At 39.8% G+C, this 142,264-nt stretch overlaps 22 protein-coding genes and 1 pseudogene across 23 annotated transcripts in view; 8 read left to right on the plus strand and 15 right to left on the minus strand.

Moving 5' to 3' along the window:
* Positions 1-12,002: 12,002 nt before the first annotated feature.
* On the minus strand, positions 12,003-13,227 carry LOC125278774 (annotated as a pseudogene).
* Positions 13,228-21,864: 8,637 nt separating this feature from the next.
* Positions 21,865-23,027, minus strand: LOC125278775 (trace amine-associated receptor 4-like). The gene has a single exon (XM_048208110.1). The coding sequence runs from the start codon at positions 23,020-23,022 to the stop codon at positions 21,865-21,867; it is 1,158 nt and encodes a 385-aa protein (XP_048064067.1). The 5' UTR covers positions 23,023-23,027.
* Positions 23,028-24,968: 1,941 nt separating this feature from the next.
* Positions 24,969-26,137, minus strand: LOC125278825 (trace amine-associated receptor 4-like). The gene is given in 2 exon segments (XM_048208156.1): positions 24,969-25,142; positions 25,144-26,137. Coding segments are annotated over 2 exon segments (1,029 nt in total). The 5' UTR covers positions 25,999-26,137.
* Positions 26,138-26,962: 825 nt separating this feature from the next.
* LOC125278776 (trace amine-associated receptor 4-like) lies at positions 26,963-29,315 on the minus strand. The gene has a single exon (XM_048208111.1). It carries the CDS (start codon positions 29,128-29,130, stop codon positions 28,111-28,113), a length of 1,020 nt encoding a protein of 339 aa, XP_048064068.1. The 5' UTR covers positions 29,131-29,315; the 3' UTR covers positions 26,963-28,110.
* Positions 29,316-37,326: 8,011 nt separating this feature from the next.
* LOC125278777 (trace amine-associated receptor 4-like) lies at positions 37,327-39,206 on the minus strand. The gene has a single exon (XM_048208113.1). The coding sequence runs from the start codon at positions 39,114-39,116 to the stop codon at positions 38,052-38,054; it is 1,065 nt and encodes a 354-aa protein (XP_048064070.1). The 5' UTR covers positions 39,117-39,206; the 3' UTR covers positions 37,327-38,051.
* Positions 39,207-42,854: 3,648 nt separating this feature from the next.
* On the minus strand, positions 42,855-44,666 carry LOC125278778 (trace amine-associated receptor 4-like). Its single transcript, XM_048208114.1, has one exon. The coding sequence runs from the start codon at positions 44,587-44,589 to the stop codon at positions 43,441-43,443; it is 1,149 nt and encodes a 382-aa protein (XP_048064071.1). The 5' UTR covers positions 44,590-44,666; the 3' UTR covers positions 42,855-43,440.
* A 2,114-nt stretch (positions 44,667-46,780) lies between these two features.
* On the minus strand, positions 46,781-49,790 carry LOC125278779 (trace amine-associated receptor 4-like). Its single transcript, XM_048208115.1, has one exon. It carries the CDS (start codon positions 48,349-48,351, stop codon positions 47,335-47,337), a length of 1,017 nt encoding a protein of 338 aa, XP_048064072.1. The 5' UTR covers positions 48,352-49,790; the 3' UTR covers positions 46,781-47,334.
* Positions 49,791-52,462: 2,672 nt separating this feature from the next.
* taar1b (trace amine associated receptor 1b) lies at positions 52,463-81,019 on the minus strand. Its single transcript, XM_048207671.1, has 2 exons — positions 80,838-81,019; positions 52,463-55,553 (listed from the first exon to the last, which is right to left on the minus strand). The coding sequence occupies exon 2, from the start codon at positions 55,510-55,512 to the stop codon at positions 54,514-54,516; it is 999 nt and encodes a 332-aa protein (XP_048063628.1). The 5' UTR covers positions 55,513-55,553; positions 80,838-81,019; the 3' UTR covers positions 52,463-54,513.
* taar11 (trace amine-associated receptor 11) lies at positions 62,852-65,178 on the plus strand. The gene is made up of 2 exons (XM_048207672.1): positions 62,852-63,321; positions 63,587-65,178. Exon 2 carries the CDS (start codon positions 63,606-63,608, stop codon positions 64,578-64,580), a length of 975 nt encoding a protein of 324 aa, XP_048063629.1. The 5' UTR covers positions 62,852-63,321; positions 63,587-63,605; the 3' UTR covers positions 64,581-65,178.
* Positions 66,135-68,308, minus strand: taar10b (trace amine-associated receptor 10b). The gene has a single exon (XM_048207667.1). It carries the CDS (start codon positions 68,010-68,012, stop codon positions 67,002-67,004), a length of 1,011 nt encoding a protein of 336 aa, XP_048063624.1. The 5' UTR covers positions 68,013-68,308; the 3' UTR covers positions 66,135-67,001.
* Positions 72,943-74,795, minus strand: LOC125278466 (trace amine-associated receptor 1-like). The gene has a single exon (XM_048207666.1). The coding sequence runs from the start codon at positions 74,395-74,397 to the stop codon at positions 73,387-73,389; it is 1,011 nt and encodes a 336-aa protein (XP_048063623.1). The 5' UTR covers positions 74,398-74,795; the 3' UTR covers positions 72,943-73,386.
* On the minus strand, positions 76,969-79,178 carry LOC125278469 (trace amine-associated receptor 1-like). The gene has a single exon (XM_048207669.1). It carries the CDS (start codon positions 78,920-78,922, stop codon positions 77,915-77,917), a length of 1,008 nt encoding a protein of 335 aa, XP_048063626.1. The 5' UTR covers positions 78,923-79,178; the 3' UTR covers positions 76,969-77,914.
* A 1,593-nt stretch (positions 81,020-82,612) lies between the features above and the next one.
* taar10a (trace amine-associated receptor 10a) lies at positions 82,613-84,963 on the minus strand. The gene has a single exon (XM_048207668.1). The coding sequence runs from the start codon at positions 84,615-84,617 to the stop codon at positions 83,610-83,612; it is 1,008 nt and encodes a 335-aa protein (XP_048063625.1). The 5' UTR covers positions 84,618-84,963; the 3' UTR covers positions 82,613-83,609.
* Positions 84,964-90,931: 5,968 nt separating this feature from the next.
* On the minus strand, positions 90,932-93,585 carry LOC125278465 (trace amine-associated receptor 1-like). The gene is made up of 2 exons (XM_048207665.1): positions 92,910-93,585; positions 90,932-92,734 (listed from the first exon to the last, which is right to left on the minus strand). Exon 2 carries the CDS (start codon positions 92,729-92,731, stop codon positions 91,691-91,693), a length of 1,041 nt encoding a protein of 346 aa, XP_048063622.1. The 5' UTR covers positions 92,732-92,734; positions 92,910-93,585; the 3' UTR covers positions 90,932-91,690.
* A 2,766-nt stretch (positions 93,586-96,351) lies between these two features.
* LOC125278806 (trace amine-associated receptor 1-like) lies at positions 96,352-99,018 on the minus strand. Its single transcript, XM_048208141.1, has 2 exons — positions 98,743-99,018; positions 96,352-97,680 (listed from the first exon to the last, which is right to left on the minus strand). Exons 1-2 carry the CDS (start codon positions 99,016-99,018, stop codon positions 96,625-96,627), a joined length of 1,332 nt encoding a protein of 443 aa, XP_048064098.1. The 3' UTR covers positions 96,352-96,624.
* A 2,164-nt stretch (positions 99,019-101,182) lies between these two features.
* Positions 101,183-105,619, minus strand: LOC125278472 (trace amine-associated receptor 1-like). 2 transcript variants are annotated; one of them, XM_048207674.1, is made up of 2 exons: positions 105,023-105,619; positions 101,183-102,980 (listed from the first exon to the last, which is right to left on the minus strand). In XM_048207674.1, exon 2 carries the CDS (start codon positions 102,975-102,977, stop codon positions 101,937-101,939), a length of 1,041 nt encoding a protein of 346 aa, XP_048063631.1. In that variant the 5' UTR covers positions 102,978-102,980; positions 105,023-105,619; the 3' UTR covers positions 101,183-101,936. The 2 variants fall into 2 exon arrangements, with proteins under 2 accessions (XP_048063631.1, XP_048063630.1); XM_048207673.1 differs by lacking the exon at positions 105,023-105,619 and adding an exon at positions 103,155-104,841.
* Positions 105,620-107,494: 1,875 nt separating this feature from the next.
* LOC125278473 (trace amine-associated receptor 13c) lies at positions 107,495-110,103 on the plus strand. The gene has a single exon (XM_048207675.1). It carries the CDS (start codon positions 107,742-107,744, stop codon positions 108,765-108,767), a length of 1,026 nt encoding a protein of 341 aa, XP_048063632.1. The 5' UTR covers positions 107,495-107,741; the 3' UTR covers positions 108,768-110,103.
* Positions 110,104-110,148: 45 nt separating this feature from the next.
* On the plus strand, positions 110,149-113,532 carry LOC125278474 (trace amine-associated receptor 13c-like). Its single transcript, XM_048207676.1, has 2 exons — positions 110,149-111,252; positions 112,971-113,532. Exons 1-2 carry the CDS (start codon positions 110,413-110,415, stop codon positions 113,175-113,177), a joined length of 1,047 nt encoding a protein of 348 aa, XP_048063633.1. The 5' UTR covers positions 110,149-110,412; the 3' UTR covers positions 113,178-113,532.
* Positions 113,533-121,939: 8,407 nt separating this feature from the next.
* Positions 121,940-125,023, plus strand: LOC125278780 (trace amine-associated receptor 13c-like). The gene has a single exon (XM_048208116.1). The coding sequence runs from the start codon at positions 121,962-121,964 to the stop codon at positions 122,985-122,987; it is 1,026 nt and encodes a 341-aa protein (XP_048064073.1). The 5' UTR covers positions 121,940-121,961; the 3' UTR covers positions 122,988-125,023.
* A 2,557-nt stretch (positions 125,024-127,580) lies between these two features.
* Positions 127,581-129,178, plus strand: LOC125278781 (trace amine-associated receptor 13c-like). The gene has a single exon (XM_048208117.1). The coding sequence runs from the start codon at positions 127,716-127,718 to the stop codon at positions 128,739-128,741; it is 1,026 nt and encodes a 341-aa protein (XP_048064074.1). The 5' UTR covers positions 127,581-127,715; the 3' UTR covers positions 128,742-129,178.
* An 878-nt stretch (positions 129,179-130,056) lies between these two features.
* On the plus strand, positions 130,057-131,634 carry LOC125278475 (trace amine-associated receptor 13c-like). Its single transcript, XM_048207677.1, has one exon. The coding sequence runs from the start codon at positions 130,399-130,401 to the stop codon at positions 131,395-131,397; it is 999 nt and encodes a 332-aa protein (XP_048063634.1). The 5' UTR covers positions 130,057-130,398; the 3' UTR covers positions 131,398-131,634.
* Positions 131,635-131,771: 137 nt separating this feature from the next.
* Positions 131,772-139,623, plus strand: stx7l (syntaxin 7-like). The gene is made up of 10 exons (XM_048207678.1): positions 131,772-132,342; positions 133,331-133,438; positions 133,882-133,951; positions 134,071-134,161; positions 134,588-134,725; positions 134,878-134,927; positions 135,683-135,779; positions 135,912-135,984; positions 138,157-138,239; positions 138,678-139,623. Exons 2-10 carry the CDS (start codon positions 133,360-133,362, stop codon positions 138,771-138,773), a joined length of 777 nt encoding a protein of 258 aa, XP_048063635.1. The 5' UTR covers positions 131,772-132,342; positions 133,331-133,359; the 3' UTR covers positions 138,774-139,623.
* Positions 139,624-139,818: 195 nt separating this feature from the next.
* taar14a (trace amine associated receptor 14a) overlaps positions 139,819-142,264 on the plus strand; it is a 3,442-nt gene continuing 996 nt past the window's right edge. The window contains exon 1 of the mRNA XM_048207679.1: positions 139,819-142,264. This exon is cut by the window's right edge and continues 996 nt beyond it. Within this exon, the coding sequence (XP_048063636.1) occupies positions 142,126-142,264 (139 nt within the window). The 5' untranslated portion in view covers positions 139,819-142,125.

A 142,264-nucleotide genomic window follows, 5' to 3' on the forward strand; every position in this document is an offset into this window, starting at 1 on the left:
ACGTCGGACAGACCGACGAATAGGAATCCCTACCAAAGCGCCACAGGAGCTGCCCTCTTCCAGCGCTCTGTTCTAAGCCACCTGAACCCCCTTGCCTGAGGACGGTGGGACAGGGCTAACACACAGAGAGGGTCGATCACTGCTGTTCCCAAACCCATTCAGTGAGACTATTGGATAACGCTGGGAAAGCGTAACCTTTCGTTAGGAAAGGAACGCTGCGGAAGCCACATCCTTCCCCGAAGGAGTTATGTGGAGGAGTACAAATGGACTAACCTTGTAGGTTGTACAACATATGGAAGAACTGGGGTGACTCCAACTCAATGAGAGATGGGTTCTCCCAGAGGGAAAGACACGGGCTTCGTTTAGGAGCAACCGTGGAAAAACCATATGGGATCCCCGTAGGGTCACACATATGGAACCCAGCCTAAATCCGGTTCTCAAGGATGCAACGGAGTATAGGCCTGGCGCCAGACGCTCCGCCACGTCGGCTGCCGAAGGGTAACCGGAGGACTCAACAGGGTCTGCCCGTAGGGACTCTCTGGAGAAAAAGAGCGCATGTAGCGCAGCAAGCCGACACTAAGCCGGGGCCTCTCCGTGCCTCTGACCTGAGGCGAGAACATGGGAGGAGACCGGCTCAACACGAAGGCTATAGTATCTAGCGAACGTTTTAGGTGTCGCCCAGCCCGCAGCTCTACAAATGTCTGTTAGCGAGGCGTCACGAGCCAGCGCCCAGGAGGATGCTACACCTCTCGTGGAGTGAGCATGCAACCTCAGTGGGCAGGGCACGCCCTGAGCTTGGTAAGCCAGGGCGATGGCATCCACTATCCAGTGGGCCATCCTCTGCTTGGAGACAGCCTTTCCCTTCTGCTGGCCTCCGTAACAGACAAAGAGCTGGTCTGAGGTCCTGAAGCTTTGAGTTCTGTCTATGTACAGTCGCAAGGCGCGAACTGGACAGAGCAAAGCCAAGGCTGGGTCTGCCTCCTCCGAGGGCAGCGCTTGCAGGCTCACTACCTGGTCCCTGAAGGGAGTGGTAGGAACCTTGGGCACATAGCCAGGCCAGGGTCTCAGTACACCTGGCCCGAACTCCAGGCACGATTCATCGACCGAAAATGACTGCAGGTCCCCTACCCTCTTGATGGAGGCCAATGCAACCAGCAGCAAAGTCTTCAGAGACAGAATCTTTAAGTCTGCTGATTGCAAGGGCTCAAAGGGAGCGATCTGAAGTGCTCGAAGCACCAGAGCAAGGTCCAAGAGGGTATGGAGGGAGGTCGAGGAGGATTTAACCGTCTCGCCCCCCTAAGGAACCTGACGACCAGGTCGTGCTGACCAAGAGTTTTGCCATCTATGTGGTCATGGTAAGTGGAGATAGCAGCAGTATGACTTTGAGGGTGGAGGGGGACAGCCTACGCTCCAACCCTTGCTGCAAGAAGGACAGCACGACTCTGATCGAGCATCTTCAGGGGTCTTCTCGGCGAGAAGAACACCACTCGATGAACAGGTTCCACTTCGAAGCGTAAGCACGTCTTGTAGACTGTGCACGTGCCAAAGTGATGGTGTTAAGTACCTCGGGGGGTAAGTCACCTAGAACCTCCGTGTCCTGTCCAGGGACCAGACATGGAGTTTCCAGAGGTCTGGACACGGGTGCCAAAGAGTGCCCCGTCTCTGAGAAAGAAGGTCCTTCCTCAGAGGAAAGGGCCAGGGAGGGGCTGTCGCGAGGAGTGAGAGTTCCGGGAACCAGGTCCGGTTGGGCCAATAGGGCGCAACTAGCAGGACCTGCTCCTCATCCTCCCTGACTTTGCACAGTGTTCGTGCAAGTAGGCTCACTGGGGGAAACGCATGATTGCGCAGGCCCCGGGGCCAGCTGTGTGCCAGTGCGTCTGTCCCGAGTGTTCCCTTGGTCAGAGAGTAAAACAACTGGCAGTGAGAGGTTTCTGGTGAGGCAAACAGGTCTACCTGAGCCTCTCCAAACTCTCTCCAAATCAGCCGGACCACCTGGGGGTGGAGTCGCCACTCTCCCGGCAGCGCAGCTCGTGAGAGCTCGGCCGCACGGTTGAGCACACCAGGAACATGAATGCTTCCGACTCCACAGGAGGAGATGGCGGGCGAGTTGCGACATGCGACGGGAGCGTAGACCACCTTGACGGTTGATGTACGCAACGGTCGCAGCGTTGTCCGTACGGACCAGTACATGCTTGCCCCGTAGCAGTCCTTTGTGGCGGCTCAGAGCAAGACGTACTGCAAGCAACTCGAGGCAGTTGATGTGCCACTGCAGATGGGGTCCCGTCAAACCCCTGAAACTGCAAGCCCATTGTACGTGGCACCCCAGCCAGTGGCCGAGGCATCTGTGAATACCACAGCATGCCGGGACACCTGTTCTAGGGGCACTCCTGCCCGAAGAAACAAGGGGTCCAAACACGGGCTGAAGGCTTGGCGACACTACTGAGTGATTGCCACTCGGAACATGCCGCGTTGCCACGCCCATCTCGGGACTCGGCCATGAAGCCAGTGCTGAAGCGGTCTCATATGAAGCAGATCAAGTGGTATTACAGCCGCTGCAGCCGCCATATGCCCCAGGAGCCTCTGAAAATATTTCAGTGGGACCGCTGTCCTGCCATTGAATGTATTCAGGCAGTTCAACACCGACTGAGCACGTTCCTCTGTGAGGCGTGCGATCTGTTCGACCGAATCCAACTCCATACCGAGAAAAGAGATCCTCTACACCGGGGCGAGTTTGCTCTTTTCCCAGTTGACCTGAAGCCCCAACTGACTGAGGTGTCTGAGCACCAAATCCCTGTGTTCGCACAACTGATCCCGAGACTGTGCTAGAATGAGCCAGTCGTCGAGATAGTTGAGAATGCGAACATCCTGTTCTCTCATGGGAACAAGGGCTCCCTCCACGACTTTCGTGAAGACGTGGGGAGACAGGGCCAGCCCGAAGGGTAGGACTCTGTACTGATATGCTCGTCCTTCGAATGCGAACCGCAGGAATGGCCTGTGTCGCGGAAGAATCGAGACATGAAAGTACGCATCCTTCAGGTCGATCGCTGCAAACCAATCCTGGGGACGGATGCATTCGAAAATGCGTCTCTGCGTGAGCATCTTGAACGGTAGCTTGTGAAGGCTCTGATTCAAGACTCGCAGATCCAGGATAGGTCGTAACCCACCGCTCCTCTTGGGTACAATGAAGTAGGGACTGTAGAACCCTGACTCATATCGGCTGGAGGGACCGGATCTATCGTGTCCTTCGCCAGTAGGACTGCGATCTCCGCACGCAAGACAGGGGTATCGATATCTTTCACTGTAGTGAAGAGGACGCCCCTGAACTTGGGACGCCGGGCGAACTGAATCGCATAGCCGAGTCTGATGGTCCGAATGAGCCAGCGAGACGGACTGGGGAGCGCTAACCAGGCTCGCAGAGACCGTACGAGTGGGACCAAAGGGACCACTGGCGTACCCGCAGTGGGGCAGCGAGGTGGAACACATGGACGCGGCTCGAGGGGCTCTCTTTGCGAGGCGGCCCGAAGCGGTGTCATAGTGTGCTGGGCAACACTTACCTGGTTCCACGGCTGGACAGAGGGAGCAGTCAAGGCTTTGGCTACCCGCTGCTCGCTGCTGTCCGCTGGCGAAAGAAGAGGGGGATGAGAGTGGTGAGGTTTTTCTCCTCCCACTGCTCTCCAAGCCCTCTTCAGACCTGGAGATGGAGGAACTTTTTTTTTTTTTGGGTAAGTTCGGAACAGAAACAAACCCAATAAAAGGATTTACCACCCGGCCCTCCTCCGGGAGGTGGAAAGAGCAGCCCCACCCATCTCTGGGTCGCCCGTCTCAGGGGTGATTTTCTCACCAACCACTTAAACAGCAGCAGAGACGGGAGGTGTAATCTCCCCACAACGGACACAGTAGAGCAGGCTGGGCCGGAGTTTTTTTGCAGGGGATGACACCCTTGGCGACGAGCAGACTGAGGGGTGGCCCAAGAGGAACTCAATGGTTTGTCATGGGAAGCTCCCCGGTCTGCTACTAACTGAGGAGAACTGCTGGGCTCAGTCCTCGACAGTGTCACTGAAAAGGCCACATCGTGAGATGGGAGCGTTGAGAAAGCATAGCTTGACAACCTCTCACACCTCACAAGGTAAGCCAGGGGGCGCTTCTGGACCACTGAGGTGGACATCGTCTGGCCGAGGGCCTGCGCCGTGACTTCATCACGGTTAGTCAACAAGCGCAGCTCAACCCCGTGCATTAGAGTGCCTTGGCCTCACATGCAGGGTGGGTGTGGTCTGGTGGTGTGGTCTGGCGTTCCATATTTATGGCTCCAATATACCTCCATACTGCCAAGTTTTCCATGCACATCCGGAATACCCAGGAAAGCATGGGTGTAAACTCTGAATCTGAGTCAGCATAAGAAAACACCATTACAGTGGGCAGCATCACCCTCATTTCCAGAGCATAACAGCACTCTCTCCGATGCTGCAATCGACGTCTGACCCTCAGCTGGAGCTCTGAATGAAATGCTAGGTTCCCCTGTGAGAAGGACCAGCAATCCAATCCAGAAACTGCACAGCTTGCAATGTGCTAGAGAGGGAGGGGCCCTAGGGGGTTGGTTCCCCGAAGGAACCCCTCAACCTCATGTCACCCAAGCCATATCAGCAAAGTAGACCTCTTCTGGTGCACTAGAGAGGGCACTACAATGGAGATTAGGCAAGGGAACCGCGCATCTAGAGCGCAGAGCGAGCGCTGGGTTGTCGTGACAACCCACGCTGCAGCCTGACAGCTCGACGGCACACGACACACAGAGGAGCGAGAGTTTTGCTCTCGCTGATCTCCACGGTCTCCCAGAGTGTCGGGCAGACCTGCGGCTGTGCTTTTACACACAAGCGGCAGCTGGCCAACAACAGAGGGGACTCAAGCTTCCCGGAGAAAGAAGAGTCACAACCGGCGTGTTGACGTGATCATGTTCTCATACGAAAACATGAAACACCCACGAGCATCGCTTCAGCACGCGCCCAGACATGTGAAACAGTGATCGTGGCTGTCAGTGAGGACAGGAAACGACCGCATCCAGAAGCACACAAGTAGAATGTCATCTTTAAAAAGACGCAAGCTCTACTTGTGTAAGCTCTTTTAGGGACTTTACTCTTTTAAAGTGCTGAAGCACGCAGGGGAACGGCCGTCGCAACACAGACAGGGATTGTGTGCAGCCTGTCGTGTGCTCTCTCTCTTTGAAGGCGCTCACTCTTACCAGCCGTAAAAATGGCTTTTCAGCGCTCAAAAGCGCACCGTACCGGCCATGAGAACAGCCTTTTGACTCTGTCAAAACAGCCATTTGCTCAATAATGGCAAACGAAACAAAAAACAGAAAATAAAGAGAGGACTTCGACCCCGCTGCTGTGCTGTTCGCCCGCACTCTGAAAAAAGAGAAGTTCAACCAAAAAGCTTGACTCGTCTTTTAGCAGACACTTGCTTGCAGAGAACAGGAACAAACACCGTTCAGCTCCGAAGCGAAAAGCTGAAGATGCAACGCACCTGCTGCTCATTATATACCCACGCTGCGAGGAGAGCAGCTGATGCATATGATTGCATGCCAATGTGCATTGGCTCATTTTAGTTACACTCGAAGTAGATTGGCCTCTCTAGCGAGATTCCTATTCGTCGGTCTGTCCGACGTACGTCGAACGTGACCAACTGAATGGGAATTAGTGTTACAAAACTGTACATGAAATTTATATTTAATAATCCCCAACAAATTGGCTTCATCAATCTTTTTATAAATATTCGGGTTGTTGTTGTTGTTGTTGTTTTTACATCAATTTTATAGCTGAAAGGAAACCACAAATAATTTGTGGTTTAGCACATAATACTGTCTCACACAATTTTTTTTTTTTTTTTTTTGTCTTAGAAAATCATCTCATGAAAGCACTGTTAGAATTGCTATGAAGTGGACTGTGCATATGCTCAAAACACATAAAAGCTGTTGGTTCAAAGGGACTCCAGTCTGGTCTCATTCATGCCATTAGCCATAAGATCAGCCTACTTGTCACTTCTAGGGAATGGCCTATGGAATGTTGTTTTAGTTTCAGGCTAACAAGAGAACTTGTTTTCAAGTAATGTGGTTTCAGACATTTCAGGTAAACACACTAATTATAGAAACTGCTGAAGGCATAGTTTCCTCTGAACAGCAAGGTGAGTGATTGATTGATTGAAAAAGTTTTAATGCATGAATACTTTCACTTTCTTGAAACAAAAGACGTTTGTTCATTAAAGTGATGAATGTTGACAGCCATTAAGATGAATTTTAAACCCACATTTTTAAACATCTATTTAGGGTACATTTGTGTAAGGGACATCCTCTAGTTACAATAAAATGTTTTGTCTGGTAAACCTTGCTTCTTGTGATAACACCTAAATCAACCTAGTCAATTCAAAAATAATATTTAATTAAAGCTGCAAGCTGTGATGAAAGGGCTCTAGCACCCGGGGCCACCGCCACCAGGTGGCCTTGGGAAAACGGTGAACAGTAGGTGTTTCCTGTTGCCAGCAGGTGGCACTATGACTAACTGAATATTGTCATATAGATGTCTTCAGGCCAGGACTCTTATCACACATGTGAAGTTTGGGGCAGATCGGACACTGTATGCCTGAGTTACAACAGATTCCTCTTTCATGGCGAAACATCGAGATTTGTCAGGCCGCCACAGACAACCCCTCCAACGAAAACTCAAGATCTTCACAATTTAACATTGCAAAGGCCTTTACATTAGACTGACCAAATATGATGATGATCTGATTAAAGCTCTAGGAGGAATTTGTTAATATACAACGTATGGAAATGGTAAAAACAGCAAAAATTGTGCAGAGAAAATTCTAAATATCTCACTACCTGTTGGGTTTTCAGATTTTGCACCCAGGGACTTTTTTTTGCAAGTATTGGGCAGTTACATGCGTGTACTGAATTTCATATTTGTCCATGAAATGTAGCGCGAAGGACTCTTAATTGAAATCTTGTAGGTGGCGCTATCGAGCCATTTTGCCACACCTAATTCTGAAACCCACATCATACATACATTTTCACCACTTCTGATGCGTGTGCAAAGTTTCATGAGTCTTCAAGCATGTTTAGGCCTTCAAAAATGCAATTCATTTTGGAGAATAATAATAATTTACTGAACAATTACAATAGGGTCCTTACAACATCGGTGCTCTGGCCCTAATAAGACTAAAAAAAATTGATTACGCAAGGTTATACCAAGGTCATGTCTTCACTTTTTTTCTATAACACATTTCCTCATGTTCTTATCTTATCAAAAGCAAGTCTAATTTTACTCCCCCCCTCCCCCCCCTCCCATGTACAACCCACGAAAAATGACTGGTTCACATCCTCTATAAATCACCAAGACATCCAGCACAAGTTGCTGCAGAACCCAAAAAAGGTATGATTTTAGTACACATACAATTTTACATAAATAAATTACATTGTTACATTTCCTAAGATAGAACTAAAGTGATATTTAACATCTTTTGTTTTTTGTTTTTCAGATGGGTACTGCAGACTTCCCTCAAATATTAACATTATTTATCATAAATGAAAATTTTAAAATGCAGGAATATATTGATTATCTAGAAGAAAATTATTATCTTAAACAAATGGTCAAAATTATAATTTATATAATGTTACATTTTCTTACTAATTATCTGGTAAATTTTTACCAAAAAAATACTAATAAGAAGTTAAACACAAATTATGTTCATGAGGATGCCAACATTACTAGAGTAATTCCAATTATTAATTCTCAATTATTGAAGAAGTTATTTCACAGATATAAGCATTTATTACTGGAAATATTATTATTATTATTATTGGAAACTACTATTGATGAGCTAAAAGTATCAGAAAACAAAATAATTATGCAAATTCTAATTATAATATCAGAACTTATTATTAATTATTTGGTCAATAAGTTTTACCAAAATAATTATAGTGATGATGTTGATGATAATGTCAATATACCAAGAGACATTCCTCAAAAATGGAAATTAAATCTTTTTGTTTTAAAAAAAATTTTGAGTTCATTTTTTACAATTATTGTTTCTTTAATACTGAATTTTACTATTGAGCAGGATTTATCACAAAAATTTTATTTTGCAATTGTCAAAATAATAATTTATGGAATATTAGGATTAGTAATCAATACTTATTCTTTGGCAAATTATTATTACCAAAAAAGTGATGATGATGAATCAAAATTAGTTTCAATTAAAATTGAAATGTAATAAAATAAAATATTCTAGATGTAGAAAATATTCTATATAAAAGTAATAATTCTAAATTCTATGTAAAAGTAATAATATAATAAAATATATTTATTTTTAAAATTATGGATTTATTGACTGTTTGTTTGGATTCTTGCTTACACAAAATGAAGAACAGTTACGGTAAAATAAATCTATGACTATGTGAGCATATTAACATCTGCATGAACATTGCAGTGATGTGCACATCCATTAACAAGCAGTAATTGACTTTGCTGCTTACAGTTACATTCTATAATAAAATTAATTTAATTTTATCAATTGTTATTTATTATTGACCCACTGTGCTGCAGAGTTAAGCTTCAACCATCTGAAAGCACCTGAAATTTAAAACCCTGGAGCACCTGAAATTTAAAAGCTGAAGCAGGTTGGATTTAAACTTTGCAGTGCTCCAGGAGCAGGGATTTAAAAACTATTAAAATATTGAGAAAAACTTGAGAACTTTCTATCTACAAATAATTGAGGGACAGCTGTAACACAATTGGCATGGTTACAGTTCTCTATAATGCCCATCGATCTGCAGCTACTGGAAGAGAGATCTTGTCTTGCCCACAACAACACCTTGTAAGTTGTTTAATATTATATAATAATAATTATAATAAAACATTGCAGGTGTTTTGTAGAATAACTCACAGCTAAATTGTATTAACTTTTTACCACATAAAATGATATTAAATAATTGTCACGTTCCACATGTAATTTTCAGGTGTTATAATTGTTGGTCTGGATCACGTGAAGGGGTGCAGAAATGGTTTTTAAAGCTTTGGTAAGAACTTTCAACACTTACTTAAATTATTAGTTAGTGTTTTAGACAGAAATGTTTTTAAAATGCCACTTTAACTATTATTGTTCAGTAGGGTGTTCATTATTATTGTTCATTATAGGGACTCTTTTCACATTTAGAGGTTCTCAGAATCAGTATGGAGATAAAGGTTAGGACCATGATGTTTTAGTAGTATATAGCACACCATGAGTGTATATTAGCACTGCTTGTTTGTTTGCTTTTGGAATGAATATAGGCCTATTTGATTAAGACAACGTAGTTGATTAAGACTAACATAGTAGGCTACTACAGTGATTGAACACATCCATAAAATTGCTGAGGAAATAATCAAGCTTTTAGGGTTATTCATTTTTAAACTTTTAAATTTACTTTTCATGGTTGAAGGGTCATCTCATTGAACCGAGTTTCTGAAAATGCTTATTATTGCATTTATAGACCGAACCTTTTCAAATTGTTTAGTTTAATCAAAGTTATTCCCATAATTTATGCAAAGCATAGGAAAAAGATGGAGAGAACCCCACCCTCCACTGAGACCCACAAGGCCAGGGTAATAGACAACGTGTATAGTGTATAAATGTACATTAAATGTTTTTTTTTTTTAAAGAATATATATATATCTATATATATATCTATATATATATATATATATATATAGATAGATATAGATATATATATATTCCCTCCACTAATATTGGCACCCTTGGTGAATATGAGCAAAGGTGGCTGTGAAAATAAATCTGCATTGTTTATCCATTTGATCTTTCTCATCAGAACTATATTCTTTGGTTTTTCTTATTGTGATGAATGATTAAGGGAATTTGGCCTTTGTGTTTCCTCATGTTTATACTCCTGTGGAACAGGAAGTCATGGCTGGACAATTTCATGTTCATGATCACCATGGTGTGCTAAAAAATGTAAATATGAATGGGAATATACTTCAGAGATATTTTACTCAGAAGAATTTCCAGGGGTGCCAATAATTATGGCAAACATGTATCAGAGAAAAACATTTATTTCATAATGTGAGTTTCCCCCACTTTCAATTGTTTTACTTCGATGACAGGTTAGAATTGTGTTAATTATTTTAATGAAAGATCAAAAGGATAAACAATGTAGATTTATTTTCACAGCCACCTTTGCTCATATTTACTAAGGGTGCCAATATTTGTGGAGGGCACTGTATATAAAATTGATATATTAAAATGTTAATATTTGAAAAATAAGTGTACAAATCTTTATGTCTCTCTCTCATGCAGAAAACTAGAAATGCCTCCAGACTGCATACTTTTGGGTCAAGACACAAAGAGGATCTCTCATCGAAAAATCTCTTCATTTTGCATACGCAAGCAATGCAAAGTAAAATTAATCATTGCAACTGGCCACACAGAGATTGGCAACTGTCGTTGGTACAATTGGGCGGCCCTTACACAATCAAATATAACGGGTATGAATATTATTTGAAGTGAAAGCATTTTCAATCAAATTATTTAAATTGTGTAGTAATTAAATGATTTTTGTTGAGTCTGTACATATGTAAATTTAAATGTGTCTAGTTACCATATAAATAGTGCTGTTTAAATAATATTTAAAAAAATATTTATTGCTGGCAGCCTATTGCAATCTTGTCAAAATGGGCTGTTCTTGAGATGAGTGTTTTGAAACACAGAAACATCAGAAACTTTGCAAAGATCAAATATCTTCAGTAAATTTTGATTTATATTCACAGAAACAAAATGGAAAAAATAGATTTATACTCTCTTTCTCTCCAGGAACATAAAACCCATTGTCGCTGCTATTTCAAACCCCCCATCCGAAGACTTTGCTGTCCTCCCTGTCAGTCGAGACGCTGTGTGAGGGTGGTGGATATAAAAATGTTCATTCACAAGAGAAAAAAATACTCTAAATATAACACTCAACACACACAAAAAAAAAAAAACACTAAATGCCTATGCCTAAAATAGTCCTTTTGGCTATTTTATGAATAAATGATGAATAAATCAACATGGCAATGTGTCTGTGGCTATTTTTTCACTACTAGGCTTCTAAAAGAGAAGGTTTTTTAAATTGCATTTGTACATTTATACAGCTTAGGGATAAGTTGTATATATAGCCTATTCAAAACTAATTTTATTAGCAGCAGATAAATATAGCAAAAAAACAAAACAAAAAAACAAACAAAAAAATAACATAAAACTGAAATACAGAGATAAAGGAAGTGAAACCATAGTTATCCATGTTACCCATTACCCTTAACCATAGGTTTTTCTTTGTCACTTTCTTACCCTTTTTGGTCCAGGAGATGATCCAAATCATATTGTTTTAATCAGTGGACAGAGAAAGATATTGATAGCATTCTGTTGTTTTAACAGATACATTCAAAGTATCATATATTTTCCAATCCACCAGATGGAAAAAAAGACTTTTACATTCATAATTTTGTCAAACATTACTCTAAATAGCCACAACATTAAAATCACTGACAGGTAAAGTGAATAACTTTGATTATAGGCTTATCATTACAATGGCACCTGTCGAGGGGTAAGACATATTAGGAAGCAAGGTGGTTAGTAACTATCAAGATTGGTGCAAGGAAGGACAACCAGTGAGTCAGTGTCACTGATGCACATGAGTAATGAAGACTAGCCTGTCCAGTCATACTTTAGTTTTAGTATCTGAATCAAAATAACACACTTCCCTTTGTTTTTCTCACCCAAAGTTGATATTTCAGTCTTGTCCTGATTCAATTTTAAAACAATATTGTCTAGCATTTGGGATGGTTAGACTGGAGAGGAAAATGCATGCCATATCAAATAATTTCTTACAATAGCATTAACATGTTTACATTTAATAAACTAAATTATAATTATTTATTAATAGACTAGCATTAAAAGATGCATAAAAGTTAATATGACAATATTCATTCAAGTATCAAGGTGTTTGAGTCATTGAAGCCACAGAGATAAGTGGATATGAGAATCTTAAAAGCCTTCTGAAAGCGAGGGTAGAAAAAACCATAGATCAGTGAATTACAGGTGGAGTTAAAGTATCCAAACCAAACCAAACCAAAGCATCAAAAACATCACCAGGAGTCATAAAATTGAGGAAAGGATCAACAGCAGTGGCGGTAAAAAAAGGCAGCCAGCAGAGATAAAAAACACCCATGACAATGGCCAGAGTTTTAGCTGCTTTTCCTTCTCTTTGAGCAGAGCTTTGGCTCTTCAACCCTCCTGCTGCTGGCACAGTCACTCTTTCTGACATAACCTTTGCATGTTTTCTTGCAACACAGAAAATTTTCATATACAGAGAGCTCATGATTGTTCCGGGAAGGAAGAATGTGAGAAGTGAGCAAATAAGACCCCACTGTTTGTTAAATAACAGAACACAACTTCCCACACAGTAAACCTGCATGATAAATGACTCCGAGCCAAGTGTGTTCACCCCTGAAAACACAATAGAAAAACTGTAGAGAAATGCAAACATCCATGCGAAAGTACTAAATACAGCCACAGTGTTGTTTGTGACCCTCATTTTGTACCTTAAAGGATCACAAATGGCCCAGTACCTGTCCACAGATATTAACCCGAGATGCATTTTAGAAGAAATGCTGAAGGTCATGTCCAAACTAGAATGCACTTTACACACAAAATCTCCCAGATACCAGCAGCCTTCAACAGATCGCACCATGCTGTACGGCATGACAAAAGAGCCCAGCAGACGATCACAAGCTGCCAGAGATTGAACAATCATGTGAGTTGGAGACTGCAGCTGTTTGAAGTGAGAGATGGAGATGATGATCAGCAGATTCCCAAAAACTGTTGTGAGGATCATCAGCACCATGAAAGCATACATTGCCACTTTAAGGACAGCAAGACGATGAGCTCTTGGACAGGAGTCTGGCAGGAGTGGATAGCAGAGAAACACATTCTCAGAGTAAACGTCTGTTTCATTTGAAATCATCACGTCTGCCCCAGATAATGACTTATATGCAGGAATAAAATACAGTATTAATTTGGTAAATGTAAAAAGACACACAAAAATTGACCAAATTGAGCTCAGAATTATTTCATAAATAATGATACGGTAAAGACAAATATCCAAAGAAAGATGAATATAAATACAGTACATGCCCACACAATATAGACTAATTTGTTAACTGGACTCAGAGCAGTTCAGTCTTGTTCATATATACTCTCAGATTTGAGGTAACCCCCTACAACTGTCCATGTAACCCATAGTTACAAAAACAACATGAACTCAAGAGATTAAAATGAAAATAAAAAACTTTCTGTCCTGTAATGGAGGTTAAGGTTGCCCCCTAGCTCCTGAAAGATATTACTAAACGGGGTTGGGGACATTTTTATTTATTGGTTTAAAAAGTAGTAAAATAGGACTTATTCATTAAATTGTTTATATCATTGTAGTATTGGAGTGACCACTAGACTCTCTCTCTCTCTCTCTCTCTCTCTCTCACACACACACATACAATCCATCCCTTTATATAGGCTACCTAAAATAGTGTCTTTGGAGGGCACTGAAGTGTTTAATCATTTTCAACATATATTTTTAATAAAAATAACTCTATAAATGTGTTCCAAATGACACTTCCCAGATAGCAACTTTGTGCCGGCCCAAATCCAGCCCACATCTGCCATGCGTGGTATGATGATCTGGGCCACATATGGTGAGCCACAAGCAGGCCATAACAATGCCACATGTCAGCCAAGATCAAAGAAATAAACCAAAACTGGACCTTATCTGAGCCACAACTTTGTATATATTTGTGACGAGCAGGGCGGGTGAGAGCCGTGAGGGAACGGCCTTGAATCTCTCACAGAGGAGCTCCGGAAGCATAAAAGGAGGAACAACGACAGTGAAGGACGAGAGAGGACCAGGCCTGGACTTTATTTGATGTTTTATTATGTTTGTGTGACCGACAGACGTCCGTGAGGGTCTGCCGGCATTACTGTAGTTTTGTTCTTTGTTTATTTTATATTAAAGTTATGTTGAATGTTTGCCGGTTCCCGCCTCCTTCTTCCCATACATAAAAACTATGTTACAATATTATTTATAGAATCATCTTAGCATTAACAAGCCTGTTAACAAGCAGAATCACTGAAGGAAAAAAGAGAACAGAAATAAACAAAATTAACCATCATTGAAAACTTACAGTGAAACAAAGCTAGTCATCATTAAAATCTTGTAATGGAAACAAACCGTCTTTGAAATCTCATAAAAGAACAAAACCCACCATCATTAAAATCTCGGAATAGAAAAAAACGGAATAGTCCATCTTTGAAATCTTGTAAAGCCGGGAACACATTTAATGACTTGCTAAAACATTCTAAGACTGTGCTCAACAGACAGCGATTGTTTCCTGCGACTGAAGCAGATTTAAATACTTACACATGGAATTTGAACACCAACTGAACGCAACTGGCTCTAACTGGACGCATTTGAGCGAGATCAGTCATAAGTATCAATTTACATTCATAATCGGCCTTACAATCGTTAAGTTTGTGCACGGCTTTAAGGAACAAAACAGACTGTCATTGAAATCTCGCAACAAAACAAAAATGGACGTTATTAAAATCTTATAACCCAGCAAAACCGACTGTTATTGAAATCTCAAAAAGGAATATAACCAACTGTCATTAAAATCTTGTAAAAGAACAAAACATACCTTATTGAGATCTCGTAACTGAACAAAACTGACTGTCATTGAGATCTTGTAACCGAACAAAATCAGCCATCACTGAAATCTCATAATCGAATAAAACAGACGTCACTGAAATCTTGTAAAACCGATTGACACTGAAAACCAACCGTCACTGAGATCTCATAACCCAGCAAAATAGGCCTTCATTGAAATCTCATAAAAGAACAAAACATACCGTATTGAGTTCTCGTAACTGAACAAATGAAAATTTGACTGAATGACAATGAAAACTGAACGCCATTTAAATCTTGTAATGAAACAAAACTGATCATCATTTAAATATCCTAACAAAACAAAACCAAATGTCTTTGAAATCTTGTAAAATAAAAAACAAATCCCAACCGTCATTGAAATCTCATAACAAAACAAAACCGTCAACCACTGAGATCTCGTAAAGGAACAAAAATGAAAGCTCTAGAGTAAGTTCTGCCAGGAAGACTCAATGTTACGCCACCTATTAGTTTAGATCTACCCAATCATTATCTTACACTTGGAGTTTAAAAGATTGCTGACACATGTTTGAGTCCACAGATGCTGACGCCAGCCTTCACCTCCATCCTCCCCACCACCACCAAGATGGTCCCTGTCCATACCTCCCAGGGGGCCGGCTATGCCCCTGCCTTCATCTTCAGGCAGGAAATGCAGAGTCCACAACCTTTTAGGATATGAGCTATGGACGGGGCCTATGCCAAAGAACTTTCTTACAATATTTTGCTTGCTGATTGTTAATAAATATTGTTACGTTATCTTGCCTCTTGAGTCTTTCTGGTAGAACTGACAGTCATTGAAATCTCATAACCAAACAAATCCGACCATAACTAAAATCTTATAAAGGAACAAAACTGACCATCATTGAAATCTCATAACCAAAACAAAATGGCATAATGGAACAAAACTGAACAGAAGATTAAAAAAAAAAAAAAATTCTAAGATGACACACAAAGACATCAAGAATTATCACATGAATCTCAACAAAGGTGACGATCAAAAGTGTCATACCGCAGTGCATGCCGGGAACAATATTACAAAACTATTTTCAAAATTATTAGTACAAAATTATTTTCTTTAATTCTAACTATTTGCTTTTATTTTTTGCTGTGGTTTTTGTTCTGTCTTTTTGTGATGTCCAGAGTTGATCTGCCTGAATATTTTGTTGTCACCATTGTTGAGATTCATATGCTGATTGCCCATATCTGTGTTTATTCGTTCTAATGTGTCAGGGGAGTGTTCTTAAAACACTAATCAAAGTAATATCACACCTTCTGTTCTCTTCTTTTTAAACAATGTCAAAAGATGGATTAAAGGTGCTAAAGAGGATCTTTTCGTCAACTGAGAAACCAAAGACTGTTAGTGAGTTTTTTAAATGAGCGCATGCGTAAGAACAACCCCCCTCCTTCACAGCTCATTTCGAGGGAAAGCCTCCCAAAACTCGTGCACGAGTATTGGAACACGAGTGTTTACCACCAGCATTCGCTGTGTCGTGTTAGTGGATTCATTATGTCGGACTCACCGCAGGTAACTCATAATCTGCAGTTGTTACTCCTGTCTCCTGACAAAAACATTGCATGTGGCGCCTGTAGAGTGTGTAAAGTTACTGGAGAGCGCAGCCGCGCATGTCTCGCACAAGGAACGTAATGGCAGTGATTGACAAGCCAGAGGGCTAATCATTTACGCAATGATTTTTAAGGCCCTACCTTAAAAATTCCACCGTCAATTCCACCTGTTCCTCAAAGCAGAAAAGTGCTCCTTCCATCAGTCTACAGTATCATTCCTGGGATACATCATTGACCACAGTGGCATCCGGATGGACGAGAGGAAGGTGGAATCCATCACCACCTGGCCAGAACCCACAACCATCAAAGAACTACAATGCTTCCTTGGATTCGCTAACGTCTACCGCCGGTTTATCAAGAACTACAGCTCCATCACTCATCCTCTCACCAGTCTACTCAGAAATAAGCCCAAGTCTCTGTCCTGGACACCAGCTGCCACCAACGCCTTCAACTGCCTCAAGGAAGCCTTCACTACCGCTCCCTTACTCGTCCACCCCGATCCAGAGCTGCCCTTCATTGTGGAGGTGGACGCCTCTACCACCGGAGTGGGAGCGGTGTTGTCACAGCAGCAGGGGACTCCAAGTAGACTCCATCCATGCACCTTCTTCTCCCGCAAGCTCAGCCTGGCGGAAGTCAACTACGACATCGGTGACAGGGAACTCCTCGCTGTGAAGCTTGCTCTGGAAGAGTGGAGGCATTGGCTGGAGGGAGCCAAGCATGCGTTCCTGGTCCTTACAGATCATAAAAACCTTGAATATCTCCGTGCCGCCAAAAGGTTGAAACCAAGACAAGCTCGTTGGGCCATGTTCTTCTCTCGGTTCAACTACACCATTTCCTATCGACCCGGCTCAAAGAATGTAAAAGGGGATGCTCTCTCCCGTCTTCATGCTCCTGAAGAGAAGTCGGAAGAACCTGGGCCTATCATCCCGAGCTCTCTCATTGTAAGCCCTATCACATGGTCAGAAAAGACCATTCCCTCCTCCAATGCCTCCACGAACCCTCCGCTGGGCTGTCCACCTGGCTTGCTTTACATCACCCGGACACGACGAACTCCAACTTTCCACTCAGCTCACACGTCACTAGGCACTGGTCACCCGGGGGTCAATGAAACCCTCTCATTGCTAAAAGAACGCTTCTGATGGCCAGGGATGGCAGCCGATGTCAGAAGGTACGTGCAGGGCTGCAGGGAGTGCGCCATCTCCAAAAGTCCACTTAATCTGCCAGCCAGGAAACTCCTTCCTCTGCCCGTTCCCAACCGACCTTGGTCACACCTAGGAGTGGATTTCATAACGGACCTTCCTGCTTCCGACGGAAATACCTGCATCCTAGTCATCATAGATCGTTTCTCCAAATCCTGTTGTCTCATTCCACTGAGAGGGTTACCTACAGCCATGGAAACTGCAGAACTGCTATTCAATCACGTGTTCAGGTATTTCGGAATCCCAGAGGACATTGTATCCGACAGAGGACCCCAGTTCATCTCTCGAGTATGGAAGGCTTTCCACTCGCTCCTAGGTGTGGCCGTCAGTCTAACATCGGGGTACCATCCGCAGTCGAACGGGCAGACAGAGAGGAAGGTCCAGGAGATCGGCCGCTTCCTCCGTACCTTCTGTCATGACCACCAGGACTCTTGGAACCAGTATTTGGGTTGGGCTGAGTATGCCCAGAACTCTCTCCGGCAGTCGACTACAGGACTCACTCCATTCCAGTGCATACTCGGCTACCAACCGCCACTGTTCCCCTGGACCGGGGAACCATCTAACGTTCCGGTGGTGGATTACTGGTTCCGAGAGAGCGAGCGGGTCTGGGACTCAGCCCACCACCAGTTGCAACGAGCATGGCAGCGGACCTGCGGCGCTCCAACACCCCTGTCTTCCAGCCCGGACAGAAGGTATGGCTGTCGACACGGGACATCAGACTGCGTCTGCCCTGCAAGAAGCTGAGTCTCAGGTTCATTGGCCCATTTCCCATCATCAAGCAGATCAACCCGGTCACATACCAACTTCAACTTCCACAAGGGTATCGTATTCACCCAACTTTCCACGTCTCACTCCTCAAGCCTTATCACCCTTCTGTTCTCTCCACAGGGAGGAGAGAACAGACGTGACTCCCGCCGAACCCCCCCTTTTACTCATCCTGGAAGACGGTGCAGCATACAAGGTCCACGAGATCTTGGACTCCTGGCGCCGTGGTGGTCAGCTGGAGTACCTGGTCGATTGGGAAGGCTATAGCCCTGAGGAACGTTCCTGGGTTCCAAGAAACGACATCCTTGATCCCAACCTACTTCAAACTTTCCACGACAGTCACCCTGATAGACCGGCACCGCGAGGAAGAGGACGACCACCACGACGTCGGGGTCCTCGGCCCTCAGGAGCGGGCCGTGGGGGGGGGAGAGAACAGAAGGTGGATGCGCTTCGGCGTACACCCCCCACCAATCCACCGTCACCATCTCCAGCCACTTCTCCCTCACCTGCACCAGCGAGAACCACAGTCAGCGTCAGCTCTCCTTCACCTCCGTTGTATGCCAGTCCCATGGCCAAACCAGCGCCCTACTCAGGATCGGCGGAGGACTGCAGCGGATTCCTGCTGCAGTGTGAACTGGTCCTGGAGATGCAGCCGCACCTGTACCCGAGTGATACATCCAAGATAGCGTTCCTCATCTCCCAGTTAAGCGGCAAAGCATTAAAATGGGCAGACTCCATCTGGTCGCAACAGGGTGCTGTCACTCAATCATATCCTGCCTTTATTTCCCATTTCCGGGAAGTTTTCGGGAAACCGATTACAGATTCATCTGCTGGTGAGAAACTTTACAATCTTAAACAAGGATCTATGTCTATTTATGATTATGCTTTGCACTTCAGAACGCTTGCTGCTGTTAGCGGATGGAACGAACAGGCTTTGATAACCACATACCATCAAGGACTGGAACCTCGGGTACGGCTGCATCTCGCTGCATATGAGGATTCCATCGGCCTCGAGAAGTTCATTCAGCTTTCCATCCGCTGCGCCACTCGTATGCAGGCGTGCCTCCAAGAGCACCAGGACCAGTCTCTTCCCAACATGCTCCTCTGCCGATCCGAACCCGTCAGCTCCCCAGAACCAGCCAACGAACCTATGGATGTAGAGAATTCTCGTTTAACTCCCTCTGAGCGCCATCGTCGGCTGACCCTGAACCTGTGCTTGTATTGTGGCGCTCCCGGGCATGCTATTGCGGCGTGCCCCACACGACCTCCTCGTCCCATGGTGAGTGCCATAATCCCTTCTATTCAGAAAATGAAACCACTCACCACTGTCGTCAATCTTACTGCCACTGATATCTCCCTTACAGTGGTCGCGCTCCTCGACTCAAGGTCAGCTGGCAATTTCGTCTCCGGCACCCTCTGCCGGCAACTTCGTCTTAAGACCTCTCCGTCTCCGACGATCTACCAGATCAACTCCATAACTGGCAAGCCTCTCAGCCGTAAGCACGTCCGAACTGTGGCAGGACCACTCAAGCTTCAAGTAGGACTTCTACATCAAGAGGAATTACATCTGCTGGTTCTGGAGGATTCCACCGCTGACGTGGTTCTAGGGTGCCCCTGGTTGGAGCAGCACAATCCCACCATCTCCTGGAAAACGGGCGAAATCCTGAAGTGGGGTGAAACCTGTTTCTCTCGATGCCTCGCTGAACTTCCTGTACCACGAACTCCTCCTTCAGATCTTCCCATCTGTGCAACATCCATTGAGAGTCCAGTAGAGAGACGTTCCATCGACATTCCCAAGTGTTACGCCCCCTTCAGCGATGTCTTCTGCCCTTAAAGGGCTTCCAAGCTGCCTCCACACCGGCCATGGGACTGTGCCATTGATCTGCTTCTGGGTGAACAAGTGCCAAGGGGTAAGATCTACCCCTTATCCATCCCGGAGGAGAAGGCCATGGAGGAATACATCAAGGAGGCCCTCGCTCAAGGATACATCCGGCCGTCTACTTCCCCTGCTGCTTCCAGCTTCTTCTTTGTGGCTAAAAAGGACGGAGGCTTGTGGCCCTGTATCGACTACCGCTCACTCAACAAGATTACCGTAAAGTTCAGATATCCCCTTCCTCTCGTCCCAGCGGCCCTGGAACATCTCCGTGGTGCCACTGTGATTCACGAAGTTGGACCTCCGCAGCGCGTACAACCTCATCCGGATACGTGAGGGGGACGAGTGGAAGACCGCCTTCATTACACCTACTGGCCACTATGAGTACCTCGTGATGCCGTATGGCCTGGTCAATGCCCCCTCCGCATTCCAGGACTTCATCCATGAGGTGCTCCGGGAGTTTCTCCATCGGTTCGTCCAAGTATACATCGACGATATACTCATCTACTCCCGGAGCCAGGCCGAACATCGCCAACACGTTGCGGAGGTCCTCACCCGCCTTAATGTTTTTAAGGCCCTACCTCGTGCACAGATGATGTATGTTAATATTATTCCTTTCAGTGCACCTAATAAATAGTCTTTTATCAGTTAGTAAAGACAGTTTCAAATAATATTGCAAAAATGTATAAAACAAAACATCCTCTTTAGCACCTTTAATTTTAACAATTCTCTTGATTCCTGTTGAACAAACATTAAAAAGGACAAAAGCTTGCTTGAATCAGAGCTCTGCCGTGACTGTGTGCAGCGCGTTACAATACTGAGTTCTGATTGGTCAATCACTGTTATTTATAGTTTGTTAATTATCATACAGAGAATTTTAAAATTTTGTTTACATGATAAGATTGACAAAATATACATAACACTATTAATATAAAGGTAAAGGTGGCTTTACAGAGGGGATGCTTTTTGTAATTTTTTTTTTCAACAAGGCGGATGCCATCCCCCCCCATCCCCCCTAAAATTGCGCCCTGGGTTGTTCTGTGTGTTTTTGACCCATTAAAAAGAACTGGTTCATTATAGTGATAGGTGACTACACAGCGAGCAGCTGTGCAGCAGATATGTTTTGTTGTTGTTGTTGTTTTTGCCATTTTTTTTACCGTGTTGTCATATAAGTGAAGCAGGTAAAATGGTAGTCTACAAAAAAATATTGCTTACATTTATATTTAATACTGGGATAAGTTTGGGGTAGCAATTCTTTTTGTTAGGTTTGGTTTTATTTTGTGCCCTGAGGCCACCTCTGATTATAGGTGCTGTAAGCCATTTTGCTTTGCATTTTGGCATGCTTTTTCTGGTGTTTAGTATTTGTAAACTAATGTGTCTAGCCATTCCCTTTTTCTATTATAGAAAATACTTTAAAATGGATAAGACATGAAGGTCTCATTTTGCATAGACTTGTTGTACATTTTGAGCATTGTTCATCCATATGGGTACTTACTTCAGGTACATGTTCATAAGCTTTTATGATCTCATAGTGCTTCACATGCAACAGATTTTAGTATCACGATGACAACCAGAAGTTTACTGACAAATTTAAAAAAATGAACTACAGGATATAAAGGAATTACAGGAAAAAAAAACTTTATTGTGATGTCTGAAATAAGTGTGAACAGCGTTCATTCAAAAGTCAATGTGTCTGAATCCTTGATGCCACAGATATAGATGGATATAAGAATCTTAAATGCATTCTGAAAACAAGGGTAGAAAAATCCATAAATCAAAGGATTACAAGTAGAGTTCAAATATGCAAACCAAACCAAAGCATCAAAAACATCAGTGGGGGTTAAAAATTTGAAAAAAGGATTGAGAGCAGCAGCAGTAAAAATAGGCAGCCAGCAGAGCAAAAAAACACCCATGACAATGGACAGAGTTTTTGCTGCTTTTCTCTCTCTGTGTGCAGAACTTTGGCTTTTTAACACTCCTGTTGCTGCCACAGTCACTCTTTCTGACATAACCTTTGCATGTTTTCTTGCAACATGGAAGATTTTCATATACAGAGAGGTCATGATTGACCCAGGAAGAAAGAATGTGAGAATTGGACATATAATACCCCACTCTTTGTTAAAAAACAGAACACAACTTCCCACACAGTAAACCTGTAATATAAGCATCTCTAGTCCAACTGCATTTACTCCTGAGAACACAATAGAAAAACTGTACACAAATGAAAACAGCCATGTGAAGGTAGTAAATACAGTCACAGTGTTGTTTGTGACCCTCATTTTGTACCTTAAAGGATCACAAATGGCCCAGTACCTGTCAACAGATATTAAACTGAGATGCAGTATGGAAGAGATACAGAAAGTCATGTCTAAACTAGAATGTACTTTACACACAACATCTCCCAGATACCAGCAGCCTTCAACAGATCGCACCATGCTGTACGGCATGACAAAAGAGCCCAGCAGACAATCACTGGCAGCCAGAGAGCGAACGATCAGATGAGTTGGAGACTGTAGATGTTTGAAGTGAGAGATGGAGATGATGATTAGCAGATTCCCAAAAACTGTTGTGAGGATCATCAGCACCATGAAAACATACATCGCCACTTTAACTACAGCAAGACGTTGTACTTTAGGACAGGAATCCAGTAGGAGTGGATAACAGAGAAGCACATTCTCAGTGCCAGTTTCATTTGAAGTCATCACGTCTGCTTCAGATGCAGAGATAAATTCCTCAGTTGTAGAAAGGCAAAGTATAAGCAAAATAATTTTGTAAATGATAGGTTTGTAAAGGGCAACATCCAAAAAAAGGTGAATGTATATATAGTACATGCCCATATAGCTTAACTCTCTGAATGGAGCAGTTCAGTCTTGTTCATATATACTCTCAGAAGTTTGAGTTAACCCCCCTACATCTGTCAATGTAACCCATAGTAACATAAACAGCATGAAGTACTGCATCATTCAGAAACACACAGACATCAAGAATCAGCATATGAATCTCAACAATGGTGTCTATCAACAAGATATATACAGATCACAAAATAAGTAACTAAGTCACAACAAAACAGCAAAAATAAAAGCATAGAGTAAAAGACTTCTTGAGAGATCTAATGTGTTATTTTATTTGCAATTGATTTCATGTAAAGCAGAAAGGATACTTGGCTGTCAGCTGTAGTTGTGTTTCTGCTCATCATCTCTTTTTTCTGTATTTGTTTTTCCACTTTTCTTCTCTGATTCTGCTTGTTAACAGCAGGTGTTCATCACTAACATTCAATCATCACTCGATTAATTGCTTAATTATCTCATAACTCCAGCATTGATTCACCCTGCATTCCAATTTGCATACTATCCACCCTAAATAGTATAGAATATTACTAATGTCACATACTATTTAGGATGGATAGTATGCACATTGAGACGCAGGTTAAGTGTTACTTTAGCACTCTGAGCACATATCTGAGCAGTAGGCTACTTTTAACACTGAAGATTTTACTATGTGGCCCTTGAATGGTCTTGGTTTGGGTCTGGGCCTTGGGCTGCATCTGAAATCGCATACCTCCCTACAATACAGTAGGCAAAAAACAGTATGTGACAAAATAAGTATGACTGAATTCACAGTACTCATAAAAGAGTATTCAAAAAGTACCTGGATGACCTATTATTTTCAGTGATTCTGAAATGTGCACATGATGTACATTTTACTATCCCATGAGGCCACTGGAAAGGATTTGTGAATGGCAGTGAAGAGACACAACTGACGCTAGTAGGTCCAGATTATATTCATACTACACACATTCATATGAAATAAGTACTTTTCTAGTGGCTGCAAAGTAATAACTTATTCATAATAATTACTCAAGAGAGTATGCGATTTTGAATGCAGCCATGATCTTGGAGGACTGGTCTTGACTGCACCCACAGCCGGCGATTCATGTTTCTGCTGGTGGGTGCCCACATTTGCCAACCAAACAAAACCACATATTCTTTCAATGAGTGTTATCGCGAGTCACATTCTCACTGATATACCTGATGACACAGAATTCTTTATCAGTAGTCAATAAAAGATATAGGCTAGCCTATTCTCATACATTATGCACTCTAAAATGGTTAATTAAAGCTTCTTTACAAATGATTTAGAATAGTATATTTAGAATAGTATAGTTCTAAAAATATTTGTAACTGTCAAAAACTCTATTCAAAGCCACTTTGTAACTACACAGACTATGAACTTTCAAATTGTAAGTGATTTCCCACCAATCATGTCTTTTTTCTCTTTTAAATTTTTGAACAGATCGTGTAAGTGTGGCCAGCTTCCCTTGTTCAGTTGAGGATACAAATCAGGAAATTTAAATCAAACAAATTGCCAAAATGTGAATGTTTTTTTAAATGGAGGCCATTTTAATGTAAATCCATTAAAATGTCAGTTTAATATATTAAGATCAATTTAAAATGTTAATTTCACAAAAATGCAGGCTATTTAGGTTGATCTATTCTGAAATATATATATACATCTGAACATTGTAGGCCTGCAAACAAATTTCTGCAATTTATTTGAAAATGTCTATTTTAATCATTTTTTGAGCATTGATTTTAACCCTGCATGTGTCATGTCCCAGCCCATTTTTTCCCACCTGATTACTTAAAATATTAAAATCACTGCTTCCAAAAGCAGAAAGTACATAAGAAACATAAGAGTAAATTTACAAAATGGCTTCAGCATAACATAACTAAAAATAATTACACAATGTATTGCCTGTAATGAATGTGCTGTATATTCATTCATAAATCAAGGTGTTTGAATCTTTGATGCCACAGATATAAGTGGATATAAGAATCTTAAATGCATTCTGAAAACAAGGGTAGAAAAATCCATAGATTAAGGGGTTACAAGTGGAGTTAAAATATGCAAACCAAAATACAGCATCAAAAATATCAGCTGGAGTAAAAAAAATTGAAAAAAGGGTCAAGAGCATTAACAATGAAATAAGGCAGCCAGCAAAACAGAAAAACACCAATAACAATGGCCAGAGTTTTCGCTGCTTTTCTCTCTCTGTGTGCAGAGCGTTGGCTCTTTAACCCTCCTGCTGTAGCCACAGTCACTCTTTCTGACATAACCTTTGCATGTTTTCGTGCAACATGGAAGATTTTTATATACAGAGAGGCCATGATTGAGCCAGGAAGGAAAAATATAAGAACTGGACATATAAGACCCCACTGTTTGTTAAAAAACAGAACACAACTTCCCACACAGTAAACCTGCATGATAAATGACTCCAGGCCAATTGTGTTCACCCCTGAAAACACAACATAAAAACTGTACATAAATGAAAACAGCCATGTGAAGGTAGTAAATACAGTCACAGTGTTGTTTGTGACCCGCATTTTGTACCTTAAAGGATCACAAATGGCCCAGTACCTGTCAACAGATATTAAACTGAGATGCAGTATGGAAGCGATACAGAAGGTCATGTCTAAACTAGAATGCACTTTACACACAAAATCTCCCAGATACCAGCAGCCTTCAACAGATCGCACCATGCTGTACGGCATGACCAAAGAGCCCAGCAGACAATCACAAGCTGCCAGAGACTGAACGATCATGTGAGTTGGAGACTGTAGATGTTTGAAGTGAGAGATGGAGATGATGATCAGCAGATTCCCAAAAACTGTTGTGAGGATCATCAGCATCAAGAAAGCATACATTGCTACTTTAATTACAGCAAGACGTTGTACTTTAGGACAGGAATCCAGCAGGAGTGGATAGCAGAGAAACACATCCTCAGTGTCAGTTTCATTTGAAGTCATCACGTCTGCCCAAGATGCTGAGATAAATTTGTTTGTAATTGTAAAAAAGCAAGCAATTATAAGTATATATTATATATAGGTAAATTATGGCTTGGTGGAGACCAATATCGAAAGAAAGGTGTATATATAGTACATGCCCATCTAGTTTAACTCCCTAAACTCAGAGCAGCTCAGTTGTGTCCATATATACTCTTAGATTCGAGGTAACCTCCCTACATCTTTCACTGTAACCCATAGTTACAAAAACAACATGAACTCAGGAGATTAAAAAGAAAAAAATCAAACTGTGTCTTGAAATTGAGATTGACTAAAAACAGAATGTGTTACTTATTGAAATGTGTTTCTTTGACCTTACTGACCTTAAAATCATTGGTCTTAAAAAAAATGTAATAAAAGAGTGACATACTTCATATACAAGAGTGTGATGTGATATAATATGCAAGGCTCTCAGGAGAATGTAAACATTTTGCGAGCAAAGGCAAAGTTTCTCGGGGGAATGCAAAACATTTGCGAAAGAACGCAAAAGCATTAACTTATTTTTCCTCCCATCTCATATTTTTTTTCAACCACCATGTGCCCTTAGGGGCTCCTTAATTTTGTAAATACAGTCGTGGGAAAAATGATAGAGCATAAGTTGTGTGTTTTTGCTCTTGTGGTTTTTACTTATATGATGTACCATGGCTGCCAAAAACATTTCTGTAGACAAAGGAAAATGAAAATAGATATTTTTGCTGACGTTGCACTTTTGATGTCACTTCACGAACTAGAGGTTATATTGTGAGTTTTACCCACATCAGGAATTTTAATTGGGTTTGCTATTTATATACCTATTAATTGCACTTTGATGCTTGTGTATAGACAATACACGAGTAAATGCGAAGAGAAGAGTGAATGAAGAGAAAAGAGCTGTCTTTGTAGGCTATTAATAATGGTCTTGACTGAGATCAGAAAATATCAGTTCATTTATTATTTTGATGATGTGTACAGACTACAGTGAGTTAAAAAGTAAGCAAGTTTTCATTCCTTTTTTGTATGGAGTTTCAGTCAGCTTCGGGCTGAAACTTTTCCTGGGACCTGGCAATCCTCATTGCTTGGCGTGAGCCCAGTTTGCAATGCCAGAGACACAGCAACATGATATATATTTCAAGGGAGGACCTGATTTGTTACCACACAGGTCCGCTGTCGATCTCATAATTCACAGTGAAGTTCAACTTCAAAAGGAATTATTTGAAAACACTCGCTCTGTTCCGCTCGCTCCGCACCAGTGAACACGCTCTGTTATTAGTCAGTGGTGGGCGTTCCTGTTATTGGTTGGCTAGTAACATTTATTAATGACATTTATAGATGTCATTCCATGTTATTCACATTCTGATAAAAATAAACATTGAGGGAGAAAATATTATACTGTATATAAAGTGACCTGTAGGCAATAACAGACTTCAGAATGGACTAACATAATAATGTAAGAAATTTAATAATAAAACAGACTTGAAATTTGACTTGTGTCTAAACAACAGTTAAATACGAATAAATCATAAAACTGGGATTTTTTTTACATTTAGCTAAACTGGGGCCCTATATGAGCCTATAGGGCCTGTATGAGTCTATTTACACTGAGTGTGCTCCTCACCACCTCATACATTTATATGATTTTTAAACAACTTTATGATTTCCTTTCCCACACAATGCTCCATTAATGTTCAATAATATATTGAATCCAAATCCTGGATGCAAATCAGGAAATTTAAATCAAATAAACTGCCAAAATATGAATAAATCTATTAAAATGTGAGTTTAATGTATTAAACATATTTAACATATTAATGTCACAAAAATGGAGGCTATTTAGATTTTAATTCTATTGAAATATATTTTTCTAAACACAGTACAAGCAAATTTCTCCGAAAATGTCTATTTTTAAAAAAGGGTTTTTTGAACATTAATTTTAGACCTGCATGCCATGTTTGAGCCCCTCTTTTCCACCAGATTACAAAATGTAAAGATCGCTTTTCATAAGAAAGTATATTTGCAAAATGGCTTCAGCATATATGAACTAAAAAGAATTACAAAAAAAAATCATTGTGATGCTCAAAATAAGCGTGCTTGTTGTATTCATTCAAAATTCAAGGTGTTTGAATCCTTGATGCCACAGATATAAGTGGATATAAGAATCTTAAATGCATTCTGAAAACAAGGGTAGAAAAATCCATAAATCAAGGGGTTACAGGTGGAGTTAAAATATGCAAACCAAATTACAGCATCAAAAATATCAGCTGGTGTAAAAAAATTGAAAAAGGGGTTGAGAGCATTAACAATGAAAAAAGGCAGCCAGCAAAACAGAAAAACACCAATAACAATGGCCAAAATTTTTGCTGCTTTTCCTTCTCTGTGTGCAGAGCGTTGGCTCTTCAACCCTCCTGCTGTCACTCTTTCTGACATAACCTTTGCATGTTTTCTTGCAACATGGAAGATTTTCATATACAGAGAGGTCATGATTGTTCCGGGAAGGAAGAATGTGACAATTGGACATATAAGACCCCACTGTTTGTTAAAAAACAGAACACAACTTCCCACACAGTAAACCTGCATGATAAACGACTCCAGGCCAATAGTGTTCACCCCTGAAAACACAACATAAAAGCTGTACACAAATGCAAACAGCCATGTGAAGGTTGTAAATACAGTCACAGTGTTGTTTGTGACCCTCATTTTGTACCTTAAAGGATCACAAATGGCCCAGTACCTGTCAACAGATATTAAACTGAGATGCAGCATGGAAGAGATACAGAAGGTCGTGTCTAAACTAGAATGCACTTTACACACAAAATCTCCCAGATACCAGCAGCCTTCAACAGATCGCACCATGCTGTGCGGCATGACAAAAGAGCCCAGCAGACAATCACTGGCAGCCAGAGAGCGAACGATCAGATGAGTTGGAGACTGCAGATGTTTGAAGTGAGAGATGGAGATGATGATCAGCAGATTCCCAAAAACTGTTGTGAGGATAATCAGCATCAAGAAAGCATACATTGCCACTTTAACTACAGTAAAACGTTGTACTTTTGGACAGGAGTCCGACCGGAGTGGATAGCAGAGAAACACATTCTCATTGTCAGTTTCATTTGAAGTCATCACGTCTGCTCCGGAGATGCTGAGATGATTTTCCCTGTAACTGTAAAAAGGCAAGCAATCATAAACATAAGTATAATCAAAATAATTTTGTAAATGATAGTTTTTGCAAAAGACCAATATCCAAAGAAAGGTTTAGATATATATATATACTACATGGCCATTTAGTTTAACTCTCTAAACTCAGAGTAGCTCAGCTGATTCCATATATACTCTAAGATTCGAGGTAACCCCCACTACCACCACGTCTGTCAGTGTAACCCATAGTTACAATAACAACATCAGGGGATTAAAAATAATCAACCTACTCAACTGTGTTCTAAAATGGAGACTGATTAAAAACAAAATGTTATCTATTGAAACATGTGTCCTCTGACCTTAAAGGCGTTGATTGTATAAATAAAGAAATAAAAGAGTGTGATATAATATACATATTCTAACTTCCAGAACTAGAATATCCTTCTCACTCCAAAATGACCATGGAAAGAATGACTTCATTATTTTATGCTGTATTTTGCATGCTTTTTTCTGGTATTTAGGAGCTGTCAACTAGTGTAAACAGTATGTTGGCCCTATTTTAAAACCTCTTCAACTCCACCAACCCGTATACGGGTTTGAAAACCACATTATAATGTTTACACATAAATTTTAAAGGCTTCTGTCACGTTCCGAGTCATTCCCGGACTACAATCCTCCCTGGTAATCACCTGCACTCACTCCACCAATCACCAATTGCCACATACTGCTGCAGCACATTATCTGGACTATTTAAGCCACACACACCCTCACACACTTTGTGAGGACTTCTTTCACCCTGTGTACAATTCTGAGTGTTATTTACACTGTCGGTCTGCCTGTTTCTGATCCTCTCTGTTCCCTGTGTACGAATCTCTGCCGCCTGCCCTTTGGACCTTTTGGACTGTTTATTGTTTCCCGATTTTGTGAATGATATCTGCCTGCCCTGATTCATTGCCTGTTCCTCGACCATGATTCTGCCTGCTCTCTGCCATACCTATTTGCCACTGTTTGACCATTGCCTGTCTTACTACGAACTCTGTTTAATAAAAGCCTGCAGATGGATCTTACCTTGAGTCCCACCTCGTTACAGAAGACCTCGCCAACACAAGGATCCAGCGGCTTTTCAGGAGAACCAGGTATGGACATTGCACATTTACTATTATGTCTCAAGCAGGGCACACGATCGATTGAGGATTATATCACTGAATATTTGGACATTGCCTATTGGTCAGATCTGCCAGACTGTGTGCACATAGACTTTTTCTGTGAAGGCATTAACCAACCACTCAAAGAACAATTAGTTCGTAATGGACCCCGTTTCTCCCTCAGTCACTTCCTGGATTATGCTTTATTGTCTGTTGGCTCTGCATTTACTGTGGGTGTCGCGGAGAAATGCGACACCTCGCCTAATCCTGTAATGGCCGCCGCACCAAAGGACACTCACAAAATGGCGGCCACCATCACAACAACACCAGTCCATGAGTTGATCTTCATGAGCAAAGTCAAGCCACTGTTGATCTTCGTGAGCCAAGTCAAGCCACAGTTGATCTTCCCGAGCCACGTCAAGTCCAAGTTAAACTTCCTGTTCTAAGTCAAGTCACAGTTGATTTCCCAGATCCACGTCACGTCTCCGCTGATCGCCCAGAGTCACGTCACATCTTCGCTGATCGCCCAGAGCCATGTCACGTCTCCGTTGATCACCCAGAGCCATGTCACGTCTCCGCTGATCGCCCAGAGTCACGTCACGTCTCGAGACCCATCCGAGAGCAGAGATGATTGTCGCCGGCTTCGCACTCAAGCCCGCCGGTTGCTACGCACTCAGGCCTGCCGGTTGATGCACACTCAAGTCCGCCGGTTGCTACGCACTCAAGTCCAAGTCCGCCGGTTGCTGCACACACAAATCCAAGTTCGCCGGTTGCTACGCACTCAAGTCCAAGTCCGCCGGTTGCTACACACTCAATTTTAAGTCCGCCGGTTGCTACACACTCAAGTTCAAGTCCGCCAGTGTCCACGGACAAGATGCCCGCTCCGCCAGTGTCCATGGACAAAATGGCTGCTCCGGCAGTGTCTACGGACAAGATGGCCGCTCCGCCAGTGTCTACGGACAAGATGGCAGCTCCAGTCTTCGCCGAGGCCGCTCCTGCCTCCGGCGAGCACGCTCCAGACTCCGAGCCCAAGTCAGCTCCAGACTCCGCACCAGAGCCCGAGTCAGCTCCAGACTCCACACCAGAGCCCAAGTCAGCTCCAGACTCCGCACCAGAGCCCGAGTCAGCTCCAGACTCCACACCAGAGCCCGAGTCAGCTCCAGACTCCACACCAGAGCCCGAGTCAGCTCCAGACTCCGCACCCAAGCTTCTTGCCCTGCCGGCAACCCGAGCTCCCTGCCTTGCCATCACCACCTAAGCTCCTTGCCCACGAGCCCGCTACAGATCCCACTGCAACCCACGAGCTCGCTTCTGCCACCATCAAATGTGGCATTGGGGGAAACTTGTGGGTGGGGCTTCCGAACTGCAATGGTTGCCTGATGCTCTTGATCCGCCTTGGCATCCCAAGGGTTCCGAACTGCCATGGCTGCCCAAGGCTCCTGACCCGCCGTGGCTGCCCGAGGCTCCTGACCCGCCGTGGCTGCCCGAGGCTCCTGACCCGCCGTGGCTGCCCGAGACTCCTGACCCGCCATGGCTGCCCGAGGCTTCCGACACGCCTTGGCACCTAGAGTCCCTGGACCTGCCCTGGAGACCTCCTTACCTGTCTGTACATACACCCTCACCTGCCAGTAGGTCTTCAGGGCACCCACCCGGGAGGGGGACATTCTGTCACGTTCCCAGTCATTCCCGGACTACATTTCCCACAATCCTCCCTGGCAATCACCTGCACTCACTCCACCAATCACAAATTGTCACATATTGCTGCAGCACATTATCTGGACTATTTAAGCCACACACCCTCACATACTTCGCGAGGTCTTGTTTCACCCTATGTACAATTCTGAGCGTTATTTACCCTGTCTGTCTGCCTGTTTCTGATCCTGTCTGTTAAAATGACACTGGGATATTGCATTTATACCACTGTATTACATTTGTGCAGGCGGAAATTACATAAAGCGGAAATTACATAAAAAAGTAATATTCTTCCCTTCAGGTGCATCTGAATAATTCTTGCATGATAGAGACAAAATTCTTTTTTTCCAGTGTTTGCTGACATCCAGAGGAAACAACCAGAACTGTCTGTAGGGACTGATTTATAAACTTTCAAAAAAGATTTTATAACAAAAAAAAAAGAAAAAAGAAAAAATCAAAATCACCTCTTTTTTAAGGGCTTTATTACAGCACAGACAACATATACTCATATATAATAATTTTTATCACTTTCAGCAGTGTTTTATGTAACTTCAAAGGGTTTCCTGTAAAAGGACACCAAAATTTTGTATTTAGAGCACTATATGTGGGTATGGGAAGCTTTTCAATTTGGGTATGTCAAACCCAGGTGGAAATCCCTAAAATGGTCCCAAAGCATAAGAGGTTAACGATCTAAGCGCATGGTCTAAAGCGCTCAGCGCAAGTACACTTAGGGCATGTCTGAATTCACTTTTGCTAGTTTAATGAGGGGAAAATGGTCGGTGCGCCCAGAGCGAGGACTAAAAGGGTTGTCCCTATTCTCTTAATTAGTAATAGCTGTGTTTTGGGTGTAATGTGCAATTAACCAATCAGAGTCTCATCTCCCATTCCCTTTAAAAGCCAGTGGCACTCACGCCATGGCAGATTCACTATTTACATGGCGGAATTTACAGGCGGAAAAACTGAAGGGTTAAAACTCGCGAGCAGACCATCTACGAAAAAAGAGATTTCACCAAAGCATTTTTATCTTTATGCACACAATAATAACCTTTTAAATTGTAATCCTTTTATTTGTAATATTTGGCATATTTGTATGCTGCTGCATGTTCCTGTGTGTGTAATAAGCAGAGTGTATGCGCGTTGTGCACCCGCATATTACTAACGCACTTTTTAAATGATTTTTATTAACAAAATTCGGGAGGAGCAACGTTCAAATAATCTGTCTAATCATCACGTCATTTCAGCCAGCTGTTAGCAATCAGTAATCAACATATCTACCCAATCAGCATGAGCGAAAGCATATATATAGACACAGTTGACTCACCCATATTCCTCGACAGTTTTACAGCATCCCTCCACCACCCCGTCTCCTCACACTGGCCTGGTTACTTTCCTAACTAGAATACGGAGGGAGTACTCTGGGTTCAGGCCAAAATACCAAGCAGGCAAGGAATTCCAAAGTGTTGGAGCGACTGAAGAAAACGCCCTATCACCCATAGATTTTAAACGGGTATGTGGAACGATTAAAAGGCCAGCTTCCGAAGAGCGGAGATCATGCACAGGTGTGTAGGGGGCTAAAAGCTCAGAGAGATAGTGAGGAGCCAAACCATTCAAAGCTTTATAAGTAAGCATGAGAAGCAAAAAACACTTGCGTCGCGCCTCATGCCACATTGCGCCGGTATATGATAGGGCCCTAAGAGTGCAAGGGGCTAAAGGTGCACCAGGCTAAAAGGTACATTTCATTAGATTTTTATCGGAACCACGAGATGGCACAAAAAATCTCTTCTGAGCACTTCAAAATATTCATGTTTTACTATGCATGTGAACAATTGGCTTATTCTTTATGTCAGGGGTGTCCAGACTCGGTCCTGGAGGGCTTAGTTTAGCTCCAACCAGCTCCAAAACACCTGCCTGTTATGCTGGGTACACACCACAATATAATCAGGCTGATTTTGTGCCGATTTCTCCCCTTCCAACAATCCTAGGTAATGTCCCGATTATCTTGATGGTTCAACAGATTATCTTATCAGATTTTCCTGTGGTGTAAGGTGTGTTAAGAGTGACTGAATCTACTCAGAAGAACGTTGAAGGCGCCCCGATCGCGAATCGTAAATATTCAACATGTTGAATATTTACGATCAGAAATCCTGATGTGGGGGGGGAACCCCGAGGACAAACGCACTCACGCTCTGCGATTATGACGTGAAACAAAACAATATCCAATCAGAAAGCAAGCTGACAGAAGACAGAAGCATAACAAAACGCAGTCATGGCGCAGCACAAAGTTAAATAGATTTGGACAGCAGAGATGGAGCGGAGGATCAGCTTGTCGATTTGTGGCAACAGCCAGAGTGTTTATACAATGTGTCCTGTAAAACATACCAAAATCAATCCAAACACTAACAAAGCAATTTCTTCCTGCCTATCGTCCGTCATGTTTACTCTGAAGTCTCAAGAGATTTCCCATGTTAACAGTCAGGACTCTAGTTGAAAATCTGTTTGTGTGTGGTGTGCTGTCTTTGTCACATCATAGCACCACACAGTATAGGAGCAAAACGGGTAAATCTAAGATTTTTTTTGTCGTCATGTTTGTGGTCTCTCACAATTTGACAATCGTATGAGTTTTCAAAAATCTTTTAGTGTGTACCCAGCATAAAGGCTGGTTCACACTGTGCAATTTTGGCCACGATTTGGTCGTCTGAGACAAATTTTGAGAATCCTAAAAGATTCCTATAATCCTAGGCTAAAATCTGTAGTCTTTGATCGCTAGTTTGGCATGTTCACAGACAGCAGGTTAATGACCTCTGCGATCAAATTTGACCTCAGACGAAATTCTGGCAGTGTCAGAAGATTTGGCGCACAGTCCTCCAGTGTGACTTCTTCTACGAGGAATGTCAAATTGTCTTCGTTTTTCAAGACAAGCCATGATCAAAATTAACACTAGAGATGTCTTTGTTAGCCACCATTTCAGTCCTGTGTGTAATGCAGCTCACTGTCACTGAACGTGTGTGAGTTGATGAAGTAAATCTTCGGACAAGTTTTCATGTGCGCGTCCATTTTTAATGCGTCTTGACTGTCGTGCAGTCTGACATAAATGACAGCTGAGATCCCACAGTGTGACATGAGGATCATGTTCGTACAGTCTGACAAGTAACCATCATAAAGGACAATTATAAATCGCACAGTGTGCACCCGGTTTAAGTTTCTAGTATGCCTAGTTAGTCCTTGATTAGCTGGTTCAGGTGTGTTTAATTAGGGTTGGAGCTAAACTCTGCAGGACAATGGCCCTCCAGGACCGAGTTTGGACACCCCGGCTTTATGTGGTCGCAGACTGAAATGCAAAGCCCAGTTCGTAGTGCCAGAGAAACAGCAACATGATCCCATTCATTTTTAATAGAGAGCTGGCAACATTCAATGACAAGATCGTCAGCAATCGTTTGCGACAGGATGTAGGCCTGTTCAGCAGCAACAGGACAAAGTTAAGTGTTGTTTAAATTGACGCAAATGAGCAGCGATTTTCGGAAGTGGCTACCAATTACGGTGTGATACCAATGTCTGGTACCAATGTTTTTGAGCATCGGTCGGCTTAGTTTTTTTGGTGTGTTCCGCACTGTTGGCTGTAGTCGAATGTTGTCTAAGTGTTCTGGGCCAATTCAGCATGTTTAATCAACATCAGGCCGTCGGTGAGAGAGAGAATTCAATTTAGTGAATGAGTGCATGCATGAGAATAAAATTGAAAGTGCTGAAAGTGAGCAAAGTCAAGACAGTACAGACAGAAGGCTGGTATAATTTCATGTCATCTTACCAGAGCATTGCGTGAATATGTTTATAATAACATGAGCCGACTGGAATAAAGAAATTGATTGAGCGTGACTGGTATTCAAAATTCTAAGCAAGTTCTACTTTGTTTTACGGTTTGTATATCTATAGTCCTAGTTTTGGTTTCCCTTTTTGGATGATGAAAATAGACTATAGATACCTGCTGATATAGACAGATATTTCCATACACACAGGTGCAGAATGCATATGCTAGTTTACAGTCGCCTTTAGTCTTTCTGTTGTGTTCAAGCGCAGCTTTTTGGCCGAGACGCAACTGACAAGAGGCGACAACACAGCCAGCTTTCACGTCTCTAGTTCTTTGACGTCAGCTTGGTATGTCCAGGGCTTTAGGTTATTAGTGGGCGCTGCTGCTATTGGTTGGTGAGATGAGGAGGGCGGGGCTGAGAGCTGTGGGAGCGGAGCGATGCAGGTGGAATGAGTGTTAATGAGCGACACCTGCAAGTCACATGGGGGAGTTCCGGAAGGATGAAAGAAGGAGTGATGACAGTAAAGGACGAGAGGGTATTTCAGAAAGCAGGTTATGTGACATACCTGGGTAAGTTTACGGATAAGTAAATAGATATCCAACTTACTCTCTGAACATAACCTGCTCCGTCAGTGGCTATATATATATATATATATTTTGTGGCGACAAGGGCGGGCGAGAGCCGTGAGGGAACGGCGCGAGGCCGGTGGCGCGAGTGTTAATGAGCTTCACCTGGGAGGCGCACCGGCCTTGAGTCTCTCACGGAGGAGCTCCGGGAGCATAAGCGGAGGAGCGACGACAGTGAAGGCGGAGAGAGGATCAGGCCTGGATATTATCTTATGTTTTATTAAGTTTGTGTGGTCGGCAGACGTCCGCGAGGGTCTGCCGGCATTACTTTCGTTTTGTTCTTTGTTTATTTTGGTTTTAAAGTTTGTTAAATGTTCGCCGGTTCCCGCCTCCTTCTTCCCGTATATACGAACTGTGTTACATATATATATATATTATATATATATATATATATATATATATATATAAAGCACTATTTTATTTTATTTATTTATTTTATTCTTATCTCACACATTGAAGATGTGCTTTTAAAAGGTTTTTGAATGAAAACGGGACATTTTATATTAAGGGTGTGAATATTTATATGAATTATTTATAAATAATTATGATCTGTAATAATTAATCGAAAAATTAAATTACTGTTTGAATTTTGCTACATGTTTCTTTGCTGGCCATAAAGACAATTATTCCATGATAAATCCTAAGAATGCAAACTGAAACTTTTAACTAAATGCATTGGGTGGCACTGTAGAGTGTGTAAACAAGTTGATTGAGGATGGTCTTCAAAATTCTTTAAAATTAAAAAAAAAAAAAAATCTTTAAAATTCAAACGTGTCATGCAAGCCCCTCTTTTCCACCAGATTAATGAAAATGTTCAGATCACTCCTTCCAGTAAATGCAGAAAGTTTGGAAAACATTTGGAAAATGTTTTAAACATTTACATAAAAATAAAATTTTATTGTGATGCTTAAAATAAGCGTAAGTGTCACATTCATTCAAAAGTCAAGGTGTTTGAAAATTTGATGTCAGATATAAGTGGATATAAGAATCTTAAATGCATCCTGAAAACAAGGGTAGAAAAATCCATAAATCAAAGGGTTACATGTGGAGTTAATATATGCAAACCAAACCAAAGCATCAAAAACATCAGCTGGGGTTAAATAATTGAAAAATGGTCGAGAGCAGTAACAGTAAAAAAAGGCAGCCTGCAGAAATAAAAAACACCCATGACAATGGCCAGAAATCAAAGCAAAAATGTGAATGCTTATTTATAGAGAGAGTTTTTTTTAATGTAAACCGATTAAAATGTTAAGTCAAAAGAGGTTGATGTATTAAAATTTTAAATTAATGAAAAATGTTAATTTCACAATAAAGCAGGCTACATAGGATGTTTTATTTAAACTCAACATATTTTTCATATAGTACAAACAGATTTCTGCAATTTCTCTAAAAATGTATGTTTTAAGTGTTTTAATGTAAGTTTTTTGAACATTGACTTTAGCCCTGCATGTGTCATGTTCATGCCCCTCTTTTCCACCAGATTCATGAAAATGTTCAGATCACTCCTTCCAGTAAATGCAGAAAGTTCTTAAGAAACAGAAACATTTGCAAAATGATTTAAACATATATAAACTAAAAAGAATTACATAAAAATACAATTTTATCGTGATGCTTGAAATAAGCATGCTTGCTGTATTCATTCAAAAGGCAAAGTTTGAATCCTTGATGCCACAGATAAAAGTGGATATAAGAATCTTAAATGCATTCTGAAAACAAGGGTAGAAAAATCCATAAATCAAGGGGTTACAGGTGGAGTTAAAATATGCAAACCAAATTACAACCTCAAAAACATCAGCTGGGGTAAAATAATTGAAAAAAGGGTCGAGAGCAGTAATAGTAAAAAAAGGCAGCCAGCAGAGATAAAAAACACCCATAACAATGGCCAGAGTTTTTGCTGCTTTTCCTTCTCTTTGAGCAGAGCTTTGGCTCTTCAACCCCCTTGTTGCCACCACAGTCACTCTTTCTGACATAACCTTTGCATGTTTTTGTGCAACATGGAAGATTTTCATATAAAGAGAGCTTATGATCATTCCGGGAAGGAAAAATGTAAGAATTGGGCATATAAGGCCCCACTCTTTGTTAAAAAACAGAACACAACTTCCCACACAGGAAATCTGCAATATAAGCATCTCTAGTCCAACCGCATTTATCCCTGAAAACACTACATAAAAGCTGTACACAAATGAAAACAGCCATGTGAAGGTAGTAAATACAGTCACAGTGTTGTTTGTGACCCTCATTTTGTACCTTAAAGGATCACAAATGGCAAAGTACCTGTCAACAGATATTAAACTGAGATGCAGTATGGAAGAGATACAGAAGGTCATGTCCAAACTAAAATGCACTTTACACACAAAATCTCCCAGATACCAGCAGCCTTCAACAGATCGCACCATGCTGTACGGCATGATCAAAGAGCCCAGCAGACAATCACATGCTGCCAGAGAGCGAACGATCAGATGGGTTGGAGACTGTAGATGTTTGAAGTGAGAGATGGAGATGATGATCAGCAGATTCCCAAAAACTGTTGTGAGGATCATCAGCACCATGAAAACATACATTGTCACTTTAACTACAGTACGACGTTGCAATTTCGGACAGGAATCCAGCAGGAGTGGATAGCAGAGAAACGCATTCTCAGTGCCAGTTTCATTTGAAGTCATCACGTCTGCTTCAGATCCAGAGATGATTTTCTTTGTAACCATAAAAAGTCAGACATTTATAAATCAAAGTGAAACAAAATAATTTAGTAAATTATAGTTTGGTTAAGATCAATATCCAAAGAGAGGTACAGTACATGCACATCTAGTTTAACTCCCTAAATGGGATCAGCATTTATATTCTCAGATTCAATGTAATCCCTGAACACCAGTCCATGTAACCCATAGCTACAAAAAAAAAATGAACTCAGGAGATTAAAAATTAGAAAATTAATACTTCAACTCTGTTTAACAAATCACATGATTTATAAATCGAGGGATTAAAATAGTAAATTGTGCGCACAAATTAGTAAATCAAGGGAACGTGCACACGATTTAATTTTTTTTTCTTGCATGTCATGTGCGGGGCTCTGCAAGATTCCCCTATTCCAGATGTACTATATAGTGCTGAGAAAACAGTTATATGAACGTGACAAATTATTGTCCCGAGCATCGATGGTGTGAGGACCCTATTGTAACTGCTCAGTCAATTATTTTTCTTCTCTGAAATGAATTGCATTTTTGAGGGCCTAAACATGCTTGAAAACTCATAAAACTTTGCACACGCGTCAGAAGTGGTAAAAATTTACGTCTAATGTGGGTTTCAGAATTAGGTGTGGCAAAATGGCTCGATAGCGCCACCTACAATATTTCAATTAAGCGTCCTTCGCGCTACGTTTCACGTGCTAGTATGAAATTCGGTAGACACATGTAACAGCCCAATACTTACAAAAAAGTCCATGGGTGCTTTAACAAACTCCTCCTAGAGTTTTAATGTGATCAACATCATATTTGTTCATTCTAATCTAAAGATCTTTGTGATGTTAAATTGTGAAGATATTGATTTTCGCTGAAGGGTGTGTCCGTGGCGGCCAGACAAAGTCTGATGTTTCACAATGAAACAGGAAGCTGTTGTAAGTCAGGTATACAATGTCCGATCTTTACATGTGTGATAAGCGTCCTGGCCTGAAGACATCTACATGCAAATATTCAGTTAGTAATAGCGCCACCTGTTGGCAACAGGAAATGGCATGCTTTACATTGTAATTCACTCCCTGAAACACATTTAAATATGCCATGAAGTACCAAACATGCTAGAAACATGTTAAATTATGCAACACTTGGCTAAGTGCTTAATGTATGCGATTAACACCACAAAACAGGAAGTTGTTGTTGTTGTTGTCATTGAAATATTTAGTTATAGTAATAGCGCCACCCACTGGCAACAGGAAGTGACGTGTTTAACACTGTGATGCACTACTAGCAACATACTAAAATATACAATTGAGTGCTAAACATGGTATAAACATTCTAAAACATGCTATTAATGTCATGAAACAGGTAGTTGTTATAACTCAAGCATACAATGTCCAATCAGCCTCAGACTTCACATGTTTAATAAGTGCCCTGGCATGAAGACATCTACATGAAAAAATTTAGTAATAGACCTACAGGTCATATAATTTGAATATCATCAAAAAGTTGATTTATTTCACTAATTCCATTCAAAAAGTAAAACTTGTATATTATATTCATTCATTACACACAGACTGATATATTTCAAATGTTTATTTCTTTTCATTTTGATGATTATAACTGACAACTAAGGAAAATCCCAAATTCAGTATCTCAGAAAATTAGAATATTACTTAAGACCAATACAAAGAAAGGATTTTCAGAAATCCTGGCCAACTGAAAAGTATGAGCATGTACAGCACTCAATACTTAGTTGGGGCTCCTTTTGCCTGAATTACTGCAGCAATGCGGCGTGGCATGGAGTCGATCAGTCTGTGGCACTGCACAGGTGTTTTGAGAGCCCAGGTTGCTCTGATAGTGGCCTTCAGCTCTTCTGCATTGTTGGGTCTGGCATATCGCATCTTCCTCTTCACAATACCCCATAGATTTTCTATGGGCTTAAAGTCAGGTGAGTTCTACATCTCCATAAAGTTGGTCAGCAGCAAGAAGCATGAAGTGCTCTAAAACTTCCTGGTTTATGGCTGCATTGACCTTGGACCTCAGAAAACACAGTGGACCAACACCAGCAGATGACATGGCACCCCAAACCATCACTGACTGTGGAAACTTTACACTGGACCTCAAGCAACGTGGATTGAGTGCCTCTCCTCTCTTCCTCCAGACTCTGGGACACTGATTTCCAAAGGAAATGCAAAATTTACTTTCATCAGAGAACATAACTTTGGACCACTCAGCAGCAGTCCAGTCCTTTTTGTCTTTAGCCCAGGCGAGACGCTTCTGACGCTGTCTGTTGTTCAAGAGTGGCTTGACACAAGGAATGCGACAGCTGAAACCCATGTCTTGCATACGTCTGTGCGTAGTGGTTCTTGAAGCACTGACTCCAGCTGCAGTCCACTCTTTGTGAATCTCCCCCACATTTTTGAATGGGTTTTGTTTCACAATCCTCTCCAGGGTGCGGTTATCCATATTGCTTGTACACTTTTTTCTACCACATCTTTTCCTTCCCTACGCCTCTCTATTAATTTTCTTGGACACAGAGCTCTGTGAACAGCCAGCCTCTTTTGCAATGACCTTTTGTGTCTTGCCCTCCTTGTGCAAGGTGTCAATGGTCGTCTTTTGGACAACTGTCAAGTCAGCAGTCTTCCCCATGATTGTGTAGCCTACAGAACTAGACTGAGAGACCATTTAAAGGCCTTTGCAGGTGTTTTGAGTTAATTAGCTGATTACAGTGTGGCACCAGGTGTCTTCAATATTGAACCTTTTCACAATATTCTAATTTTCTGAGATACTGAATTTGGGATTTTCCTTAGTTGTCAGTTATAATCATCAAAATTAAAAGAAATAAACATTTGAAATATATCAGTCTGTGTGTAATGAATGAATGTAATATACAAGTTTCACTTTTTGAATGGAATTAATGAAATAAATCAACTTTTTAATGATATTCTAATTATATGACCAGCACCTGTAGTCATATCGCCATCAGGCTGTAAGCAAGGAATTGTGTCAAATACTAATGACTGACGTATTCCTCCTATATTTATATACTTATATGCATATTGCCCACTGTGCCCACCAGGTGGCTGTGGCACGGGTGTGAGGGCCCTTGCATCACTGCTTGCAGCTTTAATTATTATTATCATTATTATTAATTTCTACAATGTGACAGATGGTGTGGTCTGGGAATCTTTGGGAAGGTAACTGGTATCAGTAGGTTATATGTCTGTTCCAATGACTCAATGACAATCTTATACTAATATTCATGTTAGCAAAATAAAAAACATCTTTACCTTGTGTAATCTGTCTTGATGCTAGCACACTAGATATACGCAAGATAAGCATTCCCATTGTGAACAGAGCAGTATACACTGCACACATGACAACTCTTGAGTCTATTCTGTGCATGTGTGGATAGAGCTGAACCAGCATCAGTTTAAAGATTTATTTTTGGGCAATCTTGACTTTTATTATGATAGGACTTTGAAAGGACTTGAACTCGGCTCTCTCAAAGCACTAGGACACTATATGTCAACATGCTGCCCACTGGCCTATTGGCCTCATTTTGTATGATCCATGGGGGGAACAGAATTCGACGACAAAAATCCAGCTGTCAGAATCAATTTCCCCATGCCCATGATGAGAGATTTTAGATGTAGTGGATTAAAAGATGCTGATTTTATTCTGTGTGTGGATGGAGCTAAACCAGCATCAGTTTAAAGATTTATTTTTTTAATATGACAGGACTGAGTTCTTTATTCCCACCTTTTTTATTATTAATCTATAACTGTTAAAAAATCCATTCAAAGCCACTTTGTTACAGTTTTTTTTTTTTTTTTGGAGCTCAACCATCCAACTACACAGACTGTCAACACATTCTCAACAGGTATGTAATATCCAGGATACTTAGTTTCTTACTCGAATTGCCTGGATCCAAATCAGGAAATGTAAATCAAACTGCCAAAATGTGAATGCTTTTCTTAAGGGAAACCATTTAATGTAAATCCATTAAAATGTAAGTTTAATGTATTAAAATCTATTTAAAATGTTAATTTCACACACACACACACACACACACACACAGTTTTATTATAACTGAATATATTTTTCTGAACATAGTACAAACAATTGTCTGCAATTTCTCTATTTTAAAACAATTTTTTGGATATTGATTTTAGCCTTACATGTGTTATGTCTAAGCCCATCTTAATGGCCCATCTGATCACTTCTTCCAGTAAATACAGAAAGTTCATGAGAAACAGAAACATTTAAATTACTTCAACATATATGAACTAAAAAAAACAAAAAGAAAAAAAAATAAGTATTGTGATGCCTGAAATTAGTATGAGTTTCATATTCATTCAAAAGGCAAGGTGTTTGAATATTTGATGCCACAGATATAAGTGGATATAAGAATCTTGAATGCATTCTGAAAACAAGGGTAGAAAAATCCATAAATCAAGGGGTTACATGTGGAATTAAAATATGCAAACCAAACCAAAGCATCAAAAACATCAGCTGGGGTTAAATAATTTAAAAAAGGGTCGAGAGTAGTAACGGTAAAATACGGCAGCCAGCAGAAATAAAAAACACCCATGACAATGGCCAGAGTTTTTGCTGCTTTTCCTTCTCTTTGAACAGAGCTTCGGCTCTTCAACCCTCCTGCTGCCGCCGCAGTCACTCTTTCAGACATAACTTTTGCATGTTTTCTTGCAACATGGAAGATTTTCATATACAGAGAGCTCATGACCGTTCCAGGGAGGAAAAATGTAAGAATCGGACATATAATACCCCACTGTTTGTTAAAAAACAGAACACAACTTCCCACACAGGAAATCTGCAATACAAGCATCTCTAGTCCAACCGCATTTACCCCTGAAAACACTACATAAAAGCTGTACACAAATGAAAACAACCATGTGAAGGTAGTAAATACAGTCACAATGTTGTTTGTGACCCTCATTTTGTACCTTAAAGGATCACAAATGGCCCAGTACCTGTCAACAGATATTAAACTGAGATGCAGTATGGAAGAGATACAGAAGGTCATGTCCAAACTAGAATGCACTTTACACACAACATCTCCCAGATACCAGCAGCCTTCAACAGATCGCACCATGCTGTACGGCATGACAAAAGAGCCCAGCAGACAATCACTGGCAGCCAGAGAGCGAACGATCAGATGAGTTGGAGACTGTAGATGTTTGAAGTGAGAGATGGAGATGATGATCAGCAGATTCCCAAAAACTGTTGTGAGGATCATCAGCACCATGAAAACATACATCGCCACTTTAACTACAGCAAGACGTTGTACTTTAGGACAGGAATCCAACCGGAGTGGATAGCAGAGAAACACATTCTCAGTGTCATTTTCATTTGAAGTCATCACGTCTGCTCCGGAGATGATTTCCTTAATTGTAAAAAGGCGAAGTATGAGCAAAATTATTTTATGAATGATAGGTTGGTAAAGGCCAGTATCCAAAGAAAGGTGAACATATATGCCCATCTATATTTTAACTTCCTAAATGGACTCAGAGCAGTTCAGTCTTGTCCATATATATGCTCAGATTCGAAGTAACCCCATTACACTTGTCAGTGTAACCCATAGTTACAAAAACAACATGAACTCAGGAGATTAAAATGTGAAAATTAATACTTCAGCTGTGTGTCCTGATTTGAAGATCAATGAATGGGTTGGAGACATATTACATCAGCCTGAACCGTTGGTACACGACAAAATGGATTCATATTGTTCACATAAAATCAGGGTTATTATAGTTAACTAAAATGAAAACATAAAATCTTCTGTTATTTGAAATACAATAAACTTTAGCTGAAAAAATTAAAACATAAAAATACTTATTTTATTTTAGCTAGTTGCCAAAGTTAAACTAAATGAAAATTTCATAGCAACTCATTTTCATTTAGTTTAACTTTTTATACTAAACTAATTAAAACTGAAATTTTTAGTGAATAAAAACTATATATATATATATATATATATTTTTTTTTTTTTTTTTTTTTTTTTTTTTTTTAACTGATGAGAAAAAAATACAATAAAGTCACTAAAACCAACTATAATGAAAACAGAAAATAAAAAATAAATACTAAAACTATAATATTATCTCAATGATACTATTGGCGCTTTTCCACTGTGTGGTACAACTCGGCTCGGCTCGCTTTACTTGCAGTTTGCTTTTCCACTACAGTTTAGTACCGCTTCAAGGTGGGTGGGATTATAGACTGATCGTATATTTGCGCCGCCTCTACTGCCGTTGCTCCTCGTCTACTGACCACGATACAGTCATTTCTTTTTTCAAGTTGTGTGCAACGGTCTTTTAAAGCAAGTCGTTTAAAAAATGTAGCACGAACAAATGATACTGTGGTGGTGGTTACTGACTATTTAAATCTAGTGGGTTTTGGTGTCTTGTGTTTCAAATCGATTCTTTCTGACCAATCAGTGATCTGCCATGTTTACACGTCACATTTAGTATTGGTACGGCATGCGAGACCCCATTGACAATCAATGTATGAAACAAAAACAAAACAAAACAAAAAAACACTGAGACATTTTTCAAAATATCTTCTTTTCTGTTCCAAATAAGAAATAATTTTCATTTATGGGTGAAATATGACCTTAAGCATCATGAGCATTGTGCCTTGAAAATACCCTTAAAGGATTAGTTCACTTCAGAATTAAAATTTCCTGATAATTTACTCACCCCCATGTAATTCGAGATGTTTGTCTTTCTTTCTTCAGTCGAAAAGAAATTAAGGTTTTTGAGGAAAACATTCCAGGATTTTTCTCTATACAGTAGACTTCAATGGCTACCAATGGGTTGAAGGTCCAAATGTCAGTTTCAGTGCAGTTTCAAAGGGCTCTACACGATCCCAGATGAGGAATAAATGTCTTATCTAGCAAAACAATTGGTCATTTTCTAAAAAAATTTAAAGTATATACTTTTTAACCACATATGCTCATCTTGCACTGCTCTGCGATGCGTCATGCACTATGTAATAACGTTGGAAAGGTCACACGTGATGTAGGCAGAAGTACTGAGCAAGTGTCTACAAGAGAACATGCAAAGACTGTCAAACAGCCTTTACAAAAAAATTAAAACAAAGATGTCAGACGATTTTGAAGAAGGTGGAGAAAATGAGATAGTTTTTCGCTTTACCGCGGTACTTCCGCCTACGTTACACGTGACCTTTACAACGTGATTACATAATGCGTGGCGCATCGCAGAGCTAATGCAGACAAGCATTTGTGGTTAAAAAGTATATCAATTTTATTTATTTTTTAAGAAAATGACAGATCATTTCACTAAATAAGTAAGGGTCTTATTTAGTGAAATGATCTGTCATTTTCTAAAAAATAAATAAAATTGATATACTTTTTAACCACAAATGCTTGTCTTGCATTAGCTCTTCCTCGGCTGCACTGAAACTGAAGTCTGCTGTATAGAGAAAAATCCTGGAATGTTTTCCTCAAAAACCTTAATTTCTTTCTGACTGAAGAAAGACATAAACATCTTGGATGACATGGGGGTGAGAAAATTATCAGGAAATTTTAATTCTGAAGTGAACTAATCCTTTAACCATGTAGGGCATAGTGCCACCTGGTGATCAAAAGTGATAACAGTTTCTCTGCATAGATTTCTTGAGCTTATTGAGTATAATGATGTATTTGTGTGTGTCTGTGCATGCATACATTTGTGTATACAATATTGAAGAATACAGTTTTTAAATACACCTACACATTTGATCTAGTTCTCTACAAAATCAAAAGTAAAACAAATGCACACTAGGACACAGATGTTCTTCTAAAGGGATTGTTTTAATGTAAAAACATGCATATGTGATCAATATTTTTGCATTTGTACATCATTATTTATATATACAAACATTATTTCTTTTTCTACTTCATTTCTAAATTAGCTTAAACTTGCATAACCTTGCAACAGTTTAGGTTAAGAGTGACTGTTGCATTTCTAACTTAAGGGATATTAAAGAATAAGATCACAACTTTCAATCAATTTAAGAGGTTCTTCGATATAGAACTAATCCTTGATCAGTTTATTTTAATTATTCTAAAATTGTATTTACATTTTATCATATTGTCCACAATATCTTAAAATAAATCACTTCAGCACGCATAAACTAGCGTATAAAAGCATGTAGGTTAATAAGAGAAAGAAAATCTTTATTGTGAAGCATAACATGATATCCTGATGTAAAATGATTAACATATTCATTCAAATGTCAAGGTGCTTGAGTCACTGAAGCCATAAAAACAGGATGATATGAGAATCATAAAGGCCTTCTGAAAACGAGAGTAGAAAAAACCATATATCAGTGGATTACAAGTGGAGTTAAAGTATCCAAACCAAACCAAAGCATCAAAGATACTGGCTGGAGTCACAAAATTAAGACAGGAGTCAATGATAGTAGCAATAAAAATAGGCAGCCAGCAGAGATAAAAAACACCCATGACAATGGCCAGAGTTTTAGCTGCTTTTCTCTCTCTGTGTGCAGAGCTTTTGCTCTTCAACCCTCCTGTTGCTCTTTCAGACATAACCTTTGCATGTTTTTTTGCAACACGGAAGATTTTCATATACAGAGAGCTCATGATTGTTCCGGGAAGGAAGAATGTGAGAATTGGACATATAATACCCCACTGTTTGTTAAAAAACAGAACGCAACTTCCCACACAGTAAACCTGCATGATAAACGACTCCAGGCCTATTTTGTTCACCCCTGAAAACACAATATAAAAGCTGTAGAGAAATGCAAACACCCATGTGAAGGTCGTAAATACAGTCACAGTGTTGTTTGTGACCCTCATTTTGTACCTTAAAGGATCACAAATGGCCCAGTACCTGTCAACAGATATTAAACCAAGATGAAGTATGGAAGAGATACAGAAGGTCATGTCTAAACTAGAATGCACTTTACACACAAAATCTCCCAGATACCAGCAGCCTTCAACAGATCGCACCATGCTGTACGGCATGACCAAAGAGCCCAGCAGACAATCACTGGCAGCCAGAGAGCGAACGATCAGATGAGTTGGAGACTGTAGATGTTTGAAGTGAGAGATGGAGATGATGATCAGCAGATTCCCAAAAACTGTTGTGAGGATCATCAGCACCATGAAAACATACATTGCCACTTTAACTACAGTAAGATGTTGCAATTTCGGACAGGAGTCCAGCAAGAGTGGATAGCAGAGAAATATATTTTCAGTGTCAGTCGCATTTGAAGTCATCACATTTGCCCCAGTTGCAAGATTTTCTTAGTAATCGTAAAAAGGCTGACAATTATAAACACATAAGTATAAAAAGAACAATTTCATGAATTACAGATTGGTAAAGACTAGTATTCACAGTTAGATAAACATATAAATAGTACATGCCCATCCAATTTAACTCCATCGATGGACTCAGAGCAGCTCAGCTGTGCTCATATATACTCTCATATTCGAAATAACCCTCCTACACCTGTCAATTTAACCTATGGTAACAAAAACATCATGAACTCTGGAGATTATAAAAAACAAAAAAAACAAAAAAAAAAACAAACAAACAAACAATCAGACCCCATAATGTGGGGGAAAAAAAACATCATTACATTATTAAAAGTAGAATATTAGCAACTAGGGATGCACAGACATAAAAAATTTGGCCAAAACCAATTCAACCAATTCAAATCTTAATTTAGCAACTGCTTAAACATAATCAACTTAAACATAATCAACCAGGTAGCAACCTCCCATAACACTTTAGTGACCCCATAGCTTTTTAAATTGGTGTAAATTTACTTTGATAAACAATTTTCAATCAGAAATTGCTGGTAAATTTCACTAATTAAAGAAACGGCAAGTAACACGCTGGATTAAACATGAAATTTTGAAGTATAAAAAATGGAATAGTAGCCTATATACTACAAACATACTCTAGTCATCTTTATTTGTTTATTTATTTATTTTTTGCAACTTCAAAAAACACAGACAGACGGCCAGTTATTTCTCTGACATTACACGACCTGAGAAATGCACATTCAACATTTTCAATCAGTGAAAACAGGCACCAACCAAAACGGCAACGGGGTAACACACTGATCCAACAAAAACCAATGATGTGCCTGTAACCATCTGGTGACGTCTGACAGTGCAGTGTGAATTGGCCTTTACAATATGAGACTAAGGTCCTTTTAATCTGTCTTTAAATTGCTTAAGGCCTACAGTAAGTAAACTTCTGCAATGACCTGTTTATCTCTTAACCTTTAGAAGAGGTTGTAAAGCTCTGTTTAACACTTTTGTTATACATTTAAACCATTCTTGAGATTTTTGCAAATATCATCATAGAAAATATCTATATGGCCTTCAGATCCACAGCTGCCAGTCACACATACCTCACTAATGATGCTTTGTGTCTTGGACCCAAGAGACTTGTTAACAGTCCTCCATTTCTTTGGAGTGACTCTCATAGGAGTCTGACCAATCAAAGGTGTTAATACCAGCTCTCACCTGCTTAACACATGAAGCTTATTAGCTGTATCCTGTCACATTATTATCACAGCCAACTTGTTTACCCATAATGCCCTACAGAGCTGAACTTTTATCATTAGGGGGACAGACAGGACAAACAAACTTTTAATGTCTTTGTGCTTCAATCTAATCACATACAACACCAGAGAAATAATGGAGTTATTAAAGGGTTAGTTCACCCAAAAATGAAAATTCTGTCATTAATTACTCACGCTCATATCGTTCCACACCCATAAGTCCTTCGTTAATCTTCGGAACACAAATTAAGATATTTTAGTTGAAATCCGATGGCTCCGTGAGGCCTGCATAGGGAGCAATGACATTTCCTCTCTCAAGATCCATAAAGGTACTAAAACATGTTTAAATCAGTTCATGTGAGTACAGTGGTTCAATATTAATATTATAAAGCGACGAGAATATTTTTGGTGCGCCAAAAAACCCAAAATAACGACTTATAAAGTGATGGCCGATTTCAAAACAATGCTTCAGGAAGCTTCGGAGCACAGACAAATCAGCGCATTGAATCTTCTGTTCAGAGCGCCAAAGTCACGTGATTTCAGCCATTGGCAGTTTCACACGTGATCCGAATCATAATTCGATACACTGATTCATAATGCTCCGAAGCTTCCTGAAGCAGTTTAGAAATCGGCCATCACTAAAATAATTTGTTATTTTGTTTTTTTTTGGCGCACCAAAAATATTCTCGTCGCTTTATAATATTAAGATAGAACCACTGTACTCACATGAACTGATTTAGATGTGTTTTTAGTACCCTTATGGATCTTGAGAGAGGAAATGTCATTGCTGGCTATGGAGGCCTCACTGAGCCATCAGATTTCAACAAAAATATCTTAATATGTGTTCCGAAGATGAACGAAGGTCTTATGGGTGTGGAACGGCATGAGGGTAAATAATAAATGACAGAATTTTGATTTTTGGGTGAACTAACCCTTTAAGCAAAACACAATCAATAACTGAAAGCAATATTTTTGAAATTGGACAATGAATGATAAATGGACTGGAGAAAAGTTTAAATGAGTCATGTGCTACAAAGGATTATTTATTGGTTTGTTTGTCAGAAAAGTTTTACTTGCCCTGCCAATATGTTCACTGGCTGCATTAGCAAAAATTACACATTTATTCTTTTTAACAACAAACTGACCAGTCATGGGTGAAGTGAACATTGTTGATCATCTCCTAACAAGGCCACAAATTAAGCTCTGGGTAGATTAGATGGTAACCAAACAATCAGTTCTTGTAATCATCATGTTGGATGCAGGAGTAATGTGCAGGAATAAAGACCTGAGCGACTTTGACAAGGACCAAATTGTTATGGCAAGGTGACTGGGTCAGTTCTTCTTTGAAGAGCAAGGCTTGTGTCTTTCTCCCGGTCTGCAGTGGTGAGAATTTACCAACAGTGTCCGAGGGGGGACAAACTACAAACCGGTGTCAGGGCGTTGGGCAACCAAGGCTCATTGATGCACAAGGGCAAAGAAGGCTATCCCATCTGATCTGAGCAAACACAAGGTCTACTGTGGCACAAGTCACACACAATTTGAATGATGGTTATGAAAGGAATGTCACGACACACACAGTGCAACACACTCTGCTGCATAGCCACAAACTAATCAGAGTGCTTATGATGACCCCTGTCCACCATCAAAAGCACCTACAATGGGCACTCAAGTGTCAGAAATGGACCTTGGAGCAGTGGAAGAAGGTCATCTGGTATTGTTTTCTTTTGCATCACATGGATGGCCGTGTACATGAGCGGCATTTACCTGGGGAAGTGATGGCACCAGTATGCACTGTAGAATGATGATGATAAGCCGGTGAAGGGAGTGTGACGCTCTGGGCAATGTTCTGCTGGGAAACCCTGGGTCCAGCCATTCATGTAGATGTATATTTTGACATATTTGACCAGGTAAACCCTTTCAAGACAACAGTGTCCTGCTGAAAGCCTCTTTCAGCAGGATTATGCAACCTGCCACACTGCACACATTGATCAGGAATGGTTGGGGGAACATGATGAAGAGTTTAAGGTGTTTCCCTGGCCTCCATACTCTCCAGATCTCAATCCATTTGAGCATCTGTAGGATATGCTGGACCAACAAGTTCAATCCACGGAGGACCCACCTTGCAACCTACAGGACTTGATGGATCTTGGAACTTGAAAGTCTTGGTGCCAGATACCAGGACACCTTCAGGGCTCTTGCAGAGGCCATGCCTTGGCAGGTCGGCGCTGTTTTGGCAGTATTAAGCAGGTGGTCATAATGGTTTGGCTCATCAGTGTACAGTATGTGTGTATATATATATATATATATATATTTTTTTTTTTTTTTCTTTTTTTTTTTTTCTTCACACATACATGCTTATTTAATAATAAATAAAAATATACATTGACTGAAATGATAAAGTTTTGCCTATTCATGTGTGATTTAGTAGAAGCACAAAGTTGTTGAAACATTATAACATTTGACCCATTCTAATTAATATTTCCAAGAGTCACAAGTCTTTTGCTGCATAGAAGCAGTGGCAACACAGGGTCCAAAATATTCTTCTTTTTTACACAAAAAGATACAATCTATGCATACAAATTTTCACAATCATAATCTTGGGAACCTAAAAATATTTAATCTCACTTTTTAAAGCTATTCAAAAGAGCATAAAAGTAGGCTATGATTCTAAACTGTATATAAAAACAGTTTAGAATCAAAGGATGGTGAGGCCGATCAATGAACTGGGTGTACATGTCCTAAATGAACACAACTGATTGACTGAAGGATTCTTGTTTGTAATGAGAGGTTTTTTTTTCAAATATACCATGATAACATTTTACATTTTTTATTTCATGAAAATTAATTTAATTCACATTAAATTACATTTGCTTTTGCTTCATATCTATTGTCACATAAACACACATGCATAGGGACAAAACAAACTCCCCATACACAAACACACTCCTCTGCAGTGATGTAATGTTTTCTGTTATTTTGGTGAACAAAAGTTCCCATGAGACTTACAACCACTCCATTTTAATGACTCTCAAACATGCCTCAAAATCCAAATGTGTGAAGTCCCATCATTAACACTGTCAGTCATTAGGATGAATACAACAACAGCCTCCTCCACACTAATAACCCATCAGGTGCAGTATGACATCAGCCTGTTTACCCATAATCACCCACTGATCTTTATCCCAGGCGGATAAAGATCATGAAATGGCAGTCAAGAGACAAACAGCACACACCAGCACTTTGATCCAAACTTTCAAATCCAACAACAGATTAAATGAGTAGAGTGAAAGAGTTTAACATTATTAAGAGAGAACTAAAACTAAAATACAAACAATCATGTAACAGATGGCCTTCGACTCTAAAAACAACATAAACACAAACAGCATGAAATAATACTAGATTTAGTATTAAGTAAATCATACAGGAGTGCATTATTATAAATCATCAGCATAAATGCATTTAAGTGAGCATTATAATAATAGCACCCATGGCTATGATACCGTTTCATTACAGAAAATGTTCACTAATAAGCTGCTTTTGTTACTACTATTTTAGTTATTATCTGTTCAGACAGAGTTTGGATATCTGACAACCAGTTATTAATAGTGACTCTCTTTTGCACACTGATGTCTCTTCTGAGGTGCACTGCAATAAATTCACTGTAAAATGTAGTATTTCCTTATTCCAGCCTGCTTCAATAGCAATGTATAGCTTACCAGGGAAGCACCATAAAAACGATTTAAATCTTCTGAGGCCATATGACAAATAACAAATGCAAAAAGACATTTAAGAGCTGCCGCAGAAAGGAATATTTTTTAAATGGAAAATGCAGTCTTTGCATCACAAAACTTCAGAGGACTTGGAATGTAGTGTAGTGCACAAACTGTATAGACTATGTTTATGGTTTTTCACACAGTCAAAATTCTAATGGAAATATAATTTTGGGATAAACTATTCATTTTGAAAAAGTTTGTTCTATATGATGTTGGAACTTGACTCAACTGCAATGATGAATATGAAATAGCATACATGAACACTGCTGTTACTATTACTGCCATGTATAGTATAAGGTACGGCAAGATGTTAAGAGTATTGATGTGCACTTTTGAAACTGCTTCGTGACACGAGACTTTGACAGTTTGATACCCGCTCCGAACCACTGTTTTGAAACAAAAGATTCAAAACTGTGGTTCGGAGCAGGTATAAAACTGCCAAAGTCACGTGATTTAATCAGCAAGTGAGGCCTCGTTATGTCACAGCTGTTTTGGAAAATTTCAGAAAGGTTCACTGCTAGGGGGAGCAATCTCAATTTCGAATTTCAGGGTCAAATCTATAATGTCTTTGTTACTTTGGAATATAATTCTGAAATAAATTTATTTGGAAATGTCCAAATTAATAAAAGAACATATAATACAGACATTACATATTTAATGGTGTTATGAGATTGCATTTAAAAAGAAATCAGGAACAGTGGGAGAACACTGGGTTTAACGTTTTTCTTCAGCCGACAAAGTTTAAATCCTGTCTGGCTAGCGCGCTTCCCATAATGTTTAAGCATTAGGTAAGCAGGCGGAGAGTAGGCGGTCTTTTGCGGCTGTTTGAAATGCATTCGACCACATGAGAGTCTACACTAGGAAAGCAATCCGGTCAAATGTGTTTTCGACTACCTCTGGAAGTGGTCAAAAGCGGACAAGCTCAAAACATTTTACACCCCGTTTACACCTGTGTTTAGCGTCGTCCACTTGCGATTCAATTGACCAAAACGCATCTTAATACCAGGTGTAAACAGGGCCTTTTGGAAGCAAATTAATTGGCCCAAATGATTTGTAGTAAGAGTAGTATGCTATTCCGAATTAGGCATTAGTTACAAGTATAACTGTTTTCTGCTGCTATTGTGTTGAAATATTTTCCCAGTTACTATAATCCTTACAGCTTTTCTGAACCAAGAATACATGAATGCATAAATAAAAGGATTTAAGGTGGAATTAACATAGCCAAGCCAAACAAGCGCATCAATCAGCATCGGGGGTGTTGCGTAGCCAATAAAAGGATTCAGGATGTTACAGAGGAAAAAGGGAGTCCAGCAAACCAGGAAAACTCCAACCACGATAGCGATCGTTATTGTAGCCTTCTGTGCCTGACGTTGTGTGCTTCTCGATGAATAACTTTTCCTCAGCTGGTTCAGCTGATGACTAATAGATCTCGCTTGCTTTTGGGCCACCATGTAGATTCTAGAATAGATCCCAATAATGACGAAGCCGGGGATGTAGAAGGAAACCAGGGAGGTGACCACCGCCGGACCGTGACTAAAGAAGACGTGGCATCCTCCCACACAGCGTACATGTGTTTCATAGAAGTCCTTACCGCCCTGAAGGTTGAGCTCGAAGAAGGTAATCACGTAAGCGAATATGGCAGGGATCAGCCAGCTGGTAGAGAGCATTACCAGCACCGTTGGAAAACCGATGCAGGAATGATATGTTAGTGGGCAACACACGGCGCAACAGCGCTCAGCAGACACACTCACGAGGTGGAAAATCGAAGCGGTGCTGAGAGTAATGTCAATGCATGTGTGTAACTTACACAAGAAATCACCAAAGTACCAACAGCCCTGAATGGAACGAGCAGCACTCAACGGCATTACAAACAGCCCGAGCAGAAAGTCACACAGAGCGAGAGACAGAATCAGCTGGTTTGTTGGTGTGTGGAGTTGCTTGAAATGCCCTATGGAGATGATGACCAGTAAATTCCCAATGACGGTCACAAAGGTGATCAACATCACGGCGATGAGCATCGGAATGTGGACGCTGTACGGTCGTACATACTTCCCACAGGATCCATTCAAAGCCTCATAACAGAGATCCATTTTATTGTTTGGTAGTCCATTCAGCTTGACCCTCGATGAATCTGTTAGATGAAGCAGAAACTCATGAAAACAAATAGTCCCATGGAATATGATGGGCTAGTTTTAGTCTGTTTAATTCAAATAGTTCTGCTGACATTTGTACCATCTACATTGTAAAACGGCTATAAATAACGGCATGGTTTACATTAAACTGCTTTCCCAAAAAAACATTTTTTTCCCAAGGGAGAAATAAATTGTCCTGAATTTTCCTTTTAAGGAATTTCAATAGAAGAAGCTACTATAAACAGTAGTCTCTCTAAGCAGCAAATTTTCTCATAAAATAATAATAGAGACTTCCTCCAGAAAGAACTGAATGTGTCTGTCCAGCTTCTGTTAGCAAATAAAACACATATTAAATTATTCCACCTGCTTTATACACCTAAAGGGGCAAAGTCCAAGCAATCTGTATATGTATTTATCCATGAGTCATGTAAGAATAGCAACTGTGACTAAGTTACATGTGCATGTGGACTACAAGAGGAAACAGCTGCATATTAAGAAATCAATACAGAAGCTCCATTCCCATCTCCATGAAAACAAAGGACAGTTAAGAATTTCAAAAGCACGGCCACAATTGACTGGAAGCTAACTTGGGTGTCCTAATGAACATCTTTAATTTGTTAATTATTTTTAGGGGGACACTATTGTATATAACTGTGGTATATAGATAGACATCATTTGTATACCATTATTTCTTTCCAAAACAACTTGCAACCTTCTACTTGAAAAAAAAAAAAAAATGCAGCAGAAGGCCCTGCTGCCACAATAAATGATTGGAAATGTTCAAATGCCACCTCATAATCCAGCAAAAATAAGTTATTTTTTCAGCAGTTTTTTTCTGTCATGCCTTAGTTTATATTAGTTCATTTTCTCTTATTTAAGTCTGAAGACTAAATCTCCTTTTACATTACAGTGATCTCATTCAATATAGCAACCTGATACTTCACCCGTGAACAGTTTGCTCTTAAAAGCATGAAATGTGTTTTCCCATTTCCCTTTCAAAAGGGAACTCCACTCTGCGTTGACAGAACGCATTGGGGAACCGTCATGTGACCCAGGTGTCGAAAGCACTATCCAACAACTCCAATTCCTATTGGCCGGCGACAGCCTATGACGTCATACGGCGCGACCCGGACGTATAAAGGGAGCGTCTGGAGAGACAGTCTCTATCTTTTTCGTCTTTCGGGACTGTTCGTGTCGTTGCACTGTCTGTTTCTCCAAGTGAGTATTCCCTGTTGAGCTATGTCTGAGGACAAAGTTAAACGTTTTAGGAAGTGTCCAGATCCTTGCCCGAGGTTTCTGACTCCGGAGGATCCTCACACCCTATGTGTTATTTGTCTGGGAAAAGAGCATGCACAGGCAGCGTTTGAGAACGCTGGCTGTGTGAGTTGTGAGGGTTTTCCTATGAAAACGCTCCGTTCCCGCCTGGCTCTCTTCTCGAGGGGAGAGACGTCAACACCTGTGCCCGGTGGATCTGGTCCCACTCGCACTGAGGCCGAGCGGCGGCTGCATTCATGGGGCTCACAGGTGGAGCTCGCCGCCAAGTTTGAGAGAGGTGTTACGGTCTCTCAACCTCGGGCAGCAGCTGGCGGGGATGAGCTTTTGGATGACGATGATGTTCTTTCTTTGACATCATCGGATCCAGGAGTGAGTGCTCTTCTGGCTGAGAGCCCCCGAGAGCAGGAGGCGGCTATGGAGGAGGAAGAAGGGACTGAGGTTGCTTCTTTCTCTTCCAAGCCCCTCTGTCCAGCATATGCCGAATTACTGGAGGTTGTGGAGCGCGGCGCCGGCAGGCTGCAGCTGCCGTGGGAGCGCGCAAGGAAAGAGCCCGCTCGCGGCAGTCTGGACGAACGGTTTCTTTCCGATCACAACCCCGTAATTCCAGTGAGCCTTCCATTCCTTCCAGACCTGCATACTGAGGTTAAGAAGGCATGGAAGAACCTGTATTCGGCCAGAATTCATCTGCATCAGCGGGGGAATTGCGCTGATGTGGAGGGATTGGGCCAGTACGGGTATGTGTTGATGCCTCCCATTGACGAGACGTTCGCGAACTATCTCGCCACGGGCAGCACACCGACACTTAAAGCTCCGGTTCTGCCGTCCAGACCCCTTAAAATGACATCTCGTCTGAACGGCAGAGCATATGCTGCTGCAGGCCAGGCTGGTGCTGCTTTACACACTATGGCGGTGTTACAAGCATACCAGGCTGACCTGCTGAAGGACCTGGATCAGGGGCAAGGTTTGTCCCCTGAAGCGGTGGCTGAGTTGCGCCAGACCACAGATCTTGCTCTCCGGGCCACCAAGCAGACGGCCGCCTCGATTGGAAGATCGATGGCGGCTATGGTGGCCACGGAGAGACATCTGTGGTTAAACATGGCGGACATCGGGGAGAAAGAAAAGGGCTCTCTCCTCGATGCCCCGGTCTCGCCATCTGAGCTTTTTGGCGGCTCCGTTGAGGCGGTAGTCGGAAAGTTCAGGGAAGCGAGGGCACGCTCTGCAGCATTTAAGAAATGCATTCCGCTCAGGTCTGATTCTGGGCCCAGACGGCCGGGAGGCTCTGGCCCGCCTCGAGCCGAGGCTCAGAGGCAGGGTCAGAGATCCAGTGTCGCCGCTCGAGTGCCTCCTCCACCACGGAGTAAGTCGCAAAAGCGGCGGGATGCAAAGAAAAGGAGAGGTGATCGATCACCGGCGCGATCAGCACCGCTGATCGATCCCCTTTCTTGGCGAGGGGAATTTGTTAAAAATTTCCTTCGCCCCTTTTCTTTGTCCTCCCGGGATACGTTTTTAACTGTGCATGTTCAGGATATAACACCTTTGAACAGTCTATGATGAAATTTTTTCTGAAGGCCCGCCTTCTGGCTTGATAGTGAAAAGGTTCACGGGTTTACGGAACCAGGGATATCGTTCTTCCCCTTTGGTAAGGATTGAAGACGGAATCTTTGGTCTGCGAGCCACGGGAAGGTAAGACGGGGTCTATTTGAAATTATTTAAAAATTTGGCCTTGTTTTTATTCCTGTATCGTTTCCTGAATGTGTAACAGTAAAGAATTAGGGGTTCTTTGGGCAGAACTGGAGTGTGAGATTAACTGAGCAAGCCACATAATGGCTGCCGTTCAGTTTTTTTCTGTATGTTCAGCCAATCGGCTATCTTCAGTATAGTTTGAGCTGGCTCTCTTCACTTCAGTTTATTTGCGGCGGCCTTAGCAGGCTGCCTGTCATTTGAGCTTGATCTTTGATATTTTTCTCTCTGAAAACAGTTGGTAGAGATCGGGCTTGTTATAGCGCCTGTTGTTGTGATAGGCCTGTACCTGCTGGCCAGGCTAGGGCTAGTTTGCGTATGGTATATGTGAAGTTAAACCCCCATATGTTTTCTAGTTTTGGCCTCCTCCTGAGGGAGTGGCCGGTATTTGTTTGCCCAGATTGTCCCCTTACTTATGTAGGTGCAATCATGAGTTTAACAGCTAGGTTGTAGACTGTTTTATTAAAACCTGATGCTGTTCCTCAGGTGGTAGGCCCTTATCTTTGAGCAGATAGTGTTGACAATTTATGTTTGCTAGGCCCCACTCTCTAGAACTTTCATGCTGTGAGAAAAATGTTCTCTTCCGAGCTACTTGATTTCTTTCAAGTTGAGTTGACGATGCATTTAGCTCCGTCCTCTAGGCTTGGGGCAGATTTGAGGATCTGTGGTAGGGATATATTTTTCTCCTTTTTCTTAAAGCATGCACATCAAAGTTTCCTTTTGAAGTTCTAGACGTTTGCCCTACATTTGTATGGGAGCTTAATATGCTGCCACAGGTTGACACCTGCTTATGTATAGTAGGCCCTTTTTGAGAAAAGCTTGGCCTCTACCTAAGTGTTTGGTGACAGCTATATTGCATATACGGTGATTGTAGGCTAGTTTGTTCAGCCTCTTTCTGGTTAACAATACTGTTGTGTTGGCTGTTTAATGGATATCAGTTGCTCACATACTGTTTTGTTTTTAACACTGCTTCAGGCCCTGCAGCATGTTTGTTTGAGGTGGTAAGCTTAATTAGCCTCCCTGAGACCATGCTGGTTGTGTTGGTTCCCTTTAGTCACAGAACTTAGGGTACTTTGCCTGTTTGGAAAGTGTAGCCTAGCACGGGTAGTAGCTAGCTTCCCATAGTTGGTATGTTAGAACTGGTTCCCTGTAGCTTGGTTCCCTGGAAAACTCACGAGCTGGAGCCACGTGTCATTGAATCGGCAGGCCCCTTCAGGCCTCCTTTTTAGTTTACATGTTGGCACAGATTGTGTTTTTTCTGTGCGGCTCAGTATGAGATGTCAGTAGTGAAACCTTACTGAGGTTTGGTTTAACCTATTGTTGCCTCTTTTGAGTCGATGATTCTAGCTGAGCTAAGAGCCACCTAGGGTTTAGGTTGGATCTTGTGCTCCTGGAAACGGCCACGAGACTTATGCCATGTGTCCTGAAGGATGCTAAGCCTGTGGGCCGCCTTTTTTGGATACATTGGTGTTTGTTTAGGTGTATTTCTCTCTGAGAACTATTTCTATACACTTCATTGGCCAGGGGCCCAAGTGGTAGATTTAACCCCCTCTTTTGCGGGTTGTTTACCAGGCTTGGGACCTAAACACTGCCATGAGCTGATGCCACGTGTCTGTTGAGGTTATAGGCCTTCCAGGCCTTCCTTAATACGTGTTGGCGTATGTTGTACTCCTCTTGCTTAAAGAGTAAAAGGTGCTTTTACTGAGTACACTGCTTGTTGGATTGTGTTGGGTGGTTTATCTTAAGAGCACTGTGCAGCTTGCTATTGCTGCCATGGAAGTTGTCTGTCTGTCGCAGGCTTAGACAGATGTTCAGAATGGTTTTATCAGAAACAGGCCTCTTTCTGAAGTTTGCATCTGTTTTTATAAAACTGTCTTCATGTTGTAGTCCCTCTCGGGCCTCCATGAGTATGTGCTCTTGGCATAGTCTACCTGTTAGGTGAGCTCTACGCTCCCCCTTGGGGTTTGTAACAGTGCTTAGCTCCCTAAGCTGATTACGATGGTTAGGCCTTGATCAGGCCCCATCTTAAGAGTCAGCCCCAGGCTGGTTTGTGCTCCCCTTTTCAGGGTTTTCAGCGCACAGCCTCCTCAGTGCGTTAATTAAGCACTGGGTGGATCCTAGGTTGAGCGGATTATCTCCCCTCAATATGAGGGTTCATAGCACTCAGCTGAGTTCTGCTCTCCAGGATGCTCGTCTCTACGCGTGGGTCTGAGCTGGTTTCTGCCTTTCTGCAGTCACTCTTACCTACTATCTTCCTGAAGAATGCGTTTTAGAGGCTCTGTATTCAGACAGGGTTGGCCTGAACTGAGTCTGTTCCCAGAGAAGACCAGGTCGGCCTCCCTGGTGGCAATGAGGGTGACCCTGTTCCCCTCGAGAGTGACTGGCCGAGGTTCCCTTTGGTTCCTTGGCCACATTCCCTTAAAGGGACCACTTTTCTTTGCGGAAAATGGGGTTCCGGACGCCTTAGCGATTTCTTTAGGCTCTATTTGTTAAAAGGGAAAGGTAGAAGCCTTTTGGAAGTTCAGCTTGGGCTGTTGGCCGAAGGGAATGCTGTCACTGACAGCCTGGTGTGACCCGAGGGGGAGTTGCTGGGCAGTTTGAGAACTGCCTGGAGGCCTTTGCCTCAGCCATATTTTTTGGCAGGCACTCCCCTCCAGCATGGCGGCGTGGGTATATCGTTCCCCAATGCGTTCTGTCAACGCAGAGTGGAGTTCCCTTTCGAAAGGGAATGTCTCAGGTTACGTATGTAACCATGGTTCCCTGAGAACAGGGAACGAGACTCTGCGTTCCTTTGCCATGCTTCAGGTTGCCTGCCTTCAGAACAGTCCCTCAAGACGATAAGATAGAGACTGTCTCTCCAGGCGCTCCCTTTATACGTCCGGGTCGCGCCGTATGACGTCATAGGCTGTCGCCAGCCAATAGGAATTGGAGTTGTTGGATAGTGCTTTCGACACCTGGGTCACGTGATGGTTCCCCAATGCGTTCTGTCAATGCAGAGTCTCGTTCCCTGTTCTCAGGGAACCATGGTTACATACGTAACCTGAGACGGTTTCAAGTGGTCCAATAATTAGTCACATTGGATTTACAGTACAAATTTAAAAAAAAAAAAATTCTAGAACTGAATTCAATCTCTGAAACTGCAAGAAAGTGACATCATGACAATGACAACGCTGTTTGGCTAATGGCATCACAAGAATGCACAAAGTCTCAAAGACAGCAGACAAGGGGGAAAAAAATATTTAAAGAAAAGTCTATTTCATGATTTAAAGGGTATGTTTACATGACAACAATGTACTAAAAACGGTAAATGACTAAAAACGCTGTATTATGCATGCCAGGCCAGTAGGTGGCAATATCACTTGGTAAAGAAACACTATGGGCCCTATTTTAATGATCTAAGTGCATGGTCTAAAGCGCACAGCTCAAGTGCACTTAGGGCATGTCCGAATCCACTTTTGCTAGTTCAACAACAGGAAAAATGGTCTTAGCGCCCGGCACATGGTCTAAAAGGGTTGTCCCTATTCTCTTAATAAGTAATAGGTGTGTTTTAGGCGTAACTTGCAATAAACCAATTAGAGTTTCATCTCCCATTCCCTTTAAAAGCCAGTTGTGCTCACGTCATGGCAGATTTGCTATTTACATGGTGTAATTTGCAAGCAGAAAAAATGAATGCTTCTCTAGCGAGGAAATGGATCTGCTCGTGAGCGAGGTTAAAGTGCACGAGCAGATCATCTACGGGACAAGCCGGATTCCACCAATGCATTTTTATCTTTATGCACACAATAATAATCTTTTACAATGTAATCCTTATATTTTTAATATTTGGCATGTTTGTGTGCTGCTGCTGTGTAATAAGCAGAGTGTATGCGCGTTGTGCACCCACCTATAGGCGCATATTAGTAACATGCTAATATTACGTTTATTACGGTTTCAGTTGGTCAATGGCGCAGTCTTTTTCAGTTGTCTCAAAATAGCAACGCGCCAACAATGCGCCTGAACACACCTCGTTTTCAGATCAGCATGCCCATGGGCGCACAAATGGGCACAAATGTATTTGCTATTTAAACAACTTGGGCGCTGGACGTGAAAATGATAACTGCATCAGGCTGAAACAATCTTGCATTGCGCTGGGTGTATTATAGGGCCCTATATGTGCCTCTAGACTGAACACGTAATATGTATGCGCATGGCATCACCGTTTTCACAAATTAATGTTTTTGTAGTTTACACAGAGATGATAATTGTTTTCAAAAACTTGCACTTTGAAACCTGTTTTCAAAAGTCTGCGTTTTCAGGTCCCCAAAACATTTTTGTCGTGTAAATGAAAAGCCATATCACATAAAATCAAATTCCATTTTTAATTAAAAATAGTGTTATGTAAACGGTCCCCAAGAGTCTTTCAAAAAACAAAAATCATTAGCAAAACATACTTTAATATAATTGCATAATAACTGGACTACAAGCCAAACTGACCAATAGAAACACGCTCTTTTTTTACTCTTACTCTTTTACTCTTACAACATCTTGAGACCCAAAAGCCAATTAGGAATTCCTTGTGATCACATGACAAGAAGAAGCCATTTTTTATTGGTTCAGAGAAACACACTCTCTTTGTGAAAGTATTCAAAAGGCAAGAAAATACAGACGTTCCATCATCTGCTCAGGACATAGGAAGTCTTTGTGAAAGTATTCAAAAGGCATGAAAATACAGACGTTCCATCATCTGCTCAGGACATAGGAAGTCTTTCTGTGGTAAGATTACAAAAAAAAAGGACACACACACACACACACACACACACACACAAGACACTCACTTATCAAATTATAATCTTGTGTAAAAATAAGATGTAAATTTAGCAAGCTATTTTTATATTTAAAGTATGTAATTTAACATTAGATTTTTTTAAATAAATTTTTTAAAAGTTTTTTTATTGTCTCACTGGGTCTTTATACAGTATTTTCTAGTATTTTCTTTACATCAAAAAAGAGGCCTAATCAAGTTGTTTTCTCATTCTAGGTATCAAAGTGCCTGTACAATGACTCAACTATGGACAGTAGAGTCTTTCGGCCTTTGTTTCGAATCCCTGAATGACTCATGTGTAAAAACTGTCTATTCTCCTGTCATTCGTGCTCCCCTCTACCTCCTCTTTGTTATAACCATCATTGTGATTGTATTCGGCAACCTGTGGGTCATCTGCACCATCTCCTGTTTCCAGCAGCTCCACACACCCACCAACTACCTGATTGTCTCAATGGCTGTATCTGACCTGTTCCTGGGCAGCTTTGTCATGCCCCCCAGTATGGTGCGCTCTTTGGAGACGTGCTGGTACTTTGGAGACTTCTTCTGCAAATTTCACTCCGGCACTGATTTTACGCTGTGTAACGCGTCTGTTTTGCACCTCACGTTCATCTCAATTGACCGTTATTATGCAGTTTGTCAACCACTGCAATATCACAGCAGAATAACCACACGTGTGAGCGTAGCCATGATCCTGGTCAGCTGGTGCTTCTCTGCCTTTTTTGGCTTTGGCATCATATTCTCAGAGTTGAAAATCGAAGTAAAAAGAACTGAGGAGCTGCATGTTGCTTGCAAGGGAGGGTGTTTAGCATTGCATGGAAGGGAAATTGGAGTGACATATTCGATTGTGTTTTACTTCCTCCCTATGTTTATAATTGTCAGCATTTACAGCAGGATTTTTGTTATAGCACAGAAACATGTTCGTGTTATTAATAACTACCCTTCAAGCTCATCAGTTAGTAAAAAGGATCTGAAAGCCACTAAGACGCTTGCTATTGTCATTGGAGTTTTTATGTCTTGCTGGACACCTTATTTCATGTGCAACATCATAGATCCTGTTGTTAACCACACAATACCAGCACTATTATATGAGGTCCTAATGTGGGTGGCTTATTTGAATGCAGTGTTTAACCCTTTGATTTATGCTTTCTTTTACGGTTGGTTCAGAGAAAAATCCAAACTTCTGTTCAAAAAACTATATAAATTGTGCTAAAGGGCCTATTATGAAGTCTAGAAGCATATGTTATCTAATTTTTTCATTCTAAATGCTTTCTTATTATTTCATTAATGTCATTTCCATTGCATGTATAGCTTCTGTTTATTATAAAAATGTTTTTGAACCACAATCATTATAATTAATATAATCATTAATAAATCATTGTAATGAACTATTATACTTTTAATATACAGAATATGCATGCACTTATTCAGTCACTGATGCAAATTCCTACTGCCTTTTTATATAATTTTTTTCTTGAAAAATCTAAGATATTTAATGCTTCTTGAGCATCCAACCTGTATTTGTGTTGAAATCAATTGTGACAAGCAAAACATACAATACATAAAATAAAACATTCTGTGTGTTTTCATTCCCTAAAGATCAGCTGAGGCCTTTTGACTCATATAGCCTCCCAATCCTGTCCTATTGTTCCTAATCATATGTTGGCTATAAACCCATCTGTAGTATTTGGCACTTTCCCCATTTTCCTTAACTGCAGAGAATGTTATCACTAAATCTCAATAAAAAATATCACAATATTACTTGATAATTTGCATTTAAAAATTGTTAATTAAAAACAAATGGCCCTCTTAAATCCTGAATTATATATCACCAAATAATTTGCGATATCTAATATAAGTATTGCTATTAATAACAAAATTGTAATATGACATAATTATTAAATTAATACATGTTGCAAATAGATTTTTCAACAACTGCTATGACTCTCACTTTATACTTGTATGACATTGTATAATATTATTGCCTTCATAAAATCACAACTGGCCCCCCAGTTAAAATGGTCTAGGAACAGAACAATAGCGAATAGTGGTCCTGCAATGCTCCCCATCCCAACTTATGTGAATAATTATTATGAAGATGCAAGGGCATTGTGACAAAACTGATTAACTAAACTGATCTGTAGAAGTCCATTATACTATAATGAAATATTTCTGATTTAAATGTTGCTGCACAATTCACACTTACAAATAAGTCAGATAGAGTAAATGGTAAGTGTATTTGGCGTGCTGTCCGAGGAGAGGGCTCCAGGCCCAATATTTGGCCTGAACCCAGAGTACTTCCCCAGTATTCCTGGCTGTGGTAAGAACCAGCCAAGAATGAGGAGTCGGGGTGGTAAAGGGATGCTGAAAAGCTATGATTAGTCGGCTGGACCAGTGTGTTGTTATTGGTCAACCGCTTCCACCATGTTTCGGAAATGTCACGCCTCTTACCATAAACATGAGTTTCAATACACTACTAACACAACTCAACCAGGCCTCGCCCCTTTATTACATATGCCTTGGTCAGAAATTATTTATATTAGGAATATTGTGACGTGTTCGTTCTCAAAAGAAAACTCAAGACTACAATCGAGCATTTCAAGGAGTTCAGAAACAGTGCCTACTCATATAGAGAATAACTCCCTTTGGAGTGATTTTGTTTTTTGTAACTTTCAGACCCTTTTTCATTTTCAAACAGTACACTGAACACTAAATGAATATTAAAAAAACATAATAGACTGCAAAAAAATGCATTTCTTATTTATATATATATATATATACACACACCCACACACAGGCTAAAAATGACACAAGAACAAACTCACTTAAGGCGTTTTATGACATTATATTGCTTATTTCCTACAGTTTGTGTGACTGGGATAGACTGGATCAAGGTCATGCACTGATCATGCAGTTTTACCGGTGTGTCTCTGCTCTGCAATAAATCTTAAATATTAGTCTAAAAAATATTTTTGTGTTAGTTTCTAGGTAAAGTATCTAAAATCCTTTAAACAAAATACATTTGAGAAGAAATAATGACAATAACATATTAAGATTTGTTTTTAGATAATGAATCTTGATACTTTGTCTTGTTTCAGTGGCATTTTATTTAATTCAATGTGAAATGATACACTTCAAGATTCATTCTCCAAAACAAGTCTGAAAATCTTCAAAGTGTACTTCCTTCAAAGAGCTAGTTTTACTAAATTACAAGTCAAACAACACTAATTATAAACTCGTATCAGTTTTTGCGGTGTGGGTGAGTTATGAATCAGGATGATCAGGAAACATGGCAGATGGCCTTTATTTCTGCATTGCTGAGGCAAAATTCTGAGGCCATTAGATATCAAAATACAGTAATGTTTCTGATATTCAACAGTATTCTTGACATTTATTCAACAGTGCTTTGATCTGCCTGCATTGACACTATTCTTTAAGAGCTGCTGTGCAGCCAAATCATATACCAGTTATCACTGTAAAGCTGCTTTGACACAATCTGCATTGTAAAAAGCGCTATATAAATAAAGGTGACTTGACTTGAGAGCTAAGACGGATGATGAACAAATGCAAAATGTCATGTTGTTTCATTAAGTTCCAATAAACACATTTGGCTAGGTTCACAGTGATATCACATTTACAATAAGATTGTTCTTGAAGAATTGCTCTGAAATATTCTTCCAGACAGAATCACTCTAAATGCATGTCTGAACCAGCTGTAAAAAAAGGCATACACTATAGGATTACATGTGGAATTATAGTAGCCGACCCACAGGAACAAGTCAAACAGCAGTGGAGGTACAGAGTACCCAATGAAGGGGTCAATAAGATTACATAGAAAAAAAGGTATCCAGAAAGTCAGAAACACTCCCATAATGATGGCTAAAGTCTTAGTGGCTTTTCCCTCTTTTTTTGATTCAGAATTAACACTCTGAATGGCCTGCACCTGCCTTTTAGCCACATGTAAGATTTTCATATATATGCAGAGCATGACAACTGCGGGAACATAAAAACAGGTCAGCGACATTATGGTTGCTGCCTCTATGCTCTGAAACACCATGCATCTTCCATCACAGTCAAAGTTCTCATAGTAAAAATCTTCAATGCCAAGAATATTCAGCTCCATGAAGATCATGCCAAACCCCAGAGCAGCTGAAACAGTCCAGCAGATAATAATCATAACTAGTGTGGCCTGTGACGTCATTTTACTGTGATATTGAAAGGGGTGACATATGGCATAATATCTGTCTAAAGAAATGATACAGAGGTTTAAAATTGATGCAGTGCACAAAGTCACATCAAGACTGCTGTGTATTTTACAGAACAAATCTCCCAGATACCAGCACGTCTCGATGGAGCGCAGCATGCTGGGAGGCATCACAACTCCTCCTACAAGCAGATCGGCCACGGCCAGCGACAGGATGAGGTAGTTAGTTGGTGAGTGAAGCTGCTTGAAATGAATGACCGTTATGATCACCAACATGTTTCCTATGATTGTCACAATTGAAGAGACACTAAAAAGGATGTAGAGTAATATTCGAGTTTCCAAAGAATAGACAAACTTCTGACAAGACGTGTTACTAAACTCATAACAAAGAAAAGGCTTTTCCAGGATTCCATTTTGGCTGATGTTGATTTGCGCGTCCATTTACAAAATTCACAGGAGGTTCCCTGTTTGAAACAAGGGAGTCAAATCAGTTCCAGCCTTTAAAAATGCAACTATGTTTATGCATCTTTATGAATGTTAAATCCTCAATGGATGATAAATGCAATACTTCAATTGACCAAATAGGAATCTGCACTTAAGTGAATAAAACTCCAATCATGTTCATCTACATGGAAATTTCTGTTTCACAGACTGTCATGTTCTTACCTTTCCGTCTACAATAAAACAAAGCTATAGCGAGGGCACATTTATATTGTAGCAAAAGAGTTTCATAACAACCTCCCTCCTCACACAGCATTTGAGTTTCCAAGGTAACAGTCCTCCCACAAGTCTACAACAAATCAGCAGAAAGTGCAACAAGGCCATGTAACAGCATCTCAACAATGGCTGAATTTGGAATAACATCAACAAGGTATTTTCGCCCACAGAACTGCCGCTCACTAGACATTTTCTCTTTTTCTGACCATTCTCTGTAAACCCCAGAGATGGTTGTGAGTGAAAATCCCAGTAGATCTGCAGTTTCTGCAAAACTCAGGTCAGGCGGTCTGGGACCAACAACCATGCCATGTTCAAGTTACTTAGGCCTGGGACACACTAAACTATTTTCAAATCTTAAATGATTTTAAAACTGTGGGAGACCACAGACATAATGACAGTTTTAACCGATTTTTAGCATTATAATCTTCTGATCGCACACACTAGATGATTCAACCAGACTGCTAGACCACACACCTGATTGCAGGAACAATTTCACAGTGAGATCAAACGTGACTTGAGAAGAAAAACAAATGGAGGACAATCGACGTTGTCAGCAGGCTCTCCTGCCAAACGTTCTGCTTTACAGTGAAAAACAAAACAGAAAAAAAAAAAAAGAATATGGGTGATCTTCTTTCTCAATACTCCACTTTTGTGGCATGTTTGTGGCTGCCAAGTTTCAGCTAAAGAAACAAACAACATCCGGTAGGTGAAGCTTGCTCACTCTCATTGGCTATCGCGGGTATCAGGTCAGAGGCAGCCGATCAAGAGTCAGATCAAGAGGTGGAGCGTCCCCTATCTCAAACCAGTGCTTCCCACACATAGACTTTACTTGGGCGGGCCGCCCACGTATAATAACGGCCGCCCAAGTATATTCGGAGACACATTTTTGCTTTTATTATTTTTATCCTCTTATACTTTTATATCCGTGCAAGATAATGAAACCATCCGCGATCAATAAACTAGTCGTTTCGTACCTGCTCATTATGTGTGCGTCAGAACTGTTTACTCCCGCTAACATTCCAACAGGCGCTGCATTTTGCAAAGTCACAAGGGGGCGCTGTTGCGCTTTCTACAGGCTCGCGCAACAGCGCTTCAGACTGCTTCAAAGTGATTCTCAATCAAAGAAAAGCGCAGATTTATACCAAGCGATTGGTAATGAACTCAAGTTGATGAATTATTACAATGTCTACTTTATGGCCTAAAATGTTTTAGACGATTGTAAGATCAGCCTGCAATAGTACAGACATTTCAAAATAAGAGTTCCTTGTGTATTTCGGGCTTGTTTATAATTAAATGTCACACGCTACGTTTTTTCTTTTTCTTTTGGGCATTATTGGTATTTTGGTTACACAATAAATTGTATTTAATTTGATTTCCATTTAATTCATAGTAAATTATTGTAGTCTCCCCCACAGGAAGAAAAGACTAAGAACATTATTTGACACATATATTATTCATTTTATAAATTTTACTAGTAAAATCTGTGTCCTATTCACTGAGAGAGACAGCAAGGAGAACATGGGAAAATGTGAACCATTTAAATGCTGTAATTTTGCATAATTTACAATGCATAATAATGCATAATGTTAGTATGTAATTAAATGTATATGTTATTTAATTAAAATGAACTTCAATAAATAAAAATACTGTTAAAAATCACACATTGTTTGTTTGTCACATGTAGTAGACCATTTTTGTGCTGTGGGTAATAGGAGGATTTTTCACCCGGCTACCACCGCAAGTATATTTTAAACCTGTGGGAAGCACTGCAAACCATAAATATCAAACATGTTTCATATTTACGGTTTGAGATAGGGGATGCTCCATCTTGATTGGGAGCAGTTAAATAAACGTAATGACACAACACAATAGAGGATTTTTTGGACAAAAAATAGTTTGCGACAAGCCTCAAATAGTTTGCGACAAGCATGACTGACACACAGCTGAAGCGTGAGCACAAAAACCCGCCTCCCTCAGACAGCATGTGATCACAAATTCCGATCATGTATGATGTTTAATAAAGTTATTTAGTGCAATAAGCTGTGGAAAAGAACTCAGTGCGGTTGGTGCTCGCGCTGACTGACACATACCCAAAGCGTGTGCACAGAAAGCCTCCTCTGTAAAACAGCATGTGATCGCAAATTCAGGTCTCTTTCACATCTTATTGCTCTTGAGTAGTCAGACAGACTGACAATAATGTCAAAATGCCCATCGTGTGGAGTATTCACATTATCTTTAGCTGCATCCCTCCCAATTCAGAGGCTGAATCCTTTGAAGGCCACATTTGAAGGCTGATTGCGTCAGTGGCACGACGAAGGCTGTCCCAATTCAAAGCCACATTCAAATGTGGCCTCCAAATGCGGCCTGTGAAATGAAGGACACAATAGATGGATCCTTCGTGGCCTTTCCTTGTATCTTCAATAAGAATCAGTTCATATTTGATTCATACAGTGAAGATTATTCAGTGTTTAAGTTACACTTGATTATTCAATTTCTGTAATATTTCAGTATTTAACTACATGTTAAATAAACCTACTGTAGCTGAAAAACCTAAAGTTTTTTTAATTTGGATCTTTGCTCTATTGTATTTGTCCAGCTGTTTGTAATTTGCTTCTTTTAATTAAAAAAAATAGCTATATTGAGATATATATTGTTATCGTGAAGTAAAATTTCTCATAACGTGAAATAAGATTTTGGTCAGATTGCACACCCCTACATTAGCCTTACAAAACACTTTATAGCAGAAATTCATCAGATGTTGTGGACCCAAATTGCACTCCTTTCATGCAATGATTCAGTCCGCATTGTTTACACTGCGTTCCAAATTATTATGCAATTGACATATCAGTAACATTTCAGTAGAATAAACATTCAGATTTTAGTTTTTCTAAGAAAATGTTTGTTTGTTTATTTATCCATGTCTTTTTAGATAACTGGTATCAATCTCAGACAAAATAATTTGCCAGATCTATGGAAACCCTACTTAGAGGTTGTTCCACATTATTAAGCAATTCACAGTTCTCATGCAATATGGAGAGGAAGAATGAACTTTCTGAAGATGAAAAGCATGAAATGGTGCAATGTTGTGCAAAAGGCATGAAAACAACTAATATTGTGTGAAACTGAATGGAGATTATCAAATTATAATAAGATTTCTGAGTGATTAGAGCACAGCAGAACTCGGTCAGATAAAGGCTTATTAATGAAAGTTCCTATTAAAAAAATTAATTGTATTAAAAGGGCAGCTATAAAAAAAGCCAGTGTTGAGCAGCAAACAGGTATTTGAAGCTGCTGGTGTCTCTGGAGTCTTGAGAGCCTCACCATGCAGGCTGGCAGTTGTGTGTAAAGATGCATTTTAGACACCACTAACCAAACCTAACAAAGAGAAACATTTACAGCGGGTGTAGAAATACATTTTCAAACAGTTTTATTGCTGTGGTGTTTTTTTGCAGCATGGGATAGTGCATAGTGCATTGTACAATAGTGCGTTGTACTATGCACTATCCTCCTTTTTATACCATAGCTGAAAATGGCCAGTTATGAGCTCCACATATCTTGCAAAAGTCATTTTAATACCCTCCATCTCACTTCCCAGTATTCCAGCCCAAATCATCACCCACCAGTTCCTTGCTGACGTCGCAGTCTTGTTGGAACGTGGTGGCCATTCACCAACCATCCAGAAATCCATCCATTTAGACCATCCATTGTATTACGGCATTAGTCAGTGAATAAAACTATCTAAAAATGAGTCTGAGTATGTATTTCTAAACCCACTGTAAATGTTTCTCTTTGTGAAGTTTGGTTAGTGATGGCTGAAATGCATCTTTACGCACAACTGCCAGCCTGATGGAGAGCTTCTTGAGACTCCAGAGACACCAGCAGCTTCAAATACCTGTTTGCTGCTCAACACTGGCTTTTTTATAGCTGCCCTTTTAATACAATTATTTTTTTGACAGGAACTTTCCTCAATAAGCCTTTATCTGACCGAGTTCTGCTGTGCTCTAAATCACTAACAAATCTTATGATAATTTGATAATCTCCATTCAGTTTCACACAATATTAGTTGTTTTCATGCCTTTTGCACAACATTGCACCATTTCATGCTTTTCATCTTCAGAAAGATCTTTCTTCCTCTCCATATTGCATGAGAACTGTGACTTGCTTAATAATGTGGAACAACCCCTAAGTAGGGTTTCCATAGATCTGGCAAATTATTTTGTCTGAGATTGATACCAGTTATCTAAAAAGACATGGATAAATAAACAAACAAACATTTTCTATGAAAAACTAAAATGTGAATGTTTATTGTACAGAAATCTTACTGATTTGTCTCTTGCATAATAATTTGGAACCCAGTGTATTTGTATATATGTATATATGTCTGTGCTGCTGTAGCAGCAACTGATTTTTTAAAGTGTTCTCAATCCTATAGACCTATTCTCAGTCCTATTAAAAAGTCACAGTGTAGCTGAATGGAAATTCCCATAGAAATGAATTTTGTTGAATTTATGTTGTTATATATTTAAAATAAAATTTATTTAAAAAGGACAGTTGTATAGAATTGTATCTTAGGGCCAAATTCTTTTTTATATGTGCTTTTGAAGGTTTATGTTGAAAGTGTGCTTATGGAGGGGAGAGGTTAGCACTGACCGTGCATTTTTAAACAGTTAAACTTTATTAGAATTTAATCAGAGAGGGGCAAAAATCAACACTTGCAGACTCAGAAAAGCTGTAAAAGTCATGAAGCATATTTATACAGGCAGGTATTTCATATTAATACACAGATTTGTTATGCACTTCAAGTATGATGTTTCGCTTTGTTCAAAGAGCTATTATTACTGAATAACAAGTCAAACAACACTAATTATAAATTCATATCAGTTTTTGCAGTGTGGGTGAGTTATGAATCAGGAGATGATCAGGAAACATGGCAGATGTTTATACTTTGTTTCTGCATTGCTGAGGCAAAAAAAGGCCCATAAAGTATCAAAATACAGCAATATGACAGCTAAGACAGATGATCAACAAATGCAAAATGTCATGTTGTTTCATTAAGTTCCAATAAACACATTTGGCTAGGTTCACAGTGATATCACATTTACAATAAGATTGTTCTTGAAGAATTGCTCTGAAATATTCTAACAGACAGAATGACTTTGAATGCATGTCTGAACCAGCTGTAAAAAAAGGCGTACACTATAGGATTACATGTGGAATTATAGTAGCCGACCCACAGGAACAAGTCAAACAGCAGTGGAGGTACAGAGTACCCAATGAAAGGGTCAATAAGATTACATAGAAAAAAAGGTATCCAGAAAGTCAGAAACACTCCCATGATGATGGCTAAAGTCTTAGTGGCTTTTCCCTCCTTTTTTAATTCAGAATTCACGCTCTGAATGGCCTGCACCTGCCTTTTAGCCACAAGTAAGATTTTCAAATATATGCAGAGCATGACAACTGCGGGACCGTAAAAACAGGTCATTGACATCATGGTAGCTGCCTCTCTACTGTGAAGCAACATGCATATTCCATCACAGTCAAAGTTCTCATAGTAAAAATCTTCAATGCCAAGAATATTAAACTGCAAGAAGACCATGCCAAACCCCAGAGCAGCTGAAACAGTCCAGCAGATAATAATCATAACTAGTGTGGCCAGTGACGTCATTTTACTGTGATATTGAAAGGGGTGACATATTGCATAATATCTGTCTAAAGAAATGATACAGAGGTTTAAAATTGATGCAGTGCACAAAGTCACATCAAGACTGCTGTGTATTTTACAGAACAAATCTCCCAGATACCAGCACGTCTCGATGGAGCGCAGCATGCTGGGAGGCATCACAACTCCTCCTACAAGCAGATCGGCCACGGCCAGCGACAGGATGAGGTAGTTAGTTGGTGAGTGAAGCTGCTTGAAATGAACGACCGCTATGATCACCAACATGTTTCCTATGATTGTCACAATTGAAGAGACACTAAAAAGGATGTAGAGTAATATTCGTGTTTCCAAAGGATAGACAAACTTCTGACAAGACGTGTTACTAAACTCATAACAAAGAAAAGGCTTTTCCAGGACTCCATTTTGGCTGATGTTGATTTGCGCATCCATTTACAAAATTCACTGGAGGTTCCCTGTTTGAAACAAGGGAGTCAAGTCAGTTCCAGCCTTTAAAAATTAATTACATGTTAAAACCACAATGGATTTTAAATGCACTACTTAAATTGACCAAATAAGAAAATAAATCTGCACTGATGTCTTATTTTGTGAATAATACTCCAATCATGTTCATCAACATGTTCATGTCTGTTTCACAGACTGTCATCCATGTTCTTACCTTTCTGTCTACAATGAACCAAAGCTACAGAGAGGGCACACTTATACTGTAGCACAAGAGTTTCATAACAACTTCCCTCCTGACGAATCACGCAACATTTGAGTTTCCAAGGTAACAGTCCTCCCAAATGTCTATACAACAAATCAGCAGAAAGTGCAACAAGGCCCTGTAACAGCATCTCAACAATGGCTGAATTTGGAACATGACTATAGGGACAAATAGGTATCTAAACAATTTAAAGATTAAAGAAACACTCCACTTTTTTTGAAAATAGGCTAATTTTCCAACTCCCCTAGAGTTAAACAGTTGAGTTTTACCATTTTCGAATCCATTCAGCCGGTCTGGCAGTACCACTTTCAGCATAATCTGATGAGACCAATAGCATCTCGCTTAAAAAAATGACCAAAGAGCTTTGATATTTTTCCTATTTAAAACTTGTCACTTCTGTAGTTACATTGTGTACTAAGACTGACGGAAAATGAAAAGTTGTGATTTTCTAGGCCGATATGGCTAGGAACTTTACTCTCATTACGGCGTAATAATCAAGGAACTTTGCAGCCGTAACATTAGTGCAGCAGGCGCAATGATATTACGCAGCGCCTGTGACCCCCTGCTTGCACAGGGAGTGTGCCTTGCAATCATGGAGACATTTGTGAGAGACGCTACATAATATCATTGCCCCTGCTGCACCCATGGTACGGCAGCAAAGTTCCTTGATTATTACGCCGGAATGAGAGTATAGTTATCAGCCTAGAAAATCGCAACTTTTCATTTTTAGTACACGATGTAACTACAAGTTTTAAATAGGAAAAATATTGAAACTCTTTGGTCATTTTTGAGCGAGATGCTAACAGTCTCATCAGATTCCATGAACTATGCTAAAAACCTACGCTATGCTAAAAGTGGTACCGCTGGACACGGAGATCGGCTGAATGGATTCGAAAATGGTAAAACTCAACTGTTTAACTCTAGGAGAGTTGGAAAATGAACAAAAAAAGTGGAGTGTTCCTTTAATGGTTAGTGTTCTGACAAGTCACGCTGAATTTAATGAAGCTGAATATTTCTAAACAAAATCCAAATAACATTCCAGCATCAACAACATCACTTTCTAATAATGCAAAAATACAAAATACTTTTTTCTTCCTTTTTTATGTGATATAAGAAGCTACTGCCACCTACTGCCCGACGTCTGCATGACAACTGACGTAAAATCAGGAATTGGGCTTAGGATAGCTGATACTGATCAGTTAAAAAATACTTAATCAGCCCAGATACCTATCCTTGAGATCGGCTCAGGACATCACCACATTAAACTGATTTTTTTTATGATCAAATACTGACATGCCAAAAAGCATACAGTCAAAAATATTTTTAAAAAGCATCATCATCTTTGTCACATGAAATTATAATTTTTTAATTTGATAATTTTGTAACTAGTCTTTTAATTATACACTCACCATCCACTTAATTAGGCACACCTTGCTAGTACAGGGTTGGACCCCTTTTGCCTTCAAAACTGCCTTTTTCGAGGCCTAGATTCAACAAGGTGCTGGAAACATTCCTCAGAGATTTTGGCCCATATTGACATGACAGCATCACATAGTGTCGCACTCGTCTCTCATTAGAAATCGTTCCAGAGGCCTCATTCCGTTCCCACAGCACTCGGCCCTGATCTGCTTCACACTACAGTAACGTTAATAATCTCATCCATGAAAATGATTTGTGTCCGTGTACCATCAGATTCTTTTCCACCAGCTGTGAGGTGAAGACAACATCTCCCATGATTCCGCACTGAATCTCGGCGTCATCAAGCTATGCCTTTGTTTTGAATAGGTGACCTCTAGTGGCGAAAAATTACATATTGTGCCTTTAAGGCCTGTTCACACCAAGAACAATAACTATAAAGATAACTTTAACAATGACGACATTAGCATCCACACCAACGTACAATATTTTTCTGTTTATATAAGCATGCGCTGCAGTTTTATCATCTACCACTTTAAATGCTCAATCTCATTTAAGCAGGATGAATTTTGATTGGCTCTCAATGTTTTTATCCTTAATAAGCCGGAAATCATTCTGAAAGTGAATCCAACGATATTGTTTCTCTATTCTATTATCGTTATAGTTGTGGGGTGGACTCTGCAATTCTTTTATATTTAGAATTTTATTTTAGAACTATATCGTTATAGCGTTTACTTTAAAAAGTCACAGGGAGCTGAATGGAAATTCCCATTGAAATTAACAGTTAACAAATAAACCTTTTAATGGAAAGTGTTCATGCATAGTCTCTCTGTCTATCTGGATCTCCTCAAATAAAAGATAGAGGCTGATAGTCCAGATATACATTTACATTTAATCATTTAGCAGACAAACCAAAGCGACATACAAATGAGAACAACAGAAGCAATCAAACCAACAATATACAAATGCTGTGACCAGTCCCATTAGTCTAGCACAGTATACGCGCACAGTTCAATAAAAAATAAATATATATACAAAACAGAATACTAAGTGTTAGTATTAATGTGTCAAGTGTTGATGAAAAAGATGCATCTTCAGCCGTTTCTTGAAAATGGCTAAAGACTCAGCAACTCGGCTTCACTTAGGTATGTTCATGGTTCAATGATTTTTATTGTCATTCCAAAACATGGTACATGAGCTGGAACGAAATTAAGTACTGAGGTCTGGTTAAAGCCACTCACAAGTAAATAACAACTAAACCACTCACAAATAAATACACATACAGATTCCCAAACATACATAGAACTAGCAGCATAGCAATAAAAAGCAAGATAGCTTAAGACAAAAAAAAAATAAAAGTTCAGTTTGTCAGTTCTGTTGGTCATTCCACCAGCATGGAACAGTCAATGTAAATGTCAGTGAAAGTGATTTTGTGCCTTTTTGGGATGGCACCACAGGATGTCGTCCACTTGCAGAACGCAAGCTTCAGGAGGGCACATAAGTCTGAAGTAGTGAGTTTAGGTATAGCAGTGCAGAGCCACTGGTTGTTCTGTATAGGCAAACATCAGTGCCTTGAATTTGATGCGATTGGCAAATGGCAACCAGTGCAAATTACTTAGTGTACTTAGTGCTTAGTGCAAATTACTTAGTGTACAGTACTCAGTGCTTTACCACTGTTGACAGCCATGTTGAATTTATATTGTTTTATATTTTAAAAAAAAATTAATAAAAAAGGACAGTTGTATAGAATTGTATCTTAGGGTCAAATTCTTACCAATCAGAAAAGAAGATATCAATAAATAAATTTGCATATAATCTGTTTCATTATTACATTAGGGTTGTTCTTGAAGAATTTGTCTGAAATATTGCTTTAGATAGAACGATTCTGAATGCATGTCTGAACCAGCTGTAAAAGAAGGCGTACACTATAGGATTACACATGGAATTATAATATCCAATCCAATAGAACATGTCAAACAGCAGTGGAGGTACAGAGTACCCAATGAAGGGATCGATAACATTACAAAGGAAAAAAGGTATCCAGAAAGTCAGAAATACCCCCATGATGATGGCTAAAGTCTTAGTGGCTTTTCCCTCCTTTTTTAATTCAGAATTCACGCTCTGAATGGCCTGCACCTGCCTTTTAGCCACATGTAAGATTTTCATATATATGCAGAGCATGACAACTGCGGGAACGTAAAAACAGGTCAATGACATTATGGTAGCTGACTTTCTGCTCTGAAACAATGTGCATATTCCATCACATTTAATGTTCTCATAGTAAAAATCTTCAATGCCAAGAATATTCAGCTCCATGAAGATCATGCCAAACCCCAGAGCAGCTGAAACAGTCCAGCAGATAATAATCATAACTAGTGTGGCCTGTGATGTCATTTTACTGTGATATTGAAAGGGGTGACATATGGCATAATATCTGTCTAAAGAAATGATACAGAGGTTTAAAATTGACGTAGTGCACAATGTCACATCAAGACTGCTGTGTATTTTACAGAACAAATCTCCCAGATACCAGCACGTCTCGATGGAGCGCAGCATGCTGGGAGGCATCACAACTCCTCCTACAAGCAGATCGGCCACGGCCAGCGACAGGATGAGGTAGTTAGTTGGTGTGTGAAGCTGCTTGAAATGAACGACCGCTATGATCACCAACAGGTTTCCTATGGTTGTGACAACTGAAGAGACACTAAAAAGGATGTAGAGAAATATTCGAGTTTCCAAAGGATAGACAAACTTCTGACAAGACGTGTTACTAAACTCATAACAAAGAAAAGGCTTTTCCCAGGTTCCGTTTTGGCTAATGATTCGGACGTCCATTTACACAATTCAGCTTCTCTGTCTGAAACAAGGGAGAACGTAATTTCAGCCTGCAACATAAGTACATGTTCTATAATTTATGATCATTACAAATAATTCAGAACATAAACTATACGCAGCAGTGCTCTGCATTAAGCCAAGAAAACCTTGTTATAAAAAAATACTTTAAATCACTTTAAAGTAATTTGCCAATAGAGCACTGAAATCTTTTATAATAATTCAATTATAAAAACAGTTCATTTACATTAAATCTCTGTTTCAGACTCTCATCCAAGGTCTTACCTTTCCTTCTATAAACCAAAACTACATCATGAAGCAGATAGGGCACATTTATAGCACAAGAGTTTTATAACCACCTCCCTCCTGTCAAATCACACACCATTTCCAAGGTAACATAGTCTTCCCAACAGTCAACAAAATACAATACAGGTGGAACTAACAAAACCAAAATGCAAAAAGCAATCGATAGTCAAAAATGCCACTTTCATATAAATAGTAGGAAAATTACTAAACACTGTTTTATCTGCTTGGAGCCATATTGCACGTCTGCGAGTGTGAGATGCTCATAAACAACAGTTTGGACTTTGACGGTACAAGTAGCCTATATAACTAAATAAGAAAAAACCCTCTTGTTTGTGGAACTACTTTCTTCCGCCACTGATTCAAAGCTGTTGATAGTTAACAGACTGATAACAGAGAGACACAAGCCTCTGTTACTAATTCTAAAATATCACTATGGAAATAGCAGCAACATCTTGGACTGCTGTGAAGTAAATAGTGTATTTGAGTAGAGTTAAAGGGTTAGTTCACCCAGAAATGAAAATAATGTCATTAATTACTCGCCCTCATGTCGTTCTACACCCATAAGACCTTCGTTCATCTTCAGAACACATATTAAGATCTTTTTTATTATATCCGATGGCTCAGTGAGGCCTGCATTCACAGCAATGGTACTTCCTCTCTCAAGATCCATAAAGGTACTAAAAACATATTTAAATCAGTTCATGCGAGTTCAGTGGTTCTACCTTAATATTATAAAGCAACAAAAATGTTTTTGTGCACCAAAAAAAAATAAAAATTAAAAAAAATAACGTTATTTTTTAGCAATATCTATTGACGGCCGATTTCAAAACACTGCTTCGGACCGTTATGAATCTTTTGAGTCGAATCAGTGATTCAGATCGTGTATCAAACCGCCAAACAGCTGAAATCACGTGACTTTGGCTATCCGAAAATTAATAGTTTAATTATAAATATTGTGTTGCATTGTATGAAAATAAAAATGAAGTGTTCTATCAGGTTAGACTTGTACTGTGTAATGACTGCTGTGCCTAATGATGATGATATTATGCTTTTTAATTAATGAAGTTTTAACAAATACATAATTTGAATTCATTAAATATGTATTAAATTACAATTAAGTTTTTTTTGTAATCTTGTAGTTGCGCCCAGCAGACTAATTTGCAGCTAATAGACATATTCGCACCATTTTTTCCACAGTAAAGCACATTCCAAAAACAATGCAGTCCTACTGTAGGCTATGTTTACTAGTGATATAACACTCAATAGAACATTTATTCACAAGAACAAGGCGCTAATCCAAAAGAAGTTGATTAAAGAAGTTGATATGCTGAGGTGCCTCACGTGATCCAAGTTAGCCGTTGCGCTTTCTCCCTCTCAGAAATAAGACAATATCCGCGCCACGACGGTCTAGGACAACTCACAGGTATCGTATCGCACACAGTTTGTCAGTTTGTGGTCGGTGATGTTGTTATGTCTAAGTACATTATGAAATTAAGAGAATGTCTGGCCTGTACATTAGTTATGACTACATTGTACAATGCAATTGTTGCTATATCGTCACTGAACATTTTACCTCAGGGCGTACATTAACTGAATTAATTGAGAATCTGACCTGAAAATCTGATAACATAAGAAATCTTCCTCCACGCTGATTTCCGTATTAAAGATTCTGGTTCGTGGCATATAATTCAGGGTTTTCCCGCCTCCATTTAGGATTTTTACTCCACTGCTACTCCACGTTATTGAAATAACTCTAAAGTGTGTTGTGACCTGGTACCTCCAGTAGGCGGAAGCACGCAGCAGTGAACGTAATCAGAATCAGAAAGAGCTTTAAAGGATTAGTTCACTTTCAAATTAAAATTTCCAGATAATTTACTCACCCCCATGTCATCCAAGATGTTCATGTCTGTCTTTCTTCAGTCAAAAAAGAAATTAATTTTTTTTGATGAAAACATTCCTGTATTTTTCTCCATATAGTAGACTTCAATGGGCACCAAACAGTTGAAGGTCAAAATTAGTTTCACTGCAGCTTCAAATTGTTCTACACAATCCCAGACGATCAATAAGAGTCTTATCTAGAGAAACCATCGCTCATTTTCTAAAAAAAAAAATAAAAAAAATAAAAATTTTTTTTATACATTTTAACAATAAATGCTTATCTTGAACTAGCTCTCTTCTTCTTCTCTATTAGAATTCAGGCAGTTTAGACACTGCTTAGTGTAATACTGCCCTCCACAGGTCAAAGTTTTAACTAGTTGTTATACACTTGCACTAGTATATTGTATGACAATTTAGTTCAAACTTTGACCTGTGGAGGGCAGTATTACACTTAGCAGTGTCTAAACTGCCTGAATTCTAATAGAGAAGAAGAAGAGAGCTAGTTCAAGATAAGCATTTATTGTTAAAATGTATAAAAAAAAATTTTTTTTTTTTTATTTTTTTTTTTAGAAAATGAGCGATGGTTTATCTAGATAAGACCCATATTTCTCGTCTGGGATCGCTGTAAACTTTAATTTTGGCCTTCAACCGTTTGGGCTCCATTGAAGTCCACTATAAGGAGAAAAATCCTGGAATGTTTTCATCAAAAACCTTAATTTCTTTTCGAATGAAGAAAGAAAGACATGAACATCTTGGATAACATGGGGATAACATCCTTTAATGTCAAGTGTGAATTACCATGGTACTGAAGCTTCCAGTACACAAAACATTTAAGAATAATAAATGTAAAAAAAAAAAAGTATAAAGACACATATAGGTTTAGTCAGAATAAATATTTACAGATAATGAACATATTGAATAATGAACAGTTTTGTGAATAATAATATGAATAAATGGACTAAATGAATTTACAAGGATGTTGCACAAAAAGTGGGGTATTGCACTTGGATGGCATTTAACTGTTCAAAAGGGAAACAGTGTGTGGGAAAAATCTGTTTTGAGGTTCTAGTGCCTACTGCCTAGTGATCTGAGGCGCTGTCCGTACGGCAACAGTTCAAATAGTTTGTAGTCGGGGTGAGTTGGAGTCTGTGATGATTTTACCTGCTCTTTTCCTCACTCTGAAAGAGTTGGCAACAGGTCCTGAAGGGCAAGGGGGGGGACCAATAATCCTCTCCGCTGTCCAGATTATCTGTTGTAGTGTCATGAAGTCTGATTTGTTGACTGAACCAAACCAAACAGTTATAGATGAACACAGGACAAACTCAGTGATGGCTGAACAGAACTGTGTCAGCAGCTTCCTCAGCTGATGAAGGAAGTATAATCTCTGCTGGGCCTTTTTCACAATTGAGTCAATGTGATTGTCCTACTTTAGGTCCTGAGAGATGGTGGTGCCCAGGAACCTGAATGACTCCACTGCTTCCACAGTGCTGTTCATTATGGTGAGTGTATAGCATTTTGAAAATTATTGTGGGTTTTCTCTTCTGCCATATCAGCACTTCTGGAAGGCTTCTCAGCCAATCAGATTCGAGGATCTGAATCATTTAACTATAAAATATGATGTTTTTACATTTTTGTTTAGAAATATTTTAAATATAAATTTAACTATACTGTACTGAAATGTTTTAATGCATATACTCCTTTAAAATATTTATTTTAAAAATACACAATCATCATATATGATATGCTTGTAATTCGTTTTTGGATGAATATATAGGCTGTTTAAGCTTGCAAAGCACATAAGTGCACTTCATTAAATGTTGGGTACACAAATGGCACTCCTTTTTGTGGAAAGACATTGTTTATTTGCATTGTTGTTGTTGTTGTTTTCTAACATGCTGATTCAACTCATCAGCTCAATTGTTGAGTGCTGTAACTTAACCAGGTGTCAGATAGTGAGGGGCCTGTAGAAATAGATTTGAGAACCACTGCATTCAAAAAAATTATACCTAGCAAGCTGAAACTCATATTATTTAAATAAAATAACTTTGTGAAATACAGTATATTATTTGGTTTTAAATAGTTACAGTTGACAATAAACTATGTAAACGTAACTAAGAAGTATATTACAAATACCTAAGTAAAGGTGTCTCACATCTTACTCAAAATAATTTTCTGAAATATGTGCTTGGTGCTTCTGTCATGTTAAGTTTGTTTTTACAAATGATATACAGTAAAATGGACAGTCATTTAGAACTTAATATGTATAAGTGTCAGTTTTTAAATATTTTCTCATGTTATTTGGAGTGATTTTCTAGCACTGACCATGCAGTTTTTACACAACCAGAAGGGCATGCAGCGCACATATATGCACGCACTTAAATCACATGCAAGTGTTTTAAAAACCGATTTGTTTTGCACTCCTCTGAGTAAGAAGGTTCTGTTGAATTGCATTGAAAAAAAATAATGAAACAACAAGAAATGCATTTTTATGTAAAGTGTTTCATTATTACAACAGCACTGTTCTTGAAGAATTAGTCTGAAATACTCCTTTGGATAGAATGATTCTGAATGCTTGTCTGAACCAGTTGTAAAAGAAGGCGTACACTATGGGATTACATGTGGAATTATAATATCCAACCCACAAAAACAAGTCAAACAGCAATGGAGGTACAGCATACCCAATGAAAGGATCAATAACATTACAAAGGAAAAAAGGTATCCAGAAAGTCAGAAACACGCCCATGATGATGGCTAAAGTCTTAGTGGCTTTTCCCTCTTTTTTTAATTCAGAATTCACACTCTGAATGGCCTGCACCTGCCTTTTAGCTGTGTGTAAGATCTTCAGGTACACGCAGAGCATGACAAATGCAGGAATATAAAAACAGATTAATGAAAATAAAGTAGCCCCAGCTTTACTCTGAAACACAAAGCAGCCTCCATCACAATCAATGTTCTCATAGTAAAAATCTTCAATGCCGAGAATATTCAGCTCCATGAAGATCATGCCAAACCCCAGAGCAGCTGAAACAGTCCAGCAGATAATAATCATAACTAGTGTGGCCAGTGACGTCATTTTACTGTGATATTGAAAGGGGTGACATATGGCATAATATCTGTCTAAAGAAATGATACAGAGGTTTAAAATTGATGCAGTGCACAAAGTCACATCAAGACTGCTGTGTATTTTACAGAAAAAATCTCCCAGATACCAGCACGTCTCGATGGAGCGCAGCATGCTGGGAGGCATCACAACTCCTCCTACAAGCAGATCTGCCACGGCCAGTGACAGGATGAGGTAGTTAGTTGGTGAGTGAAGCTGCTTGAAATGAATGACCGTTATGATCACCAACATGTTTCCTATGATTGTGACAATTGAAGAGACACTAAAGAGGATGTAGAGTAATATTCGAGTTTCCAAAGGATAGACAAACTTCTGACAAGATGTGTTACTAAACTCATAACAAACAGGCTTTTCCAGGACTCCATTTTGGCTGATGTTGATTTGTGCATCCATTTACACAATTCAGATCCACCGATCTGTAATAAAGGAAAAGGTTAGCTGCCAACACTAGCAAACAATTAAGCTTATTGTTTATGTATTTCAAATAATGTTGTCCTTCTACTGTAATCATAATGACAGTATAAGCTCTTAAATTGGTTTTCTAATTGCACACAAATAACAAACAAACAAGAAAATCAGTTTAGGCATATTCAAAAACAAAGTAAAAAATAAACAAAGAGAAAATCTAAACTGTACATAGGTTTTGAAGAAATAATGAACACAAATTACTTTATTTTAATATGCAGAGTTCACTAGCATGACTTTACCATCCAAGCCCTTACCTCTTTTTTCTTTTCTTTTTTTTAAGTGGCAAAGGCACACAAGGAGTCAGAGAGCCCAGATTTATAGTAAAGTACCTCCCCTTTGTCACCAATCGGATGGCCTTTTCTCAATGATGTAGCAAAGCTGTCTCAAAAAAATGCATTGCTTTCTCTAATTAGCATTACTGTTGTCACCTCACTGTCTGTGATGCAGAAAACATCTTCATTGTTGCCCTCCCAGACTGCTTAGTAGACCTTAATTTTTTAATTTATTTTTAACAATAAATACTTCAATCTAATAAAATAATAAAATAAACAAATGCAATTTAAAGGGTTATTTTCCCCAAAACAAAAATTATCCTATGATTTACTCACCCTCAAGCCATCCTAGGTGTATATGACTATTTTCTTTTAGATGAACACAATCGGATATATATTTAAAAATATTTCCAAAAGTCCAAAATAATGCATCCATCCTTCATAAAAAAATAAAGGGCTTATTAACCCTCTGGAGTCTGAGGCTGATTTGGGGCCTGGAGAAGTTTTGACATGCCCTGACATTTGTGCTTTTTTCAGTTGTTCATAAACATATTAATGGAAAAAGTGTCATTACACTGTATTCAGCACAAACTAGGCTACCATAATATGTGAGGAACATGTATGTACATGTTTGTGTTTTTGAAGGAATAATATTTATGCATGGTTATTGAAAAAACAAAAAACTTAAGTCACTGAAATAAGGCCAAAAAAAGTATAGTAAATCTGTGTTTACAATACTTTAGGGTATTGGAGGTTGTAAACTAGAGTTTTTGCTTCAAAATTATGTAAAAATTATGCTGCCTACTCCTTCATATAAAACAATATATTGATTTAGTTTTTGTAAGACACTTTTTGCCAAGAAACACAGTATGCGTGGAGGCGTGAATCACCACTGAAAAATGGGCCATTCTCACCTGAGAAGACAAAAGAATTGCATAGTAATGAGCTGAAATGACTTGCATATTAATGAGGCATTTCAGTCAGGTAGGCTGTGAAAAAAACCTTCTGTGATGTCTCAAGCTCATCATGATATATGAAACATACAGAAAAATATTATTACAATATAAAGTAATGGTTTTATATTATACTTTAAAATATAATGTATTTCTGTGATGCAAAGAGTCTGAATATAGGCTTTTAGTTTAAAAGCATGCACATTTGGAGAAATATTGGATTCTCATATGCTTATGTCAATTTTCTATACAGAGGAGTTATATTTATTTAATATTCATTGTCATTACTATGAGCGCTGGTGTTTTCAATTCATACTTGAAGTCGGAGGGCGCTCTCTGTGCATTTTTAGTCCACAAATTCATCTAAAAGAAGAAGAGGCTATTCCATGAATGGAGTTTCCAATTCATACTGCAGCCGGAGGGCGCTAAAGAAACAAAAACTCATCTAAAATGTATCTATAGAAGAAAAGAAAACAGGAACTAACTGCATGTCTTCTAGAGCTCGCTAACCATGACTTTTACATCCAGATAAACACTTTTCAAGACAATAAATACACGATTGAGACGATGAATGCATGTATTGCCTCTGAATTTGCGTCTGAATAGCGCTGGCTCTATGGGCGTGGCCGCATTAGCAGATAATGAGCTGAATCACGGACTTCTGACATGGCTCTCTTTTCATACAGATTACATAAACACAGAAGGTTGACTTACATGATTTAAAACCTGACATCTTAACGTTTTTTTAGACATAAGTTTAATTTTCTGTGATTAGTATTCACTAAGTTACAGTTCATTTTCTGAGAACTATCAGATTGCACTTCGTTCAGAGGGAGAGGAGAAATCACGCATCATGTTAGTTTTCTTTATTTTACAAAAAGCACAACATTTTGTTTTTACTCTGAGTGTATACAAATAAAAGAAGATATTCTATAGTTTCAATTGATATATTACTTATGTCTCTATGACAAAAAATGACGGAGTATTTTAAGTCTGTTTTGCTGCAATGTGAAAAAAAACCTGCAGAGTGTTAAAGGCCTTCTGAAGCGAAGTGATGGATTTTTATTAGAAAAATATCCATATTTAAAACTTTATCAACTGTAATAACTTCCGACAGATGGCCGTACGCAATTTGCTGTGGAAGAGTAACCTCTGACCTGACCCATGACGTAATGATGAACACGGAAGCACAAAGGATAGAGCAAAATAAAACACCGGCCATGAATTTGAAGTCTAAAACGAGAATGTATAAAGACAAATGTCAGAGGATTTCGATATCCTTGAGCTTGAGTTTGTTGCTGTCACATGTCTTGTGTTTTTGTTTCCCCTGTGACCTAGTTTCTGTCTGTCAGTTAATTATGTAATTAGTTTCCACCTGTGTTCGTTATCACCCTTATTAATTTCTTTGTTTAAGTTGTGTATATTTACCCTGTGTCTTCCTCTCATTCCTTGTCCATTCTCGTTGATGTCAGATGTTTATATTGTGTTTCCGTGATTAAACTTTACACATTATATATTCCGTCGTCATTGTGCATTTTCTTTAGTATATTTTTTTCGTCACCATGAACCCTGCTGTTTCCATCCTATGCCTGGAGCAGAAGGACCGCACCCTGGAGGTACACACCATGGACTTTTTGGAGTTGGCGTGCCTCACACACTTTCCTGACCTTCTCGTGAAAAAAACCTTCTCGTGAAAATCTTCTCGTGGACCGCTCCCTGGGAGGCGTGCCCGGGACCGCTCGCTCAGGCTGGCGATGTAGAACACGCAGAGCGTGTCTCAGGGAGCGGTCCACGAGAAGATTTTGCCGCATGTGTGGAATGGGTGCTGATAAACAACAACTCGGCGTTGTAGCCTATCAGCACCACTCCACCAAACCCAGTGCACAGTCAGCTTACACCCAGCCAGACGGAGCTGAAGCCTGATTCCACCGCAGACACGGAGCCTGTGCCTGCTGCATAGAAAGCGCCACAGCCGTGCTTCACCCTGGAGCCAGAGCCCGTTATGATGTCTGACTAGGTGAGCGAGTCGGTAGCAACGCCCATCCCCGAGGGAGTTTTAGTGGAGCTTGAGGGCTCGGAAGGAAGCCCCGCCCACACTCCCGCCGCTGCGTGTGAAAGCCATATGGACACTGGGAGAAAATTTGATTATTTAGAGGAGGATTTAATAGACTGGTTTTCAGAGGTTATTTCCCCTGTCTTCACCTCCAGCCTCAGAAACCCGGACTCCACCTGGGTCCTATGACCCGTCGGTTTCGCCTTGGCTCATTGCGCCCTCAGCTCCACTGTAGCACGTCATCCCACCTGCTCCACCAGGCTTCCTTGTCTCACCGGCTGCGCTTTGGTCAGGCATCACCCTGGTTCCACCTCGGGATTTCTGGCTGCCAGTTGCACCTCTGCCTTCCATCCCTCCGGCTCCACCGGGCTCCACCTTCCCTCCAGCTCCTCCGTTATCCTCGGTCGCACTGGCTCCACAGCGGTCTTCCGTAGCCCTATCTCCGCCTCAGTCCCATGAGCCGTCAGCTCCACCATGGCCCTCCGGACCTTCGGTGTCACCCAGGCTCCGTGTCTCTTCAGCTCCATCTGCCACCGTAGATGGCAGCGTCACAGGAAAAAGCACTGTCTCCTCCATGGCTCCTCCCTCCTGCGCCACTTCCAAGTAACATCATGCTGACTGTGGCCTGGGTCATCATCTAGCTCCCTCTGCTCCTGGCTGTCCCCTGGCTCCACCCACCCTCCACTTCCCCTTGGACTGTTGTTGTTGTTGCTGTGGACTTTTGTTTTTGTTCCTCCGCCCCCGTGATATGTCACATGTCTTGTGTTTTTGTTTCCCCTGTGACCTAGTTTCTTTCTGTCAGTTAATTATGTAATTACTTTCCACCTGTGTTTGTTATCGCCCTCATTAGTTCCTTTGATTGAGTTGTGTATATATACCCTGTGTCTTTCTCCCATTCCTTGTCCGTTCTCGTTGCTGTCAGATGTTTTTATTGTGTTTCCATGATTAAACTCTACTCATTATATACTCCGTCGTCATTGTGCCTTTGGATACACACTGATTGTAACAGTTGCCCAGCCCTATTTGTTTGAACCGCGAGTGGCATCTAAGCTTACGATACTCCTACATCCTATGTCATACATTGTGTCATGCGTTAAGTCCCCGATATACTTCAAACGAAATCGAAGAACGAACTGATGTGACGTCATTTCGAACAAAATTAGGCCAAAACAAAGTTTGTTTTGTGTTCTTTTTGGAAGTTTGAAACGGCTTGCCAAAGCGAACTTTCAGGAAAAGTTCGCACTAGCTGCAAAACACCTTCGTACTACCATTGGTCCGTGACGATAACGTAATAGTAGGTGTGCCCCCCCTAATACCGTTATAAAGCTTGGAAGAGCCAGGATATTTTTAAATATAACTCCTGCATGGGTCCTGTTTGATAAACCCGCACCCGCCCTGCACCCGCAGTTATTAACAGCACACCGACCCGATATCCGACAAAAACACTAATTTTAGCCCGTACTCGACCTGCACCTGCATTAAATCTCCTACATGAGGTAGGCTAACAGTAAGCATTCTATGTCGCTGCATTTAATTAAACATTGCATTAAACAACACAAGTGAAAATAATAGAACAAGGAATGTTTTAGTTGGCCTATTTTTAACTGTAAGCTTAAACTATTAAATATTTTAGCAGATTCACTCGGCATTTAAATGCGATTGTCTCTTTTGAAACTGCAAATGCAAATCGTGCTGCCTTTAACGGTCTTCAGACAGAGCGTCTCGGGCTGGAGTGGGAGAGTAGTACCTGTTAGAGCTGTGGCCAATGGCTTGTATGGTGGCTTTGGCAGCACGCAGGGTCGAATTTGTAATACTACGCAGCTCTTTGAACATCGCAGGGTCAGGTCCAGGCTTGTCCATGTCATGGAGAAGCTTGGCCTGATAAACCTAAAACAAATGTGTATAATGACTTGGGAATTACAATGTAAACATTGTATATGAGGGCACTTCCTGGGCCCTATGATACACCCGGCTCAATGCGGCATCAGGTGCGACGCAAGTGTTTTTTGCTAGTTTCAGCCAGACGCAGTTATCATTTTCACATCCTGCACCATGTTGATTAAATAGCAAATGCATTTGCACCCATGGGCATGCTGGCCTGAACACAAGGTGTGTCGAGTGCGAGGTGCGTCATTAAACTAGCAAAAGTGGATTCGGACACACCCTAAGTGCACTTTAGATGGGCTTTACACAATGCGTTTAGATTGTTAAAATAGGGCCCCCTGTGTCCTCATAAACCAAATGGCTTAAAAAAATGCTGAAAGATTCCTGTGATATGTAGGTTTAGGGGTAGGGTTAGTGTAGGGGGATAGAATATACAGTTTGTACAGTATAAAAGTCCACATATACCACATACGGAAGTATGTGTGTCTGGTTCCCTTCATTGTGTCCCCCACAAGGCAATACCAGAAATCTCTGACCTCGTTGGGACCTTTTTGGTCCCCATGAGGAAATCAGCTTATAAATCATATGATGTTATATAATTGTGTTTTGATGTTTTTTTGAAAATTACCCATGAAGAAAACAGCTTATAAATCATATAATATATAATGTTTTTTGAAAATGTAAAAATGCACAAAGTTTTCTGTGAGTTTTATGTTTAGGGGTACGCTTAGTGTTAGGAGATAGAAAATGTCATTAGGTCAGAATTCGGTTGTTAAGTTTGACGTCACGCGGCAGCGCTTCCGGGTCCAAACGCTCATACCTCATACCTCAAGAAAACAAAAAACAGTGCTAATATACACACATGATGTGGTGTAATACTTCCAAATTATAATAATAACCTTTATCTCCATACCAAAATCCCAAATGGCCAGACAGTGATTCATCTTTTATAAATCATTAAAATATTAACGTCTGTGACGCTGTGAGCACGGAGACTGATATGTAGACTGTAAGTATTTTAAATGTTTAACTTTAAAATGTTAAATGTAAGTAGTGCTCATAAACGGCCGTAGAGTTGCCATTCTCAAGTGAAACGAGCCAAGGCTTGGACCCAGAATCGGCATTCCTTACGTCATGACTTAACAAGCAGATAAAAAACATTACGGCTATGGAATGTCCTCATATAGTGTGTGTGTGGGTGTTATATACATGGTTCATGAGGACACAAATGTGTATAATGACATGGGTAATACAACGTAAACATAGTTTATGAGGACACTTCCTGTGTCCTCGTAAACCAAATAGCTAAAAAAGCATACTAAAATTTGTTTTTTTGAAAATCAAAAAATGCAGACAGTTTTCTGTGATGGGTAGGTTTAGAGGTAGTGTAGGGGGATAGAATATACAGTTTGTACAGTATAAAAATCATTACATCTATGGAAAGTCCCTCTAAACCACATATACTTACAAAACTGAACATTATGCATGTATGTATGACGGGTCTCAAAGCAAAATGATACATTATGCACTTTGACATTAGTTCATATTTGTCATTTCATGTTATAAAGCATTAAAGAGTCTACATTTAACTTGCATAGTTTTGATGTAGTGGCTCAGGAAAAAAAATCCCTTTTTTTAATTTAAAAGTAATGTAATACCTAAATTCTGATCTCACATTATATTTTTTATTTTAAAAACTCCCAGACATTTGGCTGCTCAGGTTATAAATAATGCAAGCATGATCTGGTTACTTGGAATCATGGTTACTATACAGAGGTGAAATTATTACTAGTTACATAGCATAAGACACATGGAACATATCCAGGATAGTGATTTTTAATCATTTCTTCCCATTAAATCAATTTGTGAAGAATTAACTTGAAATATTTTGGCCAAAAGAATAATTCTTAGAGCTTTTCTAAACCATCTATAAAAGAATGCATACACAAAGGGGTTACACAGAGAATTCAAATATCCAATCCACACCAAAACATCAAATACGGCTGGTGGTATTGTGTGATCAAGAAACGAATCTATTAGATTACAGAAGAAAAAGGGTGAGACGCTCACAAAAAATACCCCCATGATGATACTCAGGGTTTTTGTGGCCTTAGCCTCAATTTTGTTTATAGATATGCTGGTTTTCTTGCCCACGTGTGTTGAATGCTGTATAGATTTTGATTGTCTTCGTGCAACAAGGAGAATTTTTAGATATATGCTGACAGTAATTATTGCAGGTAGGCCAAAAGCAAGAATTGAGGTAATGGTGCTGCCTGCACGGGTTTGAAAGATAATACAGGCTCCCTTACAAGCTATATTATCAAAATAAAACTCCTCTGCACCCAAAATGTTGAGCTGTAGAAACACGATAGCGAATCCAACAAAGGCTGCCAGACCCCAGCATAGGGAAATCATAATGAGGGAAATGGGCGGTGTAATTTTATTCCGGTACTGAAGCGGGTGACATACAGCATAATAGCGATCAATAGAGATGAAATATATGTGCAAGAGAGATGTGTTGCCTAACATAATATCAACACTGCTGTGTATTTTACAGAACATGTCACCCAAGTACCAGCAAGTTTTAACAGAGCGCAGCATACTGGGAGGCATCACAAAGCCTCCGATTAGCAGGTCAGCCACGGCCAGTGACAGGATGAAGTAGTTTGTTGGCGTGTGCAGCTGCTTGAAATGAATGATGGCAATGATGACCAGCAGGTTTCCACATACTGTGGTAACTGATATGGCACTGAAGAACAAATAGAACAAAATCTGAATCTCGGACAGGTAGACAAATCTCACACATGAGTTGTTGAACGACTCAAAGCAGAGAACTGGCCCATGGTCAATCCTAGTCTCAGGTCCATTTCCAGACATGGTCTGTTGAGAACAAACAAGCAAACACATTTATTTATGAGCAAATAATGAACTGTTTTCTTGTTACCATAAGAGCAATGTGACTTAATAAAATACCACTAATAATTATTACATTAGATTTCATTGCTTTAAACACACAAAAACATTGCCAGCCCTGCAGCTTGAACAGAAATCATACCTTTAGACATTCATGACAAAGATATTACCTGTCCGTGCAAGGGTGATTGTGCAGAAAGCACATATTTATGTCTCTTACCCCTCCTGCATTGCATCACTAACAACAGAAATGTTTTCCTATGAGATTTCCCTCTAATTATTTACATAATTTGTTACATAAAAAAATGAATGCAGTCTGTTAACCTGTCCGTGTCCAGTGTCCCACTTTTTTATCACCTTTTCCCCTATAACATTTTTGTAATCATCATAAATTAGATATTATTCAAAGACTTCACATTCACATGTGGCGTCAGTGGCAACGCTTGATGGAGGGGGTGTCTGAAGCTTGTGTTGACATGACCGTTATAGTGATAACAGCTAATCACATTACTTTCCGGTGTTGCATGAATGCAATTGGCTAGCGACTGCTCAAGGGTGTTTACATAAAGCGATCTGATTGGCTGACACCTGCATTGGCGCTTGAAAAGTTGAGAAATCTTCAACTTCTGTCACGAGCAACACGAGTGAAGCGATGCGACGGAACCCACAATTAAGTTCGGCAATGCATGACGTCACCCTTTTAAAGTATATGAGAAACATTAAAGGTGCCTTAGAATTGAAAATTGAATTTACCTCAGCATAGATAAATAATTTGAGTTCTGTACATGGAAATGACATACAGTGAGTCTCAAACACCATTGTTTCCTCCTTCTTATGTAAATTTGATTTGTGCAAAAGAGCTCTGAAGAACAGGTGAATCTCAACATAACACAGACTGTGACGCAACAGTCGGGATCATTAATATGTAAGCCCCCAACTTTTGCATATGTCAGCCCATGTTCAAGGCATTAAACAACCCAGTATTAACGTCTGGAGCAGCACACAGACTATATGCAGGTAAGCAAGCAAGGACAATAGTGAAAAATGGCAGATGGAGCAATAATAATTGACATGATACATGATATCATGATATTTTTAGTGATATTTGTGAATTGTCTTCCTAAATGTTTCGTTAGCATGTTGCTAACGTCCTGTTAAATGTGGTTAAAGTTATACCATTGTTTCTTACTGTATTCATGGAGATCAGAGTCATGTCGTTATTTTCATTATTAAACACTTGCAGTCTGTATAATTCATAAACACAACTTCATTCTTTATAAATCTCTCCAACAGTGTGTAATGTTAGCTTTAGCCACAGAGCACCATCAAACTCATCCAGAATCAAATGTAAACATCCAAATAAATACTATACTTACATGATTGGATATGCTGCATGACGAACACTTTGTAAAGATCCATTTTGAGGGTTATATTAGCTGTGTGAACTTTGTTTATGCAATGTATTATAGAGTCGCGAGCTTGGGGGCGGGGAGCGCGAGCATTTAAAGGGACACATGCAGAAACGGCACATTTTTAATTATGCCCCAAAATAGGCAGTTAAAAAATTGAAAAATAAAAAATCTATGGGGTATTTTGAGCTGAAACTTCACAGACACATTCAGGGGACACCTTAGACTTATATTACATCTTGTGAAAAAGCATTCTAGGGCACCTTTAATGCCGATGCCCCGTGTGAATGCAGCGTTACAGTATGAGTCATGGGTGCGTTTTGGTGCAAAAAAACAATCAGAGTGTCATCTCTCATTCCCTTTAAAAGCCAGGTGCACTTGCACCATGTTGGATTGCTGTTTACATGGCGGAATATAGACACCCTCAACCTGACAAGTCAGTTTAAATACATGTGTGTTTTGCCACGATTGGTCAAATAATCAGCCAATTTCATTCGTCATTACTGCAAATAGGTCATCCTGGACGTGAAAATGATAACTGTGTCGTGCTGAAACTAGCAAAAAACACTTGCGTCACGCCTGCCATCGCATTGCGCCATGTGTGTGATAGGGCCCAGAGGCTTTCCTCTCAAGCTTTTTAACACAGTGTATGTTGTACCCATCTGGTGGTCAAAATAAAGAATAGCACCTACCAGTTATGTTTATTTTTGAAAACGTATGTTTCTGATAAGTAACTAAGACAGTTTGAGTGTGTGCAGTTTACATTGTTATTGTGAATACACCTGTTGAGTGCTTTCTTCGGTTACCAGTTTAGGTAACTGTAGCTTTCTGCCAGCAGCAGATGTCATCAGGTGGTACCCAACCTTCCTTGAGTGTTTCGACCCTTAACCACAACACTCTCCAGTTGGTGGGTCGGTAGTGGTGGCCAAATCACTGCCCATCTGCTCCTGGCTTCTAGCTTTCTTCCTCTCTCTTACTCCATATCCAGCATGAAGCTCGTTCAGCCTCCTGTCCCATCCTATGAGTCTTGCTCCTCTCATCCATGCCCAAAGCTGACAGCAACCGCCATGCTGATTTGGCAGTAAAGCCTCTACAACCTATTTCCACAGGGAACAGCCATGCCTGCCACCCCTTGTTTACGATGGTTGTGAGTGAGTCGATTTTCCTGTGGACTGGGCCTGTTAGAGTGGCATCCAAGATGCCACCTTGATCATCACTGAACCATGCCCATACGATGTTGTCTGATGGTTTTGGCCATTTAAACCTTTCCTTCCTCACCGAATGGATAGGAGAAACTGGAGAGGAGCTTGCTTGATTAAGTCGCTGGTGCTGGGGTGATACCAGTGCGAAGAGATTTTCAACTCTGTTGTGTGCTTCCTGGCTGAAGTTCTCCGTCTCACCGGATACTAGACTAAACGTCAAAGTATCATCAAGTTTACCAGAGGCTTTATTTTGCTCATAAATTGAAAAAGCCATTATAAAACCCTATAGGAAAATCTCAAAGGAACCAGCAGTGAATTTGACCTGTGGGGGCATTTTATTGTATGATGGTTTTTAAAAAATGTAAAACTGCAGAAAGTTTTCTGTGATGGGTAGGTTTAGGCGATAAAAAATGTCATTAACTCAGTATAAAAACCACTATGCCTATGGAGAGTCCCTGTAAACCACATATACTGTACGTGTGTGTGTGTGTGTGTGTGTGTGTGTGTGTGTGTGTGTGTGTGTGCGTGTGTGTGTGTCTGTTAATATTAATATGCCTGCTAAATTTATTGCATTATTAAAAAAAAGAGTATTTCAATGTTATCTTTCATTTAATTGTATTTGTATGTGCCTACAAGTCAAAAAGAGGCTCCAGTTCCTCCAGTGTTTCTTAGAATGTAACATTGTCTTTGATAATGAAAAACTTAACTTAAAAATAAACTAAAAAAAAATGATATTATTTAATATAATAATATAATATAATAAATGTAATATTTTGAATATACGTGATTTATTTGACATTGAAATATTCAGATTTACTTACAAAACTGAACATTATGTATGCTATGCTTATAATGGATGGGTCTCAAAGTATAATGATACTTGATACACTTTGACATTAGTTCATATTTGTCATAATATTATAAAGCATTAAACAGTTTACATTTAACATGCACAATTTTGATTTAGTGGCTCAGCAACAACAACAAAAAAAGTCCCTTTTTTTATGTGGAAGTAATGCAATACCTAAATTCTGATCTCACATTACATTTTTTTTATGTTAAGTATTCCAAGACATTTGGCTTGCTCAGGTTATAAAAAACGCATGCATGATATGGTTATTTGGCATCATGGTTACTGTACAGAGATTAAATTTATTCTAGTTACATAGTGTGGACACATAAAACATATCCAGAATATTTCTATGTTTATTTACATTCATAAATTTTTTACAAAAATTAGACATTTTTAATCACATCTTCCGTTCAAGTCAAGTTGTGAAGAATTAACTTTAAATATTTTGGCCAAAAGAATAATTCTTAGAGCTTTTCTAAACCATCTATAAAAGAATGCATACACAAAAGGGTTACACAGACAATTCATATATACAATCCACAAAAAAACATCAAATACGGCTGGTGGTATTATGTGATCCAGAAACGGATCTATTAGATTACAGAAGAAAAATGGTGAGACGCTCACAAAAAATACCCCCATGATGATAGCCAGGGTTTTTGTAGCCTTCCCCTCAGTTTTGTTTATTCTGGTTTTCTTGGCCATGTGTGCTGAATGCTGTATAGATTTTGATTGTCTTTGTGCAACAAGGAGAATTTTTAGATATATGCTGACAGTAATTATTGAAGGTAGGCCAAAAGCAAGAATTGAGGAAATGGTGCTGGCTGCACGGGTTTGAAAGATAATACATGCTCCCTTACAAGCTATATTATCAAAATAAAACTCCTCTGCACCCAAAATGTTGAATTGTAGAAACACCATAGCAAATCCAACAAAGGCTGCCAGACCCCAGCTTAGGGAAATCATAATGAGGGAAATGGGCGGTGTAATTTTATTCCGGTACTGAAGCGGGTGACATACAGCATAATAGCGATCAATAGAGATGAAAGATATGTGCAAGAGAGATGTGATGCATAACATAATATCAACACTGCTGTGTATTTTACAGAACATGTCACCCAAGTACCAGCAAGTCTCAACAGAGCGCAGCATACTGGGAGGCATCACAAAGCCTCCCATTAGCAGGTTAGCCACGGCCAGCGACAGGATGAGGTAGTTTGTTGGCGTGTGCAGCTGCTTGAAATGAATGATGGCAATGATGACCAGCAGGTTTCCACATACTGTGGTGAGTGATATGGCACTGAAGAACAAATAGAACAAAATCTGAATCTCGGACGGGTAGACAAATCTCACACATGAGTTGTTGAACGACTCAAAGCAGAGAACTGGCCCATGGTCAATCCTAGTCTCAGGTCCATTTCCAGTGTCCAGTGTCTCACCTTTTCCCCTCTATAATATATTTTTATAATCATCATAAATTAGGTATTATATTTAAAGGCTTATACACTCAAAATTCAACCTGTAAAAACCGTTTTGAAATTGGACGTTGTGCTATCATGGAATCTTGACAAAACACATTGACAGGACTGAGAATCAAGGTTCCATGTTTTTTTTGGTTTGAGACTCAAAGTTCTATTGATTTGTGATAGAAGTGATATAGAAGGAACCCAAGGGGACATAGTTGACCTTGAGTTAGATGGGACCAGCAGGGACTAGAGATAAAAGGGGTCCTATAATGCCCCTTTTACAAGTCTCTGGTGTCCCCAGAATGTGTCTGTGAAGTTTCAGCTCAAAATACCCCACAGATCATTTATTATAGCTTGTCAAATTTGCCCCTATTTGGGTGTGAGCAAATACACACCATTTTTGTGTGTGTCCCTTTAAATGCAAATGAGCTGCTGCTCACTGCCTGCTTTCCAGAAGAGGGCAGAGCTTTAACAGCTCACGCTTCGGTTTTTCAACAACAACAAAGCTGGAGAATCTCACACAGCCAAAATGAGAATTGTCAGTAACAGTGTTCAGCCCTAAATTGTTCAAACCGGAGTCGGGACACTGATAGAGAGACTCAGGAAGTTATAGAATGCATATGGATTCTGAATGGTTAGTGGATAAATTTATGTAGTTGCTGTGGAGTTGATTCAACTCATCGACCAGCATGTGCCGTCATGTTAATCTTTTGTGCAAATCCAGTGTTGAATTGACCCTCATTTGTGAAGCAGTCTGGCGTAAAATGACGGCATGGTAACAACTCTCTACTACAACAACACTTCCTCTTCTCTAAAGCAGCCCAACATGGCCTTGTCCCCTTTGTTGCGTGTTTAAGTGGGCAGGGTTTATGTAAATTTTAGGGTTAGTGAAGTCACTAACCCGGGAAGAAGCTTGCTGTAGTCCCTACCAGCCATTTGTTGTAGTTCGTAAACAGAGAATTCTTTAAAAGAAAATATCTAACTTTGCAGACATTGTTTATGCTCTAACAGCAACATTACACACTAACTAAAGTTAATCAACCACCCTTTTAATGTAAACATCCTCTTCCAAAACATAATAATGTCCAGAGGTCAGCAGCAGTTCACCTTCAGTATTGGGAATGTGGGCAGAGTTTTCCTCCATTCCCTCGTACTCCACTAATATTCCCGGCGGCACATGATGTTGCTGGCTCACGCACCTGGTCAGACAATTTGTGAGGCTCAGGCTCTGAGGTGCAATGGCTGGCTCAGTCCTTCTTACTGGCACTGGTTTATGCATCCCGGCAGGATCTAGCTCTCCAACTGCGGTGGGCTCTGGCATTGTGTCCTTGCAGAGAGCTGATGACTGGCTGCGCTCTGGGTTCTGACTTCTCACAATTGCAAGTTATAAAGTCAGAATTGTGAGATATAAACTTGCAAACTGCGTGTTTTAATGTCCAATTGTGAAGGAAAAAATATGTTTTTTCTCAGAATTGCGAGTTTATATCTCACAATTCTGACTTTATAACGCACAATTGCGAGTTATATTGCAATTTTGCCCCATACTACTCAACAGGTTCAATGAAGAACTTCAGATGAAATATGAGTCATATGATGTGTGAAGAAAAAAAAGAAAATTCAGGTAAATTTCACATACAGAACAGAATGTGTTTTCTGTCATTTCCAATCAAGTGTGAAAATATGATTTATTTCTGTACATTTAGGATACCTAAAATGTTAGATATGAAATTAGCCTTTCAAGACAAAGAAGTCTGACATTTTCTTCTTCAAATGTAATTTTCATCACAGAATGCTGTTAACATGACATTATCTAAGATGTGGTGGAATATGTTTTTTTTTTTTTTTTTTTTTTTTTTTTTTAAATTAAAGCTAGATTATAGAAATTGAATTAATATCATTGTTTAAATAGGGCCTTTGCCTTAAAAAAAGTAGGATGATTGTTGATTTGCATTTGAAACACATCACTGCCATTGTCAGAGCGCGATCAGACCTCACGAATCGAGTGATGAATGCCGTTGGACATAGTGGTGTATTAGAGGTAAAAAATGATATAAATACTGTTCGGTTTCTCGCACAAACCGATCGTTTCGTGTCTTAAGACATCAGTGTGTCGTCACGAGCCGCAGGGTTTAATTTGGATTTGTCTATCGTGTTTTATTTACTCTTATAGTCCAAGTTCCCGCTGACTTGCATTATACCACTGACAGACGGCAGCGGTTGCAGTTAAAAATCATCATTTGTGTTCTACTGAAGAAACAAAGACTCCTACATCTTGGATGCCCTGGGGGTAAGCAGATAAACATCAAATTTTCATTTTTGGGTGAACTATCCCTTTAAAAGATGTAATATAAGTCTAAGGTGTCCCCTGAATTTGTCTGTGAAGTTTCAGCTCAAAATACCCCATAGATTTTTTTTATTAATTTTTTTAACTGCCTATTTTGGGGCATCATTAAATATGAGCCGATTTAGGCTGCAGCCCCTTTAAATGCTCACGCTCCCCGCCCACGGAGCTCGCGTTTGCCTTTAACAGCATAAACAAAGTTCACACAGCCAATATAACCCTCAAAATTGTTCTTTACAAAGTGTTCGTCATGCAGCATGTCTAATTGCGTAGGTATGGTATTTATTTGGATGTTTACATTTGATTCTGAATGAGTTTGATGATGCTCCATGGCTAAAGCTAACATTACACACTGTTGGAGAGATTTATAAAGAATGCAGTTGTTTATGAATTTATGAACTGTTATGTAACAGTCGGTGTTATGTTGAGATTCGCCTGTTCTTCGGAGGTCTTTTAAACAAATGAGATTTATATAAGAAGGAGGAAACAACGGTGTTTGAGACTCACTGTATGTCATTTCCATGTACTGAACTCTTGTTATTTAACTATGCCAAGATAAATTCAATTTTTAATTCTAGGGCACCTTTAATGTGTTACATTGCGTTTGTGTTACTCACCTGGGCTAGGCTTGCTTATTTGTTTTTTAATAACAAATAACACAGAGGCTTTCCTCTCAGGCTTTTTAACACAGTGTATGTTGTAGCCATCTTGTGGTCAAAATAAAGAAAAGCACCTACCAGTTATGTTTATTTTTGAAAATGAATGTTTCTAATAAGTAACTAAGACAGTTTGGGGTGTGAGTGTGTGCAGTTTACATTGTTAAACTTTCTTAAACATTGTTTAACATCAAAGTATCATCAACTTTAGTTTACCACAGGCTTTATTTTACTCATAAATTGAAAAAAAAAAAAAAAAAAAAACCTATAAGAAAATCTCAAAGGAACCAGCAGTGAATTTGACCTTGTGAGGGCATTTTTATTGTATGATTTTATAAAAAAATAAATAAATAAAAAAACTGCAGAACGTTTTCTGTGATAAATAGGTTTAGGGGTAGGTTTAGGTTAGGGGATAAAAATGTCATTAGCTCAGTATAATAACCACTATGCCTATGTAGAGTCCCCGTAAGCCACATATACTGTATAAATATGTGTGTGTGTGTGTGTGCGTGTGTGTGTGTGTGTGTGTGTGCGTGTGTTAATATTAATATGCAAGTTGAATTCATTGCGCTATTAAATGAAGTATTTCAATATGTTTACTGAATGCTTTCTGAAAGCAATGAATTATATATTATTTAATTGTATTTTTTGTGCCTTCAAGTCAAGAAGAGGCTCCACTTTCTCCAGTGTTTCTTGGAAATTAACATTGTCTTTGATACTGGAAAACTTAAACTTAAAAATTAAACTTAATTTTTTTTTTTTTTTTTTTTTAATATTTTGAATATACATGTGATTTATTTGACATTGAAATATTCACTTACAAACATATACATATGCATATACTTACAAAACTGAACATTATGTATGCATGTAATGGATGGCATAATGATACATGATACATATTGACATTAGTTCATATTTGTCATGTAATGTTATAAAGCATTAAATAGTCTACATTTAACCTGCACAGTTTTGCTGTAGTGGCTCAGTGAGGAAAAAAAATGATAATATAAAATGCAATACCTAAATGCTGATCTCACATTACATTTTTTTTATTTTAAAAAAACTCCCAGACATTTGGCTGCTCAGGTTATAAATAATGCAAGAGTGATCTGGTTATTTGGAATCATGGTTACTGTACAGAGGTGAAATTATTTCTTGTTACATAGTGTGAACACATAAAACATATCCATGATATTTCTATGTTTATTTACATTTATACATTTAAAAAAATAGTCATTTCTAATCACGTCTTCCCATCAAGTCAAGTTGTGAAGAATTAACTTGAAATATTTTGGCCAAAAGAATAATTCTTAGAGCTTTTCTAAACCATCTATAAAAGAATGCATACACAAAGGGGTTACACAGAGAATTCAAATATCCAATCCACACCAAAACATCAAATACGGCTGGTGGTATTGTGTGATCAAGAAAAGGATCTATTAGATTACAGAAGAAAAAGGGTGAGATGCTCACAAAAAATACCCCCATGATGATAGCCAGGGTTTTTGTGGCCTTCCCCTCAGTTTTGTTTATAGATATGCTGGTTTTCTTGCCCACGTGTGTTGAATGCTGTATAGATTTTGATTGTCTTCGTGCAACAAGGAGAATTTTTAGATATATGCTGACAGCAATTATTGCAGGTAGGCCAAAAGCTAAAAATGAGGAAATGGTGCTGGCTGCACGGGTTTGAAAGATAATACAGGCTCCCTTACAAGCTATATTATCAAAATAAAACTCCTCTGCACCCAAAATGTTGAATTGTAGAAACACCATAGCAAATCCAACAAAGGCTGCCAGACCCCAGCTTAGGGAAATCATAATGAGGGAAATGGGCGGTGTAATTTTATTCCGGTACTGAAGCGGGTGACATACAGCATAATAGCGATCAATAGAGATGAAAGATATGTGCAAGAGAGATGTGATGCATAACATAATATCAACACTGCTGTGTATTTTACAGAACATGTCACCCAAGTACCAGCAAGTCTCAACAGAGCGCAGCATACTGGGAGGCATCACAAAGCCTCCGATTAGCAGGTCAGCCACGGCCAGCGACAGGATGAGGTAGTTTGTTGGCGTGTGCAGCTGCTTGAAATGAATGATGGCAATGATGACCAGCAGGTTTCCACATACTGTGGTGAGTGATATGGCACTGAAGAACAAATAGAACAAAATCTGAATCTCGGACGGGTAGACAAATCTCACACATGAGTTGTTGAATGACTCAAAGCAGAGAACTGGTCCATGGTCAATCCTAGTCTCAGGTCCATTTCCAGACATGGTCTGTTGAAAACAAACAAGCGAACACATTTATTTATGAGCAAATAATGAACTGTTTTCTTGTTACCATACGAGCAATGTGACTTAATAAAATACCACTAATAATTATTACATTAGATTTCATTGCATTAAACCCACAAAACATTATCAGCCCTGCAGCTTGAACAGAAATAATACCTTTAGACATTCATGACACAGATCTTACCTGTCCGTGCAAGAGTGAATGTGCAGAAAGCACATATTTATATCTCTCACCCTTCCTGCATTGCATCACTACTGTCACTCCATCTTTCACCTTTCAACAACAGAAACCTATTCCCATGTGATTTCCCTCTATTTGGATACTTAAAAACAATAAAACAATGAATACAATCTGTTAACCTGTCAGAGTCCCACTTTTTTATTGCCTTTTTTCCCCACAACATATTTTTGTAATCATCATAAATTAGGCATCATTCAAAAGCTTAAACACTCAAAATTCTTCCTGTAAAACCGTTGGAAATTGTGTTACTGGAACATGTAGCATGTAGCTATGTCTGTTTTGTTTCATTGTGTTTTGGTTCTGTTTTCCCTGTTCTGGTTTGCCTGCGTTTCCTGTGCTTATTAGTTTCCATAGTTTTTAATTTACGCACATTTTCTGTTTTCCGTGATTACTCAGTCTGTGTATTTAAGCCTTCAGTTCATTCAGTTCTCTGTTCGGTCTCGTCTTTGCTTTATGTGGTTGTTCGTTAGTTTGCTCCTGCGATCTCCTGTATGTTACTTTGTGGATTAATAAAGAAGTGTTTGTTTGGATTCTCCTGTGTTGTGGGATTACTACAGCCACAGGTTGACAGAATACCAGACCTAAACTGAATAAAGATGGACTTAGCTACTTTGCCTCGAACAGAAGGACCGTTTACTGGAGGACCACACTAGATACTTTTTAGATCTGGCGTACCTAACCCACTAAGGCATGCCTGCCAGTGAATGGTCCTCGAGGAGATTTCGCTGCATATGTGGAGTGGGTGCTGGTGGACTATGGGACCCCATTCATCACCAGCCCCATTCCAGACCCAGATCCCAGCCAGCTGCCTCCCACACCTTGCACAGAGCGAATGCCAGAGCCCACTGCAGACAAAGAGCCAGAGCCTGCCACAATGATTATGCCAGACAAGAAGAATTGAGCCTACCATTGCTCCGGAGCCTGAGCCTAAGGAAAAGTCTGACCCGGTACATGACCCACCAACAACACAATCTGTCACAGTGGGCGTGCACATGGAGTTTGTGGGGATGGAATGGAGCCCCAGAACTGACGTGCTACTTGGCCGTCGGCTGTTTATCGTTGGTTTGGTGTGTCAGGCCAACTTTGGGCACAGACGCTGCTGACGTGAGCCAACCCCACAGTCTGCTTTTGTCGCCACTAGTTCGTCGGCGTCGGCTTGGTGTGTTCTGGCCTTAAAACAGCCAGTTCCTCGGCCCTGCCTCTGCTGTTTCCCTTCAGGCCCTTGGCTCCTCCTCTGACTTCTCTCTGCTGTGTGGATCTGATCTGTCTTCTGGTCTCCAGCTCCACCTTGTAAAGAGGATCCCCTGGCTTCGCCTCCAGCTGCCGAGCCCATCACGTCGACCAGTCGGCTCCACTTTGGCTCCGGGGGAGCCAGTGCCCCATGGAAAAGTATACCCACTCTCCATCCCAGAACAAAAGGCCATGGAGGAGTATATTGAAGAGGCTCTCAATCAAGGTTATATTCGCCCTTCCACTCCCCTTACTGCTTCCAGCTTCTTTTTCGTGGCCAAGAAGTATGGAGGCTTGTGGCCCTGCATCGATTATTGGGCATTAAATAAAATAACCGTCAAGTTCAGATACCCACTTCCCCTTATCCCAGTTGCTCTAGAACAACTCCACAGTGCCTCCATTTTCACTTAGTTGGACCGTCGAAGTGCACATAACCGCATCCGGATATGTGAGGGTGTAACAGGTTCAATGTTTTAGGAAGGAAGAGGACTGGGTTGGCTTGACTGAGGCTCGTGCTTTATTTGATTCACTCCAAATACAAACAGAAACTCACGCTATCTGCGCTCAGCAGCAGTGTAACACATTCAAAGTAAGTTGTGACTTCTCCAGCACAGTTCGATGCATGCACGCATGCACACACACACACACACACACACACACACACACACACACACACACACACACACACACACACACACACACACACACACACACACACACACACACACACACACACACACACACACACACACACACACACACACACACACACACACACAGTCCTCAGTCTGTCCCTCTCTGTCAGCGTCTCACTTCCAGATGGCTTTATGCGGTCTCTCCACGCCAATTACTGAAACAAGACACAGGTGTTTGTCATTTGAACTTGACCCACTTACTCACCCCTCGTTTCCCAACTCTCTTTCCTGCTGCAGACCTCGCGGAACCATGCTCCCCTCACCACAGAGGGAAAGACAGCTTTTTGTGGAAGACAGCTTTTGTGAAAGTTTACATTGACGATATCCTGATACACTCCCAGAGCCTGGCCAAACATTGGCAACACATTTTGGAGGTCCTACACTGATTCATTATGCTCCGATGCTTCATGAAGCAGTGTTTTGAAATCGGCCATCATTAAATAAGTCGTTATTTTGTTTTTTTGGCGCACCAAAAGTATTCTCATCGCTTTATAATATTAATATTGAACGACTGTACTCACATGAACCGATTTAAATATGTTTTTAGTACCTTTATGGATCTTGAGAGAGGAAGTGTCATTGCTCCCTATGAAGGCCTCACAGAGCCATCGGATTTCAACTAAAATATCTTAATTTGTGTTCTGAAGATGAACGAAGGTCTTACAGGTGTGGAACGGCATGAAGGAAATGCAGATTCACGACCGTACAGTAGAGGGCACAGCTCAAACAAACCTTTCAGATGTGCTGCTATTCTGGGATGCATTTCCTAAAAGCATCGTTAGCCAACTATGGTCGCAACTTCCAATGAATTGTGTTGGTAACAACGGAATTTATGACCATAGTTGGCTTCGGGAAATTCACCCCTGGATTGTAGAAGTATAGGATGCTGGAGAACAAAGTTCAACACTCTTTCTTCAGCAATGAAAACTAAAACTTATCTTATGTCATTTTTGCTTATTCGTATGTTTTATGTAAATGTTGCAGGTTTGCGTAATGTTCTGAGTTTGCATTTCACTGTTTTTATTCATTTTGAGGAATACTGAATCTGGTTTTGTGCAAGTGAGGTGAGTAAATGCTCACATTTAGTCTAGAACTACAATAACCACCATGTTTACACAATGCACACAACACCTCTGCACTTACTCCTGATATCTCTCAACATGGGGACAGGTGTCAATTCTTGGGAAAACAAAGTCACTTGCGTTTGAAAAGTAGTTTCATTAAAACTAAAATATGCTTTAAAAAATCCTAAGCAAATGTTTTTTTGATTCCTCCAGTGAAACTGACATCATACCTGTGTAATTTCTGTCTCTAGAGAAATTCTTTGGAAATAACTAGAGGTTAGTTTAATGTTTTCTTTATCTAAAAACAGTTCGCGAGCAGAGGGACTTATTAAATGTGTTAAACATGTTTGCATTATGTTCTGCTGTTTATCAGTACATTCACACCTGTCCTCATTAAACTACAAAAGAATCACACTTTATTCTGATTTATCCCTACAGGAGTGAAAATTCACCTGCAGCTCAGAGGGTCTGGAGTTGCGTCATTGTGATTGTGCTAATTAGGAAATGCAGTCAACAAACAAACAATATGTCTTGTGAAGCTGAGAAAAGCCTTATTTATAGAGTTAAAACAAACTAAATTAACATAGTGTGAATGAAAAAATATTTTATAGCCTTTTAAAAAGCCTTTTAATATGGTGTTCCTGTTGTTTTTTTGTATAAAACATTTGTGTGTAGAATTAGACATAATGGTCAGGTCAAGAATTAGGCCCAGGATATAGGGTTAATTTTTTAACCAAATTTAGAAATAAAGTAAATAAATAAATAAAAAATATTAGTCTTTTGCTCTGTTCCAAAACCTAGGTAGGAAACTAATTTTTATTGATACTTTTCAGTGTTGAATGAACTGTAAAGGGCATTTCTCTCACTTCATCCAACATCCTGGCCCCTGGTTTCACCGACAAGGCTTAAGCCTAGTCCTAGACTAAAATACATGTTTGAGCTGTTTTAACTGAAAGTAACTTCTACTGGCATATCTTAAAATATGTCAGTGCTATTGTTTTGGCTCAAGATGCACACCAGTAATGTCTTTTTCCTAAGACACGTTTATAAAAGCTACTCAAATGTCCTAATTAAATGAAAGCCTAATCCTGGCTTAATCTAAACCCTGTCTGTGAAACCAGGCCTGGATATATTTGACCGAGCTTATCGCAATGCATTATGGGATTGTAAATTATCTTAATAAATCTTGCATTTGTATCTTTGAGGTCCATGTTGAGTGCTTCAGCAAATTGCAACCCTTACCAGATATGGACCAATAAACTGGTAAATAAAGTGCAGGATGCATTAAATTGATATTAAAGTGACAGTAAGATTTATAATTTAACAAAATACTTATATTTCAAATGAATGCAAGATGAATAATTATTAAGATAAAATAATGCATAGTTCAATTACTTAGCTGTTATTTGCTGCCTCATCATGTAGGAGGGTCAGAGAAGATGATAAAGAGTATTTAAGGGCCTCTCACTGTTAAAGTTACAAACTACCGACTAAGTTTTCTGAAACAGGCAAGATGGATTTATCATCACAAGAATATGATCCCACTGAGTTTTGTTTTCCTGCAGTGAACAACTCTTGTCTTAAAGGCACACATCTTGTGTCCACTCAGACTGTGTTGTATCTCATATTGGTGTCGGCGATGACTTTGACCATTCTAGGAAATTCTGTGGTCATCATCTCCATAGCGCACTTCAAACAGCTCCAGACTCCCACTAACATCCTGGTGATGTCTCTGGCTCTCGCGGATCTTCTGCTTGGACTGGTGGTCATGCCTTTCAGTATGATCCGTTCTGTCGATGGCTGCTGGTACTATGGAGATGCCTTCTGTTTGCTCCACTCCACTTTTGACTTATTTCTTACATCTGTGTCTATTTTTCATCTCATTTTTATTGCTATTGATCGACATCAGGCTGTGTGTTATCCGCTTCAGTACCCTACAAGAATAACCATACCTGTTGCATGGGTCATGGTGCTGATAAGTTGGTGCATGGCTGCGTTATATTCGTATGGTTTAGTGTACTCAAAATCTAATGTGGAAGGACTGGAGGAATTTATTGAATCCATATACTGTATGGGAAGTTGCACTCTGCTTTTCAATGCATTGTGGGGGGCTTTAGACACACTAATAGGTTTTTTTTTGCCCTGTTCTGTCATGGTTGGACTGTATGCAAGAATTTTTGTGGTTGCAAAAAAACATGCTAGAAAACTTGATGATGCAAACCAGCATGAAAATGAGAATGTGTTTAAAAGCTCTCGACGATCTGAGCGCAAAGCAGCAAAAACTCTTGGTGTGGTCGTGGGTGCCTTTATTATTTGCTGGCTGCCTTTTTTTATTAACTCTATGATTGATCCCTACATCAGCTTTTCCACCCCAGTTGCTCTTTTTGAAGTGTTTGTCTGGTTAGGTTACATTAACTCAACCATAAACCCCATCATATATGGCCTTTTCTACCCATGGTTTAGAAAAACCCTTTCTCTTATTTTAACAATGAGAATATTTGAACCAAACTCATCAGATATCAGTGTTTTCACTGTTTGATTGCAATTCTGAATTCACCATGCAGCACACTGATGCTTCCTTTTGCAGATCACATAAAGAATGGATGATATTAATTACACATTGCATCCCGAATTATGAATAACCTACTTGAATTCTGATTTGATGTTATGAACACTTTTTTAAAAAGTAGGTTTTAATCAAATTTCAGTTCAGATACAAAAGTGGCATGCAAAAGCTAAGGGCATATGTCTTAAGTATAGGTTTCAGTATTTTTTAATCCAAGGAGATCTACTGTATAAAAGCCTTCCAAGCCTTCCCTTAGCGTCTTTATTCATCTCAATGGCATATGCTCATGAAATACACCTTCTTGTTGCTGTTTTTTTATTATATATATATATATATATATATATATATATATACACACAATATACTTTAAGAGGGTGGTTTATGAATTGGGCCCAAAGACATCTTTAATGGTCTGGGCAAGAACATAAAGCTCTTTTGCCTTCTTGTGCAGTTCACCAGTGATGTCTATTAAAAATGAGGTAATATGTTATGGTCCGTGGTGCTGCTTTTGATTCATATGATTTATTTGTCTTTTGGGGATGCCACTAAACAGATCAGTACCATAATTAATTCTACTATTAACAAATGGATGGATTTTCAGCTTTGCCATGGGATAAAATGGCATAGCTTTCATTTATTATTTACACTATTTAATTTAAGTTATTGTTGTTAACTACAATAGCCAGCAGGGCAGCAAGGGGTGCTCATCCTGTGGTCTGTGTGGGTCCTATACTGTAACAAGCACCATCCTTTGGATGAGAAGTTAAACCGAGGTCCTGACTCTCTGTCGTCATTAAAAATCCCTTGGCACTTCTTGTAAAGAGTAGGGGTATAACCCCAGTGTCCTGGCCAACTTCCCTCCATTAGCCTTTACCAATCATGGCCTCCTATTAATTTCCATCCTTTGAATTTGCTTTATCACTCTCTCTCTCTTGTCTCTACCTATAGCTGGTGTGTGGTGAGCACACTGGCACCATTGTACTGTGGCTGCTGTCACATCATCCAAGTGGATGCTGCACACTGGTGGTTGAGGAGAGACCCCTGATATGAATGTAAAGCGCTTTGGGATACAGTAGTACATAAGAAAAGCGCTGTATAAATTCCTCATTCATTCATTCATACTGATGATGTGTTTACTGGCACAAGGGCGGGACAACCTGTCACTCACATTTGATCCACCAATAGAAAACCTCAACCATCCAATCAATTCCTGATTGACAAATCAAGTCCCGCCAAACATTTTTTCTTGTTTGAAATAAAGAAGAAAAGACTATTGCAACTTCCATTTCATGCAGACTTATGTGAAAATATGAAAATAAAAACTAATTTAAAAAGGTAATAACTATAACACTCAATGACAAAAAATAACACTGATTAAAACCATTTTTTTATATGTATAAACATGAATAATTATTAATAGACAAACAGAAAATTTAAATAATGTCATTTCAGTGTGTATATTTTTCTGTATGTTTATTTTTAATGAGTGCTTGATTGTCATTTGCTGCCCTGTGATGATGTGGGAGGGTCAGAGAAGAGCGTGAAAAATATTTTAAGGCCTAACCCGTCCAGCTAAAGCAGAATAAAGAGTCATGTTTTCATAGACAAAGAAGAAAACATGACAGGCAGGATGGATTTATCATCACAAGAATATGATCCCACTGAGTTTTGTTTTCCTGCAGTGAACAACTCTTGTCTTAAAGGCATACATCTTGTTTCCACTCAGACTGTGTTGTATCTCATATTTGTGTCGGCGATGACTGTGACTATTCTAGGAAATTCTGTGGTCATCATCTCCATAGCGCACTTCAAACAGCTCCAGACTCCCACTAACATCCTGGTGATGTCTCTGGCTCTCGTGGATCTTCTGCTTGGACTGGTGGTCATGCCTTTCAGTATGATCCGTTCTGTCGATGGCTGCTGGTACTATGGAGATGCCTTCTGTTTGCTCCACTCCACTTTTGACTTATTTCTCACATGTGTGTCTATTTTGCATCTTGTTTGTATTGCTATTGACCGACATCAGGCTGTGTGTTATCCGCTTCAGTACCCTACAAGAATAACCATGCCTGTTGCATGGGTCATGGTGCTGATAAGTTGGAGCATGGTTGCAGTCTATTCATATGGTCTACTGTATTCAAAGGCTAATGTGGAAGGACTGGAGGAATATATCAAATCAAGATACTGTATAGGAAGTTGCAGTCTGCTTTTCAGTAAATTGTGGTCTGTTTTAGACACATTATTAACGTTTTTCTTGCCTTGTTCTGTCATGGTTGGACTATATGTGAGGATTTTTGTAGTTGCAAAAAAACATATAAGAACAATCAGTGAGGCAAACCAGAATGAAAATGTGAATGTGTTTAAAAGCTCTCGACGATCTGAGCGCAAAGCAGCAAAAACTCTTGGTGTGGTCGTGGGTGTCTTTATTTTTTGCTGGCTGCCTTTTTTTATTAACTCTGTGATAGGGCTGGACGATATGGCCAAAATTTATATCACGATATAATTCTTAATTTCGGTCGATACGATATAATTCCGATATCGATATGAACTATATAATAGCCTCAGAAAAACTGCCAAGAATGGCCACAACGTCTGAAAAATGAATTTGCCAAATCTATGAAATCTCTTCCTATAAAACTATATAATATTTTAGAAATAAAAATAGTACAAATAAATTTATGTTCAGCTTTTATTTGTATTTAGCCTTCATACAAACATAAAAAATAAACATAAGACTCACTCACTTTTGTAATATTAATATCTTTAACATTAAACTATAACGTAGGCTGATTTTATTATCCTTAATATAGATTAAAACAAAAGTGCTTCAGCCAAGATAAAGATTGTGAACAGTAAAAACAGAAAAAAACAGTGAGAAACAACAAAAACACATTGCTGGGGCAGGGACATTGTTGAGTGTTGATGACACTAGGGGTGCAATGGTTCAAATTGCTCACGGTTCGGTTCGTATCACGGTTTTAGGGTCACAGTTTTGGTACAGTTCGGTATGTGCTATTAGCACATACCGAACCGTACCGAAACCGTGACCCTAAAAATAAGACTACTGTCAAATAAAAATAAAGAAAATAAGAACAAACGATCAAACTACAAGCAAATAAGTACATCACAAATAAGTACAATAAAGCAAATATTCAAATAAAATAAACAGTGCTTTTCAGGTTTTCAGGTATCTAACAGTAGTTTTCAGGTACAGAAAATGGATAAAGTAATCAAATATAAAATATCACTGCATATTATCTTTACTGTATAAAATAAATAAAGATGAATCATTATTGAAGTTACAAAAACTATTCAGTCAAGAGCAGTGAGTGATTTCTTTGTTATTTGTTGTTTAATTTAACATTAAAAACAGGCAGCAGGAATAGTTTTTTCCCCTTTAAGACATGCACGATCCAGTAGCTACATATACTGTTACACATGCGATGTCTTTCTCGACTGTTACACGTTCACTTAAGACATAACCGACTATGTTTGCTAGGATACTCGCCAAGACGGGCATGTTGACTTAATTTGTGTATGAATTTGTCCGCCGAAGCGCAAGACTTGAAAGAGAAGTCAGTATTTGCGCGCTGTCTGAAATAAGCGTGTGCGCGCTTCGGATGAGTGCACACAAATCTTCTCACAGCGCGTGCGAGTTCTCTTTCGCGTCTTGTTCTGTTTAAATCAGCAAGGCTTAAATTAGTTTAGTTTAAACACAGATAGCATCGTGTGCTGTTCAGGTCTCACCTGCGCTCGCGCGCTATCAACACCCGGGTGATGACGGCGTAAATGACTGGACATTAGAGCAGAGAGCACTAGCTGTTAACAGTTTACAAAGAGTGTCTGTTTTGTCCACGCTTTTTGATTATCGTTGTTGTAACGTTTTGCGCATCCATCGACTGAAACATACATTATCTGAACTCTGTCTGTTTTCCATGTTGCTATTTCAAACAAATCATATTAACGCCGAGCACTGGCTGATGGCTGCGTGTCTCTGTGGTGTACGTCATCACGCCAATGGCCAATCGCGTTCTGCTCTTTCTACGGCTGCGCCTCAAGTCAGTGAGAAATGTTGTAATGTATATATCGAAATACCGGAAATGTGTTTAAAAATCATATCACCGTTATCGAAAAAAAATATATCGCGATATATATTGATATTGAATTATTGTCCAGCCCTACTCTGGGATTGATCCCTACATCAACTTTTCCATCCCAGTTGCTCTTTCTGAAGTGTTTGTCTGGTTAGGTTACATTAACTCAACCATAAACCCCATCATATATGGCTTTTTCTACCCATGGTTTCGAAAAACCCTTTCTCTCATTATAACAATGAGAATATTTGAACCAAACTCATCTGACATCAATGTTTTCACTGTTTGATTCCATTTCTGAATTCACCGTGCAGCACACTGATGCTTCCTATTGCAAATCATATAAAGAACATTGTAAAACCAGATCTCTGGCACACTTACAGTGCATTACTGTGCATTATGAATGACATTAATTACACACTGCATCCCGAATTATGAAAAACCAAATTGAATTCAGATTTGATGTTTCGAACATTTTTAAAAATTAACCAGTTTTCAGTTCACATTCAAAAGTGGCATGCTTTAGGGCATATTTCTTCAGTAAGTTTCAGTATTTTTTAACCCAAGGAGATCTATAAAAGCCTTCAAAGAGAAAGATATCAATAGAGCTTTTATTCATGTCAGTGGCATTTGCTCTGCTGGCCAGAAATATGATCATCTTGTTGCCATTTTTTCAAACTAATACGGAAGATGTATTGTGCTGTATATATATATATATATATATATATATATATATATATATATATATATATATATATATATATATATATATATAGAGGGTGTGTGTGTGTGTGTGGGGGGGGGGGTATGAATTGGTCCAAGAAGTCTTTAATGGTCAGGGCAACAACATAAAGTTCTTTGCCTTCTTGTGCAGTTCACCAGTGTGTCTATTAAAAATGGGTGATGTGTTATGATCTGTGTTGCTGCATTTTGATTCATAGGATTTATTTGTCTTTTGGGGAGGCCACTAAACAGGGGTTTCAAAATTTCATCCAGATAATTTGTCATTTAAGGTATGCTCAAAGCATGCATCTTTTTATCAACAGGTACTTGATATCTGATGAAAGTGAAAGTTTAGTTTCTGATATCAGATGGCCACTTTGCGTAACCAGGATGAAAGCAAGAAGGAGTCTTTATCACCAATGTTACGTGGGGGCAGTCATGGCCTAATTCCAGCACTGGAAGGAAATGACTGAGGTGTGCTTGAGCAAGGCACCTAACCCCTAATAGCTCCCCAAGTACCACAGCATAATAGCTGCCAACTGCTCTGGGTGTGTGTGTCCACAGTTTGCAGTGAGCAGTGAACACACACACACACACTCACTCACACACACACACTAACTTGGATTACAGAGGACAAATTATAACCTGGATGGGTTAAATACAGAGGACAAATTCCGAGTATGGGTTACCATACTTGGCCTTCACATGTCACTTTCCCCTTTCATTGTCAATGTTCTTAGAGTATATCTGCACCGAATGGGAAAAAAGTGTATAGTGAAGCATGAAGCATCAGTGCAGACCATGAAGGAGGTCCAAGACTTTTGGGAAAAGGCCCGCATTCCCAATCGGCAGCATTAACATTTTAAAACTAACAACACTGTTATGTGTTCTCATTTTTAAACTAATTCAACATTTACTAATGGTCTTGTATAATTATTAATTATGTGCTGTTATGGTCATTAAGACGGAATTTCAATTTTGTTGAGCTCACCCTAAACGTATACAATCTCAGCAAAATTTGGTTTGTTTCCATTTCTCATGAAGGAGAGTTGACTGGGTGGGTGAGAGCAGAAGATTTAAAAAGTCCAAAGATAAGGGCCACCCTAGAGCACATATGTATATATATATATATATATATATTATTATTATTTAAATGCCCTAATAATCTTTACTACTAATAATAAAAAACTTCCCCTCCCTCTGGCAGTGACATCTCTTCTCTTCCACATCACCCTGTAGCCCAAGACTGGTTGCCCACTGAAGCTAAGCAGTGTTGAGCCTGGTCTGTACCTGGATGGGAGACCTCCTGGGAAAACGTCTCGGGTTACGAGTGTAACCCCTGTTCCCTGAGTAAGGGAACGAGACGCTACGTCAATGACGTGATGGGAACCTTCTGCATTTTGTGTTCGTGAAGCACCTCTGTATCCAACCAATGAGAAGACGTGACGTCAGAGGCGGGTGACGTCACGGACCGGGAAACTATAAAGCATACCCAAAAGCAGAGAACGCCAGCTTCTGGAATATGTCTGAAGCAAGCGCTCCAGGTATGAGGGAGGTACGGCAACGTGACGTAGCGTCTCGTTCCCTTACTCAGGGAACAGGGGTTACACTCGTAACCCGAGACGTTCCCTTTCGTGGGAACTATCGATGCTACGTCAATGACGTGATGGGAACGCTGTCCCAACTACGCCGTATCTTCAAGTGCCTGGCTGCTATCTTGCAAGACCAAGGAACCTGGAGTAGAACTTATATTAAGATTATAAAATCTGATGAAAGTGTGCTGGGATGACCATCCAGCTGCACCACATATGTCGTCCAGTGACACTCCTGACAAAAGAGCTTTAGTAGCGGCCATACCTCTTGTAGAATGAGCTCTAACGGCTAAGGGACATGGCTGTCCCACTGCTTTATATGCGAGTGAGATGGCCTCGACCACCCACTTGCTCATCCTCTGCTTGGATGCTGGGCCCCCCCTTCTAGGGGACCCGTAACATACAAATAATTGATCTGTTTTTCTCCACAGGGCAGCTCTGTGGGTGTAGGCATACAGCGCCCTCACAGGGCAAAGCAGATTACGTTTTTCCTGATCCTGATTTTCAAATGGAGGAGGACAGAAAGCCTCCAGTACAATGGGACCTGGGACTCTAGTGGGGACCTTTGGCACATAGCCCGGTCTAGTATGTAAGAAAGCCTTGATCATACCAGGCGCAAATTCCAAACATGATGGAGCGACTGACAGCGCTTGCAAATCACCAATCCTTTTCAAGGAAGAAATTGCTAACAGAAAGACTGTTTTTAGTGTTAGAAATTTATCTGACACTTCTTCTATTGGCTCGAAGGGAGCCTCAGCTAACCCTTGGAGCACAATAGATAAGTCCCAGGTCGGAGCTTTTGTGCGCACCGAAGGCCTCAACCTCAGTGCACCACGGAGGAAGCGTATAACTAGGTTATCCTGAAGGAATTGTAGCACACAGCTAATAGGAGAGTGGACAGGGTCCGTATTACGCTGGCCACACCATGTGGCGAACAGTTTCCATTTATACATATACAGCTTCCTCGTGGAGGGAGCTCTGGAGTGAAGGATGGTCTCCACAACCTCGGTTGGGAGACCAGATTCTATGAGCCTTGCCCCCTCAGAGGCCAGGCCCATAGTTTCCACATTTCTGGGCGGGGATGGAGGATCGTGCCGCCCGCTTGTGACAGGAGATCCTGTCTGAGAGGAAGCTCCATAGGAGAGCCGTGAAGGAGAGATATTAGGTCCGCAAACCATATTCTTGTCAGCCAGTAAGGGGCCACCTGTATTAGGTCGGCCCTCTCCTGGCGAACCTTCTCCAGAACTCCCGGGAGCAATGAGACCGGGGGGAATGCATACAGACGTAGCCTCGGCCACGTTTGTAGCATAGCATCTAGCCCTAGAGGCGCTGGGTGCTCCAGAGAGTACCACAGAGGGCACTGAGTTGACTCCTCTGTGGCAAATAGATCGACTTGAGCTCGACCATAGACTTTCTATATCAACTCCGCCACCTCGGTGTGGAGTTTCCATTCCCCCGGCCTCGCGCCCTGCCTCGACAGAGCGTCTGCTCCCACATTCAACCGCCCCGGAATATACGCTGCTTTCAATGAAAGGAGTTTTCCCTGGGCCCACAGGAGGATGCGGCTGACCAGATTGCATAGCAGGCGAGACCGCAAACCCCCTTGGTGGTTGATATATGAGACCACCGTGGTGTTGTCCGTGCGGACCAACACATGGTGTCCCCTCAGGTCTGGGAGGAAGTGTTTTAGTGCTAGAAACACCGCCATCATCTCCAGCCGATTTATGTGCCAGGAGAGCTGATGGTCCTCCCAGAGACCCTGAGCTGAGCGACCACTCATGATCGCCCCCCAGCCCGTGAGGGAAGCATCTGTCGTTAGCATTACACGACGACGAGGAGTTCCCAACACGGGTCCTTGGGACAGGAACCAAGGCTTTTTCCACATGACCAGAGCACGAAGGCATCGCCGCGTGACTTTGATCATACGAAAAGGATTTCCCCTCGGGGAAAACCCCTTGGTCCTGAGCCACCACTGTAAGGGTCTCATGTGCAGAAGGCCAAAAGTAACAACGTTGGACGCAGCTGCCATCAGACCCAACAGTCTCTGAAACTGTTTTACAGTGAGTGACTTGCCTAACTTCACCCCGTTCACGGCCCCGAGAATGGAACTCACACGAGCAGGGGTCAATTGCGCCTGCATCGTGGTGGAATCCCAGATTACACCCAGATAATTTGCAACCTGACTCGGGACCAGCACACTCTTTTTGGCATTGAGCCTCAACCCAAGCTTCTTCATGTGTGACAGAACAACATCTCGATGTTGAACTGCTAGACGCTCTGTTTGAGCTAGTATCAACCAATCGTCGATATAGTTCAATACGCGGATGCCCTGGAGTCTCAACGGAGCCAGCGCTGCATCCACGCACTTCGTGAACGTGCGGGGTGATAAAGATAGGCCGAAAGGAAGGACCCTGTATTGGTAAGCTTCGCCCCTGAAAGCAAACCTGAGGAACTTTCTGTGAGAAGGATGGATGGATACATGAAAATAAGTCTTTCAGATCTATTGCCACAAACCAGTCCTCGGACCTGATCTGTGGGATAATCTGTTTGAGTGTGAGCATTTTGAACTTCAACTTTTTTACAGATCGATTTAACACACGTAAATCTATGATCGGACGCAACCCTCCATCCTTCTTTGGAACAATGAAGTAGCGGCTGTAAAAGCCTGACATTTTGCTGGGAGGAGGAACCCTCTCTATAGCTCCTTTTTGCAAAAGCGTCGTAACTTCTTGTTCCATCACCAGAGACTGCTCTGGGGCTACCACTGTGTGGAGAACCCCATTGAACTTGGGCGGTCGAGAACCGAACTGAATTCTGTAACCCTGTTGTATCATGAGCAGCACCCATTTTGAAATGTTCGGGAGACGTTTCCATTCTTCCATATATTCTACTAAGGGAACCAGTCTCTCGAGACTGGTCTCTGGTGTTTTTTGAGCACTTGGCTCGTTCATCTGATGCGGCGCACCGGCAGACAAACGAATCGAGCGCTGACCGATCCCCCTCGGAGGATCGGTGGAGACCGCTGCGCCCTGACGCACACTGGGTGGCAGGGTTGGCAGGACGGCCTCCTGAGGGCACCGGGGTAGAACGGGCGCCCGAGATGATAACTGAATTACCCCGGAGGGGACTGCCCTCAAAGGTCCCAAATGACTGGCATCAGGACCTTTTCTTGGAAGCCTTCCGGGAGATAATGACGGTCCTCAGGTCCGCCCTACCCCCGGAAGGCTTCGCCTGTGCTGACCGCCCCGGTCCCCAAGCTTTCTGCGGGGGAGCCCGGGTGGCCACACTGGCTTTCTGCTGCGCCCTGTGCGCCGAGGAGCTGGCTATCGGCCGAGACTGCTCCCGCCCAGCAGTCTCGGGGGGATGAGAGCGACGGGGGAGAAGCCTTTGAAACGCCGCTGACTGTTTGCGTGTCTCCTGGAACCTGTCGACGACAGATGTCACTGCGTCGCCGAACAGGCCAGCAGGAGACAGCGGCGCGTCCATCAGGACGTTTTTATCCTTCTCTTTTATATCGGATAAATTAAGCCATAGATGCCTCTCCGTGGCCACCAGGGCTGCCATAGAACGGCCGATTGATTTGGCCGTCTCCTTGGTGGCCCGGAGAGCTAGATCTGTCGCCTTTCTGAGTTCATGTATGGCTTCAAATGATGCTTCCCCGCTCTCATCTATTTCCCCCAGCAGGTCGGCTTGGTAAGCCTGCAAGATAGACATTGTATGCAGGCATGCCGCCACCTGACCTGCCGCCGAATAAGCCTTGCCCACTAAGCTGGAGGTTGTTTTTAATGGCTTAGTGGGCAACGTCGGGGTCTTAAGGGACGACGCAGACTCGGGAGAGAGATAGCTGGCGAGCGTCTCTTCCACCCGAGGCATTGTCCCATAGCCGTGGTGTTTCAGCCCCATGATGTTACTGTATAATGACGTTTGGGGGCTGTAAACACGGTATTGTACTGGTCTCTTCCACGACCTCGACACCTCGGTGTGGAGGTCTGGAAAGAACGGCAGACCCCGACGCTGGGGTAGTGACCGTGCTGGAAGAAATCTTTCATCGAGTTTGCTTTTAGGCTGAGTTTCACTTTTCTCTGCGGGCCAGTCTATTTTTAACTTTTCAACTGCCCGGGTCACTACCTTCAAAAGCTCCTCGTACGCTGGAGATGAGGATGGCGGTCCCTCATCTCCTTCTCCGACACCCTCCACATCAACCTCCTCGGAGGAAGATATGTTGAGTGCCGGTATCTCTCTCCGGGGGGAAGAAACCGCAGCGCGTGCTTCCGCCACCAGAGGAGAGACACTGGGTCTAGCAGGTAAGGGGAGCGATAGGGCAGAGCCCGTCTCTCCCCCCTCTGCTAAATCCATTTGTGAACCCCACGAGTGCAGCCTTCGCCGTGCCTCAGCAGCAGCGGGACCGGACCCGCGGGGAACACTCGCCGCGGCGCCCTCCTCAAAGAGCGCCCGGTGTGAACGCAGCACTCTGAGAGTGAGCCTCTCGCAATGTACACAGACAGCTCCCTCGAGAGCTGCCTGTGCATGCTCAACTCCCAGGCATTTTACACACATTTCATGTGTATCCCCGTCCGTAATGAAGCGCGGACAGGGAGGAGCACACTTTGTAAATTTCTGCTGCTTTTCCGCCATTTATATATATATTTGTCTTATTTTGTGTTATGAAACTCTTGTCCTCGGACGAAGAGATCAGTGTGTGCAATGTGTGCAGGGACAAACAACAGTAAATAAGACAGACAAGATACAGATAGCGCTTGCTAAAGACAACAGAAGCTGGCGTTCTCTGCTTTTGGGTATGTTTTATAGTTTCCTGGTCCGTGACGTCACCCGCCTCTGACGTCACGTCTTCTCATTGGTTGGATACAGAGGTGCTTCACGAACACAAAATGCAGAAGGTTCCCATCACGTCATTGACGTAGCGTCGATAGTTCCCACGAAAGGGAACTAGGTTGCTGCTGGAAGAGGTGTTAGTGAGGCCAGCAGGGGGTGCTCTTCCTGTGGTTTGTGTGGGTCCTAACACCCCAGTATAGTGACAGGGACACCATACTGTAACAAGCATGTCCTTCATTGAGACGTTAAACAAAGGTCCTGACTCTTTGTGGTCATTAAAAATCCCATGGCGCTTCTTATAAAGACTAACTTCCCTCCATTGGCCCTTTCCAATTATGGCCTCCTAATAATCCCCATCCACTGAATTGGCTCTATCACTCTCTCCTCTCCACCTATAGCTGGAGTGTGGTGAGCGCACTGGCGCTGTTGTACTGTGCTTGCCATTTTTATTACCTCTATAATGGATCCCTACATCAACTTTTCCACCCGAGTTGCTCTTTTTGAAGTGTTTGTCTGGTTAGGTAACATTAACTCAACCATAAACCCCATCATACATGGCCTTTTCTATCCATAGTTTAAAAAAAACTTTTCTTAAAATGTAGGTTTTAATCAGTTCATATAAAAGTGGCATGCTTGTGTGAAGCTTAGGGCACATTTCTTAAGTAGGTTTCAGTATTTTTTTAACCCAAATAGATCTATAAAAGCTTTCCAGGAAAAAGATATCCCTTAGCGTTTTAATTCATCTCAATGGCATATGCTTTCCTGGCCAGGAATAAATGATCATCTTGTAGCCAATATTTTAATTAGATTATAGAGCTGAAGAAAGGGGGTTATGAATTGGGCCCAGAGACATCTTTAATGGTCAGGACAACAACATTAAGCTCTTTTGCCTTCCTGTGCAGGTAACCAGTGATGTCTATTAAAAATGAGGTGGCATGTTATGATCCGTGGTGCTGCATTTTGATTCATAGGATTTATTTGTCTTTTGGAGAGGCCAAAAGGCCAAACAGATCAGTACCATAATTAATTCTGCTACTAACAAATGGATGGATTTTCAGCTTTGCTATGGTATAAAATAGCATAGCTTTCATTTATTCTGTCATTTACCCTATTTAATTTAAGCCGGGATTTTTTTTTTTAACTAAAACTCTAAGGCCCGGTTTCACAGACAGGGCTTAGACTAAACCAGGATTAGACCTTCGTTCAATTAGGGCATTTAAGTAGCTTTTATAAATGTGCCTTAGAAAAAAACATTACTGCTGTACATCTTGAGACAAAACAATGGTACAGACATATTTTAAGAAAATGGAATATTGCAGTTTTTTATATAAATGATTTATCCTTCCACATTTTTTTCCAATGCCCACATAATATTTAATCAAAATAACTTATTCTCTTCTCTGATGACGCATTACTGGCGTGAGGGCGGGACAACCTGTCACTCACGTGATCCACCAATAGAAAGCCACAACCATTCAATCAATTTCCGATGGACAAAATCAAGTCCCGCTGTACATTTTTTCTTGTTTGAGATAAGGAAGAAAAGAAAATTGCAACTTTTATTTCATACCGACCTTTAATTTAAATGAAAAAGGAAAATTTAAAAATAAAAACTAATTCAAAATATTAATAAAAACTACAACACTATCTCAATGACAAATAAAAACACTGATTAAAACTATACTTTGACATGTATAAACAATAGACAAACAGAAATTTTTTGTTTTGAAAAAGATTTTTCTGTATATTTAATTTTAACTCTTCATTTTTAATGAGTGCTTGATTGTCATTTGCTACCCTGTGATGATGTGGGAGGGTCAGAGAACACCACGAAGAATATTTAAAAGCCTAACCAGTCCAGCTAAAGCAGAATTTACTAGATTCATGTTTTCGCATACAAAGAAGAAGAAAACACGACAGGCAGGATGGATTTATCATCACAAGAATATGATCCCACTGAGTTTTGTTTTCCTGCAGTGAACAACTCTTGTCTTAAAGGCATACATCTTGTTTCCACTCAGACTGTGTTGTATCTCATATTGGTGTCGGCGATGACTGTAACTATTCTAGGAAATTCTGTGGTCATCATCTCCATAGCGCACTTCAAACAGCTCCAGACTCCCACTAACATCCTGGTGATGTCTCTGGCTCTCGTGGATCTTCTGCTTGGACTGGTGGTCATGCCTTTCAGTATGATCCGTTCTGTCGATGGCTGCTGGTACTATGGAGATGCCTTCTGTTTGCTCCACTCCACTTTTGACTTATTTCTCACATCTGTGTCTATTTTGCATCTTGTTTGTATTGCTATTGACCGACATCAGGCTGTGTGTTATCCGCTTCAGTACCCTACAAGAATAACCATGCCTGTTGCATGGGTCATGGTGCTGATAAGTTGGAGCATGGTTGCAGTATATTCATATGGTCTACTGTATTCAAAGGCTAATGTGGAAGGACTGGAGGAATATATAAAATCAAGATACTGTATAGGAAGTTGCAGTCTGCTTTTCAGTAAATTGTGGTCTGTTTTAGACACATTATTAACGTTTTTCTTGCCTTGTTCTGTCATGGTTGGACTATATGTGAGGATTTTTGTAGTTGCAAAAAAACATGTAAGAACAATCAGTGAGGCAAACCAGAATGAAAATGTGAATGTGTTTAAAAGCTCTCGACGATCTGAGCGCAAAGCAGCAAAAACTCTTGGTGTGGTCGTGGGTGTCTTTATTTTTTGCTGGCTGCCTTTTTTTATTAACTCTATGATTGATCCCTACATCAACTTTTCCACCCCAGTTGCTCTTTTTGAAGTGTTTGTCTGGTTAGGCTACATCAACTCAACCATAAACCCCATCATATATGGCTTTTTCTACCCATGGTTTAGAAAAACCCTTTCTCTCATTATAACAATGAGAATATTTGAACCAAACTCGTCTGACATCACTGTTTTCACGGTTTGACTTTATTTCATTGTGATCTGACCTCACATAAATAAACAACAGTGTAAAATCCCATGTGTTTTATCTATGAAAAAGATCAAAACAGTGGCCTATATGAAAATTAAACTTTTTCAACAAAAAAAGCAAAAGCAGTCCATCTTAGTTCAACAAGTTGTGAGGCAGACATAACTGTATTTTAAACATAAACATAAACATACATAAATACCAGGTCTAAAAAACTGCCCACTCATTTTGTAGGACTGTATGAGCAAAAATGAGGGAATCCTCACACACTTATAAACAATATGTGCATAGAATGCTGCAGTAATTACGTATTTTTGTATCTTGAGTTTGCATCACCTTGGTTCCCTCAACAAAAACCAAATACGATTTTTTCCATTGGCTTTTGGATTATTGCAGAAAATAAGCTCTGGCTTACAAAAGTTTATAATTCTCATATGTGTTGTTCATCATGATAATCTTCACAAATTAACCCAACTTTTATAAATTTTGAAGTGTAAAGACAGTCAGCAGAAGTTGGCCTACCTAAATGTAGGCTATAAACGAACTACACCACAGTCGCATGACTTCAGCATCACCATCACTAAGCTTCCGACAACTCTTTCAGTCTTTGTTTAAATACATTTTCCCTGAAAGTTCAAGTTATAATAGTTTGCAAGGGCACGATTATAAACACAACAAGGCTGTAAAAGTGGAGTTGTGAGTAGATAAGTTTTCCTGTTTGGCCTGATGATGTTTAATATTCCTGACAACCTCTGTAGTCTCATTTAGACACTTGTTAGCAGCCACCTTTTACAAGACAAGTAACAGCTTAAAAAAAAAAAAAAAAAAAAATACACAAGAGGGTATTACTGATGTATTTTAATAAAATGTGAAAAAATTATCTTGAGTTCGCCAAAGACCTTATTTCAGGCACTTGACCAAAAACCCATTCAAAAAAACCACTGACTTCAGGACAATGGAACTGGTAGTGCTAAAATGCCAACTTGTTTCTGAGTTTTGGCCTACAAAAATGTCATCACCACTCTTTTATGTATGACATAAAATACATATTGCATTCTGAATGATGAAAAAAAAAAAACTACACTTTAATACAAATTATAACATGAAATAAACATGAATGAACATCAGAGGGTATGTTGAAAGATACAGTAGGCTACAGCTTGCCAAAATGTATCATATAATTTCATATATTTACTCAAGCAATGTTTAGACTGTGGAAAGGCATCAATAAAACAGCTTGTAAACATGTCATGGAGTTATGTTTACCTCAGAAAAGCCACTCATTGTCCATGTCTATAGTTTTTACACAAGTTAAGAGATTTGACTAGTACTGTACCTGATATATTTCCAAAGGAATTTATATCAAATCAAACTGTTTGGAATTTGAATAAATCAGAGCAGGTAGAGAGTTCAGATTTGCATTTCTTGGCTGTGACTGGACAGACAGAAAGTTCATAATCAGCCTCCTTGGCCATGACAGGGCACACAGAGATAACAGTGAGCACATGTAAAACAGACAGTTCACAAGCGAACACAGGTGCCTTTGGAGGAGCTGTAGCAGTAGCCAGCTCCACCAGAGTGAGACCACTGGACTTGGGATCACTGGACTCGACCCAATTGCCGCTCGTACCTCGAAGGGTGGATCCATCTCACTGGATATCAGACTCTTTCATTCTTGAACTGTTCCAGTGATCGAGGGGATTCGTAGCAGACCATGGTGTGGCGGCCATGATGTGATGAGACGAGACTCTGGCGGCCATGATGTGATGAGACGAGACTCTGGCGGCCATGATGTGACAAGACAAAACAAGATTCTGGTGTGGCAGCCATGACATGACAAGACTCTGGTGTGGCGACCATGATATAACAAGACTCTGGCGTTATGGCCATGACGTGACAAGATGAGACTCTGGTATGGCAGCCATTATGTGACAAACTCTGGCACGGCAGCCATGTCATGACGAGACTCTGGCGTTGGGGCCATGACGTGACAAGATTCTGGCGTGGCAGGCATGACGTGACAAGACGAGACTCTGGCATGGCGGCCATGATTTGACAAAACAAGACTCTGGTGTGGCGGATGTGATGAGACAAAACTCTGGCTTGGCGACCATGGCGTGATGAGACTAGACCTTGGCATGGCAGCCATGATGTGACGAGACTCTGGCGTGGCGGCCATGACGTAATGAGACTCTGGCATGGTGACCATGACGAGACAAGACTATGGTGTGGCAGCCATTATGTGACGAAACTCTGGCGTGGCGGCCACAACGCGACAAAACGAGACACTGGCGTGGTAGCCTTTGACGTAACGAAACAAGACTGTGGCGTGGCAGCCATGGCCCTGTCCCAAATGGCGCACTTCATGTGGACTTTTGGTCTCGTGGACTTAAATTGCGCGTGCTTGCCGAGTCTACGAGTCCATAGGCCGTCCCATTCAGCATTTTAACGCTCTGAAGTGTGCTCAGCAGCGCCCCCTTTGCACCCTTGAAGCGGTCTTCCGCGAAGCCCGCATAGATGCAGGCTCTGCACACTTTAACTACCCAGGATTCCTTGCAAAATGCCAATCAGACAATGGATGGGAGGAGATTTAGCTCAAGGACAAAAGATGACATGGCTGAGAAGAAAATATTTAAGTGTAGGTATCATTACGGTTTTTATGACCTAGGTGTACATTTTACCAGTTGTTACCTACAGTTTATACAAACATGGTCATCGACCAGTGGTTGATATCTCAAACATAATAATAGCGCGTTGAATAATACGATCGCATTATGATTCATTAAATAAATAGAACCGAATGTCAGGGCTTTACTGAGTCATATGTAAACCTAGTATTTATATTTAAACCTGTAAATTCATCTGAAACTCACGCACATGTTTATCATGTGTTAAAATTGTAATCTTAGTTCAAATGGAACATTATGTATTATTACAACTGTATACATTATTTAAGTAAGCATGTATATTGTTACAACAGAGACGGCTCGGAGGCAGATGTAAAAGCAATGACAATGTTTTATTGAGTTCAGCAGAGTAAACGGTAAGTATGAAGCAGTGATGGAAGTTTGGTGAGTTGATAGAAGAAGTGATACTGTCCTTTTGTTGATTGCAGATGGTTTATGGAGAAGCACGCTGGAGACTGAAGACTGGGAACACTCACACACAGTTGGAGAAGCACACGGGGGAGACTGGAGACACTGGAGACGATGGAAGCAGGTAAGTAGCAGGTTGGAGTCCTTAAGGTAAGTACACATGGAGTTGTAGTACAAACGAGACCGGACAGTGACTGTGTGTGAGTGTGTGGTATTTAAGGTGGTGGTGATGACAGAGTTGATGACGTGCAGGTGGCGGTGATTAGTACTCGGGTGATTGTGTGCGTGGGTACTGGAAGGAGGTGGAACCTGACGTGTCTGTGACATATATATTGTCTAATGCCCAGGTGGCATAAGCAAAAGCAGGCTGTGTAGTTGACATGGAGATAATATTTTGCAAAAGAAAATAAACCTGTTCTTGATGCTAAATATTATCCCTGAACCTGCAGCTCCTGTCAAAAAACAACCAGACTGTTATTTCCGGCATGACGATCGAGTCTGTCACGAAAATACCTCTCAATGCGCCCTCGTGGACTCGTGCCAAGGGCCCTATATGTCTGCACTACATGACATCACCAAAGTGTGGACTCTGAGGAAGTCCACAAGTCCGGAGTGTGCCATTTGGGACAGGACCCATGACTTGTCGAGACGAGACTCTGGCATGGTGGCCATGACGTGACGAGACGAGACAATGGCATAGTGGCCATTACGTGACGAGATAAGACTCTGGCGTGGCAGCCATGACATGAAGAATCTCTGGTGTGGCCACCATGACGTGACAAGACTCTGGCGTGATGGCCACGACGTGATGAGACGAGACTCTGGCATAGCGGCCAAGATGTGATGAGATGAGACTCTGGCGTAACGGACATGATTTGATGAGACTCTGGCGTGACGACCATGATGAGACAAGATTTTTGGTGGCAGCCATGACATGAAGAAACTCTGGCATGGCCACCATGACGTGACTAGACAAGACTCTGGCGTGACGGCCACGACGTGGCAAGACAAGACTGTGGCATAGCGCCCACAATATGACGAGATGAGACTCTGGCATGGCGGCCATGATGTGATGAGACTCTGGCATGGCGTTTACTATAGGAGTATTGAGTTCCTCATCAGCCACTTTAACAGGAAATGATGAACCTCTCAGCATTAGGGTAAAGTAAAGATACTGAACAAGAGTCCAGTTAGGGGTATATTGAGGCATGAAACGATATGTTCATTTAAATCACTAAACGTGAAAAATGTCTTTAAGTGCCACGTCATTAAAGTCCTATACAAAATCCTCAATGGCACAGTCACCTTGGTGAAGGTAAAGAGTGAGGTTGCTATTACAATTAGTTTATTCTATTTGATAGACTACTTTCAATAAAATATTTGCAATGGGTTTGTAAAAGATGTTTTTATGCATGCTTGGCCTGAGTTTTTGTTGCATTTGCACTGTTTTGACCAGCAGGCATCACCAGCGTTTGTATATTTTTTAACTCTTAATTTTGAATGAGTGCTTGATTGTCATTTGCTGCCCTGTGATGATGTGGGAGGGTCAGAGAAGAGCATGAGTATTTAAATGCCTAACTAAACTAATAAATCACCATTTTATAGGTTCTTGTTTTCTGAGACAGGCAGGATGGATTTATCATTGCAAAAATATGATCTCACTGAGTTTTGTTTTCCTGTAGTGAACAACTCTTGTCTTAAAGGCACACATCTTGTTTCCACTCAGACTGTGTTGTATCTCATATTGGTGTCGGCGATGATTGTGACTATTCTAGGAAATTTGGTGGTCATTATCTCCATAGCGCACTTCAAACAGCTCCAGACTCCCACTAACATCCTGGTGATGTCTCTGGCTCTTGCGGATCTGCTGCTTGGACTGGTGGTCATGCCTTTCAGTATGATCCGTTCTGTCGATGGCTGCTGGTACTATGGAGATGCCTTCTGTTTGCTTCACTCCAGTTTTGACTTATTTCTTACATCTGTGTCTATTTTTCATCTCATTTTTATTGCCATTGATCGACATCAGGCTGTGTGTTATCCGCTTCAGTACCCTACGAGAATAACCATACCTATTGCATGGGTCATGGTGCTGATAAGTTGGAGCATGGCTGCTTTATATTCATATGGATTAGTGTACTCAAAATCTAATGTGGAAGGACTGGAGGAATTTATTGAATCCATGTACTGTATGGGAAGTTGCACTCTGCTTTTCAATGCATTGTGGTCTGTTTTGGACACGTTACTAACTTTTTTATTGCCTTGTTCTGTCATGATTGGACTGTATGCAAGAATTTTTGTAATTGCAAGAAAGCACATTAGAACAATTGGTGATGCAAATCAGCATGAAAATGAGAGCACATTTAAGAGCTCTCGACGATCTGAGCGCAAAGCAGCAAAAACTCTTGGTGTGGTTGTGGGAGCCTTTATTATTTGCTGGCTGCCGTTTTTTATTAACTCTATGATTGATCCCTACATCAACTTTGCTACCCCAGTTGCTCTTTTTGAAGCATTTGTCTGGTTAGGTTACATTAACTCAACCATAAACCCCATCATATATGGCCTTTTCTATCCATGGTTTCGAAAAACCCCTTCTCTCATTATAACAATGAGAATATTTGAACCAAACTCATCAGATATCGGTGTTTTCACTGTTTGACCTCTTTTTCATGTCATTTAAATATGGTGCTTTACTCTTGCACATTGTTTTGCACTAGCACATGCTTTCTTACTGAAATGATTTTTGCACTGTGCATATATAATAAACAGTGTAAAAAATGTTGGAATATGGTTACACATTTTTCTCCATATATAAACTGCAAAACACTGCATACAGAAAAAATGGATTAAACAAACACTTTAAATATTGTGCACTCTGTAACAGCACAGACACAAGTGGTATGATGTGATCCCCATTTAATTTGTATAAGATGAAAGGGTGATCTAAATCATAAATATTACTACATTGGCAAAGATAAGTCAGTCAGTCCGACTACTGGCCTGTATCACAACAAACAAAAGCAGTTCAACTGGTTAGATGAATGTGTCACAAGTGGATATAGGCCCACATGGCCACATGAAGTGAAAACATATAAACTTAACAAATAGTCTTAATTAAAAGTTTTATATAATCTCAAATATCATGCACTGATGAAACTGAACAGATATTCACAAAAGACTAATTTAGTAACCAAAAGCATGTATTGTTTTTGAGAATGAACAAGCCAAAGCCAAACAATTCTAATATTTAAAAAGTAAGACGACTGTGATCCTCTGCTTTCTTTTTATAGCACTGATATAGCTCATATTATTATAAGTAGCTCATATCTCTTTTTTATCATTATTAATATTTATTTATTTAATTTATTATTTAATTTCTATAATTGTATTCTGTGTTATTTTCTTGTTGCATAAAATCAAAAAAAAAAAAAAAAAGTTGTTGTCCCTGAGTTCTTTCTATTAGGAAGGAATATTCAAGAATTAAATTGCAATTATGTAACCAAGAGCACAATGAGTAAATCCAAAATAAATCTTATAGGCCTGGTTTCACAAACAGGGCTTAGATTAAGCCAGGATTAGGCCTTAGTTCAAACTTTGAACTAAGTCCAAAGTAGTTTTTATAAACATGCCTTAGAAGAAAACCTGTGCATCTTGAGATAAAATAATGGCACTGGCATATTTTAAAATAAGTTACTTTTAGTTAAAACAGCTCAAACATGCATTTTAGTCTGGGACGAGGCATCATTTACTCACCCTCAAGTTGTTCCAAACCTGTATGAATTTCTTTCTTCTGTTAAATACAAAAGATATTTTAAAGAATATAGGTAACTAAAAAGTTGATGACCCCCACTGACCCCACTGAAAAAAATAATATGGAAGTCAATAGGGTCCATCAATTTTTTGGTTACCCATATTCTTCAAAATATCTTCTTTTGTGTTCAGAAGAAGAAAGAAATTCATACAGGTTTGGAACAACTTAAAGGGTGAGAAAATGAAGACAGAATTTTCATTTTTGGGTAAACTATCCCTTTAAGCCTTATCTGTGAAAACAGGATATAATTTAAATTATAATTTTACTTTTTTTAATCAACATGACATAATGTAAGATTAGGATTACATGAAAACAGATTGTAGTTGTATGATAATAAACTCTCATGACTGTAGCTAATGTTTACGTAATTCCTGGCCACTCCCGTAAACGACACCTGTCATTTGACTTATATAAGTGAACTGGCAGTGAAATCATCTTTAGGATTTTGGATCTGCAGCCATCATAAACATGGGCATTGAAGTTTAAAGCAGTGAAGAAGATCTCCATGGAATTTCTTGAGCATCACTGCTTTCCCCTCTGGAATACAAGCTGCTCTCTTGACTTTCATTTGAATTATGTCAATGTATTGTTGTTCTTGTACATATCTGCAATCTCTGTGCTGACCGTGTGTGGAAACCTACTTGTCATCATCTCTATAACAGTTTTCAAGCAGCTTCACACACCAACCAACCTGCTCATCCTCTCACTGGCCGTATCTGACTTCTTGGTGGGAATTTGTGTGATGCCTGTTGAAAGCATTAGGAGCATTAACTCATGTTTTTATATGGAAAAATCACACTGTCATATCTTTCATATGATTATGTCAATTCTTGGGTCTGCATCCCTCATCAACATCATGCTTGTGGCTATTGATCGTTATTTTGCTGTATGTAATCCACTCCTGTATATGTCCAAAATTACAATGAGAAAAACACTGATCTGCATAAGTTTAGGATGGACTGCATCTATCTGTTATAATCTTGTACCAGTGAATTTGGGAAATTCAAACCTGACAGGGATAGTTGTGATCTGTCTAAGAGAATGTGCAGTGGCTGTCAGTAACACCTGGGGTCCAGCTGACTTGATAGTGAGCTTCATTGCTCCATGTATAGTGATGTTAATTCTGTATGTAAGAATCCTCACAGTGGCCTTGAGACAAGCAAAGGCCATCTCCGACTTTGCAAAGAAAAGAGTATCTCAGAAAAACCTAAAATCATTCAGGAAATCAGAGGTGAAGGCGACAAAAACATTGAGCACAATTGTCTTTGTGTATTTCATTTGCTGGGTTCCCTGGTATATAAGTATGCTTAATATGAAACAATTTCAAAAGTCATCTGTGAGCCTCTCTGCTTTACTGTGTTTATTTTACACTAATTCATGCATCAATCCCTTTATATATGCAATATCTTACCCCTGGTTCAAAAGATCAGTGAAGCTTTTGGTTAGCCTAAAAATACTGCAGACAGCAACTAACCAGCTTAACTTATTTCCTGAAGACTGTTAATATGAAAATGCATCTCTGTTACAAAACTATGTTTGCATTTGGTGATATTTGTTGGCCTTTTGGTTAAAAAAAAAGAGGATATTCTACCTTTATACATCATTAATTTGCTTTGTTTAGAATGACAGTTTGCTAAAAAAAAAAAAAAAAAAGGACATTATAATTAGCAGATGTACTGTAACTGTCTTTGTGAATTTTAATGATGAATAATTATAACTCATGTGGAAATAACATAATTAACTATCAAAGTCTGCTTCATATTTGCAAAAAAATTAACACAAGTTTAAGTTATGCTTTTTTTTTTTAACTAAGCTAAGTCCTCGGTTGTACCGGTTAGTTGTAAGACCTCCAATTTCTTTAATCAGGAACAAGTTACAAATCACCTGATTCACTTCACACATGCTTGGTTTAGTCCTTATTCCACATGTGTAAGTCCTGTGGCAGACAGCAGATTTTAGAGGAGAAAAACTAATTTTGATGTAAGAAAGTAACTTTTTTTACTTTTGTTTTTGTTATTGCAATTCCTGCTTTGTAGTTAAACTCATCAAAGTTAAATTACGTATATTGTGTGTCTGTATAGATATTTTTCATAAAAGTTGTTAGTGCCAATGTTTTGGCTGTTAGCTCTAAGGTGATGTAGTTCATGACTAGTTGTAACATCTCACTCCCCTTGTTTAACCACGCATTTTCTGTTTGTGCTGCAAATATAACAGCTATGTAATTTAATAACTGACAAGTGTAACTAGTTTTAATCACATTTTGAACGCACTGTTTTACAAAGACCTTCAAAACAGACAGAAATGTCAAAAATGTTGCAACCATCCCCAGTCTTACCTCCCTACTAGACTACTCATGTTTCTGAACGCACGCGGAAGATTGAAGAGAAATCACGTGACTCAGGCGTCAAGAAATCAGCTGAGGGCTCGGAGTTTCACTCAGGAAATCCAGGTAAACTAAACAACGAAAGTATATATCAAAGTAAAAGACGTGTCATTGTACACAGTGCAACTGTGTTGACTTAATTAAGAATGATTTTACGGGAAAAAGTCAGTGATTAAATGAACAAGCGTCGCTGATTATGAAGTTCATTGAATGTGAAACAGTTTTTGACAGCGCGTGATCTGGACATTTATTTAACACAATACGACACGTTCATATTCCTGACCATTCATAGTGTATGTTTGGTGTGTGTCGGTAAAGTAAAAATAAAAACCGTCTCATTTTGTAAATTAATGTGTTAGTGAGTTTGGGCGCTGTGATTTCCGCATTCTTTCGTTTTACAGGTGCAGAGGTCGGTAAACATTACTAACTAGTTAGCCTGCTAATGTATAAGCGACACTTCTCTAGCATTTTTTCGTATCATTATCGAACTATTAGGAGGTGTTTCAGTAAATCGAGGCTCGTAGTCACACTATATGGGGCAAATTGTCACAGTTGGAACCATGGAGTAGCACATTATTGGCTTTACAGGGGAAAAAATCAACAGTAAAATCATCACAAAATAGAAAACTTTTTCTGGCCTTCAAATAGGGTGAATTCAGGGTGATTGGGACACTTTATGCCATTGAGATGACTTGGAAAAAGTGTCCCAATCAACCTGAATTCACTCTAGTATAAATAACATTTACAATAAGTGACAACTTGCCCCGACATGACATTTCTGAAAAAATATAAAACTTTTTCAGCTCAAACCTTCATTATATAGTCTGAATGTATAGAAATCAGACTATATAATAAAGAGAGAATATAATAATATTTGAATGATATTTAAAATCAACAACATACATATAGGCCTATGAAAAAAAATGATATATTATGTAATGTTATATATATATATATATATATATATATATATATATATATATATAAACTGCTATATACATACAGAAAGAGAGGTCTGTGAGTAAATGTGATTTAACATCTATAATCTTTCTAGGTTTGGTGACTCATTCTTTGATCTCCATCATGTCTGGGTCAAGCGGAACTGATGCAAATTTGCTGGCACAGTCTATAAGTTCGAATATTCAGAGAATAACACTGCTGAGTGAGTCAGTTTTACTCTACCTCCTTATTTATGTGATGTGTGGACTGTTTGAATCACTGATTTGGGCAGATACATAACCATCCATTTTGTCCTGAAAACAAACTGGAAGGTTGCTGGGGTTCAGTCCTTCTTAAACTATGTCTAGACTAGTCTTTACTTGTGTCTTTAACCCTGCCAGAATGTTTAGTTGTCCTGTTTCTGCTGTCACAATTTCAGTTCCTTATGCAGTTAGCTTGCATTGCACATAAATGTCCTTCATATTTACATAATGCAATTTAATGAGAAAAGTCGAACCACAACATGTAAAATCAAGTATAAAAGGAATCGATAAAAAATGGCTGCTTATGAAAAACCATAATGTACACTTTTACATAACCCCATAGCACGAGAGGTGTGCTTAGTCGTTATCTAGTTTGTTTAGGTCTTGCCTTTGTTTTTACCAGCTAATGAAATCCAGCAGATGATGAGACATTTTGGAACAGCACAAGACACGACTGTCCTGCGACAAACATTGTGAGTCGAATACAAGCGGCTAGTTAATTTCCCTTTAATTCATCACACATAAAATAAATAAATAAACAGTTATATATGTAAATGCAAATATATTTGTTTGTATTTGTCAAAACACACAGACAGGAGAAACAGCAGAATGTCAATCATCTTGCTAAAGTGACAGATAAATACATGAAAGATTTCAGCTCTTTACCTGTGACCACAGAACAGGTACAGAAATCATACTGTCCCACCATATTAACTCATATTTCACCACATATACATACAATAATTCCCATGAAAGCACTTAAATAGACTTAAACTAGTATGAGTTTGTATATGGTGCAACATTCACCGTCCAGAACTTTGATTTAGAAGTAAAGAAATACTAATATTTAGTGTTGGGATAGGGCTTAAACACTGACATTTGACATTATTTAACTTATAGGGACAGTGCACCCCAAATATGAAAATTCTGTCATCATTTACTCACCCTCATGCCGTTATTTATTCTGTGGAACAAAAATGAAGATATTTTGAAGAATGTTTATAACTAAATTGTTTTGGTTACAATTGACTTTACCAAATTTTCATTTTTGGCTGAACTATCCCTTTCACAGTACTGTTCAAATGTGACATTCCTCTGTTCTCACACAGCGGCAAAGAAAAATCCAGCGAGAACGTCTGATCAATGAATTCTCCAATGCACTGGGCGTTTTCCAGAAAATTCAGCGAGAGGTAGCAAAGAAAGAGAAGGAGTATGTGGCACGTGTCCGTGCGAGCTCAAGAATTTCAGTAAGTTTCATCTGGTACAATAGTAGTGAAAGAATTTCATTGCTATATTACCTACCCAACTGAAGGTTAACTCCAAAGTTTTTTCTGAGTAATAAATGGTGGCATATTAGCAGCATGTTACGGTTTTCTTACAATTCTGTTTCTGTCCACAGGCTGGTGATCCAGATGATGGCACTGGAGGATTTTTGGCACCCTTTCAAAGGTTAGACACTTTAAGATGCCAAGTAGACGATGCTAAACACAGGTGTAAACGGAGTCTAAAACTTTTTGAGCTTGTCCACTTTTGACCTCTTCCAGAGGTAGTCAAAAACGCATTCAACCGGATTGCTTTCATAGTGTAGATGCTCATGTGGTTGAATGTGTTCAAACAGATACACAAGACCACCCACTTTCCACCTACTGACCTAATGCATAAACATTATGGGAAGTGCGCTAGCCAGATGGGATTTAAAATTTGTCGGCTGAAAACCTAAGTTTGGTTTGAAGGCGAAAAATGTAGGAAGCACAATGTTCTCTCACCATTCCTGATTTTTAACACACACTCATCACAGTGTTCGGCATGGTTTTGCCGCTATCAGAGCAGAAACGAAAGCTTCTGCTCTCAGTGTGTTTTCCTGTCTTATTTCGTCGCTTTCATATGGTAATTGAGTGAGCTTATTTCGTCCATTAAATCAAAAGATATGAAAAAGCCCCTACATATATCCGCCCATAGACCCTTCCCTTGAAGAAATCAGGACAGAAGTGGTTGAAAGGGGACAAAAGAGACAGATTAAAACACTAGGTGTAAACGGGAATGTGTCTCGCTCGTCCACTTGTGATCCGATTGACCAAAACACATCTTAAACCAGGTGTAAACAGGGCCAAAAAATCTCTTCTGACCTGTCACATTTATGCATAAAAAATAAATACAAGTGTGTTTTCAATTGTCTGCTTCTTAGTCTGTCTGTGTGTTTTTAGTGATACTCAGGCTCAAACTCAAAGATATGAGGAGAACATCACAGAAGAAGATCTGCAGCTCATTCAGGAAAGAGAATCAGCAATCAGACAGCTGGAGGTGAGACTCATTTAAACCCTGAGACAACAAAGATGAACTAATCTTACAAGTTACAAGCATTATGCTAATGTAATGCTTTTTTTGTGTGTGCAAAGATTAGGCCTTTGTAAATCACACTCTCTTGTTTTTCAGTCGGACATCACAGGCATTAATGAAATCTTCAGAGATCTGGGCTTGATGGTGCATGAACAGGGAGACATGATTGGTAAGATCTCATAGGCCGCATTTACACTGCAAGTCGTAATGCTCAGATCCGATCTTTTGACCATATCCGATTTTTTTGGACGACATGCTTACATTTCTTTTAAAAGTGACCTATATCGGATGTCTCCTTTTTACACTGCACTTGGCGAAACGTACCAAAAATAGCCTATATGACGTCACAGATCAATTTCAATGGTACATTGAGCTTAATTTATTGACATGAATTCATATAGAAACCCTTTTAATGCAATAGTTACATCCCTACATAAAAATAATACAAATTCTTCACAACAGTATACGTAGCCTACGCAGCTCCGCTGGAAGCGTGTGAGTTGAATAATACTCGGGTACGGGTAGATATTCACAGCTTCATGGGCTCGAATCCGCCATCCTATACAATTGTTTTTTGTTTTGTTTTTTGTCATTAAAACAAATGCATTCATCAGTGATTGTATATCAAGGGCAGTTGCAAGTTTGTGTGCTTTTTATTTTGTGGTTTCAATGGAACGAATAGGGACTGAAGCGCGCGTCTGTGCACGAGCCGTCGTCACTGACAACAGCGGCAACGAGCACAGTGTGATTTCAAGAGCAACACATTTCAACGTCGGATCGCCTTTTATTTAACACAAACAAATTAAATTAATAATCTGCCAGTCAACTAGAGATGTTCTGTTTGTTATAGCTATGTCTGTACCGCAAAATGTTAAAAAACCCTCACTTTTCAATGACGCAGGAGTCGCATTTACAGGGGAACATCCGATCTGTCCGCTTACACTGCAGGCGCAAACGCACGTATCCGATTCATATCTGATTTATAACCACATATGAATGAGGCCTGAAACCGATCTGTGAAAATCGGAATCCATGCGCTTTTTTCCTGCTTACACGGTCGTGACTCATATCCGATCTGTGCCACATGGGATGAAAAAATCGGAATTGGGTCACTTGAACCGTGCAGTGTAAATGGGGCCATAGAGATTTAACTAGATTTTTACACTTTTGAAATTAAGTGGCAATGCACATGATGTTAGGATATACGAGAAGGTTGCCAGGGCGTTGCTAACTAGCCCAAGTCAAAATAGTTCACCCCCAAATCTGTTTTAAGCCTATATTGCTTTTTCGAAATAGTGAGCTCAAATAAACTGCTTCAAAAGTTTGCTGTTGGACACTCAAGTTAGGAAGACAGCATTCATATGACTAAACAAACTGAACACTGATGTCTAACCAACTTGGTTCACACCAAATGCTCTTAAAGGAAATGTTTCCTTTAATTGTTGAAAAGTAAACAGTCCTGTGACTAATGAGCCACAATCTTGTGGACAGTAAATAAATCTCTGCTTCAGTCAGGGTTAGTATTATTTCCCAGATCTCTACAGCATCTGTCTATTAACAGGATACTGCCTACGATTGTAGGAAATTGTAATTTTTATAACAATATTTTGTCTGTTTTTCCTAAATAATTGCACCTAACAGAGCTTGCATAGCATATCTGACAGATCCAGGCCTGAAGACTTAAAAAGAATTATATATATATATATATATATATATATATATATATATATATATATATATGTGTGTGTGTAAAAGCATAATAATTATATTAAAAATATTTATACATTTAAAATAAAATAATATCTGTGGTGTTTTGTTTAGACTTGGCTCTGAGGGAGTGTGTGTTTAGTGATGAAACTCGTATCAGGAAAGAGCAATTAAAGGTGTTAAAAGGAAAAGCAGATGCTGATAATGAAGACCTGCGAGGCTTCACACACACCAGCTCACTGGGACTGTTTGTTCAAGCACTACTTTTAATGATAAGAACTTCTAATGATAAGACATGAGCTGTTAGCACGCACCTATTGGTGTTGTTTACATATGTGATATTTCATCAAATTTACAACAGTTTGCATCATTGTTTGTGCTGCCCACCAAAACTTTGAGATGCATACCTGAATGGATGATGAAATATTGCTCACTAAGGCATTTTGAATGAAGTTCTGAGGATCTGAAGGACTGCATTATCCATAAGCAACATTTTTGTTTTAAACAGAATAATAGTTTTGTGATGCAAATAACAGAGTTAGAAAATTTGACTAGTTCTCTGTGCAAAACTGTAGGAAAAAAAAATATTTTGTGTTTATCTCTGAATTTTTTTTATCTCCATCCTGTTTTGCAGACAGTATAGAGGCCAATGTATCAAACGCAGAGGTCTATGTGGAGTCAGCCACACAACAGCTGAATAGTGCAGCAGGTTACCAGGTACATCATGTATTCACCCTCTCGCTATTTCAAACCCGTATCACTTTATTTCTAATGTGGAACACAATAGGACAAATTTTGTCGAATGAAAGTAGATGGACGCTGTCAAGCTCCAAAAAGAACAAAAAAGCACCATGAAAATTCCAATTCTTCACAACAGCTTTTAATTCATACAATACCTTTGTGTGAGAAACAGATGCAAATTTAAGTTGTAACTTGAAAGCTTGTACTTGTATGGCCTACGTTTATGCTACTTTTATGCTACTTTTATGCTATTTTTACTGAAGCTCAAGTAAATTGCATTAATGCATTCATTTTTATTTTTTATTAAATTACTGTTTAATAAAAAAAAAATTAAATAGCTAAATTAATTAAACATACTGTTTTACTAAAATGCAAATTGACAATTATTATTATTATTTCTTCTGCTCCCTGTAGACGTCATTCCGCAAGAAGATTTTCATCCTTATCATTGTTCTGGTTGTGGTGGCTGTTGTTATTGGTTTGATTGTCTACGCTTCTGTGAAAAAATGAGTGTTTGTCAACTCTATCTGAAGGCCTAACGTTTGCACTGTCATGTTTTTAATGAGTTACAGAGGTTTGTCACCAAGTGAAGCTGCTTTGACTTTTTCACTGCAGTTAAGATTTTGTCATTAATGGACTCTTTAATAACAGTTCAACTCTATAAACGGCACCTTTGGTGTGCTATCCATTACAACAGAAATTTATTTCAACTCAAGTTTTTAAAGCATTGTGTTACAACGTTCCACAGAGTCTGTATATAGAGTTTAACTTGATTTTAATATTGCTACTGTTAACCAATTATCATTCCACTCTGCGCATCTTCCACCCATCTGATTTGTGGTAGAAGCAAGCATTCCTTATAGTAAAATGCCCTAAATATGAGATTTTTAATGGCTGAAAATATCAGTCAGTATAAAGCTGCTGCTTTAAAGAAGTACAGTTTAAGAGCACTATACATTTAAACTGCTCTCAAACACTTTATTTGAAGAAAGACTCTGAGAATACACTGCAGGTCAAAACATTAGACACTAGAATCCATTTCTCATCATCCATAGTGAGCAAATCTGGAATGTGGACAAAAAAGGAGTGTAAGAAAGTTTTCCTTTGTTGAACATTATGATCACTACATAATTCCCATATTTCCATTTGTTTTTTCAAAGTTATTATAATGACTTTACTGTTAATCTAAAATGTATAAAATAGTCATAAAGATTGAGTAGATGTGCCTAAACTTTTGACTGGTAAGGTCAGATTCACTCAGGTCCAAAAACGAAATATATATATATATAGGGCTGTCGATTTAATGTGTTGATTTAAAGGTCCTCTAAGTGATGTCACACGTTTTTAGGCCAAAACAATTTTTGTCACATACAGCAAACATCTCCTCACTATCCGCTAGCTGCCTGTCCCCTGAACACACTGTAAAAAAACACGGTCTCTGTAGTCGCCACAAGCTCCAAAAACGGCAACAAAAACAAACTGGTGCAGCCTGCACTACGAATCATAATAAACATGCTCCAGCCAATAACCGACAAGAATGATTTTAAATGCGCGTTCATGAAGCACGGATGGGAGGGGGAGGAGGAGGGAGGGTCTAGCTAGCCTCTGTTTTGTTTGACAACACTTCGAACGTCAACAGGAAGTTACTCCGCTCAGGATCGCTTAGAGAACCTTTAATTAATTATGGGAATAAAATTTGTCCAGAATACCATGAGTGCAAATGTGATGAGGATTTTATACAACAGTTCAATAAATAAAGTTAATATTATGTTATATTTTGGACAAAATATTGTCTGTTTTTATGGAAGCTTGTTTCCGCCAAGGAATAAAATTATTAAAATGATAATTGCGACTGGCTTGAAACTGCAAGCTATAAAGTCATAATTGCGGGATATAAAGTCCAATTCTGAGGGAAAAATGTCCGCTCACAATTCTGACATTGTCTGACAATTGTGGGTTTATATCATGCAATTCTGAAAAAAAGTCAGAATTAAAAGATGCAAACTTAAAATTGAGAGAAAAAAAGTCACAATTACCTTCTTTATTTTTATTCAGTGGTGGAAAGAAGCTTTCATAGTTTTGTTATTGTCTCAATTTTGCCAACAAAACTATTACCTGTAAAGTGTTTCATTTCGGAATGAATCCACGTTTTGAGCAAATTAGTCGGGTGAACCAATTATTCAAAGGCCCTTCATTCCTGAATGAATCAGCCATTTGAATTAATCGAATTTATGAATGACTCAATGACTTAATCATTTAGAAGTTTACTGCCAACTACTGGCAGTTTTAGTTTCAATTTCATATTTTGGGGATACTTTGCACAAAATTTGAAAATTCTTTTTATTTACATTTACTCATCCTCATGTCGTTTCAAACATGGACTTTCTTTCTTTTGCGGAACATAAGAGAAGATCTTTTGAAGAATGTTGGTAACCAAACTGTTTTGGTCTGTAAATATATCTAAATACCAATTCAGATGCAGCTTCTGGAAAAAAAATAATAAATCATGGCCGTTGTAGCCAAAACTTTTATGTGTAATAAATTCTATGTTGAATCAAATAAAATATTTCTTTCCAAAGCTATTTTTGTAAAGCTACTGCTGATTATATTTAGATGAATTCTTAATACATGTCGTGTTTCCCAATTAATTTTAATCTTATTAATCATGAGCCATGTCTAGTCTCACTGTGCCAAAATGTCTTTGTAAAATTATCCTAAAATAAATGCTGCAATGATTTACAACTTCAACAAACCAGCAATGTCACTACAATATTCATCTGTCTCTATGATATTGTATTATACAAATGTTATATAACCTTAAAAAGAGTCCTGAGTGTTGAACAGGTAGTCACTAGAGGGAGCTAAATCAGGTGTACCCAGTTGACTCATTGTGACAGGAAATATCCACTAGATGGCGACATTATCAAATGTGGAGTTGCATATTCAGCTCAGCTCTAATGACAGACGGTTCACCTTTGACCTGCTCATACACAGGGTTGCTTTCCATAACCTACTAAAATGAGTAACAAATGCAAAATGTTTGCTAGAGCTGCCTAATTAACTTATTGTGTATGCAATAATTGTTATTTGTTATATTTAAAAAGTTATATTTAAATCATGTAACTAATGTAGAAACAACCTTTTCCCAAAAGCTGAAATGCTGCTGAGGGGATAAATGAAGACAAAGTTTATCCAGAGGTGTTTGTTTGTTTCTTTTAGTTCTGAAATGACAGTGAAACTCAATTTGGGACCTGATTAAATTAAGCTATTGCAAAGATTAATATTCAAAAAGAGACTAAACATTTCCATAGCATTAATAAACTTAATACACAATTGTATACATGTCTTTTGTATCACTGGTCTCTTTCATCTTAAATTCTTCTCAAACTGCTTTGGATAAAAATGAAAGATTAAGTAAATATATTTTTTTTTTTACTTAATTTTGACAAAGATCAGATTAAAACTACAAAAAAAAAAAAAAAAAGTAGTTTTGGAAAGTAGTTTTTCATTTAAAAGTGGGAAACACATGTGCATTGAGTTTGAAATTTAGGATATAATGATGATGACAATAATGAAAAAAAGTGATAGTGAATTTGAGCAATGATGAACTCCCAGCAGAAGTCGAGGGGAGGAGACGTTTATGTGTATAAAAATCAGCTAAACATGTTTGCCAAAGTTGGTGTCATCCACCTCACTGGGAACAATGCAAACCCTTTACACCGAGGATCGAATGAGACTGGAGTCACTCTGCTGGAAATACCATTGTTAGATTATTATTCTATTCTATTTTATTTTATTTTTTTTATTTTTTTTTTTCATACAATACAAGACTTGATATCTCTCCAAAGTACTTCATATTATCATGAATCTCACAGCAATGAACCTATCTGATGGCTGTCAGGAATATTTCTGTCCAGAGAGATCTGTTTCTTTATCTGTCTATGTGATTCTGTATGTGGCCGCAGCAGCTGTGGCTCTTCTGACCGTGTGTGGAAACCTGC

The sequence above is a fragment of the Megalobrama amblycephala genome, linkage group LG11 (genome assembly GCF_018812025.1).
Source record: "Megalobrama amblycephala isolate DHTTF-2021 linkage group LG11, ASM1881202v1, whole genome shotgun sequence".
In the NCBI taxonomy this organism is placed as follows: Eukaryota; Metazoa; Chordata; class Actinopteri; order Cypriniformes; family Xenocyprididae; genus Megalobrama; species Megalobrama amblycephala.

What these genes read in the sequence shown, in the direction of transcription:
- LOC125278472 (XM_048207674.1), bottom strand. Translation starts at nt 102,977, where the DNA reads ATGTCTGGAAATGGACCTGAGACTAGGATTGACCATGGACCAGTTCTC.
- LOC125278475 (XM_048207677.1), top strand. Translation starts at nt 130,399, where the DNA reads ATGGAATTTCTTGAGCATCACTGCTTTCCCCTCTGGAATACAAGCTGC.
- LOC125278781 (XM_048208117.1), top strand. Translation starts at nt 127,716, where the DNA reads ATGGATTTATCATTGCAAAAATATGATCTCACTGAGTTTTGTTTTCCT.
- LOC125278778 (XM_048208114.1), bottom strand. Translation starts at nt 44,589, where the DNA reads ATGGGCATATATGTTCACCTTTCTTTGGATACTGGCCTTTACCAACCT.
- LOC125278775 (XM_048208110.1), bottom strand. Translation starts at nt 23,022, where the DNA reads ATGTACTATATATACATTCACCTTTTTTTGGATGTTGCCCTTTACAAA.
- LOC125278779 (XM_048208115.1), bottom strand. Translation starts at nt 48,351, where the DNA reads ATGACTTCAAATGCGACTGACACTGAAAATATATTTCTCTGCTATCCA.
- taar1b (XM_048207671.1), bottom strand. Translation starts at nt 55,512, where the DNA reads ATGGATCTCTGTTATGAGGCTTTGAATGGATCCTGTGGGAAGTATGTA.
- LOC125278777 (XM_048208113.1), bottom strand. Translation starts at nt 39,116, where the DNA reads ATGGTTACAAAGAAAATCATCTCTGGATCTGAAGCAGACGTGATGACT.
- LOC125278465 (XM_048207665.1), bottom strand. Translation starts at nt 92,731, where the DNA reads ATGTCTGGAAATGGACCTGAGACTAGGATTGACCATGGGCCAGTTCTC.
- LOC125278469 (XM_048207669.1), bottom strand. Translation starts at nt 78,922, where the DNA reads ATGGACGTCCGAATCATTAGCCAAAACGGAACCTGGGAAAAGCCTTTT.
- stx7l (XM_048207678.1), top strand. Translation starts at nt 133,360, where the DNA reads ATGTCTGGGTCAAGCGGAACTGATGCAAATTTGCTGGCACAGTCTATA. An exon ending in TTTTTGGCACCCTTTCAAAG is followed by an intron (nt 134,928 to 135,682) that starts GTTAGACACTTT and finishes GTGTGTTTTTAG; the next exon opens with TGATACTCAGGCTCAAACTC. An exon ending in CAGCAATCAGACAGCTGGAG is followed by an intron (nt 135,780 to 135,911) that starts GTGAGACTCATT and finishes CTTGTTTTTCAG; the next exon opens with TCGGACATCACAGGCATTAA.
- LOC125278776 (XM_048208111.1), bottom strand. Translation starts at nt 29,130, where the DNA reads ATGACTTCAAATGAAACTGACAATGAGAATGTGTTTCTCTGCTATCCA.
- LOC125278466 (XM_048207666.1), bottom strand. Translation starts at nt 74,397, where the DNA reads ATGGATGCGCAAATCAACATCAGCCAAAATGGAGTCCTGGAAAAGCCT.
- LOC125278806 (XM_048208141.1), bottom strand. Translation starts at nt 99,018, where the DNA reads ATGCCAGAGCCCACCGCAGTTGGAGAGCTAGATCCTGCCGGGATGCAT. An exon ending in AGGATGTTTACATTAAAAGG is followed by an intron (nt 97,681 to 98,742) that starts GTGGTTGATTAA and finishes AATATATTATAG; the next exon opens with AGGGGAAAAGGTGAGACACT.
- LOC125278780 (XM_048208116.1), top strand. Translation starts at nt 121,962, where the DNA reads ATGGATTTATCATCACAAGAATATGATCCCACTGAGTTTTGTTTTCCT.
- taar10a (XM_048207668.1), bottom strand. Translation starts at nt 84,617, where the DNA reads ATGGATGCACAAATCAACATCAGCCAAAATGGAGTCCTGGAAAAGCCT.
- LOC125278473 (XM_048207675.1), top strand. Translation starts at nt 107,742, where the DNA reads ATGGATTTATCATCACAAGAATATGATCCCACTGAGTTTTGTTTTCCT.
- taar11 (XM_048207672.1), top strand. Translation starts at nt 63,606, where the DNA reads ATGACTCAACTATGGACAGTAGAGTCTTTCGGCCTTTGTTTCGAATCC.
- taar10b (XM_048207667.1), bottom strand. Translation starts at nt 68,012, where the DNA reads ATGGACGCGCAAATCAACATCAGCCAAAATGGAATCCTGGAAAAGCCT.
- LOC125278474 (XM_048207676.1), top strand. Translation starts at nt 110,413, where the DNA reads ATGACAGGCAGGATGGATTTATCATCACAAGAATATGATCCCACTGAG. An exon ending in TGCCTTTTTTTATTAACTCT is followed by an intron (nt 111,253 to 112,970) that starts GTGATAGGGCTG and finishes ATTATTGTCCAG; the next exon opens with CCCTACTCTGGGATTGATCC.